This window comes from Elaeis guineensis, chromosome 1, assembly GCF_000442705.2.
Source record: "Elaeis guineensis isolate ETL-2024a chromosome 1, EG11, whole genome shotgun sequence".
NCBI classification, from domain to species: Eukaryota; Viridiplantae; Streptophyta; class Magnoliopsida; order Arecales; family Arecaceae; genus Elaeis; species Elaeis guineensis.
In genome coordinates this window covers 56238743-56349014 of record NC_025993.2, presented here as the reverse complement: position 1 = coordinate 56349014, position 110272 = coordinate 56238743, and the positions used below count along the sequence as shown (strand labels likewise).

General features: G+C 40.5%; 24 non-coding genes and 75 pseudogenes across 24 annotated transcripts; all 99 read left to right on the top strand.

The window, feature by feature from the left end:
• Nucleotides 1-5656: 5656 nt before the first annotated feature.
• LOC114913266 (5S ribosomal RNA) lies at nucleotides 5657-5775 on the top strand (annotated as a pseudogene).
• A 287-nt stretch (nucleotides 5776-6062) lies between these two features.
• On the top strand, nucleotides 6063-6181 carry LOC114913203 (5S ribosomal RNA). The gene has a single exon (XR_003799248.1). It is a non-coding gene; the product is annotated as a 5S ribosomal RNA (ribosomal RNA).
• Nucleotides 6182-6427: 246 nt separating this feature from the next.
• Nucleotides 6428-6546, top strand: LOC114913226 (5S ribosomal RNA). Its single transcript, XR_003799250.1, has one exon. It is a non-coding gene; the product is annotated as a 5S ribosomal RNA (ribosomal RNA).
• Nucleotides 6547-6790: 244 nt separating this feature from the next.
• Nucleotides 6791-6909, top strand: LOC114913217 (5S ribosomal RNA; annotated as a pseudogene).
• A 646-nt stretch (nucleotides 6910-7555) lies between these two features.
• LOC114913225 (5S ribosomal RNA) lies at nucleotides 7556-7674 on the top strand (annotated as a pseudogene).
• Nucleotides 7675-7921: 247 nt separating this feature from the next.
• LOC114913229 (5S ribosomal RNA) lies at nucleotides 7922-8040 on the top strand. Its single transcript, XR_003799253.1, has one exon. It is a non-coding gene; the product is annotated as a 5S ribosomal RNA (ribosomal RNA).
• Nucleotides 8041-8654: 614 nt separating this feature from the next.
• On the top strand, nucleotides 8655-8773 carry LOC114913258 (5S ribosomal RNA; annotated as a pseudogene).
• Nucleotides 8774-9019: 246 nt separating this feature from the next.
• Nucleotides 9020-9138, top strand: LOC114913271 (5S ribosomal RNA; annotated as a pseudogene).
• A 546-nt stretch (nucleotides 9139-9684) lies between these two features.
• Nucleotides 9685-9803, top strand: LOC114913232 (5S ribosomal RNA). The gene has a single exon (XR_003799256.1). It is a non-coding gene; the product is annotated as a 5S ribosomal RNA (ribosomal RNA).
• A 244-nt stretch (nucleotides 9804-10047) lies between these two features.
• On the top strand, nucleotides 10048-10166 carry LOC114913227 (5S ribosomal RNA). Its single transcript, XR_003799251.1, has one exon. It is a non-coding gene; the product is annotated as a 5S ribosomal RNA (ribosomal RNA).
• Nucleotides 10167-10634: 468 nt separating this feature from the next.
• On the top strand, nucleotides 10635-10753 carry LOC114913230 (5S ribosomal RNA). Its single transcript, XR_003799254.1, has one exon. It is a non-coding gene; the product is annotated as a 5S ribosomal RNA (ribosomal RNA).
• A 287-nt stretch (nucleotides 10754-11040) lies between these two features.
• LOC114913256 (5S ribosomal RNA) lies at nucleotides 11041-11159 on the top strand. Its single transcript, XR_003799264.1, has one exon. It is a non-coding gene; the product is annotated as a 5S ribosomal RNA (ribosomal RNA).
• A 250-nt stretch (nucleotides 11160-11409) lies between these two features.
• LOC114913267 (5S ribosomal RNA) lies at nucleotides 11410-11528 on the top strand. The gene has a single exon (XR_003799265.1). It is a non-coding gene; the product is annotated as a 5S ribosomal RNA (ribosomal RNA).
• A 248-nt stretch (nucleotides 11529-11776) lies between these two features.
• Nucleotides 11777-11891, top strand: LOC140855062 (5S ribosomal RNA; annotated as a pseudogene).
• Nucleotides 11892-12175: 284 nt separating this feature from the next.
• LOC140855036 (5S ribosomal RNA) lies at nucleotides 12176-12294 on the top strand (annotated as a pseudogene).
• A 135-nt stretch (nucleotides 12295-12429) lies between these two features.
• Nucleotides 12430-12548, top strand: LOC140855051 (5S ribosomal RNA; annotated as a pseudogene).
• A 246-nt stretch (nucleotides 12549-12794) lies between these two features.
• On the top strand, nucleotides 12795-12913 carry LOC114913210 (5S ribosomal RNA; annotated as a pseudogene).
• Nucleotides 12914-13202: 289 nt separating this feature from the next.
• On the top strand, nucleotides 13203-13321 carry LOC114913262 (5S ribosomal RNA; annotated as a pseudogene).
• A 248-nt stretch (nucleotides 13322-13569) lies between these two features.
• On the top strand, nucleotides 13570-13688 carry LOC114913236 (5S ribosomal RNA). The gene has a single exon (XR_003799260.1). It is a non-coding gene; the product is annotated as a 5S ribosomal RNA (ribosomal RNA).
• Nucleotides 13689-13900: 212 nt separating this feature from the next.
• Nucleotides 13901-14019, top strand: LOC114913255 (5S ribosomal RNA; annotated as a pseudogene).
• Nucleotides 14020-14310: 291 nt separating this feature from the next.
• Nucleotides 14311-14429, top strand: LOC114913238 (5S ribosomal RNA). Its single transcript, XR_003799262.1, has one exon. It is a non-coding gene; the product is annotated as a 5S ribosomal RNA (ribosomal RNA).
• Nucleotides 14430-14719: 290 nt separating this feature from the next.
• On the top strand, nucleotides 14720-14838 carry LOC114913197 (5S ribosomal RNA). The gene has a single exon (XR_003799247.1). It is a non-coding gene; the product is annotated as a 5S ribosomal RNA (ribosomal RNA).
• Nucleotides 14839-15086: 248 nt separating this feature from the next.
• Nucleotides 15087-15205, top strand: LOC140855089 (5S ribosomal RNA). Its single transcript, XR_012138132.1, has one exon. It is a non-coding gene; the product is annotated as a 5S ribosomal RNA (ribosomal RNA).
• A 248-nt stretch (nucleotides 15206-15453) lies between these two features.
• Nucleotides 15454-15572, top strand: LOC140855017 (5S ribosomal RNA; annotated as a pseudogene).
• A 247-nt stretch (nucleotides 15573-15819) lies between these two features.
• Nucleotides 15820-15938, top strand: LOC140855053 (5S ribosomal RNA; annotated as a pseudogene).
• A 292-nt stretch (nucleotides 15939-16230) lies between these two features.
• On the top strand, nucleotides 16231-16349 carry LOC140855023 (5S ribosomal RNA). The gene has a single exon (XR_012138115.1). It is a non-coding gene; the product is annotated as a 5S ribosomal RNA (ribosomal RNA).
• Nucleotides 16350-16594: 245 nt separating this feature from the next.
• Nucleotides 16595-16713, top strand: LOC140855025 (5S ribosomal RNA; annotated as a pseudogene).
• A 249-nt stretch (nucleotides 16714-16962) lies between these two features.
• On the top strand, nucleotides 16963-17081 carry LOC140855026 (5S ribosomal RNA; annotated as a pseudogene).
• Nucleotides 17082-17371: 290 nt separating this feature from the next.
• On the top strand, nucleotides 17372-17490 carry LOC114913254 (5S ribosomal RNA). Its single transcript, XR_012138114.1, has one exon. It is a non-coding gene; the product is annotated as a 5S ribosomal RNA (ribosomal RNA).
• A 251-nt stretch (nucleotides 17491-17741) lies between these two features.
• LOC114913200 (5S ribosomal RNA) lies at nucleotides 17742-17860 on the top strand (annotated as a pseudogene).
• Nucleotides 17861-18108: 248 nt separating this feature from the next.
• On the top strand, nucleotides 18109-18227 carry LOC114913261 (5S ribosomal RNA; annotated as a pseudogene).
• A 288-nt stretch (nucleotides 18228-18515) lies between these two features.
• Nucleotides 18516-18634, top strand: LOC114913234 (5S ribosomal RNA). The gene has a single exon (XR_003799258.1). It is a non-coding gene; the product is annotated as a 5S ribosomal RNA (ribosomal RNA).
• A 247-nt stretch (nucleotides 18635-18881) lies between these two features.
• Nucleotides 18882-19000, top strand: LOC114913259 (5S ribosomal RNA; annotated as a pseudogene).
• A 331-nt stretch (nucleotides 19001-19331) lies between these two features.
• Nucleotides 19332-19450, top strand: LOC114913253 (5S ribosomal RNA; annotated as a pseudogene).
• Nucleotides 19451-19699: 249 nt separating this feature from the next.
• Nucleotides 19700-19817, top strand: LOC114913219 (5S ribosomal RNA; annotated as a pseudogene).
• A 217-nt stretch (nucleotides 19818-20034) lies between these two features.
• On the top strand, nucleotides 20035-20153 carry LOC140855024 (5S ribosomal RNA; annotated as a pseudogene).
• A 288-nt stretch (nucleotides 20154-20441) lies between these two features.
• LOC114913464 (5S ribosomal RNA) lies at nucleotides 20442-20560 on the top strand (annotated as a pseudogene).
• Nucleotides 20561-20806: 246 nt separating this feature from the next.
• LOC114913451 (5S ribosomal RNA) lies at nucleotides 20807-20928 on the top strand (annotated as a pseudogene).
• A 244-nt stretch (nucleotides 20929-21172) lies between these two features.
• LOC140855098 (5S ribosomal RNA) lies at nucleotides 21173-21291 on the top strand (annotated as a pseudogene).
• A 17895-nt stretch (nucleotides 21292-39186) lies between these two features.
• On the top strand, nucleotides 39187-39305 carry LOC140855066 (5S ribosomal RNA; annotated as a pseudogene).
• A 248-nt stretch (nucleotides 39306-39553) lies between these two features.
• Nucleotides 39554-39672, top strand: LOC140855069 (5S ribosomal RNA; annotated as a pseudogene).
• A 245-nt stretch (nucleotides 39673-39917) lies between these two features.
• Nucleotides 39918-40036, top strand: LOC140855096 (5S ribosomal RNA; annotated as a pseudogene).
• A 289-nt stretch (nucleotides 40037-40325) lies between these two features.
• LOC114913218 (5S ribosomal RNA) lies at nucleotides 40326-40444 on the top strand (annotated as a pseudogene).
• Nucleotides 40445-40692: 248 nt separating this feature from the next.
• LOC114913202 (5S ribosomal RNA) lies at nucleotides 40693-40811 on the top strand (annotated as a pseudogene).
• A 248-nt stretch (nucleotides 40812-41059) lies between these two features.
• On the top strand, nucleotides 41060-41178 carry LOC114913265 (5S ribosomal RNA; annotated as a pseudogene).
• Nucleotides 41179-41469: 291 nt separating this feature from the next.
• Nucleotides 41470-41588, top strand: LOC114913268 (5S ribosomal RNA; annotated as a pseudogene).
• Nucleotides 41589-41837: 249 nt separating this feature from the next.
• On the top strand, nucleotides 41838-41956 carry LOC114913243 (5S ribosomal RNA; annotated as a pseudogene).
• Nucleotides 41957-42201: 245 nt separating this feature from the next.
• Nucleotides 42202-42320, top strand: LOC114913242 (5S ribosomal RNA; annotated as a pseudogene).
• A 289-nt stretch (nucleotides 42321-42609) lies between these two features.
• Nucleotides 42610-42728, top strand: LOC140855102 (5S ribosomal RNA). The gene has a single exon (XR_012138133.1). It is a non-coding gene; the product is annotated as a 5S ribosomal RNA (ribosomal RNA).
• Nucleotides 42729-42976: 248 nt separating this feature from the next.
• On the top strand, nucleotides 42977-43095 carry LOC140855046 (5S ribosomal RNA; annotated as a pseudogene).
• A 199-nt stretch (nucleotides 43096-43294) lies between these two features.
• LOC140854995 (5S ribosomal RNA) lies at nucleotides 43295-43413 on the top strand. Its single transcript, XR_012138088.1, has one exon. It is a non-coding gene; the product is annotated as a 5S ribosomal RNA (ribosomal RNA).
• Nucleotides 43414-43703: 290 nt separating this feature from the next.
• On the top strand, nucleotides 43704-43822 carry LOC140855070 (5S ribosomal RNA; annotated as a pseudogene).
• Nucleotides 43823-44071: 249 nt separating this feature from the next.
• Nucleotides 44072-44190, top strand: LOC140855064 (5S ribosomal RNA; annotated as a pseudogene).
• A 248-nt stretch (nucleotides 44191-44438) lies between these two features.
• Nucleotides 44439-44557, top strand: LOC114913249 (5S ribosomal RNA; annotated as a pseudogene).
• Nucleotides 44558-44802: 245 nt separating this feature from the next.
• On the top strand, nucleotides 44803-44921 carry LOC114913215 (5S ribosomal RNA). The gene has a single exon (XR_003799249.1). It is a non-coding gene; the product is annotated as a 5S ribosomal RNA (ribosomal RNA).
• A 251-nt stretch (nucleotides 44922-45172) lies between these two features.
• On the top strand, nucleotides 45173-45290 carry LOC114913208 (5S ribosomal RNA; annotated as a pseudogene).
• Nucleotides 45291-45538: 248 nt separating this feature from the next.
• LOC114913263 (5S ribosomal RNA) lies at nucleotides 45539-45656 on the top strand (annotated as a pseudogene).
• Nucleotides 45657-46265: 609 nt separating this feature from the next.
• On the top strand, nucleotides 46266-46384 carry LOC114913231 (5S ribosomal RNA). Its single transcript, XR_003799255.1, has one exon. It is a non-coding gene; the product is annotated as a 5S ribosomal RNA (ribosomal RNA).
• Nucleotides 46385-46589: 205 nt separating this feature from the next.
• Nucleotides 46590-46708, top strand: LOC114913264 (5S ribosomal RNA; annotated as a pseudogene).
• A 248-nt stretch (nucleotides 46709-46956) lies between these two features.
• Nucleotides 46957-47075, top strand: LOC114913199 (5S ribosomal RNA; annotated as a pseudogene).
• A 241-nt stretch (nucleotides 47076-47316) lies between these two features.
• LOC114913216 (5S ribosomal RNA) lies at nucleotides 47317-47435 on the top strand (annotated as a pseudogene).
• A 605-nt stretch (nucleotides 47436-48040) lies between these two features.
• Nucleotides 48041-48159, top strand: LOC114913204 (5S ribosomal RNA; annotated as a pseudogene).
• A 248-nt stretch (nucleotides 48160-48407) lies between these two features.
• On the top strand, nucleotides 48408-48526 carry LOC114913228 (5S ribosomal RNA). The gene has a single exon (XR_003799252.1). It is a non-coding gene; the product is annotated as a 5S ribosomal RNA (ribosomal RNA).
• A 577-nt stretch (nucleotides 48527-49103) lies between these two features.
• Nucleotides 49104-49222, top strand: LOC114913257 (5S ribosomal RNA; annotated as a pseudogene).
• Nucleotides 49223-49460: 238 nt separating this feature from the next.
• Nucleotides 49461-49579, top strand: LOC114913211 (5S ribosomal RNA; annotated as a pseudogene).
• Nucleotides 49580-49828: 249 nt separating this feature from the next.
• On the top strand, nucleotides 49829-49947 carry LOC114913207 (5S ribosomal RNA; annotated as a pseudogene).
• Nucleotides 49948-50188: 241 nt separating this feature from the next.
• On the top strand, nucleotides 50189-50307 carry LOC114913222 (5S ribosomal RNA; annotated as a pseudogene).
• Nucleotides 50308-50553: 246 nt separating this feature from the next.
• LOC114913239 (5S ribosomal RNA) lies at nucleotides 50554-50672 on the top strand (annotated as a pseudogene).
• A 248-nt stretch (nucleotides 50673-50920) lies between these two features.
• LOC114913269 (5S ribosomal RNA) lies at nucleotides 50921-51039 on the top strand (annotated as a pseudogene).
• Nucleotides 51040-51287: 248 nt separating this feature from the next.
• Nucleotides 51288-51406, top strand: LOC114913221 (5S ribosomal RNA; annotated as a pseudogene).
• A 248-nt stretch (nucleotides 51407-51654) lies between these two features.
• On the top strand, nucleotides 51655-51773 carry LOC114913250 (5S ribosomal RNA; annotated as a pseudogene).
• A 249-nt stretch (nucleotides 51774-52022) lies between these two features.
• On the top strand, nucleotides 52023-52140 carry LOC114913251 (5S ribosomal RNA; annotated as a pseudogene).
• A 252-nt stretch (nucleotides 52141-52392) lies between these two features.
• LOC114913235 (5S ribosomal RNA) lies at nucleotides 52393-52510 on the top strand. The gene has a single exon (XR_003799259.1). It is a non-coding gene; the product is annotated as a 5S ribosomal RNA (ribosomal RNA).
• Nucleotides 52511-52758: 248 nt separating this feature from the next.
• LOC114913270 (5S ribosomal RNA) lies at nucleotides 52759-52876 on the top strand (annotated as a pseudogene).
• Nucleotides 52877-53341: 465 nt separating this feature from the next.
• Nucleotides 53342-53460, top strand: LOC114913224 (5S ribosomal RNA; annotated as a pseudogene).
• Nucleotides 53461-65100: 11640 nt separating this feature from the next.
• On the top strand, nucleotides 65101-65219 carry LOC114913248 (5S ribosomal RNA; annotated as a pseudogene).
• A 244-nt stretch (nucleotides 65220-65463) lies between these two features.
• Nucleotides 65464-65582, top strand: LOC114913233 (5S ribosomal RNA). The gene has a single exon (XR_003799257.1). It is a non-coding gene; the product is annotated as a 5S ribosomal RNA (ribosomal RNA).
• Nucleotides 65583-65832: 250 nt separating this feature from the next.
• Nucleotides 65833-65951, top strand: LOC114913252 (5S ribosomal RNA; annotated as a pseudogene).
• A 9796-nt stretch (nucleotides 65952-75747) lies between these two features.
• Nucleotides 75748-75866, top strand: LOC114913241 (5S ribosomal RNA; annotated as a pseudogene).
• A 247-nt stretch (nucleotides 75867-76113) lies between these two features.
• Nucleotides 76114-76232, top strand: LOC114913212 (5S ribosomal RNA; annotated as a pseudogene).
• A 246-nt stretch (nucleotides 76233-76478) lies between these two features.
• Nucleotides 76479-76597, top strand: LOC140855033 (5S ribosomal RNA; annotated as a pseudogene).
• Nucleotides 76598-77156: 559 nt separating this feature from the next.
• Nucleotides 77157-77275, top strand: LOC114913201 (5S ribosomal RNA; annotated as a pseudogene).
• Nucleotides 77276-77523: 248 nt separating this feature from the next.
• LOC114913246 (5S ribosomal RNA) lies at nucleotides 77524-77641 on the top strand (annotated as a pseudogene).
• A 502-nt stretch (nucleotides 77642-78143) lies between these two features.
• On the top strand, nucleotides 78144-78262 carry LOC114913240 (5S ribosomal RNA; annotated as a pseudogene).
• A 245-nt stretch (nucleotides 78263-78507) lies between these two features.
• LOC114913237 (5S ribosomal RNA) lies at nucleotides 78508-78626 on the top strand. The gene has a single exon (XR_003799261.1). It is a non-coding gene; the product is annotated as a 5S ribosomal RNA (ribosomal RNA).
• A 614-nt stretch (nucleotides 78627-79240) lies between these two features.
• LOC114913206 (5S ribosomal RNA) lies at nucleotides 79241-79359 on the top strand (annotated as a pseudogene).
• A 237-nt stretch (nucleotides 79360-79596) lies between these two features.
• LOC114913220 (5S ribosomal RNA) lies at nucleotides 79597-79715 on the top strand (annotated as a pseudogene).
• A 213-nt stretch (nucleotides 79716-79928) lies between these two features.
• LOC114913244 (5S ribosomal RNA) lies at nucleotides 79929-80047 on the top strand (annotated as a pseudogene).
• A 248-nt stretch (nucleotides 80048-80295) lies between these two features.
• Nucleotides 80296-80414, top strand: LOC114913205 (5S ribosomal RNA; annotated as a pseudogene).
• A 239-nt stretch (nucleotides 80415-80653) lies between these two features.
• LOC114913214 (5S ribosomal RNA) lies at nucleotides 80654-80772 on the top strand (annotated as a pseudogene).
• A 248-nt stretch (nucleotides 80773-81020) lies between these two features.
• Nucleotides 81021-81139, top strand: LOC114913223 (5S ribosomal RNA; annotated as a pseudogene).
• A 244-nt stretch (nucleotides 81140-81383) lies between these two features.
• On the top strand, nucleotides 81384-81503 carry LOC114913213 (5S ribosomal RNA; annotated as a pseudogene).
• A 601-nt stretch (nucleotides 81504-82104) lies between these two features.
• On the top strand, nucleotides 82105-82223 carry LOC114913198 (5S ribosomal RNA; annotated as a pseudogene).
• Nucleotides 82224-88655: 6432 nt separating this feature from the next.
• On the top strand, nucleotides 88656-88774 carry LOC114913260 (5S ribosomal RNA; annotated as a pseudogene).
• Nucleotides 88775-89021: 247 nt separating this feature from the next.
• LOC114913272 (5S ribosomal RNA) lies at nucleotides 89022-89140 on the top strand (annotated as a pseudogene).
• A 396-nt stretch (nucleotides 89141-89536) lies between these two features.
• On the top strand, nucleotides 89537-89655 carry LOC114913245 (5S ribosomal RNA). Its single transcript, XR_003799263.1, has one exon. It is a non-coding gene; the product is annotated as a 5S ribosomal RNA (ribosomal RNA).
• Nucleotides 89656-89900: 245 nt separating this feature from the next.
• On the top strand, nucleotides 89901-90020 carry LOC114913247 (5S ribosomal RNA; annotated as a pseudogene).
• Nucleotides 90021-90269: 249 nt separating this feature from the next.
• LOC140855059 (5S ribosomal RNA) lies at nucleotides 90270-90386 on the top strand (annotated as a pseudogene).
• A 471-nt stretch (nucleotides 90387-90857) lies between these two features.
• Nucleotides 90858-90975, top strand: LOC140855081 (5S ribosomal RNA; annotated as a pseudogene).
• The last annotated feature ends 19297 nt before the right edge of the window (nucleotides 90976-110272 follow it).

Genomic DNA, 110272 nt, shown 5'->3' with positions numbered 1-110272 from the left:
CTCCTTGTAATTTCTCTATTTGTGATATAACTGACTGGGTATTGGATATCGATAGCCCTTACCATATTTGCAATTCATTGTAGGGGTTGTAGGTCAGTAGGAGATTCAAGCAAGATGAGAGGTTTCCGAACGTTGGAGATGGAAGACCAGTTCCAGTTCTAGCATTAAGAATCTTGAAACTTGTATTTGAGTTTCATACTGTTGTTCTTAATGATTGTCATTTCTGTCCCAGTTTCTTTTTAAATGTTATTTCTGTAGGCCTTCTGGCCAAAAATGATTATGAAATTTCAATAACGAAATAAGTTTGTAATATCATTATGAATGGTGTTACTATTTTTTGGGGACATTTGAACAATGGTGTGTATATGTTATCACAACCTGTTAACGTAGTCTATTCTACTAGCAAGCATCCTAGATTAGATAGTGTATCAGATATCTACTTATGGCACTATAGGCTAGGTCATATAAACAAGAACAGGATAAACAGGTTGACTCAAGAGGAAATCTTCGAAGTCAGTGATTGTGAATTACTTCCAACCTATGAGTCCTGTCTTCTTGGTAAAATGACCAAGTCATCTTTTACTGAAAATGATGAAAGAGCTACTGAGCTCTTGGGCCTAGTACATACTGATGTATGTGGGCCCATGAGCACAAGTGCTAGAGATAGATATTTCTACTTCATCATTTTCATGGATGATCTATCCAGATATGGATATGTTTATCTGATAAAACATAAGTCGGATTCATTTAAAATGTTTAAACGATTCCGAAGTGAAGTAGAAAAACAAACTGGAAAGAGTATTAAAACTCTTCGATCTGACTGAGGAAAGGAATACCTTTCTGGTGAGTTTCTCACATATTTAGGAGAGAATGGGATTCTCTCCCAATAGACTCCTCCAAAAATACCACAGCATAATAGTATGTCTAAAAGAAGAAATCGGACTCTGTTAGACATGGTTCGATCCACGATGGATTTTACCAGCTTCTCGATATCCTTCTGGGGATATGCACTCGAATTGGCCTATTATCTGTTAAATAGGGTTCCAAGTAAGTCTGTAATTAAGACTCCATATGAGATATGGATAGGGCATAAGCCAGCACTTTCACACCTTAGGGTCTGGGGGTGCCCGACCTATGTCAAATGGTTAGTTACAGATAAACTTGGACCTAGGTCTGACAAATGCACATTCATAGGGTACCCCAAAGAGACCAAAGGATATTTTTTCTACCATGCTGATGAACAAAAGGTGTTCGTCAGCCTTAAGGCAACCTTTTTAGAAAAGAAGTTCCTTGGTGAAGGAACCGTTGCCTCTAAGGTTGAACTTGATGAAGTTCAACAGGTAGAAGGACCGACACCAATAGCTGAACCTGAGTTGGATTTGATTAGATCAAATCCAGAGCCCAATGTACCTGCACCATTAAGGTGATTCGATAGAGTACCGCATCAGCTGGACAGATACTATGATTTCTTGGTTCGGAGCGGTGATCTCATCGAACTCGATGAGAACAATGAAGATTCGATCACCTATATGGATGCAATGCAGAGATCTAATTTCGAGAAATGGCTTGAAGCCATGAAATCTGAAATGGAGTCCATGAAGGTCAACGATGTATGGACATTGGTTGACCCACCTGAAGGGGTTAAACCCATTGGGTGTAAATGGGTCTTCAAAAGAAAGAGGGGTGCAGACGGAAAGGTTGAGACCTATAAAGCCTATCTGATTGTCAAGGGTATCATCAACATTATGGTATTGACTATAACGAGATGTTCTCCCTTGTGGTAATGCTCAAATCTATTCAAATAATGCTTGCAATAGCTGCCCATCTGGATTATGAGATTTGGCAGATGGATGTAAAGACAGCTTTCCTGAATGGAGAGCTGACCAAAGAGGTGTATATGATACAACTTGAGGGGTTTACATCCACAGATGAGTCCAAGGTGTGCAAGCTTCAGAGATTCATTTATGGATTGAAGCAAGCTTTTCGGAGTTGAAACATGCATTTTGATAAGGTGATCAAAACGTATGGCTTCGTTAAGAACAGAGAAGAGCCTGCATCTATAAATGGGCAAATGATCCAGTTGTGGTATTCCTTGTCTTGTACGTGGATGACATTCTCTTAATCAGGAATGACATCCCCGCACTACAGGGAATAAAAGTTTGGTTGTCATCGCAATTCTCCATGAAAGACTTGGGTGAAGCATCCTACATCCTAAGGATGAAGATCTATAGGGATAGATCTAAAAGAATGCTTGGGTTATCCCAGTCCACGTACGTAGACACTGTACTGAAGAGGTTCAGCATGAAGAATTCTAAGAAGGGCTATCTACCGATAGACCATGGAATTTATTTCTCTAAGAAAGATTGTCTGACAACTCTTGAAGAGAGAGAGTGTATGAGTAGAGTCCCATATGCTTCGATCGTGGGATCTATCATATACGCCATGACATGTACAAGGCCAGATGTGGCATACTCACTAGGAGTAGTGAGTAGATACCAATCTGATCTTGGACAAAACTACTGGAAAGTGGTTAAAGCCATCCTTAAGTATTTGAGAAATACTAAGTACCAATGATTGGTTTATGGCGAATCAGATCTGAAACTTGTGGGATTCACAGACTCCAGCTTTCAATCTGACCATGATGACAGCAGAAGCGTGTCGGGTTATATCTTTACTCTGAATGGTGGAGCCATCTGCTGGAAGAGTTCCAAGCAGCATACTGTGACAGACTCTATTTGTGAGGCAGAGTACATCGCAACATCGGATGCCGTGAAGGAAGCTGTGTGGCTGAAAAAATTGATCACCGAGCTAGGAGTAGCACCCTCCCTCGATGGTCCGATCCTGCTCTACTACGACAACACTGGTGCCATAGCTCAGGCGAAGGAACCCAAAGCACATCAGTGGATGAATCACATTTTACGTCGCTTCCACCTGATCCGAGAGATCGTGGATCGAGGTGACGTCGACCTTTAGAAGATCGACGGAAAGAAGAACCTGACCGACCCCTTCACTAGAGCCCTTGCAATAAAGGAGTTCGACAACCATAAGTTGAAGATGGGTATTAGATACTGTACCGAGTGGCTTTAGGACAAGTGGAAGTTGTTGAAAAATATATCCCAAAAGCCAATCATCAACCTGTTGATGGTTGAGCAATCTTGTATTGTAATTGATTTGTTAATAAATAAAATATATTTTTGGTATTTTCATCATAAGTTTTCATCTTCTAATGAACTCCATTGTTGTAATGAAGTCCTTAGGACTATTTAGGTTCGATAAAGAGAGGATTTATCGATTAGTCCTTAAAACTATTCATGATCAAATGATGGGCTATTAATAAGGATGACAGTTTCTATCGAGCATAGGTCGCTGTAGGCCATATGGGTTGGTTGTCCTCTTAACCAAGGAGTGTGGAGACACTGGTATGGCATACAGGTGAGATGTAAGATTACATCGTCATTGAACGTGACTAACTCCAGAGCATTCTGCTGTCGAGAATGTCTCTGATGGGATATAGGTATAAGTGTCCCTTAGACCTGAGATCGCCTCAGTGACTTGCAAGCAACTCATTGTGCTTTGGTACTGGACTAACTGAATTTCTAATTCAGTGACGGAAGACTTTTGGGCACAGTCAAGTACTTGCGAAGTCAGAGTGTGATCAAGATGGGATTGACCACTCCAAGAGTTGGAGAAGAATGAGTCATTGTATTTCAATTTAGCAAAACCTTGGTCAGGATAATCCAACAGATGGATTTGATATTTTGAAATATAATGTGGACAACCTAATCAGAGTTGACAGTTGAACTCTGAGGTGTCCTATGAGCATTTTGGTCAAGGAGATGAATTATATGGAAACTATATATCCGGATGGGTTCTAAGGATGTTGTTCTACACATTCGACCTATTCGGCCATCGGGTACCATTGCTAGATGATCACTTTGATTGGTATAAAAATTTATTTCTATGCTACTAGTTTAGGTTCAGATCTATGAGGTCACACATATTAGAGTTCACGATTCGATCGGATGGTTGATCAACGACTAAGAATCGTTCTAGGGTTAAACGATCAATACGATTGACATTTAACCTAGTGCAAGTGTTGCAGGAGGATCGATTAGCAATTCGATTGCTAATTGGCTTAATTTGACTAAGCCAATGGATTAAGATTAAGTCAAATTAAATATAATTTAATTGGATTTAGTTTGGACTTGATTAGATCAAGTTCAATTGGTTTATTGGATAAGCCAAGTGCAAGGAAAAACTAGTCCTAGTTCAATTAGGACTTGGGTCAACCTAATTTCTAATTCGATTAAAAAATTAAATCAGATTTAAATTTAATTTAATTTAATTTAATTAGATTCTTAATTAAGTTAAGATATATTTTAATTACATTGATTTGGTTTTGGTTTGATTTGGTTTGAGAAACCAAATTTGAACAAGTCATAGATTGAATCCTAGTAAGACTAGGATTCCACCTTGCGCCACCTTAGCCCCCCATGCCCACTCTCTCTTATTTTATGTGACAAAACCTTCTCTTCTAAGTCTTCACACATGTCTAAAGCTTTTCACTCTTTCTCTCTTACATAAAATGTGGTTGTGGACCAAGTCAAAGTAGAAATTAGTTTGGATTTCAAATTCTATGAGATAGAATTTTAGGAAATCAAAACTCTTTCCTTATGGCACTGATTTTATCTAATTTTTTTTTGAGATTTTTATTTCTTTTATGGCACATATTATGTGCCCTTTTCTAGTGGTCCATGGTAGAAAAATAAGGAGGGGGTTCCCAAGAGTTGGGCACCACTTTTCTTGCCCTGTTTGGATTTTCCTTGACTAGGTATTTGACCTAGACAAAGATTCTTCATATCTCATTATTTAAGATGAATTTCTTCCTAAAATTTTCATGGATTATAGAGAATTGAGTGAACTTTAGGGCATGTAAAAATCAAAGAGAAAGAGTGTAGAGGCATGGAGAAATAATAGACACAAAGCTAAGTATCTAGGTTAGAGCAAAGAGAAGAAGAAGAGGGTCTTCTTCTAGGGTTGCTGAGTGCACCTCTTCTCTTCCTCCATCTGTGAGTTTTCTGAGAGTGTCTCACATCTAAAACTCTTTCTCCTACTTCTCATCTTTGAAAGAGTCTAAATCAAGAAGAAGGAGGCATCTGATCGACCATCGAAGAAGGATCAGCATAGTACTAGCATACTGTGTTGATTTTCTAGACCAGGATTTTTTATCGTGATTCGTGGGCTCGTGTGAATGACTCCTAGAGGCCGGATGCATTTGCAGCTTGCAATATCATCCTCAAGCCTAGATCAATAAAGTTAGAACATCTTACTTGCAAGGTAATAGATTTGATCTATTATATTTTACATACATTAGATGTAGTATAGAAACATGTTGATATGATCAACATGTAGTTCTTGCTCTTTATATTTTAGTTTCTGATTTAATGCCATGTAATAATCATGTAATAGGATCTTAGATCTAGAAATTTTCTAATTTTATAAGATAAATTTTGATTTATTTTAGTCTTTCGCTGTCTGATCTTGAAAAAGTTTCAAGATCTAACCCTGAAACCCTAGATCTGGTTCCTTCAGGAGGGTTACTGATGGTGTGCGATGGCCGCTACGTTATATCTAAAAATTTTGAAAAGATCATGATGGGTGCGATCATGTCAGCACTAATACACCAGAGTCCATCAGAACTCCATAGTTAAACGTGCTTGGGTGAGAGTGGTACAAGGTTGGGTGACCCCCTGGAAAGTCCTCGTGTTGCATCCCTTTTAATCTTCGTCTTTTTGGTTTCTATTTCAAGACTTTTTTCCATAATTTTTATGCTTTTTATTTTTATTTCAATACTTTTTTTCATAATTTTTATGGTGATCACTTTCCTCAGCCGCGGTTAACGTTCTCTCAAAAAAAAACTGAGCCTGGAGACCTACAGTGCCGTGCGGAATCGCAGGCCCACTTGAAGGGTCCGATACCTTGCAGGCCTGGACGGTGGGAGGGTTATAGATGGCATGCAATGGCCGCTATGTTATATCTATAAATTTTGAAGAAATCATGATGGGTGCGATCATACCAGCACTAATGCACCGGAACCCATCAGAACTCCATAGCCAAGCGTGCTTGGGAGAGAGTAGTATTAGGATGGGTGACCCCATGGGAAGTCCTCGTGTTGCACCCTTTTAATCTTCATCCTTTTATTTTTATTTCAACACTTTTTTTCATAATTTTTATGGAGATCTCTTTCTTCTACCGCAAGTAATATTTTCTCTCAAAAAAAAACTGAGTTTGGAGACAGGCAGTGCTGTGCGGGCTCGTAGGACCCACTTGAAGGGTCCAGTACGCAACAGGACAGGACGATGGGAGGGTTACAGATGGCGTGCAATGGCCGCTATGTTATATCCATGAATTTTGAAGAGATCATGGTGGGTGCGATCATACCAGCACTAATGCACCGGATCCCTTCAAAACTCCACTGTCAAGCGTGCTTGGGCGAGAGTAGTACTGGGATGGGTGATCCCCTGGGAAGTCCTCGTGTTGCACCCCTTTTAATCTTCATCCTTTTTATTTTTATTTCAAGTTTACATAATTTTACTGAGATCTCTTTCTTCTGCTGTAGGTAATATTTTCTCTCAAAAAAAAAAATTGAGTCTGGAGACAGGCAGTGCCGTGCGGGCTTACGAGACCCACTTGAAGGGTCCGGTACCCAACAGGCCAGAACGGTGGAAGGGTTACAAATTGCATGCAACGGCCGCAACGTTATATCAACAAATTTTGAAGAGATCATGATGGGTACGATCACACCAGCACTAATGCATCAGATCCCATCAGAACTTCATAGTTAGGCATGCTTGGATGAGAGTAGTACTAGGATGGGTGACTGCTTGGAAAGTCCTCGTGTTGCATTCTTTTTAATCTTCATCTATTTTATTTTTAATTCAACATTGTTTTCTATAATTTTTATAGGGATCTCTTTCTTCTACTGCAGGTAACATTTTTTCTCAAAAAAAAAATTGAGTCTGGAGACAGACAGTGCCGTGCGGGCTCACAGGATCCACTTGAAGGGTCTGGTAACCTACAGGCCTGGACATGGGAGGATTACTGATGGTGTGCGACGGCCGCTACGTTATATCTAAGAATTTCGAAGAGATCATGATGGGTGCGATCATCCCAGCACTAATGCTTCAGAACTTCATAGTTAAGCATGCTTGAGCGAGAGTAGTACTAGAATGGGTGACCTCTTAGAAGTCTTCATGTTGCATTTCTTTTAATCTTTGTATTTTTTATTTCTATTTGAACACTTTTTTTCATAATTTTTATGCTTTTTATTTTTATTTCAACACTTTTTTTCATAATTTTTATGAAAATCTCTTTCCTCTATCGTGGTTAACGTTCTCTCTAAAAAAAACTGAAGGGTCTGGAGACCTACTGCACCGTGCGGGCTCGCGGGCCCAATTGAAGGGTCCGGTACCCTGCAGGCTTGGACAGTGGGAGGGTTACAAATGGCGTGCAACGGCCGCTATGTTATATCCATGAATTTTGAAGAGATCATGATAGGTACGATCATGCCAGCACTAACCCATCGGAACCCAGCAGAATTCCGCAGTCAAGCATGGTTGGGCGAGAGTAGTACTAGGATGGGTGACATCCTGGGAAGTCCTCATGTTGCACCCCTTTTAATCTTCATCCTTTTTATTTTTATTTTAAGATTTTTATTCATAATTTTTATGAAGATCTCTTTCTTCTGCTGCAGGTAACATTTTTTCTTAAAAAAAACTGAGTCTGAAGACCGACAGTGCCGTGCGGCCTCGCAGGACCCACTTGAAGGGTCCGATACCCAACAGGCCAAGATGGTGGGAGGGTTACAGATGGCGTGCAATGGCCGCAACGTTGTATCAATGAATTTCGAAGACATCATGATGGGTGCGATCATACCAGCACTAATGCACCGGATCCGATCAGAACTCCATAGTTAAGCGTGCTTGGACGGGAGTAGTATTAGGATGGGTCACCCTCTGGGAGGTTCTCGTGTTGCATCCTTTTAAATCTTCACCTATTTTATTTTTAATTCAACACTTTTTTCCATAATTTTTATGGGGATCTCTTTCTTCCGCCGCGGATAATATTTTCTCTTAAAAAAAAAAATTGAGTCTAGAGACAGGCAGTGCCATGCGGGCTCGCGGGTCCACTAGAAGGGTCTGGTGCCCAACAGGCCTGGACGTGGGAGAGTGACGATGGCGTGCGATGGCCGCTATGTTATATCTAAGAATTTCAAAGAGATCATGATGGGTGTGATCATGCTAGCACTAATGCATCGGATCCCAACAAAACTCTGTGGTTAAGAGGAAGTCGCCGTGTTGCATCCATTTTAATCTTCGTCTTTTTTATTTCTATTTCAAGACTTTTTTCCATAATTTTTATACTTTTTATTTTTATTTCAATATTTTTTTCCGTAATTTTTATGGAGATCACTTTCTTCTGTCGTGGTTAACATTCTCTCTAAAAAAGAACTGAGTCTGGATACCTACAGTGCCATGCGGGCTCGTGGGCCCACTTGAAGAGTCCGATACCCTGCAGGCCTGGATAGTGGGAGGGTTACAGATGGCATGCAACGGATGCTACGTTATATCAATGAATTTTGAAGAGATCATGATGGGTGTGATCATACCAGCACTAATGACCCGAATCCCATCAGAACTCCGCAATCAAGCATGCTTGGGCGAGAGTAATACTGCGATGGGTAACCCCCTGGGATGTCCTCGTGTTGCACCCCTATTAATAAAGTCCATTTTATTTTAATTTCAAGACTCTTTTTCATAATTTTTATGGAGATCTCTTTCTTCTGCTGCAAGTAACATTTTCTCTAAAAAAAAACTGAGTTTGGAGACTGACAGTGTCGTGCAGGCTCGCAGGACCCACTTGAAGGATCCGGTACCCAACAGGCCAGGATGGTGGGAGGGTTACAAATGGCATGCAACGGCCGCAACATTATATCAATCAATTTCGAAGAGATTGTGGTGGATCCGATCAAACCAACACTAATGCATCGGATCCCATCAGAACACTGCAGTTAAGCGTGCTTGGACGAAAGTAGTACTAGGATGGGTGACCCTCTGGGAAGTCATCATGTTGCATCCTTTTTAATCTTCACCTATTTTATTTTTAATTCAACACTTTTTTTCATAATTTTTATGGGGATCTATTTCTTCTGCCGCTGGTAACATTTTTTCTTAAAAAAAAAAACAGAGTCTGGAGACAGGCAGTGCCGTGCGGGCTCGTGGGATCCACTTGAAGGGTCCGGTGCCCTACAGGCCTGGATGTGGGAGGGTTACTAATGGCGTGCAATGGCCGCAACGTTATATCTAAGAATTTTGAAGAGATCATGATGGCATCCCTTTTAATCTTCATCCTTTTTATTTCTATTTTAAGACTTTATTCTGTAATTTTTATGCTTTTTATTTTTATTTCAATATTTTTTTCTATAATTTTTATGGAGATCTTTTTTTTCTGCCGTGGTGAACATTCTCTCTCAAAAAAAAACTGAGTCTGGAGACCTACAGTACCGTGCGGACTCACGGGCCCACTTGAAGGGTCCGATACCCTGCAGGCCTGAATGGTGGGATGGTTACAGATGGTGTAAAATGGATGCTACGTTATATCCATGAATTTTGAAGAGATTGTGATGGGTGTGATCATACCAGCACTAATGCATCGGATCCCATCAGAACTCTGCAGTCAAGCGTGCTTGGGCGAGAGTAGTACTAGGACAGATGACCTACTGGGAAGTCCTCGTGTTGCACCCCATTTAATCTTCATCCTTTTTATTTTTATTTCAAGTTTTTTTTTCATAATTTTTATGGAGATCTCTTTCTTCGGTCGGAGGTAACGTTTTCTCTTTAAAAAAAATTGAGTTTGGAGAGAGGCAGTGCCATGCGCACTCGCGGGACCCACATGAAGGGTCCGGTACCCAACTGGCCAGGATGGTGGGAGGGTTATAGAAGGCGTGCAATAGCCACAACATTATATCAATGAATTTTGAAGAGATCATGATGTGATCATACCAGCACTAATGCACCGAATCCCATCAGAACTTCGCAGTTAAACATGCTTGGGCGAGAGTAGTACTAGGATGGGAGACCCCGTGGGAGATCCTCATATTGCATCCTTTTTAATCTTCATCTATTTTATTTTTAATTCAATATTTTTTTTCATAATTTTTATGGGGATCTCTTTCTTCTGCAACAGGTAATATTTTCTCTTAAAAAAAAAATTGAGTCTGGAGACAGGCAGTGCCATGCGGGCTCGCAGGATCCACTTAAAGGGTTCGGTGCCCTACAGGCCTGGACGTGGGAGTGACCCCCTGGGAAGTCCTCATGTTGCATCCTTTTTAATCTTCGTCTATTTTATTTTTAATTCAATATTTTTTTCATAATTATTATAGGGATCTCTTTCTTCCACTGCGGGTAACGTTTTCTCTTAAAAAAAAAAAACTGAGTCTGGAGACAGGCAGTGCCGTGCGGGCTCGTGGGATCCACTTGAAGGGTCTGGTGCCCTACAGGCCTGGACATGGGAGGGTTACTGATAGCGTGCGATGGCCGCTACGATATATCTAAGAATTTTGAAGAGATCATGATGGGTGCAATCATGCCAGCAATAATGCATTGGATCCCATTAGAACTCCGTAGTTAAGCGTGCTTGGACGAGAGTAGTACTAGGATGGGTGATCCCTTGGGAAGTCCTCGTGTTGCATCCCTTTTAATCTTTGTCCGTTTTATATCTATTTTAAGATTTTTTGGTAATTTTTATGCTTTTTATTTTTATTTCAATATTTTTTTCCATAATTTTTATAGAGATCTCTTTCTTCAACCACGGTTAATGTTCTCTCTAAAAAAAAAACTGAGTCTGGAGACCTACTGTGCCATGTGGGCTGGTGCGCCCACTTGTAAGGTCTGGTACCCTGTAGGACTAGACAGTGGGAGGGTTACAGATGGCGTGCAACAGCTGCTACGTTACATCCAAGAATTTCGAAGAGATTGTGATGGGTGCGATCATACCAGCACTAACGCACCGGATCCCATCAAAACTCCGCAGTCAAGCGTGCTTGGGTGAGAGTAGTACTCGAATGGGTGACCACCTGGAAAGTTCTCGTGTTGCACCCCTTTTAATCTTTAGCCTTTTTATTTTTATTTCAAGACTTTTTTTCATAATTTTTATGGAGATCTCTTTCTTCTACCGTAGGTAACGTTTTCTCTTAAAAAAAAAAACTGAGTCTGGAGACAGGCAGCGCCGTGCAGGCATGTGGGACCAACTTGAAGGGTCCGGTACCCAACAGGCCAGGATTGCGGGAGGGTTACAGATGGCGTGCAATGACCGCAATGTTGTATCAATAAATTTCGAAGAGATCATGATGGGTGCGATCATACCAGCACTAATGCACCGGATCCCATCAGAACTCCACTGTTAAGCATGTTTGGGCGAGAGTAGTACTAGGATGGGTGACTGCCTGGGAAGTCCTTGTGTTGCATCCTTTTTAATCTTCATCTATTTTATTTTTAATTCAACACTTCCTTCCATATTTTTTTTGGGGATCTCTTTCTTCTACTGCAGGTAACATTTTTTCTTAAAAAAAAAATTGAGTCTGGAGATAGATAGTGCCGTGCGGGCTCGTGGGATCCACATGAAGGGTCTGATGCCCTACAGGCCTGGACGTGGGAGGCTTACTGATGGCGTGCGACGGCCGCTATGTTATATCTAAGAATTTTGAAGAGATCATGATGCGTGCGATCATGCCAGCACTAATGCACCGGATCCCATCAGAACTCCATAACCGTGCTTGGGCGAGAGTAGTACTAGGATGGGTGACCCCGTGGGAAATCCTCGTGTAGCATCTCTTTTAATCTTCGTCCTTTTTATTTCTATTTCAAGAATTTTTTTGGTAATTTTTATGCTTTTTATTTTTATTTCAATAATTTTTCCATAATTTTTATGGATATCTCTTTCCTCTACCGCGGTTAACATTCTCTCTAAAAAATTAAGTCCGGAGACCTACAGTGCCGTGCGGGCTCGTGGGCCTACTTGAAGGGTCCAGTACCCTGCAAGCCTGGACGGTGGGAGGGTTACAGATGGTGTGCAACGGCCGCTACATTATATCAATGAATTTTGAAGAGATCATAATTGGTGCGATCATTCCAGCACTAATGCACCGGATCCCATCATAACTCCACAGTCAAGCATGCTTGGGCGAGAGTAGTACTGGGATGGGTGACCCCTTGGGATGTCCTCGTCTTGCACCCTTTTTAATCTTCATCCTTTTTATTTTTATTTCAAGATTTTTTTTCATAATTTTTATGAAAATCTCTTTCTTCTGCCGCAGGTAATGTTTTCTCTCAAGAAAAAAACTAAGTCTGGAGACCGACAATGCATCGTGATGCATGCGATTATACCAGCACTAATGCATCGGATCCTATCAGAACTCCACAGTTAGGCGTGTTTGGGCAAGACTAGTACTAGGATGGGTGACCCCTTGGGAAGTCCTCATGTTGCATCTTTTTTAATCTTCATCTATTTTATTTTTAATTCAATACTTTTTTTCATAATTTTTATAGGGATCTCTTTCTTCCATCGCGGGTAACATTTTTTTTTTTAAAAAAAATTGAGTCTGGAGACAGACAGTACCGTGCGGGCTCGCGGGATCTACTTGAAGGGTCCGATGCCTACAGGCTTGGACGTGGAAAGTTATTGATAGCGTGCAACGGCCGCTACGTTATATCTAAGAATTTCGAAGAGATCATGATGAGCGCGATCGTGATAGCACTAATGCATCGGATCCCATCAGAACTCGATAGTTAAGCATGCTTGGGTGAGATTAGTACTATGATGGGTGACCCCTTGGGAAGTTCTCGTGTTGCATCCCTTTTAGTCTTCATCCTTTTTATTTCTATTTCAAGACTTTTTTTCATAATTTTTATGCTTTTTATTTTTATTTCCAAACTTTTTTCTATAATTTTTATGGAGATCTCTTTCTTTTGCTGTGGATAACAATCTCTCTAAAAAAAAAATTGAGTCTGGAGACCTACAGCGCCGTGCGGGCTCGTGGGCCCACTTGAAGGGTCCGATATCCTGCAGGCTTGGATAGTGGGAGGGTTACAGATGGCGTGCAACGGTCACAACATTATATCCATGAATATCGAAGAGATCGTGATGGGTGCGATCATTCCAGCGCTAATGCACTGGAACCCACCAGAACTCCGCTGTCAAGCATGCTTGGGCGAGAGTAGTAATAGGATGGGTGACCCTCCGGAAAGTCCTCATGTTGCACCCCTTTTAATCTTCATCCTTTTTATTTTTATTTCAAATTTTTTTTTCATGAATTTTATGGAGATCTCTTTCTTTAGCCGCAAGTAACATTTTCTCTCAAAAAATAATTGAGTCTGGTGACTGACAGTGCCGTTCAGGCTCACGGGACCCACTTGAAGTGTCTGGTACCCAACAGGCCAGGTCGGTGGGAGGGTTTCAGATGGCATGGAATGGCCGTAATGTTATATCAATGAATTTTGAAGAGATCATGATGGACGCGATCATACCAGCACTAATGCATCGGATCCCATCAGAACTCCGCAGTTAAGCATGTTTGGACGAGAGTAGTACTAGGATGGGTGACACCTTGGAAAGTCCTCGTGTTGCATCCTTTTTAATTTTCATCTATTTTATTATTAGTTCAACATTTTTTTTCATAATTTTTATAGGGATCTCTTTCTTCCGCCGTGGGTAATATTTTCAATTTAAAAAAAAAAACTGAGTCTGGAGACTGGCAGTGCCCTATAGGCCTGGACGTGGGAGGGTTACTGATGGCGTGCGACGGCCACTACGTTATATCTAAGAATTTCGAAGAGATCATGACTGGTGCGATCAAGCCAACACTAATGCACCAGATCCCATCAGAACTCCATAGTTAAGCATGCTTGGGTGAGAGTAGTACTTGGATGGGCGATCCCCTGGGAAGTCCTCGTGTTGCATCCCTTTTAATCTACATCCTTTTTATTTCTATTTCAAGGCTTTTTTCTGTAATTTTTAAGCTTTTTATTTTTATTTCAACATTTTTTTTCATAATTTTAATGGAGATCTCTTTCTTCTGCCATGGTTAACATTTTCTCTCAAAAAACAAAACTGAGTCTGGAGACCTACAGTGTCGAGCGGGCTCGTGGGCCCACTAGAAGGGTCCGGTACCCTGCAGGTCTAGACGGTGGGAGGGTTACAGATGGTGTGCAATGGCCACTACGTTATATCCATGAATTTCGAAGAGATCGTGATGGGTGTGATCATACCAGCGCTAATGCATCAGATTCCATAAGAACTCCGCAATCAAGCATGCTTGGGCGAGAGTAGTACTAGGATGGGTGACCCCATGGGAAGTCCTCGTGTTGCATCCCTTTGAATCTTCATCCTTTTTATTTCAATTTTTCAAGACTTTTTTCAGTAATTTTTATGCTTTTTATTTTTATTTCAATACTTTTTTTCACAATTTTCATGGAGATCTCTATCTTCTGCCGTGGTTAATGTTCTCTTAAAAAAAAAACTGTGTCTAGAGACCTACAGTGCCATGCGGGCTTATGGTCCCACTTGAAGGGTCCGGTACCCTGCAGGCCTGGATGGTGGGAGGGTTACAGATGGTGTGCAATGGCCGCTACATTATATCAATAAATTTTGAAGTGATCAAGATGGGTGTGATCATACCAGCACTAATGCACTGGATCCCATCAGAACTCCGCAGTCAAGCATGCTTGGACGAGAGTAGTACTAGGATGGGTGACCTCTTGGGAAATCCTCGTGTTGCAACCCTTTTAATCTTTGTTCTTTTTATTTTTATTTCAACACTTTTTTCCATAATTTTTATGGAGATCCTTTTCTTCTTTCGTGGTTAATGTTCTCTCTAAAAAAAAAAATTGAGTCTGGAGACCTACTGTGCCGTGCGGGCTCACGAGCCCACCTGAAGGGTCCGGTACCCTGCAGGCCTGGACGGTGGGAGGGTCACTGATGGCGTGCAACGGCCGCTACATTATATCCACGAATTTCGAAGAGATTGTGATGGGTGCGATCATGCCAGCACTAATGCACCGGATCCCATCAGAACTCCGTAGTCAAGCATGCTTGGACGAGAGTAGTATTGGGATGGGTGACCCACTGGGAAGTCCTCGTGTTGCCCTCTTTTAATCTTCATCCTTTTAATTTTTATTTCAAGATTTTTTTTTATAATTTTTATAGAGATCTCTTTCTTCTGCCACAAGTAATATTTTCTCTTAAAAAAAAAATTGAGTCTGGAGACAGGCAGTGCCGTGCGGGCTCACGGGACCTAGTTGAAGGGTCCGGTACCCAACAGGTCAGGACGGTGGGAGGGTTATAGATGGTGTGCAACGGTCACAATGTTATATCAATAAACTTCGAAGAGATCATGATGGGTGCGATCATACCAGCACTAACGCATCGAATCCTATCAGAACTCTGCAGTTAACCATGCTTGGGCGAGAGTAGTACTAGGATGGGTGATCCCTTGGGAAGTCCTCGTGTTGCATCCTTTTTAATCTTCATCTATTTTATTTTTAATTCAACATATTTTTCCATAATTTTTATGGAGATCTCTTTCTTCTATCGTAGGTAACATTTTCTCTTAAAAAAAAATTGAGTCTGGAGACAGGCAATGCCGTGCAGGCTCGCGGGATCCACTTGAAGGGTCCGGTGGCCTACTGGCCTGGACTTGGGAGGGTTACTGATGGCGTGCGATGGCCGCTACATTGTTTCTAAGAATTTCAAAGAGATCATGATTGGTGTCATCATGCCAACATTAATGCACCAGATCTCATCAGAACTCCGTTGTTAAGCGTGCTTGGGCGAGAGTAGTACAACGATAGGTGACCACCTGGGAAGTCCTCGTGTTGCATCCCTTTTAATCTTCATCCTTTTTATTTCTATTTCAAGAATTTTTTTCATAATTTTTTTTGCTTTTTATTTTTATTTCAATACTTTTTTCCGTAATTTTTATGGAGATCTCTTTCTTCTACCATGGTTAACATTCTCTCTCTAAAAAAAAAACTGAGTCTGGAGACCTATAGTGCCGTGCGGGCTTGCAGGCCCACTTGAAGGGTCCGGTACCCTGCAGGCTTGGATGGTGGGAGGGATACAAACGGTGTGCAACAGTCGCTACATTATATCTATGAATTTTGAAGAGATCATGATGGGTGCGATCATACCAGCACTAACACACCGGATCCCATCAGAACTCCGCAGTCAAGCGTGCTTGGGTGAGAGTAGTACTGGAATAGGTGACCCCCTAAAAAGTCCTCGTGTTGCACCCCTTTTAATCTTCATCCTTTTTATTTTTATTTCAAGATTTTTTTTCATAATTTTTATAAATCTCTTTCTTCTGCCATAGGTAATATTTTCTATCAAAAAAAACTAAGTCTGGAGACTGACAGTACCGTGCGGGCTCGTGGGACCCACTTGAAGGGTCCAGTACCCAATAGGCCAGGATGGTGGGAGGGTTATAGATGGCGTGCAACGGCCGCAACGTTATACCAATAAATTTTGAAGAGATCGTGATGGGAGAGATCATACCAGCCCTAATGCATCGGATCCCATCAGAACTCCGCAGTTAATCGTGCTTGAGCGAGAGTAGTACTTTGATGGGTGACCCCCTGAGAAGTCCTCGTGTTGCATGCTTTTTAATCTTCGCCTATTTTATTTTTGACTCAACACATTTTTCCATAATTTTTATTGGGATCTCTTTCTTCTGTCGCAGGTAACGTTTTCTCTTAAAAAAAATAATTGAGTCTGGAGACAGGCATTGTCCTGCGGGCTCACGGGATCCACTTGAAGGGTTCGGTGCCCTACAGGCCTAGACGTGGGAGTGTTACTGATGGCGTGCGATGGCAGCTACGTTATATCTAAGAATTTTGAAGAGATTATGATGGGTGCGATCATGCCAGCACTATTGCATCGGATCCCATCAGAACTCTATAGTTAAGCGTACTTGGATGAGAGTAGTACTAGGATGGGTGACCCCCTAGGAAGTCCTCGTGATGCATTCCTTTTAGTCTTCATCCTTTTTATTTCTATTTCAAGATTTTTTTCATAATTTTTAAGCTTTTTATTTTTATTTCCACACTTTTTTTCATAATTTTTATTGAAATCTCTTTCTTCTACCGCAGTTAACATTCTTTCTCAAAAAAAAAAACTGAGTTTGAAGCCCTACTGTGCCGTGCAGGCTCGCGGGCCTACTTCAAGCGTCCGGTACCCTACAGGCCTGGACGGTGGGAGGGTCACATATGGCGTGCAACAGCCGCTACACTATATCTATGAATTTCGAAGAGATCATGATGGGTGCGATCATACCAGCACTAATGCACCGGATCCCATCAGAACTCCACAGTCAAGCGTGCTTGGGCGAGAGTAATACTGGGATGGGTGACCCACTGGGAAGTCCTTATGTTGCACCCCTTTTAATCTTCATCCTTTTAATTTTTATTTCAAGACTTTTTTTCATAATTTTTATGGAGATCTCTTTCTTCTGCCGCAGGTAACGTTTTCTCTTAAAAAAAAAAGACTGAGTCTGGAGACAGGCAGTGCCGTGCGGGCTCGCGGGACCCACTTGAAGGATCTGATACCTAGCAGGTCAGGATGATGGGAGGGTTACAGATGGTGTGCAACGGCCGCAATGTTATATCAATGAATCTCGAAGAGATCGTGATAGGTGCGATCATACTAGCACTAATGCGTCGAAACCCATCAAAACTTCATAGTTAAGTGTGCTTGGACGAGGATAGTACTAGGATGGGTGACCTCCTGGAAAGTCCTCATGTTGTATTTTTTTTTAATCTTTATCTATTTTATTTTTAATTCAACATTTTTTTTCATAATTTTTATGGGGATCTCTTTCTTCTACTGCTGGTAATGTTTCTCTTAAAAAAAAAATTGAGTTTGGAGACAGGCAGTGCTGTGCGGGCTCACGGGATCCACTTGAAGGGTCCGATGGCCTACAGGCCTGGACGTGGGAGGGTTACTGATGGTGTGCAATGGCCGCTACATTATATCTAAGAATTTCAAAGAGGTCATTATTGGTGCGATCATGCGAGCATTAATGTTTCGGATCCCATCAGAACTCCATAGTTAAGCGTGCTTGGGAGAGAGTAGTACTAAAATGGATGACCCCCTGGGAAGTCCTCGTGTTGCATCCCTTTTAATCTTCATCCTTTTTATTTTTATTTCAAGACTTTTTTCCATAATTTTTTTGCTTTTTAATTTTATTTCAATACTTTTTTCCATAATTTTTATAGAGATCTCTTTCTTCTGCCATGGTTAACGCTCTCTCTCAAAAAAAATTGAGTCTAGAGACCTATAGTGCTGTGCGAGCTCGCGGGCCCACTTGAAGGATCCGGTACCCTGCAAGCCTAGATGGTGGGAGGGTTACTGACGGCATGCAACGGCCGCTACGTTACATCTACGAATTTTGAAGAGATCGTGATGGGTGCAATCATACCAGCACTAATGCATCGGAACCCATCAGAACTCCGCAGTCAAGCGTGCTTGGGCGAGAGTAGTACTGGGATGGGTGACACCCTGGGAAGTCCTCGTGTTGCACCCCTTTTAATCTTCATCCTTTTTATTTTTATTTCAAGACTTTTTTTCATAATTTTTATGGAGATCTCTTTCTTCTACCGCAGATAACATTTTCTCTCAAAAAAAATTGAGTCTGGAGACCGACAATGCCGTGCGAGCTCGCGGGACCCACTTGAAGGGTTCGGTAACCAACAGGCCGGGACAGTGGGAGGGTTAAAGATGGCGTGCAACGACCGCAACATTATATCAACGAATTTCAAAGTGAACATGGTGGGTACGATCATACCAGCACTAATGCACCGGATCCCATTAGAAATCTGCAGTCAAGCGTGCTTGGGTGAGAGTAGTACTGGGATGGGTTACCCACTGGAAAGTCTTCGCGTTGCATCCCATCAGAACTCCGCAGTCAAGCGTGCTTGGGTGAGAGTAGTCCTGTGATGGGTGACCCCCTGGGAAGTCCTCGTGTCACACCCTTTTTAATCTTCATCCTTTTTATTTTTATTTCAAGACTTTTTTTCATAATTTTTATGGAGATCTCTTTCTTCTATCGCAGGTAACGTTCTCTCTTAAAAAAAAATTGAGTCTGGAGACCGACAGTGCCATGCAGGCTCATGGGACCCACTTGAAGAGTCTGGTACCCTACTGGCTAGGATGGTGGGAGGGTCACAGATGGCGTGCAATGGCCGCAATGTTATATCAAGGAATTTCAAAAAGATTGGGATGGGTAAGATCATACCAGCACTAATGCATTGGATCCCATCAGAACTCCACAATTAGGCGTGTTTGGACGAGAGTAGTACTAGGATGGGTGACCCCCTGGGAAGTCCTCGTGTTGCATCCTTTTTAGTCTTCATCTATTTTATTTTTAATTCAACATTTTTTTCCATAATTTTTATAGGGATCTCTTTCTTCCCCCGCAGTTAACATTTCCTCTTAAAAAAAAAAACTGATTCTGGAGACAGGTAGTGCCATGCGAGCTCGCGGGATCCACTTGAAAGGTCTGGTGCCCTACAGGCCTGGACGTGGGAGGGTTACTGATGGCATGCGATGGCCGCTACATTATATCTAAGAATTTCGAAGAGATCATGACGGGCGCGTTCGTGCTAGCACTAATACAATAGATCCCATCAGAACTCTATAGTTAAGCATGCTCAGGCGAGAGTAATACTAAGATTGGTGACCCCTAGGAAGTCCTCGTGTTGCATCACTTTTAGTCTTCATCCTTTTTATAGGGATCTCTTTCTTCCCCCGCAGTTAACGTTTTCTCTTAAAAAAAAAAAACTGAGTCTGGAGACAGGTAGTGCCGTGCAGGCTTGTGGGATCCACTTGAGGGTTCGGTACCCTATAGGCCTGGACGGTGGGAGGGTTACAGATGGCATGCAATGGCCGCTACGTTATATCAACGAATTTTGAAGTGATCGTGATGGGTGCGATCATTCTAGCACTAATGCACCTGATCCCATTAGAAATCCACAGTCAAGCGTGCTTGGGCAAGAGTAGTACTAGGATGGGTGACCCCTTGGGAAGTCCTCGTGTTACATCCCTTTTAAACTTCATCCTTTTTATTTCTATTTCAAAACTTTTTTTCATAATTTTTATGCTTTTTATTTTTATTTCAATACTTTTTTCTATAATTTTTTTGGAGATCTCTTTCTTCCATCATAGTTAACATTCTCTCTAAAAGAAAATTGAGTCTAGAGACCTACAGTACCATGCAGGCTCGTGGGCCCACTTGAAGGGTCCGATACCCTACAGGCCTGGACGGTGGGAGGGTTACAGATGGTATGCAATGACCGCTATGTTATATCAACGAATTTTGAAGTGATCATGATTGGTGCGATCATAACTATGCTAATGCACTGGATCCCATCAAAACTCCGCAGTCAAGCATGCTTAGGCGAGAGTAGTACTGGGATGGGTGACCCCCAAGGAAGTCCTCGTGTTGCACCCTTTTTAATCTTCATCCTTTTTATTTTTATTTCAAGACTTTTTTTCATAATTTTTATGGAGATCCCTTTCTTCTGCGGCAGGTAACATTTTCTCTCAAAAAAAAACTGAGTCTGGAGACCGACAGTGCCGTGCGGGCTCGCGAGACCCATTTGAAGGGTCCGGTACCCAACAGGCTAAGACGGTCGGAGGGTTACAGATGGCGTGCAACGACCATAACGTTATATCAATGAATTTCAAAGAGATTGGGATGGGTAAGATCATACCAACACTAATGCATCGGATCCCATCAGAACTCCGCAGTTAGGTATGTTTGGGCGAGAGTAGTATTAGGATGGGTGACCCCTTGGGAAGTCCTCATGTTCATCCATTTTAATCTTCATCTACTTTATTTTTAATTCAACATTTTTTTCTATAATTTTTTAGAGATCCCTTTCTTTCCCCGTAGGTAATGTTTTCTCTTAAAAAAAAACTGAGTCTGGAGACAGGCAGCGTCGTGCGGGCTCGCGGGATCCACTTGAAGGATCCGATGCCCTACAGTTCTGGACATGGGAGGGTCGCTGATGGCGTGCGACGGCCGCTACATTATATATAAGAATTTTGAAGAGATCATGACGATCGTGATCGCGCTAGCACTAATACATCGGATCCCATCAGAACGCTATTGTTAAGCGTGCTTGGGTGAGAGTAGTACTAGGATGGGTGACCCTTTGGGAAGTCCTAGTGTTGCATCCCTTTTAGTCTTCATCCTTTTTATTTCTATTTCAAAACTTTTTTCTATAATTTTTATTCTTTTTATTTTTATTTCAATACTTTTCTTTGTAATTTTTTAGAGATCTCTTTCTTCGGCCGCGGTTAACATTCTCTCTAAAAAAAAAATTGAGTCTGGAGACCTACAGCGTCGTGCGGGCTTGCGGGCCCACTTGAAGGGTCCGGTACCCTGTGGATGTGTGCCCTAGATGCCAAATTGGCTGACACATTCCTGTATAAATCTAAGGGCAAATTTATAATTTTGACTATAAATAAATATAGGATTATTCTACTATCACATTGTGTACATTATGTCTACGATACATCTTTTGAGTTAGTAGGAATGTTAATTCATATTTTTAAGAGTTAAAAATTTAAGGCATGAATTTACATAACTAACTCATAAACAGCTCCTGACCATAGGATCATCATGAAGATGGTGATCGATCCGAAAGGTTGGTGTACGATCGCTTTCTTAGGATAGATGTGTCTTGAGTCTACGGTGTGGAGACACCAGAGCGAGAGTACAGATGTTCGTTGAGAATGAGAGTACTGAGTGTGACTACCTCGAGCAGTCATAAGAAAGTCAACCTTCTCATCGATGACTAGCTCGATGCTGCAGCTGTGTGTCTACTTCTTTGACCTGAGGTGCATTGAAAGTTCACCTTGAGTGTGTTATAGTTTGACTACACCATAACTCGGTATCCTAGCCATTCAAAATTTTGAGGTGTATGTTGGCCGTAGCATATTCATTGTAGAAACCAGATTGTACCAAGATGGGATCTATCAACCTTGGTAGATGAGAGAAGTAGTCCTATGATGATCGAAAGATCGAGTTCTTAAGCCCATGGCCATGGCAGAGTGAAATAATGAAAAAAAGTTTGTCATTGGGGTTTCACATCAGACTCGGATCGATTGATTGATTCATATGATTGATGTTGGGTTTGACGAGTTCACCTTAACCCTAATTCAGTCGGGACTCATGATAGAAGAACTCAATCACATAGGTAGTGTTGGGAATAGTATCCCAAAGTCAATCGTCAGCCTGTTGACGGTTGTGCTCCTTTTGTATTAGTATATGAATTATAAATAAATAAAAGTTATTTTGATATTTTTTATCACAAATTGTTTCATCTTCTAATGAACTCTTATGTTGTGGGGAAGTCCCTAGGACTATTTAGACTCGACAAAGAAGGATTTGTCATTTAGTCCTTAAACCTGTTCATGACCAAATGATACATTGTTACCAAGGACAACAACATTTATCAAGCATAGGTCATTGTGTGCCATATGGGTTGGTTCTCCTCTTAACCAAGGAGTGTGGAGATACTAGTATAGCATACAGATGAGATGTAAGGGGACATATGCACTGAACGTGACCGACACTGGAGCTATTTCTGCTGTCAAGATTTGTTCCGATGGGATATGGGTATAACTATCCCTCTGACCTGAGACCGCCATGGTGACTTGCAAGCAACTCACTACACTTAGGCACTGGACTACCTAAATTTCTAATTCAGTGATGGAAGGATGCTGGGTGTAGTCAAGTACTTGACTTGTCGGTGTGTGTGTCAAGATGGGATTGAATTTTGATGCCCGATTGCCCATCGAATTTGGACTCAGTATTTATGAGACGTTTAATTAGTGATTTGATCACTAATTAACTTAATTTAATTGAGTAATTATTTATTGATCAAGTCCAATTGAATTGGATTCAGTTGGGTTTGACCCGATTAGGTTAAGTGTTGACCTAATCATCGAAGTGGTTTGGTCCCTAATTTGATCAGGGGTTGGGCTTAGTCAATTCCTGATTTGATTAGGATTTTATTGAGCCTAATTAACCCTAATTAAGTTAGGTTTAATTTAGTCTAATTGTGCTTAACCTATTTTGATTAGGTTGGCTCAATTAGGTTCAAACCACCTTGATATTTATCCCTGCGCCACCTTACTTCTTCAGCACCCATTTGAATTCACGAGAAAGAGTTTCTCATGAATTTTCTCTCATGTAGAAGGCATCTCATGCCCACTCTTGTGCGCCAATTTTTGGATAAACTTGATTTGTTATCCATTCAAATTCAAAGGGTGTTTGAATTTGAATGGATAACTTATCCCTTGCACCTTCATGCTTATCCATCTTGTGCGCCACTTATCATACATGAGAAAGAGTTTCTCCTAAATTTTATCTATGCACAAATGAAGCCACACCCCTTCTCTTCTCATGCCCAAGTGGATAGGGATGAGTTGGTTTGCATTTGAATTCAAATTCGATTTGAATTCAAATGTTCAACCACTTATCTTTATCCTCTCACGCGGATAAGACACGTCTTGCATTGTTTTAAAAAGAGGAGAAAGGTGGGGCATGTGAACAATCTGATCTAAAAAAGAAAAGAGGGTGTGAGGAAGGTTTCTGCGTATTTTTGAAAAGTTCAAAACATTCCGAGAGGAAAGAAAGAAAGAGAGTGGGCGTAGGGTCTTCTGTGAGCACCCTAGGGTTTCAGCCTGAGGTTTGGGAAGTGAGCAAGTGAGCTACGAGTGTCGTGAGCCCACCAAATTTAAGGGAGAGCATCATCAACCTCTCAAGCATGTTTACTGATGATTCAGAGTATCCAAAAAATCGACAAACATCGATCGAAGGAGTTCGATAAGCATCGACCGTCGAAAGGGCTCTACAATGAGCTAGCACTCGTGAGGAGCCGATCAGATCGGAAGCTTCATGTGGATGATCTGCAGAGGCCAGACATACTGTGTGGCTGCATTATGATGATTAGATCCTTCCGACGGTGATCAAATTACGACAATCGACTACCCGCACAAAGGTATTGTGTTCTGAACACATAACAATAAATTGTTTACTGTTTAAATTTGAATTTCAAATTTAAACGCATGCATGCTATATATCATATTTAGATCCTAGTATAGGGTAAATATATGTTAATTAATTAGATTAATTAATAATTTTCACTGTAAAATAGTGATTTTGAAAAGTTTTAAAATTACTGTTTTACCCCTGCACTAAAATTTCACTTTAGGTAGCTGCACCGAGAGGTTCGTCTTCATTTCTGATAGGTTGCCACCATATACTACTAGGTGTCACTGGTAGATTTTGGAAACAATTTGAATGATATTGATGATCGATCATTCTAAATTATCTGAATCAGAAGAGTTCTAGTCCATTGAAAGGAGTTTCGATGATGTCGATAATGAGATCACGACATATCTCATTACAATATGGAAATGAACCTAACTAGGTCACACAAATAAGAGTTAGGATCTAGATATCATCAATTGAGCTAGCCCAATTCGATTAATTTGGATTAGATCCAATTAGGTTTAAGGAAATCGTGCTAGCACACGATTGAGCCTAACTTTCTCCTCGTGTAATCTTTCCTATCTCGACTGAGCCAAATGTGATTTGACTCATCTAGAAAACCTTGACAAGGTTTCTCTCAGTCTGACTGGAGCTAGTCCAGCTCAAAAAAATCTTGTCTTAATTCATGAAATGAATTTAAGACAACACCTGCTAATTCCTATCACCTGTCATTTTCGTTTTAGGACATTGGTCAAATGTTGACCCATGGACCTTGGACTGAAGGCCAATTGGCAAGAGATCATTGGAGAGTTTTTATGGAGTGTCCACCTATTAATTTTACCCTCAAAGTGGGTGCCATAATCAGATATGGCATGCACCCCAAGTGGATAAGGATAGAGTCCCATGAGATGAGGACTCTATGCCTTGATCGACTCAAACTGTTGGGCGCCAATCTCACTGTGTTTATCCAGTGTTGGCACCAACAGTAAGAGGGTTTGGTGGGGTTTTTATCTGATATGATTAGATGACATCACTCCACCAATTATAATTTTTCCAAAATTAATTAAAATTTTCTGATTGGTCGAATGATGTGGCACTGCATGGCACAGCAGGGTCTATTTAAATCCTATCTGCACCTAGGGTTTAGAGAATCTGCTCAATCCCCAGAAAAAACCTGATATCCCTCCACTTCTCCACACACCCTCTAGTCCTCTCTCTCCCCTCTTCACGTCTAAGAAGTTGGGCATCCATCTGGTGCTTGTCCAAGGCGTGGTGGCTCCCTGATCAGAAGGCTGCAGGGATTTGTCGAGAAGCTGCTGCTCTAGCTTCAGAAGATCTTTTGAAGATCTTCCAGATCAAATCCAGATTTAATTTTTGGAATAGAGATTTGTAAAGAGAAGATGATCCAGATCCTACTTAAGTGGATACCGGTAGAGGCCAGGCGACTGCATGGCTATTTTTGAACCTCGGGCATTGCTGCGATCATCTACAAAGTAATCTAGTTACCCTAGAAGTATTTCTATAATCCTCAAGTTTTAGATTTAATTTTAGATTAAATATTAGATAATAAGAATCAGATCTAATAGATCTTAGATCTAAAATAAGATAGGATAATTTTTTTTTTTAAATATTCTGCCCCAGATCTCATTAGATCTGGAAGATCCTATAAGGAAAAAGGTGATTTTTCCTTCAACTGGTATCAGAGCCAGGTTGATGGCTCTATTTTAGATCTAATTTAGATCTAATTTTTATTTTTATTTATCTAATATTAATGAATTTTAGATGTCACATCAGATATGATTGGATTTGAAATTAAAAAATTTAAAATTAAATCTAAGTAGATCTAATATGTATGAGATGCATGACTAGACTAGGAATAGTTTAAACTATGAATAGTCTTGAAGTTTTATATTTTAATATGATTAAAATATAAATTAGATCTAATTTATTCTCTAATTTTTTGATGTTATAAATATTATATTTAGATTAGAAAATAAAAAATAAAATTTAATTAATTCATAAGATTGATCTGCTGCATGCCTAGACTAGTTGTAGAATTATTCTAGTAACTATCTAGAATAGATTTTATATTGAATAGTTCAATTTAAATCTTATTTTTTAGATGTTACATGTGATGTATCAGATCTGAAAGCATGCTAATTAGATCAGATTTTAATACATGAGATGTATGCAAAGCATGTATAAGTTAGATCTGAAATTATATCTGTGATATGTAACTTAGATCTAACTAGTTTTGTAATTAAATCAATATTTTTGATTAAGGTGTTCCTCATGGCCATCCAGTCATAAGAACAAAGTAGGATTTAAGACCCTCTCCTCCCATTCAATGGGATGTTCTTATGGCGTGTAGGGGTGCTGTGCGTTCATCCTTAATCAGAAATCAAACTTACTTTTCTGCAAAATCCTAGATCCTGAAACCCTAAGATTTATTTTACATATTTTGTTTATGAACCCAAGACTTAATTAATGAATTAAGCTTATGAAATTAAATTATATCTAAAATTGAGAATTTTAGATCTAAGTCATTTTCATAAAATTGGATTCGGGCTTGGGTAGCTCAATTAGGTCTAGCGGTTGATCAAACCGAATCAAAAGTTGGTTAGGTAGGATCATGAAAGCTAATAATTGACCAGCCTAATAGGATTAAGTCAAGGTCAAGGTCGAATCACATTCATATATGACTCGATCAAGTTAAGACCTAATTTGGCTCAGTGGTTAGAGCCTGGATTGTAGGCTAACCCAATTGGTTCTGGTTCGACAATTTGGTGTCTAAGGTAAGTTGGGCAGATGCGACTGAATAGTTTTTAATTGAGAGCTACTCGACTCGAATGCGTTCTTGTCAAGTTAATGGCATATCCCTCCCACCGATCTCACTTACCTAGCCATATGTGTCGACCCAGTTCTGATTTGAGGTGACTAACAATTCGAGCTAACCCATGCCACTAGGTTAGTCATAATTGTTATGACTATGTCAAGTCAAGTTTAATGAGACCTAAATTAAATCTCTCTAAGAAAATATTAAGTCTAAGATCTTCCACCATTGTGGATGTGGGGGTCCTTCCCGGGGTTGATTGTTCTCGGCTAGTTACAGTGGTTCTGTTGCACCGGAAAGATGCAACCATGTCCATTAGGCATTGGATGCTACGGATTAGAGGATGGGTTGTGCTCAATATTTCGGATATGGTGAGGGACTCAATCAGGAATCTAGTTCGTGCAAATGGTGAGTCTGACTTAACTAAAGATTGGAGCAATATTTCGGACACGGTGAGCTTCATGAATTAGAGACCAAGTTTTGGGTGCACCATGATTAGAGAATCATTGGACAAGAGTTGTCCACTCATCGATTGACCCATCACCAATAACTGTTAGGTGAGGTGGTGAGCCAGTCGGTGAGACCGCACCACCCACTAGAAATCACTAATCATGAAGATTTTCACATCTCTACCTAGGGAGTGTAGGGATCTGAGAAAATAGTGGGAGCCTAATTTGTTTAAAAATGAAACTCCTAAACAAATTGGTTAAGTCTGATTATAAAATCTAACTAGAAACTTTTGACTCTCTACAGGAAACATGTCAGCGTCCAACCCCCTAACCAAAATATTAGACACCCACAGATTGACTGGACCAAATTTCAAGAACTGGTTGAGGAACTATAGAATTATTCTGGGTTTCGAGAAACTGAATCATATCTTGGACCAGGACCCACCTGCCATACCAGCACATCCGACTGCTGAACAGAGAGCATCTCTGGAAAAGTTGATGAATGACGATAATAAAGCCAGGTACTACATGTTGGGTGCAAAGCCTAATGACTTGCAGTGCCAGCATGAGAATATTATGAATACCTGCCAAATGTTGGCTCACCTACAAGAGTTATTTGGTGAACAAAGTCGCGCAGCCAAGATCAAGTCTGCCAAAGACTTTTTAAGGCTAAAATACGTGATGGACAGTCAGTCCAAGATCATTGTTTGACAATGATCAAGGACCTTGAGGAGCTTGAGAAGCTCGGTATCATCTTAGTGTGGTGAATTTCAGTGTAGGGGTAAAATGATAATTTTAAAACCTTTTCAAAATTATAATTTTATAGTGGAAATTATTAATTAATCTAATTAATTAACATGTATTAATCCTACACAATGATCTAAATATGATATATATAGCATGTATTTAAATCTAAAATTTTGAATTCTATAGTAAACATTTTACTATTATGTGTTCAATCATCCTTACCGAGCTGTTCGTGCAAGGGAAAGCCCAGTTTACTTAGGCGCTCAATCATTTCGATCATATACAATATATGATCGGTGACTGAGGCCCCATCCCTCATCCGAGCATTGAAAATGGCACAACTAGTTTTGTGCCTTTCAACATCGTCAGGCGTGCCAAAGGAGTCGTTCAACATTTGAAGCATCTCCTGCGGCTGGGCGTTCTCGAACCTGTGGCTGAACTCATCATTCATTGCCGCCAGCATTATGCACCGAACGGTGGTGCGGTCGTTGAGCCACTTCTGGTAAGTATCTCATACCATCCCTTTAGCATTTGGGGCTGGCTCCTCAGGTGCCGGATCCGTTACTACATAAAGGATCTGCTCATGCTCAAGGATGATTTTTAATTTTCAATACCAGCTATCAAAATTAGATCCCATGAGCTTGTCGTTATCTAATAATGACCGGAGTGGCAGGGTAGTGGCCATAGCTACATTAAGAAAAATCAGACCTTTGTTAGTCATAAATTATTAATACTAAAGACTTGGACTTTAGTCTAAAGTTTCTTCCCGTATTTTTACGAACTGGTAGCCTCAACCTCCAATTCGAGGAATTACTTTAATTCCTTAGTGGGTACTAGAATCCATACAGACTACATACGAGCCCAACTTTGGTTGGTCAACCCATGTGCATCTATGGATAGGTTCATAACCAGTTGTTTTTTTAAATAACTTTTAGTAATTAATTTTGCCCCAGAACCTAATCAGTAGACTTTGGCCTCCATTGAAAAGATCTGGTTAGGTCCAACCATTAACATGACTTGATTTGATGAATCGGACCAATAAATGATCAGGCCCGACTTTGGTCGGCCAACCTGACCACCATCAGAAAGACTCAACCAAATGATCATATTATGAATGATAATTCCATTAGTCAATAAGCACCAGGCCTTTGGGTCTCCAATGATTATTAAACTAATGGACTCATTATAACTGACTTAATAGGAGGCTATGACTTAGTTATCACTATAACTTAATCATTTTTAGAGACCTAATAATTTTTGAGAATTTTATTAAAGGATAGAAGAGAAGAAATTAACCAGCCAATTTCAATTCTCCCACTGACTTCACCAAGTCAGATTAAAAAGGATTTAATTAAAGCCGGCATTAGGAGCACCTAAATCAGTCACACTGATTTACCTAATGACATGGGTGAGCCCTAATCACCAAGTGATCTAATCAAAACCTAACTCACCAGGTTGGCTAGGTAAGTGAGATCAGTGGTGAAGATATGCCATTAACTCGTCAGAGATCGAATCAATGCGAGTAGCTCCCACTTAAAAGCCACTGGTCAGACTGCCAAACTTACCTTAGACACCAACTGGTTCATTAGTTTTAATTTGATCAACTTAGTAAATAGAGTTCCACCGCGTAGCCATGAATTAAGTCCATCTTGGTCCAGTTAAAGACATGGACCCATTCAACTACAACTATTGGAGTTGAGTTTAGAGTGTCCTTGACCTAATCTAATTCAACTTTTGATTAGATTTGATCAATTACTCTAATTTAGTCCATTTCTTTAAGCTAACCTTAGTTCTAACCCAATTATGGATCTAATCCATCTAACCCATTGACCCACAAGTTTATGCAATTGTCTTAGGTCTTAATTCACAATTCTAAACCAACTAGACAACACTTAATTCTTTTAATTAAGTATTTGGACTGATGGATCAGGGTTTGGTATTTCAAAAATAATTTTCAAATTTGAACGGTTTTATTTTCTGTTCACCAAATGTGTTGACTTATTTCACAAATGGATTAGCACATTTCATAAATAGCAATCCTATTGCTAATTACATAACAGAAAATAACTCAATCAAAATAAATCATGAATATTCCTTTAGATCTAATCTAATACATTCATGATAAATTTTACAATTGAACCTTTATAATTAAGTCCTTTTGCTACTTTGTCTGCATGGGATATAATCGCTCGGCACCCCTACCGCCATAGGAGAACCCCATCGAATGGGAGGAGAGGGCCTTTAAATCCTACTTTTCTCCTATGACCGGATGACCATGGCAACCAAACCCAATTAGACTACTTGCTACTTGGATCAAGTATATCTAAATATACCAATTTTAAAATTTAAATTTTAAATTTCAAATTTTAAATTTCAAAATTTAAATTTCAAATTTTAAATTTCAAATTTCAAACAAATTTCAAATTTTAAATTTTTTAATTTCAAATTTTGAATTTTAAATTTTAAATTTCAAATTTAAAATTTTAAATAAATTTTAAATTTCAAATTTTAAATTTAAACTTTTAGATTACTACTTAATCAGCGCATGCAAATGTATATCATATTTTAGAACCTGCTTTGATACCATTTGTGGTGAATTTCAGTGTAGGGGTAAAACGATAATTTTAAATTTTTTTCAAAATTATAATTTTATAGTGAAAATTATTAATTAATCTAATTAATTAATATATATTAATCCTATACAAAGATCTAAATATGATATATATAGCATGCATTTAAATCTGAAATTTTGAATTCTACAGTAAATGTTTTACTGTTATGTATTCAGAACACATTACCTTCATGCAGGTAGTTGATCGCTGCAGTTTGATCACCATCAGAAAGGTCTGATCATCGCAATGCAGCCACACAGTATGTCTGACCTTCATGGATCATCCACACGAAGCTTTCGATCTGATCGGCTCCTCACGAATGCTAGTTCGTTACAGAATCCTTTCGATGGCTGATGCTGATCGAACTCCTTCGATTGGTGTCTGCCGACTCCTCGAATACTCCAGATCATCAACAAAGGAACTTGAGAGATTGATAAAGCTCTCTTTGAAGTTTGGTGGGCTCACAATACTCGTAGCTCACCTTCTCACTTCCCGAACCCTAGGTAGAAACCCTAGGGTACTCTCAGAAAAACCCTGTGCCCTTTCTGTTTCTTTTCTTTTCTCTTCTTTTCTTTTCTTTTCTCACGCATAGAGCCTTTCTCACACCACCCTTTCTCTCTCAAAAAGTCATGTGCATGCCTCACCTTCTCTTCCCTTTTTAAAATAGTGCAAGACCGCATCTTCACCGCGTGAGAGGATAAAGCTAGGTGGTTGCTCACTTGAATTCAAATCGAATTTGAATTCAAATGCCAACCAACCTATCCTTATCCACTCAAGGCGAGAGAAGAAGGGGGCGTGGGTTCTTTGTGCGTGGAGAGTTTACACGAGAAACTTTTTCTCGTGTAGAGCAAGTGGCGCACAAGTGGATAAGGTGGCGCACGGGATTAGTTGCTTATTCAAATTCAAACATCATTTGAATTTGAATGGCCAACTAATCAATCTTTATCCACTCAAATGGTGCACAAGGGAGGGGCATGGGAAGGCTTCTGCATGGGAGAAAATTCATGAGAACTTGTTTCTCATGAATTCAAATAGGCACAGGTGGGTGAGGTGGCGCAGGGAGATAAGTCAAAGGTGGTTTGAAATTTTAAACCAATCTAATTGAACCAACTTTATCAAAATAGGTTAGGCACAATTAGACTAAGTTAAACCCAACACAATTAGGCTTAATTAGCCTCAATAAAATTCTAATCAAATCAAGAATTGACTAAGCCCAACCTCTGATCAGATCAAGGACCAAACCACCTTGACGATTAGGTCAACTCTTAACCTAATCGGGTCAAACCCAACTGAATCAAATTCAATTGGACTTGATCCAAAAATAATTACTCAATCAAATTGAGTTAATTAGTGATCAAATCACTAATTAAATCTCTCATAAATACTGAATCCAAATTCGATGAGCAATCGGGCATCAAAGTCCATCGATATGAAATCCTGATCGAAGAGTCTCAAACCAGTGGGACTCTTGACCCTGGTATCCAAAATGTGTGAAACTCATGATCGAAGAATCCTGATTCTCGATCACAGAGTCTCGGACATGTAAGACTCAGAGTCCCCAAGTATTAGGACTCTTGGTCGAAGATTTCCAGTCCAGTGGGACTCTTCACCAGCCATCAGATCAGATAGGAACCTCTAATGTGTGTGACCCCACAGGTTTGAACCTAAGCCGGTAGCACAGGAACCAATTCCTGTACTAATCAAAGTGACCATCTAGCAATGGTACTCGACGTCCGGATAGGTTGAATAGTCACAATCGCAATATTTAGAGCCTACGTGAATATGGGTACTGTATAATTCATCCCTTTTGACCCCTGTGTATAGGATGACTCAGGATTAAACTGTTAACCCTGATTAGATCATCTGAATCGTGTTCAACTCAAACAGTCCTGTGACTCCTCACTAGGACTACCCTGGCCAAGGTTTTGCTAAATTGAAACACGACTGTACACAGCTCCTAAACTGGAGTGGTCAATCCCATCTTGACACACGCACCGACAAGTCAAGTACTTGACTACACCTAGCAGCCTTCCATCACTGAATTAGAAATTTAGGTAGTCCAGTGCCTAAGTACAGTGAGTTGCTTGCAAGTCACTGTGGCAATCTCAGGTCAGAGAGACAGTTATACCCATATCCCATCAGAGCAAATCTTGACAGCAGAAAAAAGCTCCGGAGTCGGTCACGTTCAGTGCAGATGTACCCTTACATCTCACCTGTATGCCATACCAGTGTCTCCACACTCCTTGGTTAAGAGGATAATCAATCCATATGGTAGACAATGACCTTTGCTTGATAAACGTTGTTGTCCTTGGTAACAATATATCATTTGGTCGTGAACAGGTTTAAGGACTAAACGACAAGTCCTCCTTTGTCGAGTCTAAATAGTCCTAAGGACTTCACCACAACACAGGAGTTCATTAGAAGATGAAACAATTTGTGATAAAAAATATCAAAATAACTTTTATTAATTTATAATTCATATACTAATACAAGAAAGAGCACAACCGTCAACAGTCTGACGATTGGCTTTGGGACACTATTTCCAACACTTAGATAAGGATTTTCAGATTGATGTGATCCTTCAATCCTTGTCCGATGCATATGGTTAGTTCATCATGAACTTTCATATGCATAAGATGCAGTGCACCTTAGCTGAGTTAATAAACATGTTGGTTACAGTTGAGCTTTCTTTGAAGAGTTCAAAAGGCTCAGTCCTTACTGTGGAGCAGACTTCTTCCAAGAGAAAGTCTTTTGGAAAGAAGAAAAAGTCTACGAAGAAGCAAAAGGTGGATGGAAAAAAGAAGAAGATGGAAGCGAAGAAGAAGACTGCTGAAAAGAAAAAATATTTTCACTGTAATTCAGATGACCATTGGAAACGAAACTGTCCTCAGTACCTGGCCATCCTGAAGAACAAGAAGAATAGTCCTTCTAGAGGTATGCTCATTATAGAATCTAATCTTACGGTTTCCTCTGCATCCAGTTGGATACTTGACTCTGGTTCTAGTGCTCATTTGTGCACTTCTATGCAGGGTCTTGAGGAGAGCAGGAGGCTGAGGGATGGGGATATGATCCTATGCATCGGGAATGGAGCAAGAGTTGCAGCTGTGGTCGTAGAAATCTACCCTCTGTGATTACCATTAGGATTAGATTTAGTTATTAGAGACTGTTATTATGTGCCTGCAGCAAGCAGAAATTTGATTTCTGTTTCATGTTTAGCACAAGAAGGCTATATGATTAGCTTTCATAAGGACCATTGTAACATATTTTATGAAAATAATAAAGTTATAAATAGTTTTCTTATTAATGATCTCTATCAGCTACATATTGATGTATCTGTATTTAATAACAAGAAAAATGTGAATGCCATAGGAATTAAAAGGCCTAGAGATAGTCTAAATGATAGGTATCTGTGGCACCTAAGGCTAGGTCATATAGTGGAAGACAAGGTTAACAAATTAGAGAAATCTAGGCTATTGAGTTTGTTGACTTTCGAGTCATATCCAGTTTGTGAATCATGCCTTCAAGGCAAAATGACCAAGCTCCCTTTTGTGGGACATGGGGAAAGGGCCACAGACCTACTTGCCCTAGTACATACGGATGTGTGCAGCCCATTTGATGTGCCGGCTAGAGGCAACTATGTCTACTTCATTACCTTTACCGATGATATGTCTAGGTACGGATATGTATTTCTAATGAAACATAAGTCTGAAGCCTTTGAAAAATTCAAAGAATTCAGGCATGAGGTAGAAAAATAAACAGAAAAGCCCATTAAGGTTCTTCGATCAGATCGAGGAGGTGAATACCTTAGTCAGAAGTTCCTAGACTATCTTAAGGATAATGACATAGTCTCTCAATGGACTCCACCTGGAATGCCACAACTCAACGGGGTTTCAGAATGGAGAAATCGGACCCTATTAGATATGGTCTGTTCCATGATGAGCTTCACGGACCTCCCTGAGTTTTTTTGGGGATATTATCTCATAACAATAATATATATATATATATTTTTCCTCTAAAATCATTCCTACCACACCGTATGAGATATGGCATGGTAAGAAATCAAGTCTGAGTCATCTCAGAATTTGGGGTTGTTCGGCTCATGTCAAGAGACAGCAGACGGACAAGTTAGAGTTCGGGTCTTTTAGAGCTCAGTTCATAGGATATTCTAAAGAGTCATTAGGATACTATTTCTATATTCCAAAAGATCATAATGTGATTGTGAATCGACATACTATTTTTTTAAAAAAATAGTTTATTCAAGATAGTGGCATCGGAAGAATAATTAAGCTCAAGGAGAATGTCTCCCAAGAGCAACGAGCTAAGAAACCTGAGGAACCAAATCAATTAGAACTAGTCCTAATACAACCTCTTCCACCTTGTAGATCGACTAAGATTTTTCATCCTCCTAAAAGGTACTTAGGTACTATACAAGAAGAAGTAGAGAAAATATTTCTCATGAGAAATGGGGCTCATGGTGATGACCCCAAGACCTATGATGAGGCGATATCAGATATCGACTTTGAGAAATGGTTAGAGGCAATGAGATCAGAAATTGACTCGATGCACTCAAACCAAGTCTGGACCTTGGTAGATCCACCTGAAGGTATTGTACCTATTAGGTGTAAATGGATCTTTAAGAGAAAGATAGGTGCAGATGGGAATGTGGAGACATTCAAGGCTAGGCTCGTAGTGAAAGGTTATAGTCAGCGCGAAGGCATTGACTATCAGGATACCTTCTCGCCCGTAGCCATGCTAAAATCCATCCGCACATTGCTTGCTGTTGCAGCCTATTTCGATTATGAAATATGGCAGATGGACATGAAAATGGCATTCTTAAATGGATATCTTGAGGAAGATATCTATATAGAACGGCCACTTGGTTTCACATCCAGTGATGATGATCACAAAATCTGCAAGCTGCAAAGGTCTATTTATAGACTTAAGCAAGCATCTCGAAGCTGGAATACTCATTTCAATGATGTGATCAAAATGTTTGGTTTCATCAAGAACGAGGAGGAACCATGTGTGTTCAAGAAGGTCAGTGGGGGCGCAGTTGTCTTCCTCGTACTGTACGTAGATGATATCCTCCTAATTGGGAATGATATTTCTATATTGACCTCAGTCAAAATATGGTTGTCTAAGGAGTTCTCTATGAAAGATCTAGGAGAGGCATCCTTTATACTGGGTATTAAGGTCTATAGAGATAGACCAAATAGGATGCTGGGACTTTCACAGAAGATGTACATAGAGGAGGTGCTAAAAAGGTTTAGCATGGAAAACTCCAAAAGAGGTTTAGTGCCTTTTAGACATGGCATTCATCTCCCCAAGAAGATGTGCCCTAGCACACCTGAGGAGATTGTATGCATGAGCAAGATCCCTTATGCTTTGGCAATAGGAAGCCTCATGTATGCCATGCTATGTACACGACCTGATATAGCCCATGCTGTGAGTGTCACAAGCAGATATCAGTCGAATCCAGGTGAAGAGCATTGGACTTCTGTGAAATGTATCCTTAAGTACTTGAGAAGAACAAAGGATATGTTTCTAGTCTTTGGGAATGGAGAACTTCAGGTTCAAAGATTTACAGACTCAGACTTTATATCTGATATAGATGATCGAAAGTCGACATCTGAAAGTCTGCTCATTTGCAATCGTGGTGCAGTTAGCTGGAAGAGTTCCAAGCAGACGGTGATTGCTGATTCCACCATGGAGGCAGAGTATATTGATGCATCGAAAGCTGCGAAGAAGGCATTCTGGTATAAAAAATTTGCCGCAGAGCTTGGAGTGATGTCATCGGATACCATCCCTCTTTACTACGATAATAATGGCGCCATAGCCCTAGCTAAGGAGCCAAGGTCTCACCAGAAGTCCAAGCATATCGAGCGGTGATTCCATCTGATCCATGATTACCTCGAAAAAGGTTATGTCGAGGTTAAGAGAGTCGACTCCACAGACAATATGGTAGACCCACTGATAAAGCCATTAGGCCAGTAGAAGATCGAAGCCCACCTTGAGAAGATGGGACTTAGATATGTAGCCAATTGGCATTAGGTCAAGTGGGAGTTTGTTAGATGTGTGCCCTAGATGCCAGATTGGCTGACACATTCCTGTACAAATCTAAGGACAAATTTATAATTTTGACTATAAATAAATAAAAGGGTTATTCTACTATCACATTGCATACATTATGTCTGTGACACATCCTTTGAGTTAGTAGGAATGTTAATTCATATTTTCAAGAGCTGAAAATTTAAGGCATGAATTTATATAACTAACTCATAAACAGCTCCTGACCATAGGATCATCACGAGGATGATGATCGATCCGGAAGGTTGGTGTACGATCACTTTCTTAAGACAGATGTGTCTTGAGTCTACGGTGTGGAGACACCAGAGCAAGAGTATAGGTATTCATTGAGAACGATAGTACTGAGCGTGACCACTTCGAGCAGTCATAAGGAAGTCTACCTTCTCGTCGATGACTAGCTTGATGCTGCAGCTGTGTGTCTAGTTCTTTGACCTGAGGTGCATCGACAGTTCACCTTAAGTGTGTTATAGTTTGACTATACCATAACTCGATCTCCTAGCCATTCGAAACCCTGAGGTGTATGTTGGCTGTAGCATATTCATTGTAGGAACCAGATTGCACCAAGATGGGATCTATCAACCTCGGTAGATGAGAGAAGTAGTCCTATGATGATCGAAAGATCGAGTCCTTAAGCCCATAGCCATGGCAGAGTGAAATAATAGAAAAGAGTTTTCCATTGGACTTTCACATCGGACTTAGATCGATCGATTGATTCATATGACTGATGTTAGGTTTGACGAGTTCACCTTAACCCTAATTCAGTCGGGACTCATGATAGAAGAACTCAATCACATAGGTAGCTGCATCGAGAGGTTCATCTTCATTTCTGATGGGTTGCCACCATATACTGCTAGGTGTCACTGGTGAATTTTCAGAGCAATTAGAATGATATTGATGATCGATCATTCTAAATTGTCTGAATCAAAAAAGTTTTGGTCCATCGAAAGGAGTTTCGATAATGTCGATGATGAGATCACGACATGTCTCATTACCATACGAAAATGAATCAAACTGGGTCACACAAACAAAAGTTAGGGTCTGGATGTCATCAATTGAGCTAGCCCAGTTTGATTGATTTGGATTAGATCCAATTAGGTTCAAGAAAATCATGCTAGCACACGATTGAGCCTAACTTTCTCCTCGTGTAATCTTTTCTATCTCGACTGAGCCAAATTTGATTTAACTCACCCAGAGAACCTTGAGAAGGTTTCTCTCAGTCTGACTAGAGCCAGTCTAGCTCATAAAAGTCTTGTCTTAATTCATGAGATAAATTTAAGACAACACCTGCTAATTCCTGTCACCTGTCATTTTCGTTTTAGGACATTGGTCAAACATTGACCCATGGACCTTGGACTGAAGGCCACTTGGAAAGAGATCATTGGAGAGTTTTTATGGAGTGTCCACCTACTAATTTGACCCTCAAAGTGGGTGCCATAATCAGATATGACGTGCGCCCCAAGTGGATAAGGATAGAGTCCCCTGAGATGAGGACTCTATGCCTTGATCGACTCAAACTGTTGGGCGCCAATCTCACTGTGTTTATCCAGTGTTGGTGCCAACAGTAGGAGGGTTTGGTGGGGTTCTTATCTGATATGATCAGATGACATCACTCCACCAATTAAAATTTTTCCATAATTAATTAAAATTTTTTGATTGGTCGAATGATGTGGCACTGCATGGCGTAGCAGGGTCTATTTAAACCTTGTCTGCACCTAGGGTTTAGAGAATCTACTCAATCCCCAGAAAAAACCTAATATCCCTCCACTTCTCTATGTCCCCTCTGGTCCTCTCTCTCCCCTCTTCACATCCAAGAAGTTGGGCATCCATCTGGTGCTTGTCCAAGGCGTGGTGGCTCCCTGATCAGAAGGCTGCAGGGATTTGTCGAGAAGCTGCTACTCCAGCTTCAGAACATCTTTTGAAGATCTTTCAAATCAGATCCAGATCTGATTTTTGGAGCAGAGATTCGCAAGGAGAAGATGATCTAGATCCTACTCGAGTGGATACTGGTAGAGGCCAGGCGACTGCATGGCTATTTTTGAACCTCGGGCATTGCTGCGATCATCTACAGGGTAATCTAGTTACCCTAGAGGTATTTCTCTAATCCTCAAGTTTTAGATTTAATTTTAAATTAAATATCAGATAATAAGAATCAGATCTAATAGACCTTAGATCTGAAATAAAGTAGGATAATTTTTTTTAAAAAAAATATTCCGCCCCAGATCTCATTAGATCTGGAAGATCCTACAAGAAAAAGGGCGGTTTTTCCTTCAGGACGGTGGGTGGGTTACAGATGGCGTGCAACGGCCGCTGCGTTATATCCATGAATATCGAAGAGATCATAATAGGTGCGATCATACCAGCACTAATGCACCAAAACCCATCAAAACTCCGCAGTCAAGCGTGCTTGGGCGAAAGTAATATTAGGATGGGTGACCCCCTGGGAAGTCCTCTTGTTGCACCCCTTTTAATCTTCGACCTTTTTATTTTTATTTCAAGATTTTTTTTCATAATTTTTATGAAGATATCTTTCTTCTACCGTAGGTAACATTTTCTCTCAAAAAAAAAAACTATCTGGAGACCGATAGTGCCGTTCGAGCTCGCGAGACCCACTTGAAGTGTCCGGTACCCAATAGGCCAGGACAGTGGGAGGGCTAAAGATGGCGTGCAACGCCCACAACGTTATATCAATGAATTTTGAAGAGATCATGATGGGTGCATTCATACCAGCACTAATGCATCGGATCCTATCAGAACTCCATAGTTAAGCATGTTTGGGCAGGAGTAGTACTAGGATGGGTGACACCCTGGGAAGTTCTCATGTTGCATCTTTTTAATCTTCATCTATTTTATTTTTAATTCAACACTTTTTTTCATAATTTTTATAAGGATCTCTTTCTTCCACTGCAGGTAACATTTTCTCTTAAAAAAAATTGAGTCTGGAGATAGGCAGTGACGTGCGGGCTCGTGGGATCCACTTGAAGGGTCGGGTGCCCTACAGGCCTGGACATAGGAGGATTACTGATGACGTGCGACGGCCGCTACGTTATATCTAAGAATTTCAAACAAATCTTGATAGGTGTGATCATGCCAGCACTAATGTATTGGATCTAATCAAAACTCCATATTTAAGCATGCTTGGGCGAGAGTAATATTGGGATGGGTGACCCCCTTGGAAATCCTTGTGTTGCATCCCTTTTAATCTCCATCCTTTTTATTTCTATTTCAAGACTTTTTTCTTCAATTTTTATGCTTTTTATTTTTATTTCAACATTTTTTTTCATAATTTTTTTGGAGATCTCTTTCTTCTACCGCGATTAACATTCTCTCTCAAAAAAAAACTGAGTCTGGAGACCTACAGTGCCGTGCGGGCTCGTGGGCCCACTTGAAGGGTCCGGTACCTTACAGGCCTGGCAGGTGGGAGGGTTACAGATGGCGTACAACGGCCGCTACGTTGTATCAATGAATTTTGAAGTGATTGTGATGGGTGAGATTACACCAATACAATTGCATCGGATCCCATCAAAACTCCGCAGTCAAGCGTGCTTGGGCAAGAGTAGTACTGGGATGGGTGACCCCCTGAGAAGTCCTCAGGGTGCACCCCATTTAATCTTCATCCTTTTTATTTTTATTTTAAGACTTTTTTTCATAATTTTTATGAAGGTCTCTTTCTTTTACCACAGGTAACATTTTCTCTCAAAAAAAAATTGAGTTTGGGGACCGACAGTGTCGTGCGGTCTCGCAGGACCCACTTGAAGGGTCCGGTAACCAACAGGCTTGGATGGTGGGAAGGTTACATATGGCGTGCAACGGCCGCAACGTTATATCAACAAATTTTGAAGATATCATGATAGGTGTGATCATGCTAGCACTAGTGCATCGGATCCCATCAGAACTCTACAATTAAACGTGCTTCGGCTAGAGCAGTACTAGGATGGGTGACCCCCTGGGAAGTCTTCGTATTGCATCCTTTTTAATCTTCGCCTATTTTATTTTTAATTCAATATTTTTTTTATAATTTTTATAGGGATCTCTTTCTTCTACCGCAGATAACATTTTCTCTTAAAAAAAAAAATAGAGTCAGGAGGCAGGCAGTGCCGTGCGGGCTCGCGGGATCCACGTGAAGGGTCCGGTGCCCTATAGGCCTGGACGTGGGAGGATTACTGATGGCGTGCGACGGCCGCTACATTATATCTAAGAATTTCGAAGAGATCGCGATGGGTGTGATCATGCTAGTACTAATGCACCAGATCCCATCAGAACTCTGTAGTTAAGCACACTTGGACGAGAGTAATATAAAGATGGGTGGCCCCCGGGGAAGTCCTCGTGTTGCATCCCTTTTAATCTTCATCTTTCTTATTTCTATTTCAAGATTTTTTTTCATAATTTTTATGCTTTTTATTTTTATTTCAATACTTTTTTTTCTATAATTTTTATGGAGAACTCTTTCTTCTTATGCGGTTAACGTTCTCTCTCAAAAAAAAACTGAGTCTGGAGACCAAGTGTACCGTGCGGGCTCGCGGGCCCACTTGAAGGGTTCGGTACCCTACAGGCCTGGACGATGGGAGGGTTATAGATGGCGTACAACGGCCGCTACGTTATATCCATGAATTTCAAGGAGATTGTGATGGCTGTGATCATACCAACACTAATGCACCAAATCCCATCAGAACTCTGCAGTCAAACGTATTTGGGCAAGAGTAATACTGGGATGGGTGACCCACAGGGAAGTCCTCATGTTGCACCCCTTTTAATCTTCCTACTTTTTATTTTTATTTCAATACTTTTTTTCATAATTTTTATGGAGATCTCTTTTTTCTGCCGCAGGTAACGTTTTCTCTTAAAAAAATTGCTGAATCTAGAGGCAAGCAGTGTCGTGCGGGCTCGTGGGACCCACTTAAAGGGTCTGGGCCCCAATAGGTCAGGACGGTCGGACTGTTATAGATGGTGTGCAACGGCCGCAATGTTATATCAAAGAATTTCGAAGAAATTGTGTAGGGTGCAATCATACCAGCATTAATGCATTGAATCCCATCATATCTCCACAGTTAAGCGTGCTTGGGCGAGAGTAGTACGAGGATGGGTGACCTCCTGGGAAGTCTTCGTGTTGCATCCTTTTTAATCTTTGTTTATTTTATTTTTAATCAACACTTTTTTTCATAATTTTTATGGGGTTCTCTTTCTTCTACCGTAGGTAACATTTTCTCTTAAAAAAAATTGAGTCTGGAGACAGGCAGTGCCGTGCGGGCTCACGGGATCTACTTGAAGGGTTCGACAGTCTACAGGCCTGGACGTGGGAGGGTTATTGATGGCGTGCGATGGCCGGTATGTTATATCTAAGAATTTCGAAGAGATCACGATTGGTGCGATCATGCTAGCATTAATACACCGGATCCCATCAGAACTTCGGAGTTAAGCGTGTTTGGGTGAGAGAAGTACTAGGATGGGTGACCCCATGAGAAGTCCTTTTGTTGCATCCTTTTTAATCTTCGTCCTTTTTATTTCTATTTCAAGATTTTTTTCATAATTTTTATGCTTTTTAGTTTTATTTCAATATTTTTTTCATAATTTTTATGGAGATCTCTTTCTTCTACAGCGGTTAACGTTCTATCTCAAAAAAAAAAACTGGATCTGGAGACCTACTGTGCCGTGCGGGCTCGTAGGCCCACTTGAAGGGTCCGGTACCCTGCAGGCCTGGACGGTGGGAGGGTCACAGATGGCATGCAACGGTTGCTACATTATATCCATGAATTTCGAAGAGATCGTGATGGGGGCGATCATACCAGCACTAATGCACCGGATCCCATCAGAACTCTGCAGTCAAGCGTGCTTGGGCGAGAGTAGTACTGGGATAGGTGACCCACTGGGAAGTCCTCATGTTGCATCCCTTTTAATCTTCATCCTTTTTATTTTTATTTCAATATTTTTTTACATAATTTTTATGGAGATCTCTTTCTTCTGCCGTAGATAACGTTTTCTCTTAAAAAAAAACTGAGTCTGGAGACAAGCAGTGCCGTGCGGGCTCGCAGGACCCACTTGAAGGGTCCGATACCCAACAGGTCAGGACGGTGGGAGGGTTATAGATGGTGTGCAACGGCCGCAATGTTATATCAATGAATTTCGAAGAGATCATGATATGTGCAATCACACCAGCACTAATGCATCGAATTCCATTAGAACTTCACAGTTAAGCATGCTTGGACGAGAGTAGTACTAGGATGGGTGACCCTTTGGGAAGTCCTCATGTTGCATCCTTTTTAATCATTATTTTCTTTCTTTTGTCATAGGTAACATTTTCTCTTAAAAAAAATTGAGTCTGGAGATGGACAGTGCCGTGCGGGCTCGCAGAATCCACTTGAAGGGTCCGATGGCCTACAAGCCTGGATGTGAGAGGGTTACTGATGGCGTGCGACGGCCGCTACATTATATCTAAGAATTTCAAAAAAATCATGATTGGTGCGATTATGCCAGTATTAATGCACCGGATTCCATCAGAACGCCGTAGTTAAGCGTGCTTGGGCTAGAGTAGTACTAGGATGGGTGACCCTCTGGGAAGTCCTCGTGTCGCATCCCATTTAGTCTTCATCCTTTTTATTTCTATTTCAAGAATTTTTTCCTATAATTTTTATGCTTTTTATTTTTATTTCAATACTTTTTTTCATAATTTCTATAGAGATCTCTTTCTTCTGCCGCGATTAACGTTCTCTCTCAAAAAAAAACTGAGTCTGGAGACCTATAGTGCCATACAGGCTCGCGGGCCCACTTGAAGGGTCTGGTACCCTGCAGGCTTGGACGGTGGGAGGATTACAGATGGCGTGCAACAGCCGCTACGTTATATCTATTAATTTCGAAGAGATCATGATCAGTGCAATCATACCAGCACTAACGCATCGGATCCCATCAAAATTCCGCAGTCAAGCGTGCTTGGGCGAGAGTAGTACTGGAATAGGTGACCCCCTGCAAAGTCCTCATGTTGCACCCCTTTTAATCTTCATCCATTTTATTTTTATTTCAAGGCTTTTTTTTCATAATTTTTATGGAGATCTCTTTCTTCTACCACAGGTAACGTTTTCTCTTAAAAAAAAACTGAGTCTGGAGACAGGCAGTGTCGTGCGGGCTCGTGGGACCCACTTGAAGGATCCGGTACCCAACAGGCCAGGATGGTGGGAGGGGTACAGATGGCGTGCAACGACCGCAACGTTATATCAACAAATTTTGAAGAGATCGTGATGGGTGCGATCGTATCAGCACTAATGTACCGGATCCCATCAGAACTCTACAGTTAAGCATGCTTAGGTGGGAGTAGTACTAGAATGTGTGACCCCATGGGAAGTCCTCGCGTTGCATCCTTTTTAATCTTCACCTATTTTATTTTTTATTCAACACTTTTTTCTAAAATTTTTATGGGGACCTCTTCCTTCTGCCGCAGGTAACATTTTCTTTTAAAAAAAAAATTGAGTCTAGAGACAGGCAGTGCCGTGCAGGCTCGCGGGATCCACTTGAAGGATCCGGTGCCCTACAGGCCTGGACATGGGATTGTTACTAATGGCGTGAGACGGCCACTATATTGTATTTAAGAATTTCGAAGAGATTATGATGGGTGCGATCATGCCAGCACTAATGTATCGGATCCCATTAGAACTCTGTAGTTAAGCGTGCTTGGGCGATAGTAGCACTAGAATGGGTGACCTCCTGAGAAGTCCTCTTGTTGCACCCCTTTTAATCTTCATCCTTTTTTTTTATTTGAAGACTTTTTTTCGCAATTTTAATGGAGATCTCTTTCTTTTGCCGTAGATATTGTTTTCTCTCAAAAAAAATTGAGTCTAGAGACCGACAGTGCCGTGCAGACTCACGGGATCCACTTGAAGTGTCCGATACCCTGCAGGTCAGGACGGTGGGAAGGTTACTAATGGCGTGCTACAGCCGCTATGTTATGACTATGAATTTCAAAGAGAATGTGATGGGTGTAATAATACCAGCGCTAATGCACCGGATCCCATCAGAACTCCACAGTTAAGAGTGCTAAGACGAGAGTAGTACTAGGATGGGTGACCTCTTAGGAAGTCCTTGTGTTGCACCCTTTTTAATCTTCATCCTTTTTATTTTTATTTCAAGATTTTTTTTCATAATTTTTATGTAGATCTCTTTCTTCTGCCGCAGGTAATATTTTCTCTCAAAAAAAAAAAACTGAGTCTGGAGACCGACTGTGCCGTGCAAGCTCACGAGACGCACTAGAAGTGTTTGGTACATCACAGGCCTGGATGGTGGGAGGGTTATCGTTGGCATGCTACGGCTGCTACGTTACATCTGTGAATTTCGATTAGATGGTGATGGGTGCGATCATACTAGTACTAATGCACCGGATCCCATTGAGTTCCATAGTTATGCATGCTTGGACGAGAATAGTACAAGGATGGGTGATCCCCTGGGAAGTCCTCGAGTTGCACCCCTTTGAATCTTCATTCTTTTTATTTTTATTTCAATATTTTTTCTATATTTTTTATGAAGATCTCTTTCTTCTGCCGTGGATAACATTTTCTCTCAAAAAAAAAACTAAGTCTACAGACCGATAGTGCCGTGCGGACTCGCAGGTCCCACTTGAATTGTCCGGTACCCTATAAGCCAGGATGGTAGGAGGATAAATGATGGCGTGCAACCGCTGCTACGTTATATCTGCGAGTTTCGTAGAGATTGTGAATGGTGTGATCATACCAGTATTAATGCAATGGATCCCATCAGAATTCCGCAGTTAAGCGAGCTTGGGTGAGAGTAGTACTGGGATGGGTGACCTCTGGGAAGTCATCGTGTTGCACCCTTTTTAAGCTTCATCCATTTTATTTTTATTTCAAGATTTTTTTTCCATAATTTTTATGGAGATCCATTTCTTCTGTCGCGGGCAATGTTTTCTCTCAAAAAAAAAAACTGAGTCTGGGGACAAGCAGTGCCGTGCGGGCTCGCGGGACCCACTTGAAGGGTCCGATGCCCTACGGGCCAGGATGGGGGATGGGGTACTGATGGCGTGCAATGGCCGCAATGTTATATCTATGAATTTCGTAAAGATCTTGATCATACTAGTACTAATGCACCGGATCCTATCAGAACTCCACCGTTATGCATTCTTGGACGGGAGTAGTATTAGGATGGGTGACCCCCTGGGATGTCCTCGTGTTGCACACTTTTTAATCTTCATCTTTTTTATTTTTATCTCAAGATGTTTTTCCATAATTTTTTTGGAGATCTCTTTCTTCTACCATGGATATCATTTTCTCTCAAAAAAAATTTGAGTCTAGAGACCGACAGTGCCGCACGAGATCACGGGACCCACTTGAAGGGTCTGGTACCCTATAGGCCAAGATGGTGGGAGGCTTACAAATGGCATGCAACAGCCGCTACGTTATATCTACGAATTTCGAAGAGTTTGTGATGGGTGCGATCATACCAGCACTAATGCACCGGATCCTATCAGAACTCCACTGTTAAGCGTGCTTGGGCGAGAGTAGCACTAAGATGGGTGACCCCCTTGGAAGTCCTCGTGTTGCATCCCTTTTAATCTTCATCCTTTTTATTTTTATTTCAATTTTTTTTTCATAATTTTTATGGAGATCTCTTTCTTCTGCCACAAATAGCATTTTCTCTAAAAAAAAAAACTGAGTCTGGAGACCGATAGTGCCATATGGGCATGTGGGAGGATTACTGATTGCGTGCAATGGCCGCTACATTATATCTAATAATTTTAAAGAGAGCCTGATGGGTGCGATCATGCCAGCACTAATGCCTCGGATCCTATCAGAACTCCACAGTTAGGCATGCTTGGGCGAGAGTAGTATCAGGATGGGTGCCCCGCTGAGAAGTCCTCGTGTTGCACCCCTCTTAATCTTCATCCTTTTTATTTTTATTTCAAAACTTTTTTCCATAACTTTTATATAGATCTCCTTCTTCTACCATGGGTAACATTTTCTCTTAAAAAAAAATTGAGTCAGGAGACCGATAGTGCCGTGCGGGGTCGCAGGACCCTTTTGAAGTGTCCGATACCCTTCAGGCCAGGATGGTGGGAGGGTTACTGAAGGCGTGCAATGGCTGCTACATTATATCTACGAATTTTGAAGGGATGGCAATGGGTGCAATCATACTAGTACTAATGCACCATATCCCATTAGAATTTCGCAGTTAAGCATGCTTGGATGAGAGTAGTACTAGGATAGATGACCCCTTGGGAAGTTCTCGTGTTGTACCTCTTTTAATCTTCGTCCATTTTATTTTTACTTCAAAATTTTTTTCTATAATTTTTATGGAGATCTCTTTCTTCTACCGCGGGTAATATTTTCTCTCAAAAAAAAAAATTGAGTCTAGAGACAGGCAGTGCCGTGCGGGCTCGTGGGATCCACTTGAAGGGTCCGGTGCCCTACAGGCCAGGACGGTGGAAGGGTTACTGATGGCATGCAACGGCCACTATATTATATCTACAAATTTCATAAGGATCGTGATCATACTCGCACTAATATACTGGATCCCATCGGGACTCTGCAGTTAAGCATGCTAGGGCGAGAGTAGTACAAGGATGGATGACCTCCTGGGTAGTCCGCGTGTTGCACATTTTTTAATCTTTGCCCTTTTTATTTTTTGTTTCAAGATTTTTTTCCTAATTTTTATGGAGATCTCTTTCTTTTGCCGTAGGTAATGTTTTCTCTCAAAAAAAATTGAGTTTGGAGACCGACAGTGCCGTGCGGGCTCGTAGGACCCACTTGAAGGGTCTGGTACCCTACAGGCCAGGATGGTGAGAAGGTTACTGATGGCATGCAACAGCCGCTATGTTATACCTACGAATTTTGAAGAAATCATGTTTGATGTGATCATACCAGCACTAATGCACCGTATCCCATTAGAACTTCACAGTTAAGCATTCTTGGATGAGAGTAGTACTAGGATGGGTGATCCCTCTCGTGTTGCACCCCTTTTAATCTTCATCCTTATTATTTTTATTTCAAGACTTTTTTCTATAATTTTTTTGGAGATCTCTTTCTTCTTCCATGGATAACATTTTCTCTCAAAAAAAAATTGAGTCTAAACACCGACAATGTCGTGCAGGCTCGCAGGATCCACTTGAATGGTCCGGTACCCTACAGGTCAGGATGGTGGGAGAGTTACTGATGGCATGCAACGGCCACTACGTTATATCTATGAATTTTGAAGAAATCATGATGGGTGCGATCATACTAGCACTAATGCACCGTATCCCATCAAAACTCTGCAATTAAGACTGCTTGGACGAGAGTAGTACTAGGATGGGTGACCTCTTGGGATGTCCTCGTGTTACACCACTTTTAATCTTCATCTTTTTTATTTTTATTTCCAAATTTTTTTCCATAATTTTAGTGGAGATCTCTTTCTTTTGCCATGAATAATATTTTTCCTCAAAAAAAAATTTAGTCTGGAGACCGACAGTGCCGTGCGGGCTCACGGAATCCACTTGAAGTGTCCGATACCCTACAGGCCAGGACGGTGGGAGGGTTACTGATGGTATGCTACGGCCGCTACATTATAACTTTGAATTTTGAAGAGAACATGATGGGTGTGACAATACCAGCACTAATGCATCGGATCCCATCAGAACTCCGTAGTTAAGTATGCTTGGGCGAGAGTAGTACTAGGATGGATGATCCCCTGGGAAGTCCTCGTGTTGCACCTTTTTTAATCTTCATCCTTTTTATTTTTATTTCAAGACTTTTTTCATAATTTTTATGCAGATCTCTTTCTTCTGCTGTGGGTAATATTTTCTCTCAAAAAAAAATTAAGTCTGGAGACCGACAGTGCCGTACGGGCTCGTGAGATGCACTTGAAGTGTTCGGTACCCCACAGGCCTGGACAGTGGGAGGGTTACTAATGGCGTGCATTGGCTGCTATGTTATATCTATAAATTTCAATGGGATGGTGATGGGTGCAATCATACTAGTGCTTGGGCGAGAGTAGCACTAGGATGGGTAACCCCCTAGGAAGTCCTCATGTTGCACCCTTTTTAATCTTCATCCTTTTTATTTTTATTTCAAGATTTTTTTTTCATAATTTTTATGCAGATCTCTTTCTTCTACCATGGATAATATTTTCTCTCAAAAAAAAAAAATAAAGTCTGGAGACCGACAGTGCTATGCGGGATCACGAGATGCACTTGAAGTGTTCGGTACCCCACAAGCCTAGACAGTGGGAGGGTTACCGATGGCGTGCAATAGCTGCTACATTATATCTATGAATTTTGATGGGATGGTGATGGGTGCGATCATACTAGTACTAATGCATCGGATCCCATCAAAATTCCATAGTTATGTGTGCTTGGGCGAGAGCAGTACTAGGATGGGTGACCCCCTGGGAAGTCCTCATGTTGCACCCCTTCTAATCTTCATCCATTTTATTTTTATGTCAAGACTTTTTTCTACAATTTTTATAGAGAACTCTTTCTTCTATCAAGGGTAACATTTTTACAAAAAAAAAATTGAGTCCGGAGACAGACAGTAACGTGCAAGCTCGGGGGACCCACTTGATGGGATCGGTGTCCTACAGACCAAGATGGTGGAAGGGTTACTAGTGGCATGCAACGGCCGCTATGTTATATCTACAAATTTCATAGAGATCATGATCATACCAGCACTAATGCATCGGATGCCATCAGAACTCCATAGTTAGGCATGCTTGGGCGAGAGTAGTACTAGGATGGGTGATCCCTTGGGAAGTCCTCGTGTTGCACCCCTTTTAATCTTCATCCATTTTATTTTTATTTCAAGATTTTTTTTCATAATTTTTATGGAGATCTCTTTCTTCTACCTCGGATAATGTTTTCTCTCAAAAAAAAAATTGAGTTTAAAGATCGACAGTGCCGTGCGGACTCGCGGGATCCACTTGAACTGTCCCGTACTCTATAGGCCAAGACGGTGGGAGGGTTACTGATGGCGTGCAATGGCCGCTACATTATATGTATGAATTTTGAAGAGATCATGATGGGTACGATCATACCAGCACTAATGCATCAGATCCCATCAGAACTCCATAGTTAAGCGCACTTAGGCAAGAGTAGTACTTGGATTGGTGACCCCCTGGGAAGTCCTCGTGTTGCACTTGTTTTAATCTTCATCCATTTTATTTTTATTTCAAGATTTTTTTTCATAATTTTTATGGAGATCTCTTTCTTCTACCGTGGGTAACATTTTCTCTCAAAAAAAAAAATTGAGTCTGCAGACAGGCAGTGCCGTGCGGGCTCGTAGGACCCACAAGAAGGGTCCGATGCCCTACAGGCCAAGACGGTGGAAGGATTACTGATGGCGTGCAACGGCCGCTATGTTATATCTACAAATTTCATAAAGATCATGATTATACCAGCACTAATGCATCGGATCCCGTCAGAACTCCACAGTAAAGCGTGCTTGCGCGAGAGTAGTACTAGGATGGATGATCCTATGGGGTGTCCTCGTGTTGCAGACTTTTTAATCTTCACCCTTTTTATTTTTATTTCAAGATTTTTTTTACAATTTTTATGGAGATCTCTTTCTTTTGCCATAGGTAACATTTTCTCCCAAAAAAAAAAGAGTCTGGAGACTGACAGTACTGTGCGAGCTCGCGGGACCCACATGAAGAGTCTGGTGCCCAATAGGTCAGGATGGTGGGAGGGTTACTGATGGTGCGCAATGGCCGCTACATTATATCTATGAATTTTAAAGAGATCATGATGGGTGCGATCATATCAGCATTATTACACCGGATCCCATCTGAACTCCGCAATTGAGCGTGCTTGGGTGAGAGTAGTACTTAGATGGGTGATCCCTTGGGAAGTCCTCGTGCTGCACCCCTTTTAATCTTCATACTTTCTATTTTTATTTCAAGATTTTTTTTCATAATTTTTATGGAGATCTCTTTCTTCTATCGTGGATAGCATTTTCTCTTAAAAAAAAATTAAGTCTAGAGCTCGACAGTGCCATGCTGGCTCGTGAGACCCACTTGAAGTGTCCGGTACCCTACAAGCCACGACGGTGGGAGGGTTGCTGATGGCGTGCTACGGTCGCTACGTTATATCTATGAATTTTGAAGAGATCGTGATGGGTGTGAAAATACTAGCACTAATGCACTAGATCCCATCAGAACTCCGTTGCTAAACGTGCTTGGATGAGAGTAGTACTAGGATGGGAGACCCCCTGGGAAGTCATCGTGTTATATCCTTTTTAATCTTCATCCTTTTTATTTTTGTTTCAAGATTTTTTTCTATAATTTTTATGCAGATCTCTTTCTTCTGCTATGAATAATATTTTTTCTCAAAAAAAAATTGAGTCTGGAGACCGACAGTGCCGTGCAAGCTTGCAAGACCCACTTGAAGGGTTTGATACCCTACAGGCTAGGACTGTGAGAGGTTTATTGATGGAGTGCAACGACCGCTACATTACATTTATGAATTTTGAAGAGATCGTGATAGATGCAATCATACTAGCACCAATGCACCAGATCCCATCAAAACAATGCAATTAAGCATGCATGGGTGAGAGTAGTACTATGATGGGTGATCCCCTGGGAAGTCCTCGTGTTGTACCCTTTTTAATCTTCATCCATTTTATATTTATTTCAAGACTTTTTTCCATAATTTTTATGGAGATCTCTTTCTTCTGCCATGGATAAAGTTTTCTCTCAAAAAAAAATTGAGTCAGGAAACCAACAGTGTCGTGCAGGCTCGCAGGACCCAATTGAAAGGTCCGGTACCCTACAGGCCAGAATGGTGGGAAGGTTACTGATGGTGCGTAACGGCCGCTATGTTATATCTATGAATTTCAAAGAGATCGTGATGGGTGTGATCATACCAATACTAATGCAGCAAATCCAATCAGAACTTCGCAGTTAAGCGTGATTGGGCAAGGGTAGTACTAGGATGGATGACCCTTTGGGAAGTCCTCGTGTTGCACCCCTTTTAATCTTCATCCTTTTTATTTTTATTTCAAGATTTTTTTTCATAATTTTTATGGAGATCTCTTTCTTCTACTGCAGATAATATTTTCTCTCAAAAAAAAAAATTGAGTATGGAGACTGACAGTGCCATGCGGGCTCGCGGGATCCACTTGAAGTGTCCGATACCCTACAACCAGGAAAGAGGGATGGTTACTGATGGCGTGCAACGACCGCTGCATTATATCTACAAATTTTGAAGAAATCATGATGGGTGCGATCAAACCAGTGCTAATGCATCGAATCCCATCAGAACTCCACAGTTAAGCATGCTTGGGCGAGAGTAGTACTAGGATGGGGTCCCCTTGGGAAGTCCTCGTGTTGCACCCCATTTAATCTTCATCCTTTTAATTTTTATTTCAAGACTTTTTTTCATAATTTTTATGGAGATCACTTTCTTCTACCATGGGTAATATTTTCTCTCAAAAAAAAAAAAACTGAGTCCGGAGATCGACAGTACCATGCAGGCTCGCGGAACCCACTTGAAGCGTCCGGTACACTACAGGCCAAAACAATAGGAGGGTTATTGATGGCGTGCAGCAGCCACTGCATTAAATCTATAAATTTTGAAGAGATCATGGTGGGTGCGATCAAACCAGTACTAATGCACTGGATCCCATCAGAACTCTACAGTTAAGCGTGCTTGGGTGAGAGTAGTATTAGTATGGGTGTCCCTAGGGAAGTCCTCGTGTTGCACCCTTTTTGATCTTCGTCTATTTTATTTTTATTTCAAGATATTTTTCTATAATTTTTATAGAGATCTCTTTCTTCTATCATGGTTAACATTTTCTCTCAAAAAAAAATTGGGTCCAGAGACCGACAGTGCCATGCAGGCTCATGGGACCCACTTGAAGTATCCGATACCCTATAAGTCAGGACAGTGGGAGGGTTACTGATGGTGTGCAACAGACGCTATGTTATATCTATGAATCTCGAAGTGATAATGGTGGTTGTGATCATACCTGCACTAATGCACCGGATCCCACAAAACTCTGTAGTTAAGCATGTTTGGGCGAGAGTAGTACTAGGATGGATGATCCCTTGGGAAGTCCTCGGGTTGCACCCCTTTTAATCTTTGTCCATTTTATTTTTATTCAAGACTTTTTTCTATAATTTTTATGAAGATCTCTTTCTTCTGCCCCAGATAATATTTTTGCTCAAAAACAAAATTGAGTCTGGAGACAGGTAGTGCCGTGCGGGCTCGCGGGACCCACTTGAAGGGTCTGGAGCTCTACATGCTTGGATGGTGGGAGGGTTACTGATGGCGTGCGACGGTCGCTACGTAGTACTAGGATGGGTGATCCCCTTGGATGTCCTCATGTTGCACACTTTTTATTCTTCACCCTTTTTATTTTTATTTCAAGACTTTTTTCCATAATTTTTATGGAGATCTCTTTCTTCTACCACAGATAAGGTTTTCACTCAAAAAAAAAATTGAGCCTAAAAACCGATAATGCCGTGTGGGCTCGCAGGACCCACTTGAACCCCACTGGAAAGGATGGTGGGAGGGTTACTGACGGCGTGCAACAGCCGCTACATTATATCTAGCACTAATGCACCAGATCCCATCAGAACTCCGCAGCTAAGCATGCTTGGGCGAGAGTAGTACTAGGATGGGTGGCACCCTGGGAAGTCCTCTTATTGCATCCCTTTTAATCTTGGTCCTTTTCATTTTTTTTCAAGATATTTTTCCATAATTTTTATGAAGATCTCTTTCTTCTACCACGGGTAATATTTTCTCTCTCAAAAAAAAATTTGAGTCTGGAGACCGACACTGCCATGCAGGCTCACAGGACCCATTTGAAGTATCCGGTACCCTTCAAGCCAGGAAGGTTGGAGGGTTACTCATGGCGTGCAATGGCCGCTACATTATATCAACATATTTCGAAGAGATCGTGATGGGTGCAATCATACCAGCACTAATGCATTGGGAATAGTGTCTTAAAGCCAATTGTCAGCCTGTTGACGGTTGTGCTCATTTTTGTATATGTACATGAATTATGAATTAATAAAAATTATTTTGATATTTTTCATCACAAAATATTTCATCTGTAATGAACTCCTATGTTGTGGTGAAGTCCTTAGGACTATTTAGACTCGACAAAGGAGGATTTGTCATTTAGTCCTTAAATCTGTTCGCGACCAAATGATATGTTGTTACCAAGGATGACAACGTTTATCAAGCATAGGTCGTTGTGTGCCATATAAGTTGGTTGTCCTCTTATCCAATGAGTGTAGAGACACTGGTATGGCATACAGGTGAGATGTAAGGGTACATCTGCACTGAACGTGATCGAGTCCGGAGCTATTTCTGCTGTCAAGATTTGCTCCGATGGAATATGGTTATAAATGTCCCTCTGACCTGAGACCGCCACGGTGACTTGCAAGCAACTCACTACACTTAGGCACTGGACTACCTAAATTTCCAATTCAGTGACGGAAGGCTGCTGGGTGTAGTCAAGTACTTGACTTATCGGTGCGTGAGTCAAGATGGGATTGACCACTCCAGTTTAGGAGCTGTGTACAGTCGTGTTTCAATTTAGCAAAACCCTGGCCAGGGTAGTCTTTGTGAGGAGTCACAGGACTATTTGGGTTGAGCACGATTCGGATGATCTAATCAGGGTTGACAGTTTAATCCTGAGTCGTCCTAAACACAGAGGTCAAAAGGATGAATTATATAGTAACCATATTCACGTAGGTTCTGAGTGTTGTGATTGCGACCATTCGACTTATCCAGTCGTTGGGTACCATTGTAAGATGGTCACTTCGATTAGTACAGGAATTAGTTCCTGTGCTACCGGCTTAGGTTCGAACCTGTGGGGTCACACACATTAGAGGTTTCTATCTGATCTGATAGCTGGTGAAGATTCCTTCATGTCTGAGATTCTATGATCAAGAATCAAGATTCTCTGATCATGAATTCCATACATTTTGGATACCGGGGTCAAGAGTCCCACTGGTTTAGGACTCTTCGAACAGGGTTACATATCAATGAATTCTGATGCCCGATTACCCAACAGATTTGGACTCAATATTTATGAGAGGTTTAATTAGTGATTTGATCACTAATTAACTCAATTTGATTGAGTAATTAATTTTGGATCAAGTCCAATTGAATTGGATTCAGTTGGGTTCGATCCGATTAGGTTAAGAGTTGACCAAATCGTCGAGATGGTTTGGTCCCTGATATGATCAGGGATTGGGCTTAATCAATTTCTGATTTGATTAGGATTTTATTAAGCCTAATTAAGCCTAATTAAGTTGGGTTTAAATTAGTCTAATTGGGCCTAACTTATTTGGTTCAATTAGGTTGGTTTAAATAATGAAACCACCTTGACCCATTCTCCCTGCGCCACCTCACTTCCACTGCGCCCATTTGAATTCACGAGAAGGAAGTTCTCATGAATTTTTTCTCATGAAAAGCCCTCCTCACGCCCTACTTTAATGTGCCAAATGAGTGGATAAGGATGATTAGTTGGCCATTCAAATTCAAAACAAAAGTTTGAATTTGAATGAGCAACCAATCTTAGCGCCTTGACCTTATCCTCTTTTAACGCCCCATTTATTACACGAGAAAATATTTCTCATGAAATACTCATGCACAAATTAAGCCACGCCCTCCTCTTCTCACACCCTTAGTGGATAGGGATTAATTAGTTTCCATTTGAATTTAAAATTTAATTTGAATTCAAATGTACAATTACTCATCTTTATCCTCTCACGTGGATAAGATGTTTGACATTATTTTAAAAGGAAGAGAAGAGTGGGACGTGTGCAAGAAAAATTTTGAAGAGAAAATCTGGGCATGAGGAATCCTTGTGTGTAAGGTGAAGGTCAATATCCTTCTGAGAGAAAAAGAAAGAAAAGAAAGAAAAAGTGTGCGCAGGGTTTCAGTGAGTTCTTCAGGGTTTTAGCTTGGAGTTCGAAAAGTGAGAAGGTGAGCTATGAGTGTCGTGAGCCCACCAAATTTTAGGAAGATCTTCAACATCCTCTCAAGCATGTCTGCTGACAATCTAGAGCATCCAAAGAATTGGCAGACATCGATCGAAGGAGTTCGATCAGCATCGGCCGTCGAAAGGGCTCTATAACGAGCTAGCACTCGTTAGGAGTCGATCAGATCGGGAGCTTCTTGTGGATGATCCACAGAGGCCAGACACATTGTGTGGCTGCATCGCGATGATCAGACTCTCCCGACGGTGATCAGATTGCGGTGATCTACTACCCGCACAAAGGTATTGTGTTCTGAACACATTACAGTAAAGTGTTTACTGTTCAAATTCGAATTTCAAATTTAAATGCATGCATGCTATATATCATATTTAGATCCTAGTGCAGAATAAATTTTTATTAATTAATTAGATTAATTAATAATTTCTACTATAAAATAGTGATTTTGAAAAGTTTTAAAATTATCATTTTACCCCTGCACTGATTTTCCCCACAAATGGTATCAGAGCGGGTTCTTAGATATGATATATATATTTGCATGCATAGATTAAGTTGTAATCTAAAAGTTTACAATTTGAAATTTAAAATTCAAAATTTAAATTTTGAATTTTAAATTTTGAAAGTTATTTGAAATTCAAAATTCAAAAATTTGAAATTCAAAATTTAAATTTTGAATTTTTAAATTTAAAATTTGAAATTCAAAATTCAAAAATTTGAAATTCAAAATTTAAAATTTGAAATTTGGTTGAAATTTTAAATTTGAAATTCAAAATTTGAAATTCAAAATTTGAAATTCAAAAATTTGAAATTTGTTTGAAATTTGAATTTCAAATTTTAAAATTTAAATTTTAAATTTTGAAATTGGTATATTTAGATATACTTGATCCAAGTAGCAAGTAATCGAATTGGGTTGGTTGCCATGGCCGTCCGGTCATAGGAGAAAAGTAGAGTTTAAAGGCCCTCTCCTCTCATTCGATGGAGTCTCCTATGGCGGTAGGGGTGCCGCTGTAATTATATCCCATGCAGATGAAGCAGCGAAAGAAATTAATTGTAAAGGTTCAATTATGAAATTTATCATGAATGTGTTAGATTAGATCTAAAGAAATATTCATGATTTTTTTTTAAGTTATTTTCTGTTATGTAATTAGCAATAGGATTGCTATTTATGAAATGTGCTTATCTATTTGTGAAATGAGTCAACATATTTGGTGAACAGAAAATAAAACTTTTCAAATTTAAAAATTATTTTTGAAATGCCAAACCCTGACCTATCAGTCCAAATACTTAATTAAAAGAATTAAGTATTGTCTAGTAGGTCTAGAATTGTGAATTAAGACCTAAGATAATTGCATAAACTTGTGGGTCAATGGGTTAGATGGATTAGGTCCATAATTAGGTTAGACCTAAGGTTAGCTTAAAGAAATGGACTAAACTAGAGTAATTGGTCAAATCTAATCAAAAGTTGAATTAGATTAGGTCAAAGATACTCTAGACTCAACTCCAATAGTTGTAGTTGAATGGGTCCATGTCTTTAACTAGACCAAGATGGACTTAATTCATGGCTACGCAGTAGAACCCTATTTACTAAGTTGATCAAATTAAAACTAATGAACCGGTTGGTGTCTAAGGTAAGTTTGGCAGTTTGACCAGTGGTTTTTAAGCGGGAGCTACTCGCAGTGATTCGATCTCTGACGAGTTAATGGCTTATCCACACCACTGATCTCACTTACCTGGCCAACCTGGTGAATTAGGTTTTGATTAGATCACTTGGTGATTAGGGCTCACCCATGTCATTAGGTAAATCAGTTTGACTAATTTAGGTACTCCTAATGCTAGCTTTAAGTAAATCTTTTTTTAATCTGACTTGGTGAAGTCAGTGGGAGGATTGAAATTGGCTGGATATTTTTTTCTCATCTTTTCTTTAATAAAATTCTCAAAAAAAATTATTAGGTCCTAAAAATGATTAAGTTATATTGATAACTAAGTCATAGCCTCCTATTAAGTGACTGATAATGAGTCCATTAGTTTAATAATCATTGGAGACCCAAGGGCCTGGTGCTTATTGACTAATGGAATTATCATTCATAGTATGATAATTTGGTTTGAGTCTTTCTGATGATGGTTAGGTTGGCCGACCAAAGTCGGGCTTGATCATTTATTGGTCCGATTCACCAAATCAAATCATGTTAATGGTTGGACCTAACCAGATTTTTTCAGTGGAGGCCAAAACCTACTGATTAGGTTCTGGGGCAAAATTAATTACTAGAAGTTGTTTAGAGAAACAACTGGTTATGAACCTACCTATAGATGCACATGGGTTGACCAACCAAAGTTGGGCTCGTGTGTAGTCTATGTGGATTCTAGTACCCACTAAGGAATTAAAGTAATTCTTCGAATTGGAGGTTAAGGCTACCAATTCGTAAAAATATTGGGAGAAACTTTAGACTAAAATTCAAGTCTTTAGTATTAATAATTTATATACTAATATAGGTCTGATTTTCCTTTATGCAGCTATGGCCACTACCCTTTCGCTCTGATCATTATTAGATAATGACAAGCTCATGGGACCTAATTTCGATAGCTAGTATCAAAAATTAAAGATCGTCCTTGAGCATGAGTGAATCCTTTATGTAGTAACAGATCCGGCACCGGAGAAACTAGCCCCGAATGTTAGAGGAATGGTTCGAGACACTTACCAGAAGTGGCTCAACGACCGCACCACCGTTTGGTGCATTATGCTGGCGGTAATGAATGATGAGTTCAGCCCTAGGTTCGAGAACGCCCAACCACAGGAGATGCTTCAAATGTTGAACGACTCCTTTGGCACGCCTGACGACGTTGAAAGGCACAAAACTAGTTGTGTCATTTTCAATACTTGGATGAGGGATGGAGCCTCAGTCACTGATCATGTACTGTACATGATCGAAATGATTGAGCGCCTAAGTAAACTGAGCTTTTCCCTGCATGAGCAGCTCGGTAAGGATGTGATCCTTAATTCTCTGCCCAAGTCCTACCTTCCCTTCCTTACTCATTTTCGAATGACAAAGCCTGTAGTGAACTACCATGGCTTGTTGGGGTTGCTGCAGAACTTTGAGAAGGACCACCAACTCCATAAGGAGTTGGTAAATATTGTGGGAGGGTCTTCTTCTGGTCGTCGACTCTTTAAGAAAGGGAAGAAGAACAAGAAGAAGAAGAATAAGAAGGTGCAGCCGCATGCTGGGATGTCTGCACAGGATTAGACCAAGAAGTGCAAGCCCGACCAGAGCCAGATGGAGTGCTTCTTTTGCAAGAAGCAAGGGCACTAGAAGAGGAACTGTCCTCTATACATTGCCTCACTGGACCCGAACAAGCCGAAGAAGAAGCAAGATACTTATATAATAACACCTTGCAACTTTTCCATTTGTGATACTACTGCCTGGGTATTAGATACCGGAAGCCCTTATCATATTTGCAATTCGATACAGTGTCTGCAGATCAGTAGGAGATTTGATGAAAGCGAGAGATTCCTGAACGTTGGAGATGGAAGCAAAGTTCCAGTTCTAGCATTAGGAATCATGAACCTTGTAATCAATTCTCGAAATATAATTCTGAGTGAATGTCACTATTATCCAAGCTTTTTATTAAATATTATTTCTGTAGGCCTTTTGGTCATGAACGGTTATCAATTTTTAATAAAAAGAAATATTTGCAATATCATTTTGAATGATGTTACAATATTTGTTGGATAACTTAATAATGGAATTTACTTTCTATCACAACCTGTTAAAGTAGTTCAAACCTCCGGTAAATGCCCTAGAATAGATAATGTGTCAGAAGTCTACCTTTGGCACTGTAGGCTAGGTCATATCAATAAGAACAGGATAAACAGGTTGGCTCAAGAAGAAATTCTTGAAGTAGGTGATTGTGAATCACTTCCAACCTGTGAGTCTTGTCTTCTTGATAAAATGACCAAGTCACCTTTTACTGAAAAAGGTGAGCGATCCAGTGAACTCTTGGCTCTGGTACATTCTGATGTATGTGGACCCATGAGCTCAAGTGCAAGAGGTAGATATTTCTACTTCATAACCTTCACAGACGACCTATCGAGGTATGGGTATGTCTATTTAATGAAGCATAAGTCGGAGTCGTTTGAAATGTTCAAACTATTCCGAAATGAGGTAGAAAAACAAACTAGAAAGTGTATTAAAACTCTTTGATCTGATCGAGGAGGTGAATACCTTTTCAATGAGTTTCTGACATATCTTGGGGAGAATGGAATTCTCTCTCAATAGACTCCTCCTGGAACACCATAGCATAATGGTGTATCTGAAAGGAGGAATCGAACCTTGTTGGACATGGTTCGATCCATGATGGGGTTTGCTGTTCTGTCGATCTCCCTTTGGGGATATGCACTCGAATCGGCTTGTTACCTTCTACATAGAGTTCTGAGTAAGTCTGTAACCAAAATGCCATATGAGATATGGATAGGACGTAAGCCAGTACTCTCGCACCTTAGGGTTTGGGGGTGTCCGGCTTATGTTAAACGTTTAATTATGGATAAGCTAGAACCTAGGTCTGACAAGTGTAATTTTATAGGATACCCAAAAGAGACCAAAGGGTATTATTTCTACCTGGCTGATGAGCAAAAGGTGTTTGTCAACCTTAAGGCAATCTTTTTGGAAAAAGAGTTCCTTGGTGAAGGGACTGTTGCCTCTAAGGTCGAACTTGACGAAGTTCGACAGGTGGACAAACTGACATAAGTTGCTGAATCTGAACTGGATTTGATTAGATCAAATCCGGAGCTCATTGTTCAAGCATCCTTTAGGCGATCTGGTAGAGTACCACGTCAACCGGACAGATACTATGATTTCTTGATCCGGGACGACGATCCTATCGAACTTGATGAAAATGATGAGGATCCGATCACCTATATGGATGCAATGCAGAGATCCGACTCTGAGAAATAGCTAGAGGCCATGAAATCCGAAATCGAGTCCATGGAGGTCAATGATGTGTGGACATTGGTTGACCCACCCAAAGGAGTAAAACCCATAGGGTGTAAGTGGGTCTTCAAGAGGAAGAGGGGCACAGATGGAAAGGTGGAAACCTATAAAGTCCATCTGGTTGCCAAGGGATATCGTCAACATTATGGTATAGACTATGACGAGATATTTTTTCCTATGGCAATGCTCAAATCCATTCAGATTATGCTTGCGATAGCTGCCCATCTGGACTATGAAATCTGGCAGATGGATGTGAAGACAGCTTTCCTAAATGGAGAGCTGGATGAAGAGGTGTATATGATACAACTTGAAGGATTCACATCCACTGATGAGTCTAAGGTGTGCAGACTACAGAGGTCCATTTATGGACTTAAGCAGGCATCCCGGAGTTGGAACATACATTTTGATAGGACGATCAAGACGTATGGCTTTGTTAAGAATGGAGAAGAGCCATACATTTATAAGTGGGCTAATGGTCCAGTAGTGGTATTTCTTGTATTGTATGTGGATGATATTCTCTTAATCGGAAATGATGTCCTTGCATTACAGGGAATAAAGATTTGACTGTCGTCACAGTTCTCCATGAAGGATTTGGGAGAAGCTTCCTACATCCTAGGGATGAGGATCTATAGGGATAGATCTAAAAGGTTGCTTGGTTTATCCCAGTCTACGTACATAGATACTATGCTGAAGAGGTTCATCATGGATAATTCCAAGAAAGGCTATCTACCGATAGGCCATGGAATTTTTCTCTCGAAGAGAGATTGTCCGACAACAACTCAAGAGAGAGAGCGTATGGGTAGGATTTCATATGCTTTGATAGTGGGATCTATCATGTACGCCATGACATGTACACGACCAGATGTGGCATACTCACTAGGAGTAGTGAGTAGATACCAATCTGATCCAGGAGAGAATCACTGGAAGGTTGTTAAAACCATCCTGAAGTATTTAAGAAATACTAAGGACCAGTGGCTTGTTTATGGTGAATCAGACTTGAGACTTATAGGGTTTACAGACTCTAGTTTCCAGTCTGATCATGATGACAGCAAAAATGTGTCAGGATTTATTTTTACCCTTAATGGTGGGGCTATCTGCTAGAACAGTTTCAAGCAACACATAGTGGCAGATTCAATTTGCGAGGTGGAGTATGTCGCTGCATCAGATGCTGCCAAAGAAGTGATGTGGCTGAGGAAATTCATCACCGAGCTTGGAGTAGCACCCTCCCTTGTTGGTCCAGTTCTGCTCTACTGTGACAGCACTGGAGCCATTGCTCAGGTGAAGGAACCCAAGGCACACTAGCGGATGAAGCATATTCTGCGCCGCTACCATCTCATCTGAGAAATTATGGATCGAGGTGACGTCGACCTTCAGAAGATCGACGAAAAGGAGAACCTGACCGACCCATTCACTAAAGCCATTGCAGTGAAGGAGTTCGACGACTACAAGTCGAAGATGGGTATTAGATACTGCACCGATTGGCTTTAGGCCAAGTGGGAGATTGTTGGGAATAGTGTCCCAAAACCAATCATCAGCCTGTTGACGGTTGTGCTCATTTTTGTATATGTACATAAATTATGAATTAATAAAAATTATTTTGATATTTTTTATCATAAAATGTTTCATCTTCTAATGAACTCCTGTGCCGTGGTGAAGTCCTTAAGACTATTTAGACTCGACAAAGGAGGATTTATCATTTAGTCCTTAAATCTGTTCGCGACCAAATGATACGTTGTTACCAAGGACGACAACATTTATCAAGCACAGGTCGTTGTGTTCCATATAGGTTGGTTGTCCTCTTAACCAATGAGTGCAGAGACACTGGTATGGCATACAGGTGAGATATAAGGGTACATCTGCACTGAACGTGGCCGACTCTGGAGCTATTTCTGCTATCAAGATTTGCTCCGATGGAATATGGGTATAAATGTCCCTCCGACCTGAGACCGCCATGGTGACTTGCAAGCAACTCACTGCACTTAGGCACTGGACTACCTGAATTTTCAATTTAGTGATGGAAGGCTGCTGGGTGTAGTCAAGTACTTGACTTGTCGGTGTGTGAGTCAAGATGGGATTGACCACTCCAGTTTAGGAGCTGTGTACAGTCATGTTTCAATTTAGCAAAACCTTGGCCAGGGTAGTCTTTGTGAGGAGTCACAGGACTGTTTGAGTTGAGCACGATTCGGATGGTCTAATCAGGGTTGACTGTTTAACTCTGAGTCATCCTAAACACAGAGGTCAAAAGGATGAATTATACAGTAACCATATTCACGTAGGTTCTGAGTGTTGCGATTGTGACCATTCGATCTATCCGATCATCGGGTACCATTGCTAGATGGTCACTTCGATTAGTACAGGATTGGTTCCTGTGCTACCGGCTTAGGTTCGAACCTGTGGGGTCACACACATTAAAGGTTCCTATCTGATCTGATAGCTGGTGAAGAGTCCTTCATGTTTGAGATTCTATGATCGAGAATCAGGATTCTCTGATCATGAATTCCACATATTTTGGATACCGGGGTCAAGAGTCCCACTGGTTTAGGACTCTTCGATCAGGGTTACATATCAATGAATTCTGATGCCCGTTACCCATCGGATTTGGACTCAATATTTATGAGAGGTTTAATTAGTGATTTGATCACTATTTAACTCAATTTGATTGAGTAATTAATTTTGGATCAAGTCCAATTGAATTGGATTCAGTTGGGTTCGACCCGATTAGGTTAAGAGTTGACCTAATTGTTGAGATGGTTTGGTCCCTGATATGATCAGGGGTTGGGCTTAATCAATTTTTGATTTTATTAAGATTTTATTAAGCCTAATTAAGCCTAATTAATCTAGGTTTAAATTAGTCTAATTGGGCCTAACTTATTTGGTTCAATTAGGTTGGTTTAAATAATGAAACCACCTTGACCCATTATCCCTGCACCATCTCACTTCCACTGCGCCCATTTGAATTCACGAGAAGGAAGTTCTCATGAATTTTTTCTCACGCAAAGCCCTCCTCATGCCCTACTTTAATGCACCAAATGAGTGGATAAGGATGATTAGTTGGCCATTCAAATTCAAAACAAAAGTTTGAATTTGAATGAGCAACCAATCTTAGCGCCTTGACCTTATCCTCTTTTAATGCTCCATTTATTACACGAGAAAATGTTTCTCATGAAATCACTCATGCACAAATTAAGCCACACCCTCCTCTTCTCACACCCTTAGTGGATAGGGATTAATTGGTTTCCATTTGAATTTAAAATTTAATTTGAATTCAAATGTACAATTACTCATCTTTATCCTCTCACGTGGATAAGACGTTTGACATTGCTTTAAAAGGAGGAGAAGAGTGGGGCGTGTGAAAGAAAAATTTTGGAGAAAAAATTTGGGTGTGAGAAATCCTTGTGTGTGAGGTGAAGGTCAATATCCTTCTGAGAGAAAAAGAAAGAAAAGAAAGAAAAAGTGTGCGCAGGGTTTTAGTGAGTTCTTCAGGGTTTCAGCCTGGAGTTCGAAAAGTGAAAAGGTGAGCTACGAGTGTCGTGAGCCCACCAAATTTTAAGAAGATCTTCAACATCCTCTCAAGCACATCTGCTGATGATTTAGAGCATCTGAAGAATTGGCAGATATCGATCGAAGGAGTTCGATCAGTATCGACCGTCGAAAGGGCTCTACAACGAGCTAGCACTCGTGAGGAGTCGATCAGACCGGAAGCTTCATGTGGACAATCCAAAGAGGCCAGACATATTGTGTGGCTGCATCATGATGATCAGACTCTCCTGACGGTGATCAGATTACAGCGATCTACTACCCGCACAAAGGTATTATGTTCTGAACATATTACAGTAAAGTGTTTACTGTTCAAATTCGAATTTCAAATTTAAATGCATGCATACTATATATCATATTTAGATCCTAGTGTAGGGTAAATTCTTATTAATTAATTAGATTAATTAATAATTTTTTCTGTAAAATAGTGATTTTGAAAAGTTTTAAAATTACCATTTTACCCCTGCACTGATTTTCTCCACACTGAATCCCATCAGAACTCTACAGTTAAGCAGGCTTGGGCGAGAGTAGTACTAGGATGGGTGGCCCTCTGGGAAGTCCTCGTGTCGCACCCCTTTTAATCTTCATCCATTTTATTTTTGATTCAAGATTTTTTTTCATAATTTTTATGGAGATCTCTTTCTTCTGCCGTGGGTAACGTTTTATCTAAAAAAAAAATAGAGTCTGGAGATCGATAGTGCCATGCAGGCTTGCGGGACCCACTTGAAGTGTCTGGTTCCCTATAGGCCAGGATGGTGGGAGGGTTATTGATGGCGTGCAATGACCGCTACGTTATATCCATGAATTTCGAAGAGATTGTGTTTGGTGCGATCATGCCAACACTAATGCATCAGATCTCATTAGAACTCCGTAGTTAAGCGTGCTGGGACAAGAGTAGTACTAGGATGGATGACTTCTTGGGAAGTCCTTGTGTTGCACCCCTTTTAATCTTCATTCTTTTTTTTTATTTCAAGACTTTTTTCATAATTTTTATGGATATCTCTTTCTTCTGCCGTGGGTAACATTTTTTCTAAAAAAAAATAGAGTATGGAGACCGACAGTACCATGCGGGCTCACGGGACCCACTTGAAGTGTCCGGTACCCTACAGGTTAGGATGGTGGGAGGGTTACTGATGGCGTGCAATGGTCGCTGCGGTATATCTATGAATTTTGAAGAAATCATGATGGGTGCAATTATACCAACACTAATGTATCGGATCCCATCAGAACTTCGTAGTCAAGCGTGCTTGGGCGAGAGTAGTACTAGGATAGGTGACCCCCTAGGAAGTCCTCGTGTTGCACCCTTTTTAATCTTCATCCTTTTTATTTTTATTTCAAAATTTTTTCCCATAATTTTTATGGAGATCTCTTTTTTCTGCCATGGGTAACGTTTTCTCTCAAAAAAAAAAATTGAGTCTGGAGACCGACAGTGCCATGCGGGCTCACGAGATCCACTTGAAGTGTCTGATACCCTACAGGCCAGGACGGTAGGAAGGTTACTGATGGCGTGCAATGGCCGCTGCATTATATCTATGAATTTTGAAGAAATCATGATTGGTACGATCATACCAGCACTAATGCATCGGATCACATCAAAACTCCACAGTTAAGCGTACTTGGGCGAGAGTAGTACTAGGATGGGTGACCCCTTGGGAAGTCCTCATGTTGCACCCCTTTTAATTTTTATTTCAAGACTTTTTTTCATAATTTTTATGTATTGGATTCTGACCATGCAGTGGAAAGTAATTTTTAAGTATTTTAAAACAAGCAAATCAATAGCCTTATCAAATTAAACTATCGAGCTGAACCCAAAACCCTAGAATCACTTTGCCGATCACGATCAAAGTAAATTCAAGCATGCAAAGAGATAGAAAATTATATTTTAACCAATATAAAAAAGTGGCATGTTGGTGTTCTCCACAGGACCCCATGGTAGAAGTCCTCCAATGGTGATCCACACAGAAGTTGGGCAAATTCCTTCCCAATCGGTGCACTGTCGCTGCCTTGTCTTCTCAAGAATACTACCGGCTTCAAACTTGTATCACAATTGCACCAAAATCTAGTTACTTTCAATCTCACCACCAGAATGACACCAAGAAAATACTCTTCAAATGTTATATAACCTAGGATTTAATTTTTAGCTCCATCATATGAAAAAATCAAATCTTAGGGCACTCAAGCAACACCTACTGAAAATCTCACCACCCTTGTAGCAAATTTTGCCACTCAAAATTCTCTCTTTTTTTTCCTCAAAATTTTTTCAGATTTTTTCTTATGTTTACCACATCCCCCCTCTTGGTGTCAGCCCAAAATCACCACCAGAAACCATCTGGAGCATCCCCTATAAATATGGTACCTAGGGACGTCACATGAGACCATGGGGTGCCAACCTTTGGCGATCCAACTTCCCATGTACCAAATAAATTTTTCAAGTGAATTTTTGGTAATTCAAATACTTAGAGCAAAAAGACTCTCAGTTTTCTATGTGCCATAAAAATCTAAATTAAATTTGGCATCAAATCATAGGAGAACTGGTCAGGAATTTAAGGTAATGCGTAATAGTTAAGAGCCTTCATTAAGAAGGACTCTCCATTTCTCATGCCAATTTAAGGTGGGCAAAATTTATTTTTTGCTGTGACTTCTGGTGGACATGGAGGACTTTTTCTCCACTTGAAACTCTTTCAAGTTGGATAAAGATCCAATCCAAATTGACCCAATCCCATTAGGTCAAAGCCAACTGGTCTAGGTTAGCTCAAACAATTTGATCTAAACCAATTTGGGAACATGGGTTAATACAATGTGCTAGCATATCAAATTAACCGTTAGAATTTATATTAAACTCTAATTAGATCAAACTAAGGCTAAATCCTAAATTGTGTGGCCTATTGGGTTCCAAATCTTGCCAGCAGTGGATCCAGACTTTCGACGTAACCCTAATCCGATGAGATTTGGTCACCCGAAGAGTCCTAATCAACTTGGACTCTTTCAAATTGACTCCAGAATTAAACTCTTTTAATTTTGATGATTTTATAAGTCAAGATATATGTCTAGCAATATGTCATAACTATCCAGAAGATTTAAAATTTCGATAGAAAATTACCAAAATACCCTTCAGTGGCAAGTTCTTGGGTAATTCAATCTTTCAGTCAAACAACATCCCAAATGAGTTGTGGAAATGAAAATATATCAAACCCAATCACTTATCACAATGTATCTCGAACAGAAGGTGATGATTCAGTTGATGATACATTAGAAACTCTTTTCTAATTATCATCCTACTTTAGTCAAAGACTTTCAGAATCATCATCCTATAAGATCACATAGGATGTTCGCTCCTCTTATTTGGAGTGACTGATTCTTTATTGATCACTCACAACCTCTATGCATATTTCACCATATCTAGAACACCCCACATAAGGATCAAAGAATCAAACTAGGTAGTGAACCAAAATATGGATCCATGTACACAAGGTACCATGATGACCTTAGGTTTAAGGATCACTTATAAAACTCCCACTAGAGAATCATCAGTTGAGATGTAAATAAGACTCTATCTGATATTCTCTCATAGGTCAATTCAGTGAACTCATTCTCTAATGAGTATCCATATCTTTGTATTAGTGTCCCCACATAAGTGATTGTGAGATCAACCACCCATATTTCGAGCATACATAGGACATGCCAGTCTTACCGGTATCATTGATCTCTGACTTAATGCACCAACGATTAGGAATATTTTAGATCAGAGCTATCAAGGATTTAGGTCTCACTGGTGTGATCTCATCACGGTCGTAAAATTATTATCTAGACCTATGGGGTTCATTATAATCTTAAAATTAATAAGATGCAATATATAATGAATCAAAAATATCTATTTTATTAATAATAAATATAAATTTATATGAGTTTGGAAGATAAATAATAAAAACATCCTATCGCATCCCATTTGTGATTGGCTTGTAAGGCATTATTCTTTCAATCTTCCACTTGCACTTAAAGCTAATCGACCCTATACTTGATGTCCATGCTATCAAGATAGCAGTCAAACTGTTGCATTGACAAGGCCTTAGTGAATGGGTTTGCTATATTGTTCTTGGTGTCAACTTGCTCCATGATCACATCGCATCTTTCGACTATCTCTTGAACGAGGTGGAACCGTCTTAGGATGTGCTTGGATTTATGGTGAGATCTTGGTTCTTTGGCTTGAGCAACTGCCCCAATATTATCACAATAAAGGGACACTGGTTGTTCCATCTCTGAAACTATACCCAACTCAGTGATGAATTTTTTTTCATCCAGACGGCCTCCTTAGCAGCCTCACTTGCAACAATATACTCAGTCTCAGTGATGAGTCAGCAACAGTTTGCTGTTTGAATTTTTTTCAACTTACTATACAACCATATAGATTGAACAGATATTCAGATATCGATTTGCTATCATCCAGATCAGATTGAAAACTAGAATTTGTATAACCTTTCAGTTTTAAATCAGATCCACCATATATTAGAAAAATATCTCTAGTCCTTTTTAAGTACTTGAGTATGTTTTTCATAGCTTTCTAATGATCCTCCCCAGGATCAGTCTGAAATCTACTTACAATGTCTAAGGCATAAGCCACATCAGGCCTGGTACATAATATAGCATATATTATCGATCCTACAGTCGAAGCATAAGCATACATTATTGATCCTATAGCCGAAGCATAAGGAATAGAACTCATTCTATTTCTCTCTTCAGGTATCTTAGGAGACATCTTCTTAGAGAGTTGTATGCTATGACCTATGGGCAAGTAACCTCTTTTACTTTCCTCTATGTTAAACCTCTCAACACAAGGTCAATGTACCCAGATTGGGATAAGCCTAGCATCCTTTTCGATCTATCCCTATAGACCTTAATACCAAATATATAGAATGCCTCACCCAAGTCTTTCATAGAAAACTTTTGTGATAGCCAAGTCTTGACCGATTGTAACATCAGGATATCATTCTCAATGAGCAGTATGTCGTCCACATATAAAATCAAGAAGACAATAGCACTCCCACTATTCTTCTTGTACACACAAGATTCGTCCACACTTTTGATGAAGTCAAACGATTTGACTATCTCATCAAAATGGATGTTCCAGCTCCTCGATGCTTGTTGCAATCCATATATGGATCTATTCAGCTTGCATACCTGATTTGCACTCCTAATTGAGATAAATTCCTCTGGCTGAGTCATATAGACTTCTTCCTCAAGATTTTCATTGAGGAAGATAGTCTTGACATCCATTTACCAGATCTCATAGTCATGGTATTCTGAAACTTTTTGCCACCAGTCTGACCTTATAGGTCTCTACCTGGCCATCTACTCCAATCTTCCTTTTGAAGACCCATTTGCAGCCTATTGGGGTCACACCCTCAGGTGCATCAACCAAAGTTCATACTTGGTTGGCATACATAGAGTCTATTTTGGATTTCATGACATTTAGCCACTTGTCAGAGTCACTACTCATGATAACTTTTGAATAGGTCGTAGGATCATCATTCTCAATGATGTGGGTTGTATTGTCATTTTCAATAACAAACCCATACTTGAGTGATATACTACGCACTCGACTTGACCTTCAGAGAGGAGGTATGTGCAGTGGTTGTGCCTCAACAATGGGTACATCTGGTTGAGAACTATTTGGTAAATTCTAGATGAATTGTAGGTTTGAAACTTTCTTAAGTTCAACAGACCTCTCACTGCCTCCTTGGATAAACTCTTTCTCCAGAAAAATGGCATGCATACCAACAAACACCTTTTGTTGAGTAGGGTTATAGAAGTAGTATCCTATACTCTCTTTGGGATAACCTACAAACCTGTATTTTTCTGATCTAGCATCCAGTTTATGTCCATCAATATTTTTTACATAAGCCGGACAACCCCAAATCTTAAGATGCTTAAGATTGGATCTTTTTTCTTTCCATATTTCATATGGAGTGTTAGAAATAGATTTTGAAGGTACTTTATTTAAAATATACGCTGCAACCTCGAGGGCGTATCCCCAAAAGGATATTGGAAGATCTGTGAAACACATCATGGACCGCATCATATCTAATAAGGTGCGATTTTTTATTTCTATAATTTTATTTAATTATGGAGTATAAGGAGGTGTCCATTGAGAGAGTATTCCATCTTATTTCAAATAATCGACAAATTCACTGTATAAGTATTCTCCTCTCCGATCTGATCGAAGAGTTTTAATACTTTTACCAGTTTATTTTTTGACCATTCTTTGATACTCTTTAAATTTGTCAAAGATTTCAAATTTATTTTTCATTAAATACATATATCCAAACCTTGATCTATCATCAGTAAATATGATGAAGAGTATCCACCTCTGGCTTGAGACGACATTGGACCACATACATCAGTATATACAAGATCCAAACTATCACTTGCCCGATCTCCATGTCCAGTAAATGGAGTCTTGATCATTTTTCTCATGAGATAAGATTCACAAGTTCTATATGATTCATAATCATAAGGATCAAAAAAATTATCTTTGTATAACTTATTAATCCTTGACTCATTTATATGGTCAAGTCGGTAGTGCCAGAGATATGTGATATTCATATCCTCTCTCTTTTTTTTCTTCATATTATCAACATAAAGCATATTATCATTAAGTGAAAGAAATATAAGATCATTATTAATAAAAGTACTTCCATAATATTTATTAAAAAAATAAATAGAACAACTATTATTCTTTGCAATTATTTCAAAATCTTGTTCCGATAATAATGGTATAGAAATAATATTTCTAGCAATATCAGAAATATAATAATAGATCTTTAGTTTCAAAATTTTGCCCGAAGGCAACTTCAAAATCCTTGTTCCTATAGCTTTAGCCTGAATGGACTCTCCACTAGCACCGAACAGCTCGAAGTCACCTTTATTCAGATTTCTTATTTTCTATAGACCCTGCAATGATTTATAAAGGTGTGAGCCATAAGCGGTATCCAATATCCAAGAATCTGAAAATAAAATACTTAATGATAAATTAGTTTGTATCATATACAAACCTTTAGCAATGCTTGTAGATTTCACGGTTACAAAGTACTCCTCGTAATTTCTCTTCTAGTGGCCCTCCTTGCCACAGTGATAACAAGTACCTTTGGTGGAGACCTTCTTCATCTTCTTCTTAGAGATACCAGCTTTAGGGTTTAACTTTTTCTTGGAACCCTTCTTTGCCTTCTTCTTGTTGATCTTATCAACATGAAGAATCTGAGCCTTATCAACATGAGTCAGAGAGAGACTACAGGATCAAATCCTGGCTCAGTTCACCATCCATGGCAAAATCCAGTTATCCTAGATGAGTGATCAAATCAATCATCTTTAGGACATGCGTTTGCATGGAAGAACCTTCAGTCATACGGGCACAGAACAATTACTTCGATATCTCATATCGAGCAGTCCGACTTTGTTCCCCATATAGCTCCTTAAGATTAAGGAGAATGGGGAGAACGTCCATATCCTCATGCTACCTCTGGAGCTCGTTGCTCATTAAGGCAAGCATGATACATCTGATAGTCACACTATCATTTTTCCATATCTTATATGCAGTCCTATCCTCTTCGGAAGCATCTTCTCCAAGAGAATCAGGAGCAGGTGTATCCAGAATATAGGAGACTTTCTCCTAAGTGAGAATAATTCTCAAGTTCTTTAACCAGTTGACATAGTTAGGTCCAGTCAACTTGTTTGCATCTAGGATACCTCTAAGTGAAAGTGAGGATGTCATATGGTAGTTAATCTACAACAATAAAAATATAATATAAGCGGATAACTCATGATGACATGCACAACTAGACTAGGATTTTTATCTAATTATGCCTCCCACTATTTTATCGAACTTCATAGCCCTCAAGTATAAAAATTGAGAAACATTCTAATATTTCTTAATGGGGTTGAGATCTCTATTCCTCACAAATATTTTGTGGATAGCATAACAAACATTCATAAGTTCAAGAGTAGATAACTCTTTACCAATTGTACCTTTTCAATTCTCAACATCATTCACTCTGACCTCTAGATCACATATAGTCTTGTGGATAGCACAACAAACTATAGTGTTTTAGTTAAGTTGACCCTTCAATCCTACATGGTCATACTTAAACAATGCTACCCTTGTGGATAACACAACAAAGCAACACCATTCAAATATGCCATAAGCATCAATATACACTTGATCAACATCATGTCAATTTCTATAGTAAGCCTTGTGGATAGCACAATAAGCTCACTAAGATCTTGACATTCTATATTGACCAAGTTTGAAGGAAGACCCTTGTAATGTCTACATCACTAATCTATCTAAGTCCGAAAATCAATAAGACCAAATTGGTCAGGTAAGTAGGTGGGAGGCTCCTCATAGCTTTTCTAGACACCAACAGAGTTTGCCAAATCAATATATAGACCTAATTAGAAAACTACCTTTGACACATTTCTCGACATCGATTGATCTTAAGAATTCAATTTTTTATTAATAAAATGAATCCTGACATTACAACTTAATATAATTTTTTATGAGGGACTTTAAACTGGTCTTAGTACATCCTAACTACAACCACATAAAATGTACACTACAAATTATGCAATTTGATATGCTTCTACCTTTCTAAATAGCAATCATATGACATACTAAAATCATATAAGCGTACAATAGAAATCAAAACATATATCAAGCATATCAAAAAAAAAAATAGCAAATCCTAATCACATTAGGCATGCTTTGCACCCTTAACAATGCATCAATTTGAGCATCATACAACTGTGATAATATAAATTTTAAAATTATCATAAATAAATAATTTAATAACTAAAATTATGTATCATGGTATATATAAAGTCAAAAATAATTTTTGAGTTTAAAGGATTGATGCTATAAATCAATGCAAAATTTTTTTGGCAAGATATGCACAAGAACAATTCTATGTACGACTATTGCACTTGTTTGATCAAATTAGATAAAGGTGGCCCTGATACTATTGTTGGGTTCCAACCATACAGTGAAAAGTAATTTTTAAATATTTTAAAATAAGCAAATCAATAGCCTTATCAAATAAAACTATCAAGCCGAACCCAAAACCCTAGAATCACTTTGCCAATCACGATCAAAGCAAATTCAAGCATGCAAAGAGATAGAAAATTATACTTTAACTAATATAAAAAAGTGACATGTTGGTGTTTTCCACAAGACCCCAAGATAGAAGTCCTCCAATGGTGATCCACACGAAAGTTGGCCAAAGTCTTTCCCAACCGGTGCGCTGCCGCTGCCTTGTCTTCTCAAAAACACTGCCGGCTTCAAACTTGCGTCACAATCGCACCAAAGTCCAGTTGCTTTCGATCTAACCACCAGAACATTACTAAGAAGATACACTTCAGATGTAATACAATTTAAGATTTAATTTTTGGCTCTAACACATAGAAAAATCAAATCCTAGGGCACTCAAGAAATACTTGCTGAAAATCTTACCAACCTTGTAGCAAATTTTGCCACTCAATATTCCCTCTTTTTTTTCTTAAAATTTTTTCAAATTTTTTTTATGTTTATGACATCCCTCCTCTTAGACTTAGTCAAAAATCACCACTAGAAACCATCTAGCACATCCCCTATAAATAAGGGACCAAGGGATGTCATATGAGACCATGGGCCACCAACCTTTGGTGCTCCAAATTCCCATGCACCAAATAAATTCACTGAGTAAATTTTTGGTGATTTAGATACTTAGAGCAGAAAAACTCTTAGTCTTCTATGTGTCATAAAAATTTAAATTAAATTTGGCATCAAATCATAGGAGAACTGATCAGGAATTTAAGGTAACACATAATAGTTAAGAGCCTTCATTAAGAAGGACTCTCCACTTCTCACGCCAATTTAAGGTGGGCAGCATTTATCTTTTGCCGTGACTTCTAGTGGATGTAGAGGACTCCTTCTCCACTTGAAACTCTTTTAAGTTGGATAAAGATCCAATCCAAATTGACCCAATTCCATTAGGTCAAATCCAATTGGTCTAGGTTAGCTTAAACAATTTGATCTAAACCAATTTGGGAACTTGGGTTAATACAATGTGCTAGCATATCAAATTAATCCATAGAATTTATATTAAATTTTAATTAGATTAGATCAAGGCAAAATCTCAAAGTGTGTGACCTATTGGGTTCCAAATCTAGCCAGTAGTAGACTCAGACTTTTGACGTAACCCTAATTCGATGAGATTATGTCACCCGAAGAGTCCCATCAACTTGGACTCTTCCAAATTGACTCCAGAATTAAACTCTTTTAATTTTGATGAATCCACAAGTCAAGATTGATATCTAGAAATATGTCATAACTCCTCGAAAGATTTAAAATTTTGATGAAAAATTATCAAAATACCCTTCAATGGTAAGTTTCCATATAATTCAATTTTTCAATCAAACAACATCCCAAATGAGCTATGGACATGAAAATATGTCAAACCCAATCACTTATCATAATGTATCTCGATTAGAAGGTGATGATTCAATTGATGATATATTAAAAACTTTTTTCTAATTATCATCCTGCTTTGGTCAAAGACTTCCAGAATCGTCGCTCTATGAGATCACATAGGATGTTCGCTTCTCTTATTAGGAGTGACTGCTCCCTTATTGATCACTCACAACCTCCATGCACACTTCACCATATCCAGAACACCCCACACAAGGATCAAAGAATCAAGCTAGGTAGTGAACCAAAATATGGATCCATGCACATAAGGTACCATGATGACCTCAGATCTAAGGATCACTTACATAACTCCCACTAGAAAATTATCAGTAGACATATAAATAAGACTCCATCTGATATTCTCTCGTAGGTCAATTCAGTGAACTCATTCTCTAATGAGCACCCATATCCTTGTATTAGTGTCCCCACACAAGATATTATGAGATCAACCACCCATATTTTTGAGCATATATAGAACATGCCAGTCTTACTGGTATCATTGATCCTCGACTCAATGTACCAATGACTAGAAATATTTTAGATCAGGGCTATCAAGGAATTAGATCTCACTAGTGTGATCTCATCAAAGCCTTAAAACCATTGTTCAGACCTATGAGGTTCATTATAATCTTAAAATTAATAAGATGTAGCATATAATGAATCAAAAATATCTATTTTATTAATAATAAATATCAATTTACATGAGTTTGGAAGATAAATAACAAAAACATCCTATCGCATCCCATTTGCGATTGGGTTGTAGGGCATTATTCTTTTATGATGGAGATCTCTTTCTTCTACCATGGGTAACATTTTCTCTCAAAAAAAAATTTGAATCTGGAGACCGACAGTGCCATACGGGCTCACGGACCCATTTGAAGTGTTCGGTACCCTACAAGCCAAGAAGGTGGGAGGGTTATTGATGGCGTGCAACGGCTGCTGTGTTAAATCTACAAATTTTAAAAAGATCATGGCGGGTGCAATCAGACCAACACTAATGCACCAGATCCCATCAGAACTCCACAGTTAAGTATGCTCAGGCGAGAGTAGTACTAGGATGGGTGACCTCCGGAGAAGTCCTCGTGTTGCACCCCTTTTAATCTTCATTCTTTTTATTTTTATTTCAAGATATTTTTTTATAATTTTTATAGAGATCTCTTTCTTCTGTCGTGGGTAACATTTTCTCTCAAAAAAAATTGAGTTTGAAGATCGACAGTGCTGTACAGGCTCGCGGGACCCACTTGAAGGGTCTGGTACCTTACAGGCCAGGATGGTGGGAGGTTTACTGATGGCGTTCAGCAATCGCTATGTTATATCTATGAATTTCAAAGAAATCATAATGGATGCGATCATACTAGCACTAATGCATCGGATCCCATCAGAACTATGCAGTTAAGCGTGCTTGGGTCAGAGTAGTTCTAGGATGGATGACTCCATGAAAAGTCCTCGTGTTGCACTCCTTTTAATCTTCATCCATTTTATTTTTATTTCAAGATTTTTTTCATAATTTTTATGGAGATCTCTTTCTTCTACAGCGAGTAAAGTTTTCTCTAAAAAAAAACTAAATCTGGAGATTGACAGTGCCGTGCGGGCTCGCAGGACCCACTTGAAGGGTTCGGTACCCTACAAGCCAGGACGGTGGGAGGGTTACTGATGGTGTACTATGACCGCTATACTATATCTACAAATTTTGAAGAGATCGTGATGGGTGCAATCGTACCAGCACTAATGCACCAGATCCCATCAGAACTCCGCAGTTAAGCATCCTGGGCCGAGAGTAGTACTAGGATGGACGACCCCTTGGGAAGTCCTCATGTTGCACCCTTTTAATCTTCATCCATTTTATTTTTATTTCAAGATTTTTTTTTCATAATTTTTATGGAAATCTCTTTCTTCTACTGCAGGTAACATTTTCTCTCAAAAAAAAACTGAGTCTGGAGACTGACAGTGCTGTGCGGGCTCACAGGACCCACTTGAAGTGTCGGATATCCTACAAGTCAGGATGATGGGAGGGTTACTGATGGCGTGCAACGGCCGCTATGTTATATCTACGAAATTTGAAGAGAACGTGATGGGTGTGGTCATACCAGTACTAATGCATCGGATCCCATTAGGAAGTCCTCGTGTTGCACCCCTTTCAATCTTCATCCTTTTTATTTTTATTTCAAGACTTTTTTCCATAATTTTGGTGGAGATCTCTTTCTTCTACCATGGGTAATATTTTCTCTCAAAAAAAAAATTGAGTCCGGAAACCGACAGTGCCATGCAGGCTCGCAGGACCCACTTGAAGTATCCGGTACCCTACAGGCCAGGACGGTGGGAGGGTTACTGATGGCATGCAACGGACACTGTGTTATATCTACAAATTTTGAAGAGATCATGGTAAATGCGATCATACCAGCACTAATGAATCGAATCCCATCAGAACTCTGCAATTAAGCATATTTGGACGAGAGTAGTACTAGGATGGGTGATCCCCTGGGAAGTCCTCGTGTTGCACCCCTTTTAATCTTCATTTATTTTATTTTTATTTCAAAACTTTTTTCCATAATGTTTATGGAGATCTCTTTCTTCTGTCGTGGGTAACAATTTTTTTTTAAAAAAAAATTGAGTCTGGAGACAGGCAGTGCCATATGGGCTCGTGGGACCCACTTGAAGTGTTCGATACCCTGCAGGCCAGGACGGTGGGAGAGTTACTGATGGCGTGCATGGCAGCTATGTTATATCTATGAATTTTGAAGAGATCGTGATGGGTGCGATCATACCAGCATTAATGCATTGGATCCCATTTGAACTCCGCAGTTAAGCATGCTTGGAGAGAGTAGTACTAGGACGGGTGACCCTTTGGAAAGTCCTCATGTTGCACCCCTTTAATCTTCATCCTTTTTATTTTTATTTTAAGATTTTTTTCCATAATTTTTATGGAGATCCCTTTCTTCTACCATGGGTAACATTTTCTCTCAAAAAAAAAACTGAGTCTGGAGACCGACAGTACCATGCGGGCTCATGAGACCCACTTTAAGTGTCCAGTATCCTACAGGCCAGGATGATGGGAGGGCTACTGATGGCGTGCAATGGTCGCTGCGTTATATCTACGAATTTCAAAGAGATCATGATGGGTGCGATCATACCAGCACTAATGCACCGGATCTCATAAGAACTCCACGGTTAAGCATGCTTGGGCGAGAGTAGTGCTGGTGGATGGGTGACCTCCTGGGAAGGGAAAAACTAAGTCTGAAAACTGACAGTGCCGTGCAGGCTCGTGGGACCCACTTGAAGGGTCTGGTACCCTCAGGCCAGGATGGTGGGAGGGTTATTGATGGTGTGCAATGGTCCTATGTTATATTTATGAATTTCAAAGAAATCATAATGGGTGAGATCATACCAGCACTAACGCACTGGATCCCATTAGAACTCCGCGGTTTAGCGTGCTTGGACGAGAGTAGTACTAAGATGGGTGATCCCCTGGAAAGTCCTCGTGTTGCACCCCTTTTAATCTTCATCTTTTTTATTTTTATTTTAAGACTTTTTTCCATAATTTTTTTAGACATATCTTTCTTCTGCTACGAGTAACGTTTTCTCTTAAAAAAATAGATTCTGGAGACCAACAGTGCCGTGCGGGCTCGCAGGACCCGCTTGAAGCATTCGGTATCCTATAGGCCTGGATGTGGGAGGGTTACTGATGGCGTGCAATGGTCGCTATGTTATACCTACGAATTTTGAAGAGATCATATTGGATGCGATCATACCGGCACTAATGCACTGGATCCCATCAGAACTTTGTAGTTAAGTGTGCTGAGGCGAGAGTAGTACTAGGATGGGTGATCCCCTGAAAAGACCTCGTGTTGCACCCCTTTTAATCTTCGTCCTTCTTATTTTTATTTCAAGACCTTTTTCCATAATTTTTATGGAGATCTCTTTTTTCTACCATGGGATAATGTTTTCTCTCATAAAAAAAATTGGGTCTGAAGATCGACAATACCGTGCTGGCTCCGGGACCCACTTGAAGTGTCGGATACCCCACAGACCAAGATGGTGGGATGGTTACTAATGGCGTGGAATGGCCCCTATGTTATATCTACGAATTTCAAAGAGAGCATGATGGGCGCGATCATGTCAGTACTAATGCAACGGATCCCATCATAACTCCGTAGTTAAGGTGCTTGGGCGAGAGTAGTACGAGAATGGATGATCCTTTAGGAAGTCCTCATGTTGCACCCCATTTAGTCTTTGTCCTTTTTATTTTTATTTCAAGATTTTTTTCCAAATTTTTATGGAGATCTCTTTCTTCTGCCACGGGTAACGCTTTCTCTCAAAAAAAAATTGAGTTTGGAGACAGATAGTGCCTTGCGGGCTCGTGGGAACCACTTGAAGTGTCTGGTACCCTATAGGCCAGGATGGTAGGAGAGTTACTGATGGCGTGCAACGGACGCTACGTTATATCTACAAATTTGGAAGAGATCATGATAGATGCGATAATACCTGCACTAATACACCAGATCCCATCAGAACTCTACAATTAAGTATGTTTGGGCAAGAGCAATACTAGGATGGGTGATCCCCTAGGAAGTCCTCGTGTTGCACCCTTTTTAATCTTCATCCATTTTATTTTTATTTCAGGACTTTTTTCTATAATTTTTATGGAGATCTCCTTCTTCTGCCATGGCTAACGTTTTCTCTCAAAAAAAAAGAGTCTGGAGACAGACAGTACCATGCGAGCTCGTGGGACCCACTTGAAGGGTCCGAAGCCCTATAGGCTTGGATGGTGGGAGGGTTACTGATGGCGTCCGACGGGCGCTACGTTATATCTATGAATTTCATAAAGATCATGATCATACTAGCATTAATGCACCAGATCCTATCAGAACTCTGCAGTTAAGCGTGCTTGGACAAGAGTAGTACTAGGATGGGTGAACCCGTGAGATGTCCTCATGTTGCACACTTTTTAATCTTCACTCTTTTTATATTTATTTCTAGACTTTTTTTCATAATTTTTATGGAGATCTCTTTCTTCTGCCATGGGTAACATTTTCTTTCAAAAAAAAAAACTGAGTCTAGAAACTGACAGTGTCGTACAGGCTCGCGAGATCCACTTGAAAGGTCTGGTACCCTACAGACCGCTATGTTATATCTATGAATTTCGAAAAAATCATGATGGGTGCGATCATACCTACACTAATGCACTGGATCCCATCAGAACTTCGCAGTTAAGTGTGCTTGGGCGAGAGTAGTATTAGGATGGGTGACACCTTGGGAAGTCCTCGTGTTACACCTCGTTTAATCTTTGCCCTTTTTATTTTTACTTTAAGATTTTTGTTCATAATTTTTATGGAGATCTCTTTCTTCTTGCACGAGTAACATTTTCTATCAAAAAAAAACTGAGTCTGGAGACCGACACTGCCATGCGGGCTCGCGTGACCCACTTGAAGTGTCTGGTACCCTACAGGCTAGGACAGTGGCAGGGTTACTGATGGCGTGCTACGGCCGCTATGCTATATCTGCAAATTTCGAAGAGATCATGATGGGTGTGATCGTACCAACACTAATACATCGGATCCCATCATAACTCCGCAGTTAAGCATGCTGGGATGAGAGTAGTACAGGGATGGATGACCCCTTGGAAAGTCCTCATGTCGCACCCTTTTAATCTTCATCCTTTTTATTTTTATTTCAAGACTTTTTTTCATAATTTTTATGGAGATCTCTTTCTTCTGCTGTGGATAATGTTTTCTCTCAAAAAAAAAACTGAATGTGGAGACAGACAGTGCCGTGCGGGCTCGCGGGACCCACTTGAATTATTCAGAGCCCTACAAGCCTGAATAGTGGGAGAGTTACTGATGGCATGTGGCGGTCCCTACTTTATATCGATGAATTTCATAAAGATCGTGATCATACCAATACTAATGCATTGGATCCCATCAAAACTCTATAGTTAAGCATGCTTGGACGAGAGTAGTACTAGGATGGGTGACCCCCTGGGATGTCCTCGTGTTGCACATTTTATAATCTTCGCCTTTTTTATTTTTATTTTAAGATATTTTTCCATAATTTTTATGAAGATCTCTTTCTTTTGCCGTGGGTAACATTTTTTTTCAAAAAAAAATTGAGTCTGGAAACCGACAATGCCATGCGGGCTTACGGGACCCACTTGAAGGGTCTGATACCCTACAGGCCAGGATGGTGGGAGGGTTACTGATAGCGTGCAATGGCCACTATGTTATATCTACGAATTTCGAAAAAATCATGGTGAGTGAGATCATACTAGCACTAATGCACCGAATTCCATCAAAACTCCATAGTTAAGCATGCTTGGGCGACAGTAGTACTTAGATGGGTGACACCCTGGAAAGTCCTCATATTGCACCCCTTTTAATCTTCATCCTTTTTATTTTTATTTCAAAACTTTTTTCTATAATTTTTATGGAGATCTCTTTTTTCTACCATAGGTAATGTTTTCTCTCAAAAAAAATTGAGTCTGGAGACCGACACTGCCATGCGGACTCGTGGGACCCACTTGAAGTGTTCGGTATCCTGCAGGCCAGGATAGTGGGAGGGTTACTGTTGGCGTGCAATGGCCGCTACATTATATCTACGAATTTTGAAGACATCATGACTGCGAGCATACTAGCACTAATGCGTCGGATCCCATTAGAGCTTCGCAGTTAAGCATGCTTGGGTGTGAGTAATACTAGGATGGGTGACCCCCTAGGAAGTCCTCGTGTGCGCTGCTGGCTCGTAGGACCCACTTGAAGTGTCCGGGATCTTACAAGCCAGGACGGTGGGAGGGTTACTGATGGCGTGCAACGGCCGCTACATTATATCAAGAATTTCAAAGAAATTATGATGGGTGCGATCTTACTAGCACTAATGCATAGTTAGGCGTGTTTGTGCGAGAGTAGTGTTAAGCGTGTTTGTGCGAGAGTAGTGTTAAGATGGGTGACCCCTTGGGAAGTTCTTGTATTGCACTCCTTTTTAATCTTCATCCTTTTAATTTTTATTTCAAGATTTTTTTCTACAATTTTTATGGAAATCTCTTTCTTCTGCTGCTGGTAACGTTTTTTCTCAAAAAAAAAACTGAGTCTGGAGACCGACAGTGCCATGCGGGCTCGTGGGACTCACTTGAAGTGTTTGATATCCTACAGGCCGGGATGGTGGGAGGGTTACTGATGGCGTGCAACGGCCGCTGCATTATATCTACAAATTTTGAAGAGATCGTGATGGGTGCGATCATATCGGCACTAATGCATCGGATCCCATCAGAACTCTACAGTTAAGCATGCTTGGGCAAGAGTAGTACTAGGATGGGTAACCCCCTGAGAAAGATATTATGATGGGTGCGATCTTACTAGTACTAATGCATCGAATCCTATCAGAACTCCATAGTTAAGCGTGCTTGTGCGAGAGTAGTGTTAAGATGGGTGACCCCCTGGGAAGCCCTTGTATTGCACCCCTTTTTAATCTTCATCCTTTTAATTTGTTGTGATCCAGGTGGTGTGCCCAAGGCCCAGGGGACCAAGGCTAAGGCCAAGGTCCATCATTCATGAGGGCTTCATAAAGGCTCTAGGGCTAGTTGGGCCCTAGGTTGAAAGGCTGTGGGCCTTTCGGATTCTTGAGGTCTAAGTTATGTGGGCCTCAAGAGACCAACTCTTTATGGGTCAGGTCTGGGCCCAGGATAGGTGAGATTAGGTCGAGTCATGGGTGTACATGGGTTTGGGTTAACCTAATCTCTCATAGAGTTGGTCAAGGGAGTTTTGGGTTTGGGTCATTTGACCCTGTGTTTATATATACATGCACTGTATAGGTTTGATTAAGCCAAGGAATACGAAAACCCTTTCTCCCAAGTCTCTCTATCTCTTCTCCCTCTCTCTTCAGCGATTTTCCATGCCCCAGGAGCAAGAAACCCTAGGGTTTCTTGCCGCCAAGTCCATAGAAGGCAAGAAAAGCAAGGGAGGCGCTAGGGTTTTGAGCCCCTCCCCCTTTGTGCCGCCAACCATATTGCCTCTCCCTCTCTTGCAGCCACCCAAACATCACGTCCAGGACTTGGAATCTCTTGCTACAAGATTGGTACAAGTTTCTTTCAGATCTGGAGTTGATCTGAGGTTGTTTGAGGCGCGGGTGAGATCTCCATCAACAGATCTACAGGAATGGCTGCAGCAGGACAGATCTACAAGGTCTAGTTCTATCTACCTTCTTCCCTATCTAGAATATCTCGATTTAAGATCTACAAATTGGAAGACCTCGGTCCAGGCCTGATCTGGTTGGGTACCAGATCTTGGATTTTTTAGAGGTGATCTTAGAGGTGTTCTTCATCTGGAACGAAAGGCTGACGAAGAAGACAGCAACCAGGCTGATTTCATCAAGGGCCTTTGATCAAGTCCAGAAGTCTCCAGATTTGTTCGTTGTTGGTTTCGCTGCATCCAAGGTCCATGGGAGGAGTTGGGATCATGCTCCAATAGTTGGTATCAGAGCCACATTGGTGAGGAAGCGGTTCCAAGCGTGAGAAGTTGAAGATCCCAAGTGCTAAAAATTTTCAGCAAGGTACCATCAAGGTATATTCTACACTTCTTGATTTTATATTGGTTGTTTGGCTTGGATCTAGTCATAGTCAGCAATATGAAGGTCGATTTCGAGAAGTTTGATAGTAAGAGAAATTTTTCCATGTGGAAAATCCAGGTGGAGGATCTTCTGGCGCAAGCAGATCTGGATCAGGCTTTGGATGAGAAGCCTGAGAGAATGACAGATAGATAGTGGGCATCGTTAGAGAAGAAAGCATGCTCGGTGATCAGAAAATGTTTGGCGGATGCGGCGTTGTATTCAGTGCTGGAAGAAAAGACCCCAAAGGGCCTTTGGTTGAAGTTGCACACCATGTATATGGGGAAGAATATGTGCAACAAGCTAATGCTGAAGAAGAGGTTGTACAGTCTTCGGATGCAGGAGGGATCTGATGTGATTGGCCACATTCAGAGGTTCGACCAGTTGTGCACGGAGTTGATGAATATCGGGGTGAAGCTGGATGAGGAGGACAAGTCCCTGTTGCTTTTGTGTTCGCTGCCAGGATCATATGACTCTTTGGTGACTACACTGCTCTACGGCAAGGAGACACTGGAATATGAGGACATGGTCTCAGTGCTGAGGTCTAATGAGCAAAGGAAAAAGTTGACCAGAGATCGGGCTCCCCAGGAGGGTTTGGCAGTATGGGAGAGGACAGGTAGAGGCAGAGGCAGAAGTAAGTCCAGGGGGTGGTCCAAGTCCAGGAAGGGAAAGAAAGAGATGAAATTCTTCAAGTGCAACGAGTTCGGGCACTTCAAGCAAGAATGTCCACTATGGAAGAGCAAGAAGGGAGAAAGAAGTGGCTCAGAATCAGTGAGTGCAGTTGCTAGGCAGTAGGTGGAGGATAATCTACTTGTGGTATCAGATGGTCACAGGCATTACACAGAGGAGTGGATACTAGACTCTGCGTGCTCACATCACTACACACCACACAGGTCTTGGTTTGCGACATACACCAAGATAGATGAGGGATCAGTGACTCTAGGCGACAATCATCCTTGCAAGGTGGCTGGGATAAGGACAGTCAGGGTGAGGATGTTTGATGGGATTGTGAGGACATTGACAAATGTAAAGCACGTCCCGGAGCTGGAACAGAATTCGGTGTCACTAGGCTACTTGGAGCGCAGTGGATATAGCTTCAGCAGTAGGGCTAGAAGCGGAGTATTAAACATCTCCAATGGAGCTATGGTGGTGATGAGAGGCAGGAGGTTGGACAATAACCTCTATCGCATGGAGGGATCTGCAGTGACCGGAGAGTCTGATGCAGCAGCTGCAACACAGGACCAGCAGGGGGCTTACAGGATGTGGCACTACCGTCTAGGCCACATGGGTGACAAGGGGCTGAGGGAGTTGAGCAGGAGAGGACTCATCTCTGATCTGGAGGATGGTGCTACAGGGGAGATCTGTGAGCCTTTCCAGATGGGAAAGCAGAGGAGAGTTCAGTTCAACATCAGTACAACCCGCAGTGCAGCCCCTCTGGAGTTAGTACACACGGATATGTGTTGACCAGCCCCAGTTTCAGCTAAGAATGGGGCCAGATACTTCATGACCCTGATTGATGATTTCTTAAGAAAACTCTAGATTTACTTCATGAGAGAGAAGTCTGAGGTCTTCACCAAGTTCAAAATCTGGAGAGCTGAGATGGAGAAGGAGCAGGGGAGGAGCGTGAAGTGTCTGAGGTCAGACAATGGCAGAGAGTACACCAGCAGAGAGTTCCAGGACTGCTGTGAGGAGTGTGGGATCAGGAGACACTTCTCAGTTAAGGGGACTCCACAGCAAAATGGGATGGCCGAGAGGATGAACAGAATACTTCTAGAAAAGGCACGATGCATGAGGCTGCAGGCAGGGCTTCCAAAGGCGTTCTGGGTTGACACAGTTGACGCAACGGGTTACTTGGTCAATCGATCACCTCACACCAGGTTGGATGGCAGGCTTCCAGAGGAGGTGTGGTCTGGGAGGACAGTTGGGCCGGGCCATCTACGGATATTTGGGTGCACGGCCTATGTGCACATTTGAGCTGGTGAGCGGAGCAAGCTAGACGTCAGATCACGCAAGATGGTGTTTCTAGGCTATCCGCGAGGAGTTAAGGGATACAGGCTATGGGATCCCTTGAAAAAGAAGGTCATCATTAGTCAGGATGTGACTTTTGATGAGGAGTCAGTCCTACGGAGGCGAGCAGGCATGGAGGAGCAGCAGGAGCAGGAGGTGGTCCTGCAGGGTGCTGCTAGATAGCTTACCTCTTTGATTTTGCCTCTAACAGGTACTACGGGAGGACATGACATTCAGATGGAGAACCTACCTAAGGTGTCTCCATAGGTGGAGAGGACTCGAATGGATGATCGAGGTGGAGAGGTCCAGCAGGAGCGAGCTGGACCGAGGATTGATATCGGTGTTGCCCTACACAAGCCCAAGAGGACCATCAGGCAATCGGACCGATATGGCTTCAAGGAGATGCTGTCATATACCCTGGTGACAGCGAATGGAGACCCATATACGTATCAAGAGGCTATTGAGAGCTAGGACAGAGAGCGGTGGGTCCAGGCGATGTCTGAGGAGATGCAGTCTCTCCACCAGAACCAGACGTGGTGATTGGTGCAGTTGCCACAGGGAAAGAGGCCCATTGGCTGCAAATGGGTCTACAGTCACAAGGAAGGGTCTTCAGAGCAGGGAGATATCAGATTCAAGGTGAGGTTAGTGGCCAAGGGATACTCCCAGAAGGAAGGCATCGACTTCAGCGACGTCTTCTCTCCCGTCGTCAGACATACTTCCATCAGAGTGTTGCTGAGCATTGTAGCAGCTCAGGATTTAGAGCTGGAGTAGATGGATGTCAAGACAGCGTTCCTCCATGGGCATTTGGAGGAGAGGATTTACATGGAGCAGCCACCCAGTTTCAGGGATCCAGGATCAGAGGGAAAGGTTTGTCTGTTGCAGAAGTCACTGTACGGGCTGAAGTAGTCATCGAGGCAATGGTACAAGCGGTTTGACACCTATGTGCACAGCATTGGACTTTCTAGGTGCGAGTTTGATCCCTGTGTTTATGTTCAGTCTCTTGAGGATGGTTCTAGGGTGTTCCTACTCTTGTATGTGGATGACATGCTTATAGCATGCAAGAGTAGGAAGGTTGTGCAGGATCTGAAGGCATCCTTATCTCGGGAGTTTGAGATGAAGGATTTGGGCCCTGCAAGGAAGATCCTAGGCATGGAGATTTTCAGAGACCGAGCCCGGAGGGTGCTGCATCTATCTCAGGGGGGCTACATACAGAAGGTCTTAGAGAGGTTCAGGATGAAGGGAGCAAAGCCGGTGGAGCTGCCACTTGCCGGTCACTTCAGACTCTGGAAGACCATGGTGCCACAGACTGAGGTGGACGCTCAGGAGATAGAGATGGTTCCTTATGCTTCAGGAGTTGGAAGCTTGATGTATGCGATGGTCTGTTGTAGGCCAGACATCGCTCATGCAGTGAGTCAGGTTAGCAGGTTCATGGCACAGCCTGGCAGGGAGCACCAGAGAGCTCTGAAGTGGATATTCAGATACCTGGCAGGTTCAGTTGGAGTTGGCATCTACTACAAACAGCGAGGAGGTACAGTGGGATACTCTGACATATCCAGGGAGGCTCAGGGGCTGATTGGAGGTTATGTAGATGCAAACTTCGATGGAGATGTGGATACCCGGAGGTCTACGACAGGCTTCATCTTTAGCCTGTATGGAGGTCTTATTTCTTGGAGATCGAGTCTGCAGCCTATCACGGCCCTATCCACTATAGAGGCATAGTACATTGGGCTGACAGAAGCAGCTAAGGAGGCAATTTGGCTGAAGGATTTATTGATGGAGATGGGCCTTACTCAGGAGGCCATTAGAGTGCACTGTGACAGCCAGAGTGCACTTCTATTAGCACAGAACTCAGTCTATCATGCAAGGACAAAGCACATCAACATTCGGTATCATCAGATCAGGGATCTTATGGAGGATGGTGAGGTGGAGTTGGTAAAGGTACACACCAAGGAGAACCCAGCTGATGCACTTACGAAGGTACTTCCATGGGACAGCTTTCAGAGATGTGTTGAGCTGATTCGGCTGATGGACAGAGTGAAGCTGGTTGAGGCCTTGGGACACCAAGGTGGAGATTGTTGTGATCCAGGTGGTGTGCCCAAGGCCCAGGGGACCAAGTCTAAGGCCAAGGTCCATCATTCATGAGGGCTTCATGGAGGCTCTAAGGCTAGTTGGGCCCTAGATTGAAAGGCTGTGGGCCTTTCGGGTTCTTGAGGTCTAGGTTATGTGGGCCTCAAGGGACCAACTCTTTATGGGCCAGGTCTAGGCTTAGGATAGATGAGATTAGGTCGAGTCATGAGTGTACATGGGCTTGGGTTAACCTAATCTCCCATAGAGTTGGTCAAGGGAGTTTTGGGTTTGGATCACTTGACCCTATGTTTATATATACATGCACTGTATAGGTTTGATTAAGCCAAGGAATACGAAAATCCTTTCTCTCAAGTCTCTCTCTCTCTTCTCCCTCTCTCTTCAGCTATTCTCCATGCCCCAGGAGCAAGAAACCCTAGGGTTTCTTGCCGCCAGGTCCATAAAAGGCAAGAAAAGCAGGGGAGGCGCTAGGGTTTTGAGCCCCTCCCCCTTTGTGCCGCCAACCATATTGCCTCTCCCTCTCTTGCAGCCACCCAAACATCAGGTCTAGGACTTAGAATCTCTTTCTATGAGGTTGGTACAAGTTCTTCTCAGATCTGGAGTTGATCTGAGGTCGTTTGAGGTGCAGGTGAAATCTCTATCAACAGATCTATAGGAAAGGCTGCAGCAGGACAGATCTGCAAGGTCTGGTTCTATCTACCTCTTCCCTATCTAGAATGCCCCGATTTGAGATCTACAAATTGGAAGACCTCGATCCAGGCCTGATCTGGTTGGGTACCAGATCTTGGATTTTTTAGAGGTGATCTTAGAGGTGTTCTTTATTTGGAACGAAAGGCTGACGAAGAATATAGCAACCAGGCTGATTTCGTCTAGGGCCTTCGATCGAGTCCAGAAGTCTCCAGATTTATTTTTTTGCTGGTTTCGCTGCACCCAAGGTCCGTGGGAGGAGTCGGGATCGTGCTCCAACATAATTTTTATTTCAAGAATTTTTTCTACAATTTTTTTGGAGATCTCTTTCTTCTGCCACTGGTAACGTTTTCTCTCAAAATAAAAATTGAGTCTGGAGACCGACAGTGCCATGCGAGCTCGCGGGACTCACTTGAAGTGTTCGATATCCTACAGGCCAGGATGATGGGAGGATTACTGATGGCGTGCAATGGTCGCTATGTTATATTTATGAATTTTGAAGAGATCGTGATGGGTGCGATCATACCAGTACTGATGCATCGGATCCCATCAGAACTCTGCAGTTAAGCGTGCTTGGGCGAGAGTAGTACTAGGATGGGTGACCCCCTAGAAAGTCCTAGTGTAAAAACCCTTTTAATCTTCATCCATTTTATTTTTATTTCAAAATTTTTTTCATAATTTTTATGGAGATCTCTTTCTTCTGTCGTGGGTAACAATTTTTCTCCAAAAAAAATTGAGTCTGGAATCCGACAGTGCCATACGGGCTTGCAGTATCTACTTGAAGTATCTGGTATCTTACAGACCAGGATGGTGGGAGGGTTACTAATGGCGTGCAATGGCCGCTGCGCTATATCTACAAATTTTGAAGAAATTGTGATGGCTGCAATCATACCAGCACTAATGCATCGGATCCCATCAGAACTCTACAGTTAAGCGTGTTTGTGCGAGAGTAGTATTAGGATGGGTGACCCCCAAGGATATCCTTGTGTTGCACCTTTTTTAATCTTCATCTTTTTAATTTTTATTTTAAGATATTTTTCTATAATTTTTATGGAGATCTCTTTCTTCTGTCACGGATAACGTTTTCTCTCAAAAAAAACTGAGTCTAAAGACCGACAGTGCCATGCGGGCTCGCAAGAACCCCTTGAAGTATTCGGTACCCTACAGGCTAGGACGGTGGGAGGGTTACTAATGGCATGCAACGACTGCTGCACTATGTCTATGAATTTCGATGAAATCATGATGGGTGCGATCATACTAGCACTAATGCATCGGATTCCATCAGAACTCCGTGGTTAAGCGTGCTTGGCCTACATGCCAGGATGGTGGGAGGGTTACTGATGGTGTGCAATGGCTGCTATATTATATTTACGAATTTCGAAAAAATCATGATGGGTGCGATCATACCAGTACTAATGCACCGGATCCCATCAGAACTCCATAGTTTAGCGTGCTTGGGCGAGAGTAGTACTAGGATGGGTGACCCCCTAAGAAGTCCTCGTGATGCACCCCTTTTAATCTTCATCATTTTTATTTTTATTTCAAGATTTGTTTTGATAATTTTTATGGAGATCTCTTTCTTCTGCTACAGATAATGTTTTCTCTCAAAAAAAAATTGTTTGGAGACTGATAGTACCATACGGGCTCATGGGACTCGCTTAAAGGTATGCTACCGTACAAGCCAGGATGGTGGGAGGGTTGCTGATGGCGTGCAATGACCGCTACGTTATATCTATGAATTTTGAAGAGATCGTGTTGGGTGCGATCATACCAAGCACTAATGCACCGGATCCCATCAGAACTCCACAATTAAGCATGCTGGGGCGAGAGTAGTACCAGGATGGGTGATCTCCCGAAAAGTCCTCGTGTTGCACCCCTTTTAATCTTTGTCATTTTTATTTTTATTTCAAGATCTTTTTCCATAATTTTTATGGAGATCTCTTGCTTCTGCCGCGGGTAACATTTTCTCTCAAAAAAAAAAACTGAGTCCGAAGACTGATAGTGCCATGCAGGCTCAGGGAACCACTTGAAGTGTCCGATACCCTACAGGCCAGGATGGTGGGAGCGTTACTGATGGCATACAATAAACGCTATGTTATATCTACGAATTTTGAAGAGATCGTGATAGGTGCGATCATTCCTACACTAATGCATCGGATCCCATCAGAACTCTACAGTTAAGCGTGTTTGGGCGAGTAGTACTAGGATGGGTGATCCCTTGGGAAGTCATCGTGTCACATCCCTTTTAATCTTTATCCTTTTTATTTTTATTTCAAGATTTTTTTCCATAATTTTTATGGGGATCTCTTTCTTCTGCCATGGATTTCTCTCAAAAAAAAATTGAGTCTGGAGACCAACAGCGCCATGCGGGCTTGCGAGATCCACTTGAAGTGTCCGGTACCCTACAAATCAAAATGGTGGGAGGTTACTGATGGCGTGCAACGGCCGCTGCATTATATCTATGAATTTCGAAGAAATTATGATAGGTGTGATCATACAAGCACTAATGCATCGGATCCACTTGGGTGAGAGTAGTGCTAGGATGGGTGACCTCCTGGGAAGGAGAAAACTGAGTCTGAAAACTGACAGTGCCGTGCAGGCTCGTGGGACCCACTTGAAGGGTCTGATATCCTATAAACCAAGATGGTGGGAGGGTTACTGATGGCATGCAACGGCCGCTACGTTATATCTATGAATTTTGAAGAGATCATGATGGGTGCAATCATACCAACACTAATGCACCGGATCCCATCAGAACTCCATAGTTAAGCGTGCTTAGGCGAGAGTAGTGCTAGGATGTGTGACACCCTAGGAAGTCTCATATTGCACCACTTTTAATCTTTGTCCTTTTTATTTTTATTTCAAGATTTTTTTTCATAATTTTTATGGAGATCTGTTTCTTCTGCCACGGGTAACGTTTTCTCTCACAAAAAAAACTGAGTCTGGAGACTGACACTGCCATGCGGGCTGCGAGACTTACTTGATGTGTCTAAAAACATACTTTAAAAAAAATCTGTATCAGTCAAGATTGGCTTCTAGGGCACACATCGAACAATATCTAAGAATTTCAAAGAGATCATGAAGGGTACGATCATACTAGCACTAATGCATCGGATTGTTGAAAAATATGTCTCAAAAGCCAATCGTCAAGCTGTTGACAGTTGAGCAACTAAGTATTGTAATTGATTTGTTAATAAATAAAATATACTTTTGATATTTTCATCATAAGCTTTCATCTTCTAATGAACTCCGTTGTTATGATGAAGTCCTTAGGACTATTTAAGTTCAATAAAGAGAAGATTTATCAATTAGTCCTTAAAACTGTTCACGACCAAATGAGAGGCCGTTAATAAGGATGACAGCTTCTATCGAGCATAGGTCACTATAGGCCATATGGGTTGGTTGTCCTCTTAACTAAGGAGTGTGGAGACACTGGTATGGCATATAGGTGAGATGTAAGGGCACATCATCATTGAACATGATCAACTTCAGAGCATTCTACTGTCGAGAATGACTCTGATGGGATATAGGTATAAGTGTCCCTTAGATCTAAGATCACCTCAGTGACTTGCAAGCAACTCACTGTGCTTTGGTACTGGACTAACTGAATTTTTAATTCAGTAACGGAATGCTTCTGAGCATAGTCAAGTACTTGCGAAGTCAGAGTGTGATCAAGATGGGATTGACCACTCTCAGAGTTGGAGAAGAATGAATCACTATATTTCAATTTAGCAAAACCTTGGCCTGGATAATCCATCAGATGGATTTGATATTTTGAAATACAATGTGGAGAATCTGATCAGAGTTGACAGTTGAACTCTAAGGTGTCCTATGATCATTTCGGTCAAGGAGATGAATTATATGAAAACTATATCCGCATGGGTTCTAAGGATGTTATTCTACACATTTGACCTATCCGATCGTCGGGTATCATTGCTAGATGGTCACTTCGATTGGTACAAAAATTTATTTCTGTGCTACTGACTTAGGTTCGGACCTATGAGGTCACACACATTAGAGTTCATCATTCAATCGGATGATTGATCAACGATTAAGAATCATTCTAGGGTTAAATGATCAATATGATTGACATTTAACCTAGTGCAAGTGTTGTAGAAGGATCGATTAGCAATTCGATTGCTAATTGGCTTAATTTGATTAAGCCAATGGGCTGAGATTAAGTCTAATTGAATATAATTTAATTAGATTTGGTTTGGGCTTGATTGGATCAAGTCCAATTAGTTTATTGGATAAGCCAAGTGCAAGAAAAAAAAACTAGTCCTAGTTCAATTAGGACTTAGGTCAACCTAATTTCTAATTTGATTAGAAAATTAAATCAGATTTAAATTTAATTTAATCTGATTAAATTAGGTTTTTAATTAGATTAAGACCTATTTTAATTGGGTTGATCTAATTTTAGTTTGATTTGGTTTGAGAAACTAAATTAAAACAAGTCATAAGATAGAATCCTAGTAAGACTAGGATTCCACCTTACGCCACATAAGCCCCCCCCCCCCCCCCCCCGCGCCCTCTCTGTTATTCCACGCCAATCCCCTCTTATTTTGTGTGACAAAAGCCCTCTCCCAGGTCTTTCCCACGTCCAAAAGGTTTCCTTTCTTCTTTCATACATGAAAATTGGTTGTGGATCAAATCAAAGTAGGAATAAGTTTGGATTTCAAATTCTATGAGATAGAGTTTTAGAAATCCAAAACTCTTTCCTTTTTGCACCGAGTTTATCCAAATTTTTTGGGAGATTTTTATAGCTTTTAGGGCACACATTGTGTACCCTTTGCTAGTGGTCCATGCATGAAAATAAGGAGGAGGCACCTAAGAGTTGGACGCCCCTTATCTTGCCATATTTGGATAAGCCTTGACTAGGTATTTGACCTAGACAAAGACTCTATCATATCTCTCTCTATAAAATAAGTTTCTTCATAAAATTTTTGAAGAACACAGATATTTGAGAGACCTTTGGGGCGTCCAAAAATAAGAGAGAAAGACCTTTGGGTCATGGAGATATAATAGATACAAGATAGGGTGTCTAGGAGAGAGTAAAGAGAAGAAGAAGAGGGTCTTTTTCTAGGGTTGTTAGTTTCATCTCTTCCCTTCTTCCATCTTGAGTTTTTCTGAGAGCATCTTAGATCTAAAACTCCTCCTCCTACTTTTCATCTTTGAAAGAGCCCTAATCAAGAAGAAGGCACCTGATCAACCATTGAAGAAGGATCAGCGCAGTACTAGCATACTATGCTGATTTTCTGAAGCAGGACATCTGGTCGAGATTCGTGAGCTCGTGTGGATGACTCGTAGAGATCGGAAGCATGTGCGGTTTGCAACATCATCCTCAAGCTCGGATCAGCAAGGATAGAATGTCTAACTTGCAAGGTAATAGATCTGATCTATTGTTTAATACATACATTAGATGTAGTATAGAAACATGTTGATATGATCAACGTGTAGCTCATGCTCTATATATTTTAATTTTTGATTTAATGCTATATAATAATCATGTAATAGAATCTTAAATTTAAAGATTTTTTTATTTTAAAAAATAAATTTTAATTTATTTTAATCTTCCACTGTCTGATCTTGAAAAAGTTTCAAGATCTAACCCTGAAACCCTATATCTGGTTCCTTCAATTGGTATCAGAGCCTAAGGTTGTTTATTACATGATTATTTATACATGCTTAGATTATCTTTTAGATTAGATATAATTTATAATTTGATTATTAAATCTAAAATTAAAATTTTAGATCAATCATGAACTGCAAGGTTATCCTGCTGTAAGGTTTACCGCTTACAATGCAAAGGTTGTCCTAGTTCGTGTAGATCTATCTTCAATCATAAATTTGTTAGATATGATCTAGATTAAATTTATAATTTATTAAATTTAAAAAATATTTAAATTTAAAATAAAATTTTTTGTTAATAATTTTTATGCAAAAAAATTATTTAAAGTTAAAATTATTTCAATTACATGAACCTATTTAGATTAGATCTAAAGTAGTTTCATATTTATTTCACTTGCATCTTGATTATGAATCAAACATGCAATATACTTGGTAGAACCATATTGTAAAATTATTTTACAAATATGAAAATTATTTTCGAAAAGTCGAACCTAACTCTCAGTCCAAAATTTAATTAAGAATTAAGAAGTTGTTTGATTAGGTTCTTGGATTGTGAATTGAAGAACCTAAGACACAAACCATAACATATTGGGTTAATGGGTTAGTGGAAATTAGGTCTATTAATTGGGTTAGACCTATGGTTAGATTAAAGATGGACTTAATTAGAGAATTGACTAAATCTAATCAATTATTGTCTTAGATTAGGTCAAAGATTCTCTAGATCAATTACAATAGTTGTAGTTGGTCAAATCCATGTCTTTAACGAAAACCAAATGGACTTGATTCTTGGCTAGGTGGTCTAGCACGAACTGTTAGGTTGATCTAATCGAAACAAATTAAACCAGTTGGTGTCTAAAGTAAACCAGATCGGTGGTTTTTAATTGGGAGCCCGCTTACCTGGCTATTTTTTATGGTATCTAAGGCAAGTTTTAGCCGACCCTCCCATTGATCGAACTTACTTGGCCTCTTGATGAAATTATATTTTGATCGGATCACTTGACTATTCGAGCTAACCCATGTCAGCTAGGTAAATCAGTGTGACTGATTTAGGTGCTCCTAGACTAGTCCTTTTAATGGTCTCCCTTAAGCTGACTTGGTGAAGCCAGTGGGAGGATCATGATAAGCTGGTTCATCTGACCTCATCCTCTAAATTATTTAAATCTTCTAAAATTATTAAGTCCTTAAAATGATAAAGTTATGGAGATAACTGAGTCATAACCTCCCATTAAGGTGTTTGATAATGAGTCCATTAACTCAATAATCATTGCAGACCCAAAGGCCTAGTGCTTGTTGACTAATAGAATTATCACTCATCATATGACGACTTGGAAGTGTCTCTCTAATGGTGGTTAGGTGAGCCAACCAAAGTTGGACTTAATCATTCGTTAGTTAGATGCACCAAGTATGGTCATGTTAATGGTTGGACCTAACCGAATCCTTATAGTGGAGGCCAAAGCCTACTGATTAGGTTTCTGAGGTAAAATTAAAATTATTAAAAATTATTTAGAGAAATAATTGGTTATGAACCTACCCTTAGATGTACATGGGTTGGCCAACCAAAGTTGGGCTTGTGTGCAGTCTAAGTGGATTCTAGTACCCACTACGAAATTAGGGTAATTCCTCGAATTGGAGGTAGAGGCTACCAATTTGAATAAAATAGTGAGAGAAACTTTTTGATTAAAGTTCAAATCTTTAGATTTAATGAATCAATTACTAATTAAGTTATGGTTTTTTTTTATGCAGATATGGCAACTTCCCTATCACTCCGATTATTGTTGGACAATGATAAGTCGATGGGATCCAACTTCGATAGCTGGTATCAAAAGTTGAAGATAGTCCTGGAGCATGAACGGATCCTATATGTGATAATGGATCCTGCACCTGAGGAGCCAGCTGCCAATGCACGTGGAACAGTCAGAGACACTTACCAGAAGTGGCTCAGTGACCAGACCATGGTGCGCTGTATCATACTAGCTGTCATGAGCGACGAGTTCAGTCACAGATTCGAGATGGCTCAGCCAAAGGACATGCTTCAAGTGTTGGAGGATGCCTTTGGCACACCCGATGACGTGGAGAGGCACAAGACTAGTTGTGCCATCTTCAATGCTAAAATACAGGATGGTGCCTCCATCACTGATCATGTATTGTACATGATCGAGCTGATGGAACGATTAAGCAAGCTCGGCTTTTCCTTGCATGAGCAGCTTGGGAAGGATGCAATACTAAACTCACTACCCAAGTCTTATCTCCCATTCCTCACTCATTATAGAATGACAAAGCCTGAAGTGAACTACCATGGGTTACTGGGGTTGCTTCAGAACTTTGAGAATGATCACCAACTCCACAAGGAGTCGATGAACTTAGTGGGAGGTTCGTCTTCTGGTTCTCGATCCTTTAAGAAAGGGAAGAAGAACAAGAAGAAGAAAATGAAAAAGGTGCAAGTTCAGGCTAGGACATCAGTGCAGGGCCAGACCAAAAAGATCAAGTCCAATAAGAGTCAAGCTGAATGCTTCTTTTGCAAGAAGCGGAGGCACTGGAAGAGGAACTGTCCCCAGTACATTGCCTCCCTAGACCCGAACAGGCAGAGAAAACAGCAAGTTGTTGCTGGGCAAGGTATTTATATGATAACTCCTTACAATTTCTCTATTTGTGATATAACTGACTGGGTATTGGATACCGATAGCCCTTACCATATTTGCAATTCATTGCAGGGGTTGCAGGTTAGTAGGAGATTCGAGCAAGATGAGAGGTTCCTGAATGTTGGAGATGGAAGACCAGTTCCAGTTGTAGCATTAAAAATCTTAAAACTTGTATTTGAATCCCATATCGTTGTTCTTAATGATTGTCATTTCTGTCCCAGTTTCTTTTTAAATATTATTTTTGTAGGCCTTCTGGCCAAAAATGATTATGAAATTTCAATAAAGAAATAAGTTTGTAATATCATTATGAATGATGTTACTATTTTTTATGGATATTTGAACAATGATGTGTATATGTTATCACAACATGTTAATGTAGTCTATTCAACTAGCAAGCACCCTAGATTAGATAGTGTGTCAGATATCTACTTATGGCACTGTAGGCTAGGTCATATAAACAAGAACAGAATAAACAGGTTGACTCAAGAGGAAATCTTCGAAGTCAATGATTGTGAATCCCTTCCAACCTCTGAGTCCTGTCTTCTTGGTAAAATGATCAAGTCACCTTTTACTGAAAAAGATGAGAGAGCTACTGAGCTCTTGGACCTAGTACATACTGATGTATGCGGATCCATGAGCACAAGTGCTAGAGGTGGATATTTCTACTTCATAATTTTTACGGATGATCTATCCAGATATGGATATGTCTATCTAATGAAACATAAGTCAGATTTATTTGAAATGTTCAAACAATTTTAAAGTGAAGTAGAAAAATAAACTGGGAAGAGCATTAAAACTCTTCGATCTGATCGAAGAGGAGAATATCTTTCTAGTGAGTTTCTCACATATCTAGGAGAGAATGGGATTCTCTCCCAATGGACTCCTCAAGGAACACCACAGCATAATGGTGTGTCTAAAAGGAGAAATCGGACTCTGTTAGACATGGTCCGATCCATGATGGGTTTTGCCAGCTTGCCGATATCCTTCTGGGGATATGCACTCGAATTGACCTGTTATCTGTTAAATAGGGTTTCAAGTAAGTCTGTAATTAAGACTCCATATGAGATATGGACGCGGTAAGCCAGTACTTTCACACCTTAGGGTCTGGGGGTGTCCGACCTATGTCAAATGATTAGTCACAAATAAACTTGGATCTAGGTCTGACAAATGCACATTCATCGGGTACCCTAAAGAGATCCAAGGATATTTTTTCTACCACGCTGATGAACAAAAGGTGTTCATCAGCCTTAAGGCAATCTTTTTAGAAAAGGAGTTCCTTGGTGAAGGAACCGTTGCCTCTAAGGTTGAACTTGATGAAGTTTAACAAGTAGAAGGACCGACACCAATAGCTGAACCTGAGTCGGATTTGATTAGATCAGATCCGAAGCTCAATGTATCTGCACCATTAAGGCGATCCGATAGAGTACCGCATCAGCCAGACAGATACTATAGTTTTTTGGTCCGGGACGGTGATCCCATCGAACTCGATGAGAACGATGAGGATCCGATCACCTATATGGATGCAATGCAGAGACCTGATTTCGAGAAATAGCTTGAAGCCATAAAATCCAAAATGGAGTCCATGAAGGTCAATGATGTATGGACATTGGTTGACCCACCTGAAGGGGTTAAACCCATTGAGTATTCAAAAGAAAAAGGGACATAGATGGAAAGGTGGAGACCTATAAAGCCAGTCTGGTTGCCAAGGAGTATCGTCAATGTTATGGTATTGACTATGATGAGATATTTTCTCCTGTGGCAATGCTCAAATTCATTCGGATAATGCTTGCAATAGCTGCCCATCTGGATTATGAGATCTAACAAATGGATGTAAAGACAGCTTTCCTGAATGGAGAGCTGATCGAAGAGGTGTAATATGATACAATCTGAGGGGTTTACATCCACAGATGAGTCCAAGGTGTGCAAGCTTCAGAGATCCATTTATGGATTGAAGCAAGCTTCTCGGAGTTGGAACATGCATTTTGATAAAGTGATCAAAACGTATGGCTTCGTTAAGAATAGAGAAGAGCCCTGCATCTATAAATGGGCAAATGATCCAGTTATGGTATTCCTTGTCTTGTACATGGATAATATTCTCTTAATCAAGAATGACATCCCCGTACTATAGGGAATAAAAGTTTGGTTGTCATCGCAGTTCTCCATGAAGGACTTGGGTGAAGCATCCTACATCCTAGGGATGAAGATCTATAGGGATAGATCTAAAAAGATGCTTGGATTATCCCAGTCCACGTACATAGACACTGTGCTGAAGAGGTTCAGCATGAAGAATTCCAAGAAGGGCTATCTACCAATAGGCCATGGAATTTCTCTCTCTAAGAAGGATTGTTCGATAACTTTTGAAGAGAAAGAGTGTATGAGTAGAGTCCCATATGCTTCGACCGTGGGATCTATCATGTACGCCATGACATATACAAGACTAGATGTGGCATACTCACTAGGAGTAGTGAGTAGATACCAATCTGATCCTGAAGAAAACCATTGAAAAGTGGTGAAAGCCATCCTTAAGTATTTAAGAAATACTAAGGATCAATGGTTGGTTTATGGCGAGTCAGATCTGAAACTTGTGGGGTTCACAGACTCCAGCTTTCAATCTGACCATGATGACAGCAGAAGCATGTCGGGTTATATCTTTATTCTAAATGGTGGAGCTATCTGCTGGAAGAGTTCCAAGCAGCATACTGTGGTAGACTCTGTTTGTGAAGTGGAGTACATCGCAGCATCGGATGCCGCAAAAGAAGCTGTGTGGCTGAGGAAATTCATCATCGAGCTCAGAGTAGCACCCTCCCTCGATGGTTCGGTCCTGCTCTACTACGACAGCACTGGTGCCATAGCTCAGGTAAAGGAACCCAAAGCACACCAGCGGATGAAGCACACTTTGCACCACTTCCACCTGGTCTGGGAGATCATGGATCGAGGTGACGTCGACTTTCAGAAGATCGACGAAAAGGAGAACCTGACCGACCCCTTCACTAAAGCCCTGGCGATAAAAGAGTTCGACAATCACAAGTCAAAGATGGATATTAAATACTGTGCCGAGTGGCTTTAGGACAAGTGAGAGTTGTTGGAAAATATATCCCAAAAATCAATCGTCAAGCTGTTGACGGTTGAGCAACCAAGTATTATAATTGATTTATTAATAAATAAAATATATTTTTGATATTTTCATCATAAGCTTTCATCTTCTAATGAACTCCGTTGTTATGATGAAGTCCTTAAGACTATTTAAATTCAATAAAGAGAGAATTTATCGATTAGTCCTTAAAACTGTTCATGACCAAATGATAGGCTGTTAATAAGGACGACAGCTTCTATCGAGCATAGATCGCTGTAGGCCATATGGGTTGGTTGTCCTCTTAACCAAAGAGTGTGGAGACATTGGTATGACATACAGGTGAAATGTAAAGGTACATCGTCATTGAACGTGACCAACTCCAAAGCATTCTGCTGTCGAGAATGACTCTGATGGGATATAGGTATAAGTGTTCCTTAGACCTGAGATCACCTCAGTGACTTGCAAGCAACTCACTGTGCTTTGGTACTGGACTAACTGAATTTTTAATTCAGTGACGGAAGGCTTCTGGGCATAGTCAAGTACTTGTGAAGTCAGAGTGTGATCGAGATGGGATTGACCACTCCAAGAGTTGGAGAAGAATGAGTCACTGTATTTCAATTTAGCAAAACTTAGCCAGGATAATCCATCAAAAGGATTTGATATTTTGAAATACAATGTGGACAACCTGATCAGAGTTGACAGTTGAACTCTGAGGTGTCCTATGATCATTTTGGTCAAGGGGATGAATTATATGAAAACTATATCCGCATGGATTCTAAGGATGTTGTTCTACACATTCGACCTATCCGATCGTCGGGTACCATTGCTAGATGGTCACTTAGATTGGTACAAAAATTTATTTCTATGCTACCGACTTAGGTTCGGACCTATGAGGTCATACACATTAGAGTTCATGATCCGATCGGATGGTTGATCAATGATTAAGAATCGTTCTAAGGTTAAATGATCAATACGATTGACATTTAACCTAGTGCAAGTGTTGCAGGAGGATCGATTAGCAATTTGATTGCTAATTGGCTTAATTTGATTAAGCCAATGGACTGAGATTAAGTTTAATTGAATATAATTTAATTAGATTTGATTTGGGCTTGATTGGATCAAGTCCAATTGGTTTATTGGATAAGCCAAGTGCAAGAAAAAAAAATTAATTCTAGTTCAATTAGGACTTGGGTCAACCTAATTTTTAATTTGATTAAAAAATTAAATCAGATTTAAATCTAATTTAATCTGATTAAATTAGATTTTTAATTGGGTTAAGACCTATTTTAATTGGGTTGATCTAATTTTTATTTGATTTGGTTTGAGAAACCAAATTAAAACAAGTCATAAGATAGAATCCTAATAAGACTAGGATTCCACCTTGCACCACATAAGCCCCCCATGCCCTCTCTCTTATTCCATGCTAATCCTCTCTTATTTTATGCGATAAAAACCCTCTCCCAGATCTTTCCCACGTCCAAAAGGTTTTCTCTCTTCTTTTATACATGAAAATTGGTTGTGGATCAAATCAAAGTAGGAATAAGTTTGGATTTCAAATTCTATGAGATGGAGTTTTAAAAATCCAAAACTCTTTCCTTTTTGCACCAAATTTATCCAATTTTTTTTTGAAATTTTTGTGACTTTTAAGGCACACATTGTGCACTCTTTGCTGGTGGTCCATGCTTGAAAATAAGGAGGAGGCACCCAAGATTTGGGCACTCCTTATCTTGCCATGTTTGGATAAGCCTTGACTAGGTATTTGATCTAGACAAGGACTCTATCATATCTCTCTTTATAAAATGAGTTTTTTCATAAAATTTTTGAAGAACATAGAGATTTGAGAGACCTTTGGGGCATCCAAAAATCAAAGAGAAAGACTTTTGGGTCATGGAGATATAATAGACACAAGACAGGGTGTCTAGGAGAGAGTAAAGAGAAGAAGAAGAGGGTCTTCTTCTAGGGTTGTTAGTTTCATCTCTTTCCTTCCTCCATCTTGAGTTTTTCTGAGAGCATCTCAGATCTAAAACTTCTCCTATTTTTCATCTTTGGAAGAGCCCTAATCAAGAAGAAGGAGGCATCTGATCAACCATCGAAGAAGGATCAGTGCAGTACTAGCATACTGTGCTAATTTTCTGAAGCAGAACTTCTGATCGAGATTCGTGGGCTCGTGTGGATGACTCCTAGAGACCTAACGTGTGTGCGGTTTGGAACATCATCCTCAAGCCCGGATTAGCAAGGTTAGAACATCTAACTTGCAAGATAATAGATCTGATCTATTATTTAATACATACATTAGATATAGTATAGAAACATGTTGATATGATTAACATGTAGCTCATGCTCTATATATTTTAATTTTTGATTTAATACTATGTAATAATTATGTAATAGGATCTTAGATCTAAGGATTCTCTAATTTTAAAAAATAAATTTTGATTTATTTTAATCTTTCGCTGCCTGATCTTGAAAAAATTTCAAGATCTAATCCTGAAACCCTAGATCTGGTTCCTTCATAGATCCCATCAAAACTCCATAATTAAGCATGCTTGGGCGATACCGATTACATCTAATGTAACATGCTATTCAGTTTTAAAATAATTTTATATCTAAATTTTATCTTATTATAGTGAATCATAAATCACTTAAATCTAATCTAAACATATTTATGATCAAAATAATATATAAAAATCTATTCATTTTTTTTTTCATGAAATCGGATTACAATGACACACCTATACGTCATAAGAGAACCCATCAAATAGGCAAAAGAGAGATTAATCTCTATGATATCTTATGATCGGATGGTCTGGTGATCTCATCAATCTAAGTACTGGGCTGCTAAGATCTGAAATCTAATTCATTTGTAATCACATCAACATGTAATTATTGACAAAATAATTTTATGTCATGAACATGTTCTTGATCTTATCAATCATATTCTTCATCTAATCTAATTAGATTTGATACATCACATATATCATATCAAATTTGAAACACATCTTATACTGATTATAAAATATTAATTTTAGATTTTATATCATATAGAAAAGTAATTAGATGTAAATATAAATACATAAGGAATAAATTTCTGATAAAATCTATTTTGATATAGTGCTGATTTTTAATGGAGTTCAGATCTAAATATCTATCAAAACGGATCCAATTCAGATCTAAAATAAATTCCACTTCATAATGAAAATAATAGTATTAAAATTTTGTTAAAATAAATTTAAAACAAATTTTAAATCTCATTATTATTTCATCAAAAATTTAGTAATAGCAAAATTCTATTATAACAAACATAACAATCTTAATCAACCATTGATCAGGCTCATCTAATCCAATAAAAATTAGATCAAAAATTTTATATAAATAAATTTAAATTAGATTTAATATCTAATATAAAATTTTAATTACATACAATATGTAAATAATCAAAAAAAATTTAGTTATGCATGCATGAATCAAAGGCCTGCTCAAATACCAATTAAAGGAAAGAAAAACTGTTTCTCTTCAGATAGCCCAGGTTGCATCTACAAATTTTTTATTAATCTGCATAAAAAAGGATCAAATTCTTATCTGAATAGTAGTGAAAATAGAGATTAATCTTCAAAAATCTGGAATCAACCTTCGTGGAGGCTTGAAAGTGCAAACCCTTTATTTTGCATGCACGTCAGACAATGTAGGAAAGTGGGATGAACTCCGATCAAATCACTTTTGCAACCCAACCAAACGAAGGAGGAGCGGTGCTGGTGTGACACCTCACACCAGCAAGGGAGACACCCAAGGTGAGCCCACAGCAAGGGAAAGATGGGCGGCAATGATGGGGAGATGCCAAGGAAGGAAGGAGGGAAGGAGCTCCCTCTTCTCACGCCTCTCTCTCTCTTTCTCTCTTCTCTTAATCTGATTTTTTTCTTATGCATCTATAGGTAGAGACCCTCTCTATTTATAGATGATTCTCATGACCTAATAAGTATAGGACTCCTAATTCAAACATGCTTTGAATCAGTCCAATACTCATAAAAGAAGGACTCCTATATGAGATAGAATTGGAACCACACAAGGTATCCACAATGCACCCCTTCCCACACCCATATGGGATGCCCACAACCAGCACCATACCAATTGCTGGTCAACCCAAGGACAGTGAAATCCCAGTACAAGTGGGATTCCTAATATCTCATCCAAAATGGATCCGATTCGAATCCAATTCGAAACTGACTCGAAATAATTTCGAAAGACTGTCAATCCTAAACTCTTTAGGATTTTTGTACTAAATCTAACTTAAAATTTTAGATCTAATTAAGTTTAATTAATTTAGATCTAATCTAAAATTAATTAGCACTTAAATTCAATCACTCATATACTCCATGGATCATAGATCAAAAACTGTTCATCTCCGAATTGAATCTGAACCTCATGTGTAGTGCTAGCTAGACATAGTCAACTCTTCAATTCTATTTGATCCATAGCTTAATTCTCAATCAAGTTAGCTTATATGTTCAATCAAGTCAAGTATTTTCAAATTGGACATATAAATATAGACCAATATTTTTCTACGGTGTTTGATTTGTGTGCGTGACTCCATAGATTCAAATACTAAGCTGATAGCACAGGAACCGATTTCTATACTAATCGAGATACCATCTAGCAATAGTTTTCAACATCCAGATAGGTCGAATTATCGTAAAAGAATATTTTAGAACCCATTCACATGGTTACCGCATAATTCATCTTTTTGATCCTGAATGCTCTAGGATGGTCTCAGGTTAACTGTTAATTGAGATTGCTTCATCCATATTGTATTTCAACCTTTCAAATCTATCTCATGGATTATCCTGATCAAGATTTTACTAAATTAAAATACAGCGATATATCAACTCTAATAATCTGGAGAGATCAATTCCATTTTGATCCACACACAGATATCATAAGTATTTGACTGTACCCAGTAATCTTTCGTCACTGTATTAGAAATCCAAATAATCCGACATCAAAGTACAGTGAGTTGCTTACAAGTCACTATGGTGATCTCAGATCTGAAGGATACTTATATCCATATGCTTTGCGAGTAGTTCTTGACAGCAGAATGCTCAGTAGATGAGTCACTTGTTTAGTGACGATGTACTCCTACATCTCACCTGTATGCTATACCAGTATCACCACACTCCTTGGTTAAGAGGACAACCAACCTATATGCACACAACGACCTCCACTCAATAAACGTCATCATCCTGTAATGATGTATTATTTGGTCATGAATATGTTTAAGAATTATACAATAAATCCATTCTTTATCGTATACTAACATAGTTCTAAGGACTTCATCACAATACAAGAGTTTAAGGAAGATGTAACTTCATGATGAAAAATGTCAGAATAATTTTTATTTATTAATCAATAATTCATATACAAAGAGAAACTCAATCGTCTTTTTAGAACATAATTTTCAATACTAGCAACCTCAGTTGGAGCCTCATCTGAAGAAGATTCAACAGCGAGTAAAGCTGGTTGGGTCGGTGAGCTGAGAGGAGCAGGTAAGCTCAGAATCACCTCCTCCAGGCCTTGACCTGCACGGCCCAACTGCCTGCTAGGGCTGAGATGGTAGACAAGCCCCTTCTTACCCGCACAATCTCATGATCCTCCGGAGGAGAAGGTTCAGACTCCCTGGCCTCCAGGGTCAGCTGTACGGGATCTCCGACTCTAGCTTGGATGCTCCATCCGATAGCGAGTTTGGCACCTCTTTTCCATAGAGTTTTTCTTTCCCTCTTTGGTGGGCTCGAGCTCTTCCCAACATCTAGCTTTGCGATCATGGTGATCAAATTGTAAAACAAATAGAACCAGAAGATTCAAGGTCAGGCGACTGATTCACGTACCTTGAGGAGCGACTTGGCTTATACCGGCATTAAACAGCATCTGATTTGACAACAGCTCTTTCAACTCCAAAATTCTGAAGCCCCGTAGAGCTACCATCTCCTGCTCCAAGTTTTGATCTGTCAAAGGTTCCTTCAGCGAAACCTCTCGGGGTTCGCCCCAAGTAGTAAAATTTCAATCTTCACCTAATGTCTTTGAGATGAAGAGAAACCTTGGCTTCTAACCGTGCACGACAGAAGGCATACCCAGAAATATTAGATGAAAGTCATCCTTCTTCTTCTGTGGAGTCACATACCACCACCCGTGCAAATCTGGATGCCACTTGAGGCTGAAGAGAAAATGAAAGAATGTGATGTTTGGTGCAACCCAAGCCAGTATGCATACCATGGTGAAGTCGCAGATATGACGCCATGCATTCGAGACAACCGTACATGATGATATTTCAAAGTATTGGAGGAGCACCACAAAAAAAAGGTGGAGAGGAAGCCTCAGCCCAGCTCGGAAGCACTCCTCGTAGAACCCCATACGTCCTAGAGGCAGACGGTAGACTCGATCACCTGGTCTCGAGACTTCAAGCTGGAATGCAGGAGGTATCTGGTATTGCTCATGTAGCATGATTATGTCCTACTCTATCAACTCTAATCTGAAGCCCAGTGGCGCAAAGTCAGACTCCGTGGAGGCCATCTCTCTCTCATGCAGGAAAGCCACAAAAAGATGAAGAAGAGAGGAACTCGCAATGGAAGGAGAAGATAACCAGAGCTTTACAAGGTCCGTGTTTCATCCTATCTGAGGATTTTAAATAACCTCAGAATTGAATGGGACCACCAAAAGCCACCTCCCATTGGCACATTAATTGTAGGTAATGTGCATCATCAGAAGACTACTATACGTGCGACACGTAGAGACTGTGCATAGACATGATTGTTGCCACCGATATGGTATTAATGTTGATGGTAGGTGAATCACACTTTATGCCACTTTCGAAGGAATGTGTACAGACATGCGCCAATTCCTCCCACATGGATGCAATTCGAATTCTAGTCTTTTTCAAAATCTGTACGATAGGTATGGAAACTCACCCTGGATTGGCATAAGCATTATGATCTTTATTGCACTTGCAATTTTAACCGTAGCTAGAGCCAACTCGAATTTTCTCCTTACCTTCAGCTCAGATCGTGCCTTGCTTGAAGCATAACACAGGCTAAGTATTCACCTAGGCTATTTCTCTAATCAAATTTTGTAGTTATAGCCAGGGGCCGAGTATACATTAAAGATTTTGATTCATATATTTAAAAGCATGATTCATATTTGTCAAAAGAAAAAAATTACATTTGTTCCTGTGAAGATTTTATTACAAGACCAGGAACCTCGGATCATAAAGAATAAAAGAAAAAGAGGGCATAAATCATTCTTTAAGGGGATTACCGAAGCAGTCATCTGTGGGATGATATTCCTCAGCGCAAATGTTGCTTTCGATCTGGACAGCTACATCAGTCTTGTCCACCTCATCCAGAAGGTGGGACGTCACCATAAATCTCGACAAGTTATCCGATAACATTGCCTATAACTTCTCATACAGACAATCAATTTGAAGATGTTGAATGAAGTCAGAAGGAAGGTGCACTTGGGCAATGGACTTGCACTTCTCGAAGCACGCAAAAAATACTGTCCTACAAGCTTGGGCTATGATTTTAACTCCCTCCTTCTCCAGCTGCTTTCTTTTGCTTTCAGCATGTTTGAGTAAAACCTCCGGATCTATAAATTTGCCCCAGAGAAGCTGATGATTTACCTTTCTCTCTTTCAATTTTTTCTTCAGGTGCTCCACCTCCGATCTGATCTTCTGGACTCCCAAGAGCGGCTCTGAAGAGGTCTGAACTCCCTTGGAAGCAGAATGCCTCCTCCTCGAGGAGCTCTCTCTCCACGGCTCGTCCCTTTGGAGGTTCTGGTCCTCTTGGATGGACCATCACTGGGGCTCCTTTGAGGATGAGTTTCAAGATGAGGAGAACCTCTTCTCGCTTCAGGTGTCCTCCTCGGATGCTCCAGATCATCACGGGCCCAGCGATAGTCTCTCTCAGCCTCAGACCTCTATTTTTTGAAGGTTCTAATCCACTCCTTGAGACCTTCAACCTTCCTGTCGTCCTTGGATTTCTACCACTTGAAGGCCACAATCTATCTTTCGGCCTACCGTAATTCTTCATCCCAATGGAGAATCGACTCCTAGGCCTCCTGAAGAGCCTCCTCAATAAAGCTGAGTTTCTTGATCAACTCAGTATTATTCTTCTCTAATCGATACTTCAGCAAGTCGATCTCCTCCTTCTCTATTATCGGAACATCGAGATTGGAACTGACGAGGCTCACCAAACATTGGCCTACATGCACAAGGGATCCTAAAGCATCAGCAGATCACTTCTCCCCCTTTTGCTTGTTGAGGAACAACCTCTTGGCCAGTGGTAGGAGGTACTCCATCATGGATTGGAGGTTCTCTCCTATAGATGGAGCACAAAACGTCAGATCTAAGGGTCTCATCGGAGAAGTGGATGCAAGAAAGCACCAAGCAGGAGTTGCTATCTCCAAAGATCTCTCAATTTCTGTTGTTGTCGCCAGATCCTTCTCTGGGTTGTCGACCACTTTCTCCATCCGTGCTACCCAGCCGGATCCTTTTTGGAGCATCCCTTGGTGCTCATTTTTGGTGATATCTCTGTCGGCACCCCGTCGACCTGAACTTTCCCTAGAGAAGCCTGCGCCACGACTTCCAATGGTGGGGACATGAGTTCAACGGCAGGAGTGGCATGTTCTTCTTCCCTGACCGTGGATTCCGTTTCAACAATCGAAACCACGATCTGTCTCCTATAAGTCAGAATTTGCTCAAGTCTCTTCACGTGTTGTAAATCTATCTTGCCTTAAGGAATCATAATAGGAGAATATCTGTGGCTACCTGTACCTTCAAAGCACCAATTTAAAGGAGGAAGAAAATAAAAAGCCATCATAAAGTAATTAAAACCTCAAAGGGACCATCGTCTGAGTGGTCCCATTAGTTATGCCCGTCCATGTCAGTCGTATTCGGCTAACATCACGAACCTTAAAAGCAGGCATGAAGGCAGGAGTGCATAGCATCGGATCCGAGGCACTTTTGCAATACTCCCTTCGTCAGATTCTCAGACTCGGGAGTAGGAGGTAGTATTACAGTGGTTACCGTGAGCACCTCAGATCAGCACATATTACCAAATATTTTAGGCTCTCAGGTCGTTAACACGACCGCTGACTGTCGTATGAGCTGAGGAGTTCATCTCCCTACCGAGCTAAGGCGTCCGTGAGGTCTAACCTGAGCTACCTCAGCCGACTTATCCCTTCATCACGTACGACAGCTGTCCATCTCGAATAGACAAGATTCAGCATAACCGTCTCTCCCGATCTCACGGGAGTGATCAAGGGTTGAATTATCTCGCTCAATTTGACATATCCAACAACTCGACAATCTCGAGATCGTGCGATCTCACAGCTAACAACCCAGCTGTCCGATATCTTTCTATATAAACAACCAGAGCCCCAAGGATCCAGGTAAGTCAAATCAAATCCCTCTCAGAGAATCCGTTACTACTTCTTTGTTCTCTACTTTCTGACTTGAGCATCGGAGGGTTCTCATCGAAGCTACAACCTCCAGTTTGGGACTTGTTTTGCAGGTCACTCCAGCACCATCATCTCTGCACGAAGACAGGTATCCGTCTTCCGACCTCGACCAATTTAAGCGGTAACACTAAGGATAGTAATCAGATGCTAAACTTTGTAGCTGTGTGTAGAAACACTACGTTGCTGAAACAAACCTAGATATTTAATGCACATCTAAATGGTCCGATAAAATCTAGCAATTGAATGACAAAATGAAAAACAAGACAAGATTAGGAATCATAGCAACAACTTTATCTGAATATTGAAGTATTCTTGTATCATTGTTAATTATTTCGTTGGCTGGATAATTCTTAGAAACCAGAATTATTCTCTATAAATGAATTAATCACTAAAAGGGATCAAAGTAGCTTGAGAGGAGGGAAATCTTTGAGGACAAAATCAGTTTCAAAAGCTGTATTTTCTTGTGCTCTCCACCATGACATGATATCCATATGTTTTCCACTCCGTTTACTTGGCATCTGAAAATTGCTGGTAATCGAAGACAAAAGGAGAAGTTGACCTAATATTCCTCTTATTGTTTGTTACTGTCAGGTATTACCTATTCAAAGAGGATGATCTACGGGGTACACTAGACACACCCAGCATTCAGACTAATATTGCTGGCATATATCCTGCTACTTTTGGACGGAGTTGGACGCCCTCTTATCAACGGTTCATGAGATGTTATTGTTTTGCTGTGTAAAACTGCATGAAGAAAACCAGGTTAATTGAATGGAAAAAGGAATTAATTGTTCTTTAACAAACTTGATAGGATTTGAGATGTTAATTGATGTGGTTATAGTTTTCCCATTGAGGGGACAATTGAAGTATTGCTGCATGGAGGTGCTTAAATCTAGGTGCCATGTCTCTAGTGTTAATTTATGAGATATGTATCAAGGGCTCCCTGGCCTCGATGTCTCGCTGCCATGCTCGGAGAATATCTCCCAGGGGCAGGATTGGCTGAGATGAAGAGGCAGCAGGTAGGTTAGGGGATTTGGGGCTTTTGATTGCTTTCTAGAGCAGTGTAGACTCCTTTGTGCCTCTCTGCAGTCTTCTTGTATTCTTGTCAAAGACAAATGAACATCACAGCAGGTTATCAAAGCTAGCTGTCAATGTGAAGGCCATGTTTGCACAGAATGGCCATGTGTACAAAGGATGCCTTTGAAGGCCAGCAAATGGTGAATCAGCTAGTGTGCGTACATTAGGTTTCTACCTTGTAGCTTGCCTTTCCTGCGACCTAGGATACCCG